This window comes from Labrus bergylta, chromosome 13, assembly GCF_963930695.1.
Source record: "Labrus bergylta chromosome 13, fLabBer1.1, whole genome shotgun sequence".
Taxonomy (NCBI): Eukaryota; Metazoa; Chordata; class Actinopteri; order Labriformes; family Labridae; genus Labrus; species Labrus bergylta.
In genome coordinates, this window is record NC_089207.1 from 27,047,358 (window position 1) to 27,157,377 (window position 110,020).

At 39.2% G+C, this 110,020-nt stretch overlaps 3 protein-coding genes and 1 long non-coding RNA gene across 9 annotated transcripts; 1 reads left to right on the forward strand and 3 right to left on the reverse strand.

Moving 5' to 3' along the window:
- Nucleotides 1-45,979: 45,979 nt before the first annotated feature.
- Nucleotides 45,980-76,827, reverse strand: grb14 (growth factor receptor-bound protein 14). Of its 2 annotated transcripts, XM_020644146.3 has the most exons (15): nucleotides 76,687-76,827; nucleotides 72,431-72,646; nucleotides 71,258-71,375; nucleotides 56,531-56,687; nucleotides 54,285-54,406; nucleotides 54,081-54,155; nucleotides 53,820-53,957; nucleotides 51,168-51,278; nucleotides 50,964-51,059; nucleotides 50,548-50,610; nucleotides 48,577-48,693; nucleotides 48,108-48,177; nucleotides 47,929-48,016; nucleotides 47,339-47,432; nucleotides 45,980-47,162 (listed from the first exon to the last, which is right to left on the reverse strand). In XM_020644146.3, the coding sequence occupies exons 2-15, from the start codon at nucleotides 72,616-72,618 to the stop codon at nucleotides 47,016-47,018; spliced, it is 1,584 nt and encodes a 527-aa protein (XP_020499802.1). In that variant the 5' UTR covers nucleotides 72,619-72,646; nucleotides 76,687-76,827; the 3' UTR covers nucleotides 45,980-47,015. The 2 variants fall into 2 exon arrangements, with proteins under 2 accessions (XP_020499802.1, XP_020499803.1); XM_020644147.3 differs by lacking the exons at nucleotides 71,258-71,375; nucleotides 72,431-72,646; nucleotides 76,687-76,827 and adding an exon at nucleotides 57,000-57,451.
- A 109-nt stretch (nucleotides 76,828-76,936) lies between these two features.
- On the reverse strand, nucleotides 76,937-102,838 carry cobll1b (cordon-bleu WH2 repeat protein-like 1b). 5 transcript variants are annotated; one of them, XM_020644141.3, is made up of 13 exons: nucleotides 102,538-102,838; nucleotides 102,220-102,300; nucleotides 88,430-88,618; nucleotides 85,776-85,980; nucleotides 85,464-85,689; nucleotides 85,308-85,349; nucleotides 85,124-85,230; nucleotides 84,719-84,955; nucleotides 84,480-84,609; nucleotides 82,014-82,236; nucleotides 81,824-81,912; nucleotides 79,985-81,312; nucleotides 76,937-77,711 (listed from the first exon to the last, which is right to left on the reverse strand). In XM_020644141.3, exons 1-13 carry the CDS (start codon nucleotides 102,576-102,578, stop codon nucleotides 77,598-77,600), a joined length of 3,012 nt encoding a protein of 1,003 aa, XP_020499797.1. In that variant the 5' UTR covers nucleotides 102,579-102,838; the 3' UTR covers nucleotides 76,937-77,597. The 5 variants fall into 5 exon arrangements, with proteins under 5 accessions (XP_020499797.1, XP_020499798.2, XP_029135237.1 ...); XM_020644142.3 differs by lacking the exon at nucleotides 102,538-102,838 and having other exon boundaries at nucleotides 85,124-85,218; nucleotides 102,220-102,347; XM_029279404.2 differs by lacking the exons at nucleotides 102,220-102,300; nucleotides 102,538-102,838 and adding an exon at nucleotides 98,568-98,781.
- On the forward strand, nucleotides 102,480-103,214 carry LOC114920863 (uncharacterized). Its single transcript, XR_003809141.2, has 3 exons — nucleotides 102,480-102,623; nucleotides 102,868-102,982; nucleotides 103,075-103,214. It is a non-coding gene; the product is annotated as an uncharacterized lncRNA (long non-coding RNA).
- A 73-nt stretch (nucleotides 103,215-103,287) lies between these two features.
- On the reverse strand, nucleotides 103,288-108,427 carry slc38a11 (solute carrier family 38 member 11). The gene is made up of 12 exons (XM_020644171.2): nucleotides 108,303-108,427; nucleotides 108,087-108,207; nucleotides 107,362-107,436; nucleotides 107,139-107,273; nucleotides 106,882-106,947; nucleotides 106,654-106,760; nucleotides 106,492-106,571; nucleotides 106,333-106,403; nucleotides 104,179-104,340; nucleotides 103,974-104,086; nucleotides 103,625-103,756; nucleotides 103,288-103,545 (listed from the first exon to the last, which is right to left on the reverse strand). Exons 1-12 carry the CDS (start codon nucleotides 108,315-108,317, stop codon nucleotides 103,306-103,308), a joined length of 1,317 nt encoding a protein of 438 aa, XP_020499827.1. The 5' UTR covers nucleotides 108,318-108,427; the 3' UTR covers nucleotides 103,288-103,305.
- Nucleotides 108,428-110,020: the final 1,593 nt, after the last annotated feature.

Here is a 110,020-nt window from a genome sequence, read left to right on the forward strand (position 1 = left end):
AGAGTTTAAAGAGAGGATCTTTATACCTCCCTAAGTATAAAGTCACAGCCCACGAGTTAGCATAAATTAACCTGCACCTTACATAGACAATAGATTCAGAGAATCCGCTGCACCTGGCAAAGAAATAGTCCCTCATGAAACACCCTGAAAGCCCCAAAAATGTTTTGTTTTTGTTTTTAACATTATTCTCTTTAGCTCAGATGATGCTTGTAGATGGATTGTTCTTACCTTCACATGAAGCAAAGCTAATCGTGAGCAGGCCATCTTAGTGTCTGCCTGACAAGTCTGGAGTGGGTTACCTGTTTTTTTTTTTTATAATACTCTGGGTTAGAAAGCAAAAAAATTAAGTCCCAAAATGTGAAGAAACTTGAGATTTAGTCTAGAAAATGTTATTTATGTATATATAAAAAAAGTCAAGAAAACAACTGACAGATTGTTGCAGACTTTTTAATGTTCTCTCTGCTATCCGGTGCACGGCCTTGAGAAAGGGGGGTGATCTGGTCTCCTTAAGGGAAGCTGTGTATTAGAACCCCGATGTTAGACACATGATATGGGGATCGACACACACAAAAAAGGCCCCATTATGCCCTTTCATATCCATACCCAAGGCCCTGGGAGTGATGCATTGATTCAGCCTTCAGTACTCCCTTGACTGCACCATGCTAATTCCAAGTGCACGAGCTCTTTGGAGAAATCCTACCCATAAGGCAGGACACGGGTGGCCACTGAGCTGCTCTGGACAATGACACTTGAAGCGCATACACTGCTGTCCTTATTTTTATCTCTTTATTTTTCTCCATACATTCTCATGTACATTGCTGATTTGAAACATAAACTGTTTAGAATTATAAAATGAAAAAAAACTTCAGTTGTCAGAATTTATGAAGAAAAGGAAACTGCAGATTATATCAAATATGTCCAAGATTTAAAACATGAAAAAATGATAATTTATTCAAAATAATTGTAATCATAGTACATGTTTGATATAATTAACTTGGGTGCTAAATACATGGAGATGCTGGTGCACTACAAAGCTGATTTAATCAGATGTGATTGTCTAGCATGCTTGTACGACCAGCCTGTGAAAATCTCTGTGTGCTGCAGAGGTCACGGTGAAAAACAACAGCGGTGCATTTCCAGGTGTAGCCACGTCCATTGTCTCCTTCCTCATATGGGCATGTTCAGTCTGTGCCTTTGTCCTTGTGTCAGCAGGCAGGACATTCTGAATTATTTTGCTCAGCTGCCTCCCTGAACTCTTGCTACAGCACGTCAATACACACATCATGCAGACAGCCGCACATAGAGCTGCAGGGAGCACAGTTCATGTCCATCACGCTTTTCAATCCTCCTTGACACAGATCAAACCTACAGGAATAATAATAATAAAAAAAAAAAAAAAGTTAGCCATTGCTATGATTTGATGGCGGGGAATTTACAACCAAAGTGTGAGATTATGGATTTTGTTGTGTCCTTACAAAGATAAAAGGGTGTAGGATTAAATGTAGCTGCTGCTGAATTTCAGAAAATAAAACCTTCACCTCCAGAACAAAGCAAGTCAGAGTATTTTAGGAATTAGTATTATATGTTGTAATTTTAGGTTTATCACACCAGAAATCATTGAATGTAAAACACTTGCTTATATCTTCCTTCCTGCACACACATTCACACACACAGTGGAAATGTTCATTTCCCCAGGAATGAGGTTAGGGCTTTAGATGGCACGTGACCGGCTGTTTTCTAACCTTCTGCCTACAGACTCTTATGTCATGTGTGATCACTTCAGCAATGTTGCTGCGTGTTTCTGCAGAGAAACACTGACTTTGGAGAAACCAACTGCATTGTTCTACAGGAGCATGCATCTTGATTTAACTAATGAGCTTTTTCATTTCCGCAATCAGTGCTTTGTCAAATTTTACAGCGAATAACGGCAGGTTGAAGAAGCAAATGTTAAACAAACTGAACTAATGTACACTGAGTAATCCATCTGGCACACAGATGCCTTCCTTTCTTCAACATGTATTTATATTTTCTATCACAACACAACTTAACCAAATGTGATTTTCATGGTGTAACGCTGTAAACAACATCATTTGCAGAGATGCTGCATTGTCTCTAGGCTATCACAGGCTCATCACACAGATCTGTGAGTAGAAATCATACACACACTGAGGCTTTAGACACTGTAATGTAGTCACAGCAATGAAATAGTTTTACTACAAAAGAGCTGCAGTCATTATACGTATAAAAAAGATGAGCACAAAGTAGAGAATTACAGGCTTGATTTGTCACGTTTTTTTCAAGATGTGTATCCCAGCCTCTTTACAGACTGAAGCTAAAATCCTAATAGGGACAAGCTTGAAGTGAATAGAGCCCACAGAGGATAAGCTACTAAATCTTGCAATAAAAGCAATGTGATTTACAGTAAATTCCACAAGGCTGACAGTGCCACAGCTGAGGGCATAAACACTCCTTTCAGTGCTGCGCCTCAGTTCTGTCTGCTGTGAACTACAATCACACAGGCGTGCCGCTCAGCAGCACTGACTTTGATAAATCACCAGGAAGTCCCACTGTTGGCTTCAAACTAGAAACTTGTTCAGTTGCAATTCTGCATTTGTCCCTCTTTAATGTGTATGGAAGTGGCTTTAGCAGTAATCTGTCAGTGATTGATTAGGTGTGGCCAAATCCGCTCTTGGTTCTCCTCTACTGAGTCGCTGTGCAGACACAGATGTGTATTTACAGGAAGATGACTGTGTTAGAGTAGAGGCAGCTTTATTTACCTGCAACAGAAGCATGGTGACTTCCACTAGAGCGGCTTAACACACAGGAAGGACTCTGGGAAAACAAGAAGTATTGACATGCTCTTGTTGGTGTTGCATTGATGCTCCATTGGGAAAAACAAACACACCAAAGGTTTATATTTAGAAGAGAAAATAGCATCTCAATCTGTCAGCCATGTTTATAACAACCATAAATTCAAGTAGTGGGAAGTTAAGACATTTCAAAAAAAGATGCACAAAAACTTTGTGTGCAGCATGATCCAGTTTCTTTTTTCCTGCACAAATGTATCAGAAATGTATGTAACTATTACAACGTATTTATTTTGTATGTGACACAAGAGGTTGAAAAAGCAATCTAGACAGGGTGCCGGATATTGATCACACTTACCAGCAGATCCATTTTAATTAAATATTAAGAGAGTGTGCTGCATTGATAGCAACTGAGCAGTGACTGTTTCCTGCTTTTCTTTTGCCATCATTTCACGAAAAAAGAAGACATGCTCTAATAACACTCACACATAATTAGACCTGAAGTATTAAAGCAGGGCTTTTGCATTTTGTATTCAAAGAATATTTTCGTTATTTAAAAAAGAAAAGAAAAAAAGAAGGGTCTGAGTATGGACGTCCGTGCATGAATTTTAATGGAGATACTTAAATGGTAATTATTCCACTCAGGCTCAAACGCAGGTAACAAATGGAATTCAATCAGTGTCCGTGCATAATGATGGTCATTAGGAGAAAGAAAATAATAATGACATCCTATCTGCATTAAACCTGCAGACACTTTGCACAATGATCCCGCCGCCATTATTGATCTCCATGGAGATAAGCAATTGTCACTTTTCAGCATTGTGGCTGAATGTTAAATACAGCTCGTTTTTGTTTTTCTGCAAACTATTTCAAACCAACTGTAAATTGTCATCTCATTCACTTCACGACTTCAAATCCACCGTCTCATTTTGTGTGATTGTAATTTTGGCTCTTTGTTACAGCTGCCTCTGTTCAACATTTTCTTTTTCTTTTTTACCTTCAAATTAAGCTTTCACAAGGTTTGCACTAAATGAACAGCTTGGATAATTTAGTGTACACCCAACATGCATGCATTGCTATCTGTAAGAAATCATTGCAAAGATGTTTAAAGACTGTTTTTATTCATCCATCTCTCTGCAATATGTTTCAATAAGTACAACTGCAAGTGAACCGTCAGTGGGAGTATATTGCCCAGTCTTTCATTTTTAGTTAATCAAATAATTCCTGTGTACTTTATCAGCATTAATCAGATATTTCCTGTACATTCAAGAGACAGTTTAAGATAGAAGGTAAGAAATGTAAAATAAGAAAGGTAAGATAAGATAATAAAGTTTGGATAAGATAATATAGGGTAACAAATAAAAATTAAACAATATTTAGACTATACATGTTTCACTTTTAGATGCACAAGTCCTTTAGAAAAGGCACATTTAGTCTATTAATGAACACAATGTCTCAGCTTTTCTCTTCTGAGTAAGTCATTATTAGTTGAATAGTGTAACAGTTGCTCACACATATTGTACAGTAGGCAGCCCACATTGAGTCCCCCTCCAAGACGGCCACTTGGTTGAATAATTAAATAAAAATCTCCAATCAAATGATCCACGATTTGCAAGCCGTCTGTTGCCAACCGGCTCCATCTGTTTGCTTTTTCAGAGCTCTGACACAGTGGCTCATGTGAGTGAAACAGCAATAATGTAATTGTGGATGTGACAGATCCACCAGATGATGCAGGGACTGTTAGGGAAGTCTGCTCCAAGGCATACTGTACAGCACGGTGTCATATGGTCTGCAAAGAAAGCATGACAGAAACAGTTTCCGAAAAGGCTCCCCCCGTTGTCTGATCATCTCTCTCTAAGCTGTGTTTAAAGCGTCTTGTCGCAGCACAAAGTTACTGTATCTTAATTGAATAGCATGGCTTCAGAGCAGGGAGGGTGAAGGACAATAGTAGCAGGGCCGCGTCTGGCACGGCGCCAGTGGACGATGCAGAGTGGGGGCCTCAGCGCTCAGCAGCAGGCACAGCGCACGCTGGAGTCCACATCAGGAGAGACAGCCGCCGCTGCTTTGATGGATCTGTCATAGCAGAGAGTGTCTGCCCTCAGCCGGAGGTTCAGGTATTCAGTGACAATAACATGTTACTATCTCAGGTCGGACCGATTTTTCTCTTAATGGTGCATTTAAGGCAATACATTACCTCAGATCACCTGATTTTTAAGATGAGGTATTTTTAAGGACAGATATTTTTTTGTCTGTTTCAAACTTCACAAAGTTCCCCTTTAACCTTTAAGGCATGCCTGTAGTCTAGTCTCTAGAAACTGAATTAAGATGTTATTTTGGCCACCAATAAACAACACACAAGACATAGAGACCATTTTAAATTCAAGTTATCTGACTAAGACACAATTTTCTGCAGTTGTATGCTATTTATATTGAAGAGCGTCTGCTTATTAAAACCAGTGGTGCCAAGGTCATTCAATTAATGTGTCTCTTTTATCAACTTCAGACGCTCCACGGTGACTCAGTGCCACTTTGCGCATCACACTCAAGAGCACTGGTGGCTAAAACAGAAGCTCACTATAATCACATGAATACCAAAATGTTTCTCATTTCACCAATTAGTTTGATATAAATAGAGAAAATAAGTAAATTTCTTCAATCCAAATTGTGATTTGATTCCTGTTTTGACTAGACAGACGATGGTTTGATGAGATACTTCTGCAGTAAGTTTATTCTTACTGTTTTTTCTATTGTTAAAAAAATATAGAAAACAGAGCAAACTGCATGTTCACTCAGGTTTTCAATGAGTGAATATCTCCAGCAAATTCACTTGCGTTTGCAAATCTATTCAAGTGGTTCAAATCAAATAGTTTAAATGCAAACCATAGCTGGAGACCGGGCATTATTTTAAACCCTGTCTCATTTATATGTCATATTCAGATTAGTTCTCAAGACCCATCTTCAGGTATCTGGAATGAGAAACTGTTAAAGGTAAAGATATCAGAGAGACACGATGATGAGCATGACATTTTTGTTGAAGATGAAGGACAGTAGAATGTAAGCTCAGATGTCTATCAGCATGTCAAAGAGCAGAACGCTGCACGCAATAATGGTGATTAATGATCACTGTGCTGAGCAGTTTGTATTTGGGAAGTGCCAGTTGTTGATCGGGCTTTAATAAATACAAAACAATGTCTGATTAAAACTTGAATTACATTATTACAGATAACGGCAGGGTTTATGCATTTACAGTATAATCTAAAAAAAAAAAAAAAGGACCCTTAATCCAAATAAAAGATTGTCGGAGACCTGAGTGTATGTGCAGAGCTTTATTCACAGCAGCCTCGTACAGCACAGACAAATGGGAGAGCAGCAGAGGCTTGAGAAACACAGCGGCTGCAGTTGGATTCATTTTGCAAGGCAATGCTTTTCCAAACAGCTCCAAGACTTCCTGATCGGCTGTAATCCCCAGCTTTCACACATAAGTCACCGAGAGCGATGGAGTCCCCTCTGTTTACTCACTCCAAACCAAATGATCTTTCACAAGTAGACCACTTCAGATGTGAAATGGAATTTGCCGGGCTGTTCTATTCCGAGTCTATTTCTCTGTACGCTTTACCAATTCCCAAACAGGGTTCAGTCGCTCACAGGTAATGTCTGCCAGGAATGAGCCCGGCTCCTCTGCTGTTTTAACGGCCCATGGGGAAAGGGATTTGATGCCGGTAAAGAAGTGCTCTTAAGCACATAGACTGTGTGGGATTTCATTCTGTTGCTGTTGCTGTAATGCATTTGTTCCTTGGAAAATAGACAATAATTATAATAGTGTGTGAATGATTAGTTGTCGCAATAAAATGACCAGTTTCACACATAAATGCCACAATTAATCCTATATAAAAGCTGGAAATAAAAGGATTAATATTCATATTACGACAAATTATTTCAAAATAAAGTACAACATAAAATAAAATAAAACAAATGATAAACATTTAGTGTATTAAAACACTTACATGTTAGAGTTTAAAGAGCGTGTCTGATGGCTTTATCTCTTCACTGGTTGACAGTGTTACTGCTTTGGTATGTAGTTATGATAAATGGTTGTTTTAAGAGGGCTGCATTTACTTTGTAGAGTCATTATGAGAATATTATGTGTGAGAAAACAGTCATTAATATTCATTATAATTGCAAACCACTGAGCTGAATGCTGATAGAGTGTGTGTGCATATGCCTCCACGGGCATGCTTCTTCTAATGTATCTCTCGTTGCATCTGCACGGCAATAAATGTCAGCGTTTAGGAAGGTGTCTGCAGCAGAATCTGACTTTTTGCTCATTTTTTCATTCAGTCAAAGAGCTCCTGATGTTTAACATTAAACAGTCTTTTACTCTCAAACTTATTATGTAAGGTAAATGTGTTGACTGGGTAAGTAGCATTCAGTGTTACATTTATTGCAAAAGGCCAAAACAAATATACATTTACATTCTTCCTAACATTCATTCCACAAGAATCCAGCTCATAACAAGAGATTAGATAAACCTTTATTGTTTCACAACACACACATTTACAGTGCCAAACGTTAGCAATGAAACCATTGAATAGATTTAGAGCAGTTACAGAATTTCAATTGTTGCACACAATGGATTAGGCATGCACATCTTACAACATATCATCTCTCATCAGAATAAACACACATTCCTTATTGGAAGGCGCACTCCCTACAGGCCTGGAGCATTCCTTTGTAATGTCTGCAAATGCAGCGTTGTCTTTTGCATCTTTCTTTTTAGGCATATTTGTTTTTGACTTTACTTCATTCATGTATTTTTTTTAAAGCAGGTCTTGATCATTTACAACATGTTTCCATTGTGGTATTTGCAGAGAATCAAGGCCATGTATCCAAAACACAGTATGTGTACCTCTTCAACAATTTAAATGAAAAACATAAACTGTTGGTGTTAAAAAAAAAAAAAAACCTGATAGCTTACAATTTGTAAGTTTTGATAACTGTTACGCTTGCTCCTGGCACTTAACTGTTGTGGATTGTCATTGTCACATATATTTTGGGATTTGATAAATGGTGGTTTTTGAACAGTGCATCGACCGGCTTACTCGCTGATACAGATGCCGAGTGTTTTAGATTTGTTGAGTTGCAAATATATTATCAACAATGAAGTTGCATATTGCAGACAGATAGAGTCAGATCAAACAGAGTTAACAACACATATATCAATACAATATATGTTTAAAATACTGATATGAGTATTGTAAGAACCTTAGTTTGGGACATTTGTAGTTTTTTTTTATTTGCATTAATCGCAGCCTATTTTCTCCTAATAAACACAGCTTTGACCCTTGCCAACCACCATACTTTTGCCATGCATTGTAAAATGGGTTAAATAACTCAGGATTAAAGAACTCTATCAGGCGGCATTCACTGACTCACTTTTGTAGAATTCAGCAAATACGCTGCCTTATAGTCTCCAAAGAATACACTGTTCTTATTCCAGTTGATGATGGCTCCAATTTTTGTTTGTGTCTGGTAATTGGAGCAATGTTGAAGTGAGGAGCGTTGATACATTCTCCAGTCTGTGTGTGAATGAGGCCGGCTATAGAAGAGAAAAGGTCAGGGCCCGGACTTGCCTTCCTCCCTCAGGACCCTCAGCAGCAGTAGGGGCCGCAGAACACCACAAACAATTAAACATGTTGCTTCTCGGGGTAGAGCAGTCACACTTCTTGGTTGGAGAAGTTAGATGTTTTTTACCTCAGTGGCTTGCTGTTGGTCACTCTTCAGAGCAATAATCTGCAGGTCTGAGCAATCAATACAGACACGACAGCTTCAGCCTCCATTAGCACTGACATCTCTGGAGTGCCTGTGCATGAGCAGAGGAGCATAGAGTGAAGGCATCAACGGACACATCCTCATGCACACACATACACACACTAACAGAGATATTCAAGCTCATGCACTGACTCACCCATTTTACACATACATGCATTGACACATTCAACACAAAGACACACAAACAAACATAAACACTGAAAACACACACAACTCTAAAAATATTTATCTTTATGGAGTTACAGTTTAATATTGATGTCTTCTTGACTTTAGATATTCTATCTATATCTATTGAAAGTGATAGTAAGGCTACCTATTTACAATAAAAAAAACATTTGACTGAAATGCTTATTATCAGTATTATTACAAAACCTTCCAATACATGTATACATACCAGGTTGTCTAATGTTCCTTCTAGACATATCTGCAAAACACATTATCCACTCCAACATGAATACATTTGTATGCAATATTCTCTCTTACAATATTCAACCTGAAGATCGGGGGTTCGATCCCCGGCTCCTGCAGCCACATGTCCATGGTAACCTTCGGCAAGACACTTGACCTCAAGTTGCTCGTGCTGCATTGACAGCAGTGTATTAATGTATACATGTATGAATGGGATTAGCTAATACTGATGGTCACTTTACACAGCAGCCTCTACCATCAGGGTGTGAATGGGTAGGTGTGACCTGTGGTGTAAAAGCGCTTTGAGTAGTCAGAGGACTAGAAAAGAACTATACAAGCTCAAGAGAAACTTACCATTTACAATACAATACTTCTTAGCAGCTATACAGCATGATTTTAGTTTCAAAGTACCTTGTTTAGGTTAGAGAAAGATTTTATTCTTGAATTAAGTCTTATGAAAGATTTACACCAAAACCACCATGATGTCCTATCTTGCACTGTTCTTTTTAAATCCTCATCACTTTCACATAGTAGTACCAAAGTTTACACTTTTTCATTGGAAGCATTACCATTCAACATAATGAGGGCAGACATTGTGCTACAAATCAAAATCGGCAAAACAAGGACTTTAAAATTGAATTCCTACATTTTTTTTATACGAGTATGATGATATAATGGCATGTTTGTTTGTTTTCAAATGATTTTTCACATGGATTTTGGAAGTCAAAACATCTGCCCAATAAGAGTGAATAGGAAACCTAAATTACACTATAAGAAGTTAACAATTCACTTAAGTCTCCTGAACTTAGATGAATCCACAAAAACATAGGCCATACAGTTCTGTTTTACATAATGAATTCAATCGGTTTTGTGAAGAAGGTCATCAGCTGAGCACTTAAACACTTCCACAGTTGTAATTGTAAACATACTTGAACCTTCCTGAGATCTATATACAGCAGTTGTCTGTGTTTCCTGAACAGCAGATAATAACAATGCAGCCCTCTGGGCCCTCTGAGACAGCGCTGTGTGTGCTCAGGCTTGTCCATCTGTGTGCACTTGCTCGTATTTGAGCTCGACTGTAATGGACTCAACAAGTGAAACACCGCTGGCATATCTCCAACAAGATGCTGCCTAAAGGAAGGAGATGCTACAGTAGATTTACAATTATGCAAACAAAGAGAAACCTTGCTGAATGCTTCCTAGTGGAAAATCACAACATAGAGCAGGAGATCCTTTTTAAAAAAATCATTTATCCCTTCGTGTGGAAAAATTAATTGACTCCCTTGCTTATTCTTGTCATCACTAATGTAGGAATGCAATGTCTTACTACTTGAAGTTCTCTGACGGGAAAGGAAAGCGCCCTTTGATTTGTGAAATGTTCCAAGCTGTAAAGGCCTACGATTATTATATTTTTTTACATTTTTCCTCCTGCTTTAACCTACGTCTTTTTTTTTCTTCTATTGATCAAATCAATATTTTTATATTCTTCTGTTACGGGCAATTTCTTCCAGTTTCCAAAGTCGGAGCTGTGATCGTAGGAGAGAAATCCTAATCCTAATGTGAAAATGACTCAAGGTTGAGCTCTGTTGTCTGTGGCATTCTTATCATGAATATCTGTATGACTGTCCTGACAATACGCTGCTGAGTAGCCCTGTGGGAAGGTAATTCTCGATATGGATGCACACCACAAAGGGCTCTGAGTTGTTTAATCCAAACCAGAAACATTTTACACATCTATTGTGCAGAGGAGAGGTGTGACCACGGCTTACAGAGGAAGCAGCTGTCTTTTTAATGATAATGTTATGCACTTTTTATGTCTGTTCTTAAGTCAGGAATCAGGTTAAAATGTAACTACTGTATGGAACATCATCACAGAAAATATGGCATTAACTAAACAAATTAGAACAAATCAGATGGAGGTTTTAATTGACCAGTCTTTACTTCCCTTATTTCCAGTTTGCGACACATATAACATTCTTTTAATGTTGCTATAGCGTGCAATTTAATGTTTCTCTTATGCAGTCATCTTCTCCTGCAGGTTCAATTTCTCTTAATTGTGCCATGACCTTTCTATATACCCTTAGCAATTAGCTGATGAGTTAGTCTGTACTGTGGGTCACTACCACTGGGTTGTAATCAACACAAACACATGGAGGTTTTCAGAAGAGGTCTGGCTCGCCATTCAAGGACCCTTGTGCCTCAAAACATTTTATTAATTACAAAGCAATACTCAAAAGGTGTTTGATGATGGGTCAGGCAGATAAGAAATGTTGACCTAGATGCAGTACATAAGAGGTAAAGCAGAATTATACAAATGAACCCTACATAGAGGATTTTTACACCTGTTATTATGTGCTGTTAAGGATGTTATAGTAGGATATCTGAAATACGTTAATATTTACTCAAACACATACTCCACTGGAGAAAATGGACAAAGGGGCCTTTTAAGATCAGTTTTGTAGTACAACTTGTGAGAAGCAGTTCATTTTCTAGGATAACATTTCCTGAATGTCTACATTCTCGATTCATGGTTTCTACAGTGGCTCTAATGGAAAGCATTAGATTGATACTCTAATTAGCTAAACAGAAAACACAACATTTTATAAAACGCTAAGATGGCAAAAAAGACAAGAAGGTAATTCCTGTAAGTTAAGTTACACACTGCAGAAATGTGCACTTTAGTTTCAACAGAAACATTTGATGTACTTACAAACGCAAAGTAATGGGGGGAGCGGCTATTTAATCCTAACCAAACATCCCTATTGACGGTGACAGTCCTGTTTTCAAGCGCTGTGTCCCGAGTCCCCACAAATATCTATAAAACACTAAGCCCCGTTTCCACCAAGCGATCCGTTTTGGTTCAGTACAATTTGGTACAGTTCAGTACGGTAATCCCTGATCTTGCTGGCATTTCCACAGCCAACCGTACCCTTATTTGGTAAGCGGAGATAACCACGTCAGCTATGTAATAGTGTGACATCATAGCAGCCCAACACAGTGTAGCCCGCTATTAATTAAGTTCAACAAAGAAGAATAAAGCGACAAAGTAAACAAAGGGAAACCTTTAGGGTTGGATCAGTACCCTTGGCACCCCAACAGAAGGGTACCAAAAAAGAAGAATGGTATGGATCCCTTATTTTGGTACAATTCCCAACTTCTGACGATGGAAACGCCAATAAATGGGTACCGAACTGAACCGGACCACTTGGTGGAATCACGGCTTAAATTTCACAGTCCCGGTCCTGTTTTAGCCATCCCAAACAATACACCATGCTTGCAACACTGCCTGACTGCATATATGTCAATCATTTTAGTTGCCAAGGCTGTTGCTGTTTTAACCAATAAAAAAACATCACTACTGCTAGACGAGTCAAAGTTCATCACTGATTTGTCTGTATGCATCGATCAATCTCAGGGTTGTAGCTGTAGCTTAGCTAGCCTAGCTTATCATACTAACAGGACCTGCTGTGTAACGACAGGTCGGCTAGCTGTGATGTTGAAAAAGAAGTCAGCGTTTTCCAAAGAGCTTCAGGACAGTTCAATTCAATTCAATTCAATTCAATTTATTTTGTATAGCGTCAACTCATAACAAGTGTTATCTCAAGACACTTTACAAAAAGCAGGTAAAATACCTTACTCATTGTCTGTTAACATTACAAAAGAGCAGGTAAAAAGACCTTACTCATTGTTATGTTACAGAAAGCAGGTAAGCAGGGGTTGTTCTGGCAGGCCGTCAACCAACGATCTCGAGGAGCCCAAGAGAGCTCAAGAGCTCCCAGGAAAGCAGGTGGTCACACAGTTACGTCATATTAAAATGAGCAAACACAAACAGTGGATACTGACTGGAAGTAGCTCTATTGTGTTCTTCAGTGTGGCAAACCGGTGACATCCAACTTAAACGGGCGTCTGGGGAGGGCACCTCTGATTACCACCTTGTGTGATTGGTGCAGGTGACTGATCTTTGTATCAAAACATGTAGTATGGTAGAATTAAAGTGTCCTGATTTGGAGGTTTGAAAATATGGTCATCCTATGTTAAATACTTTTGCTAATGTTATGGAAAAGTCAGCGATTAAGGTTGTACGTAGGCAAAATATTTATTTGAAATGACTGCAGAGGTCAGCATGTTAACAAGCTCATAAATAACAAAGCTAATGCTAATGCTCACAAATAAAAATAACAAGTACATGTTTAGCACTGTATTTTGTACCATGGTTAGCATTGTAGCTTTGGTTGTTTGCTTTTGCTTATAACTGAACATACTTTACAGCTGAGTATGATGTAGATGTGCAGGTTTTTAATTGTCATGAATTTCAATTTTGGAATTTGTTTCCTGGGAAACACATTTTCAGTTTTAGTCAGAAAATCACCAAGGGCATTCAATCATAATTTCATGGAATTCTTTCTTTTTAGTTTGTCTACACTAAAGTGTTATACAGCTTGACCAATCCTTCTGTCCTTTCCGTCTCTAGAACCATTTCGCTTATATGGCTTCAAGTTAACACGTTCCCTCTAATTCCATCTAACGCTTCCAATCTTCATCACCTTCATCTTCATCATGGTCTGGTTTTGATTCAATACAAAACAGACCATGTTTCCCAACCATCCTTTGCTTAAAGTTCCCGAATCCCTTTACCACTAGATAATAATATCAGTCATTCTTTACTTGCTAAGAGTAGCAGTACATTGGGAGAGTTTTCCAAAAGTAGATACATTCATTAAAAATGTTATCTCTAAGAGACAGGTAATTATGTTTTCTAAATTCTTGTTGTATTTTATAACTTATTATCCAGTTTGTTAACTTCTTCTGTGAAATCTAATTTATATGTTTTTGTGTGGTGTTTGTGTGCTTTGTATCGCTGTGATTCTCACCCCTATGGCCACCGTACTGGCCTCTGGGCAGAAACAGAGAGAGGGAAAGAGAGAGTGTCCAGAGACTCAACAGCGTAACAGACAACAGGCTGCACTCATTATTGTCGAAACCAGCAATTAGGTGTTTTTACAGCGATAAAGTTGACCGGCTTTTTATCCAAATCAAAGCTTTGGCAGGAGAATGTTAGTGATAATAGATTCCAGAATTTCCACTTTGTGGGTTCTGGACACTAACACGTATTTAAACCATCGGCTTTGTCCCACTTTGAGGGCGGCAGCACCAAAGCAAACTGTTGTGGTCTTGGTCAGAGAGTGAAGCTGTCATTACTGTGTTACCATGGAAAAGATGCGTCACAAACACAGTTTTAACGAGGGTGTGCTGCTTGGTAAACTGGTGGTGGAGCTTCTGTAACTGGGCCGGAGAGCAGCAATGTTCCACATCACTTGTTTTAATGATTTCCTTGAAAACAAGTAGAACTGCTTTTTCAAAAATAACAAAGGTAACAATTGTTAACTTATAGAGATGCTCATGGTAATTTGATGCAAAATGTTTATTAAGCACAGCCCACATTCCCCCACCACCCCGAGTTGTGATATTCCTTTAAAGCTGCAATTATTAGAAGATTAACAAGTTCACGCTGCTATACGACAGGATGCTGTGAGAATGAGTTTTGGTTCCAAGAGCCCCTTTGGCTGTTTGCCATCACTGGAGGTGACAGAAAAATCTTGCCGATCTTGCATGACAGCAAAGGGGGATGGACTTACGGATTGGAGCCAGCTGGGTGGAGCTTCTGAATGTGAAAGTCATTGCAGTTTGGGCTTCCACTTCACCCTGCCCTCACTGCCCCAGTCCCCCAGATCAGCTTTACTCAGCAGATTCCTCCCCCGGTGGGAAACAGAGGAGCAGGCCGCTGAAAAGCAGCACAGCCAAAGCACGTGGCTGCGGCTCCCGCTGTCCTGATGCTAATTATTGATCACATGATTAAAGCAGATGAAGATAATGTTTCTTAAAAGTAAGAGCGTGGATTGTGCATCTCCTGACTTGTCGAGAGAACGAGAGCTGGCTGAAAGATCAATACTTTCAATCACAGCAGAGAGCTCTTCTGTCAGTCACACTGAGTGAGGTGATTACAATTGAGTCTTAAGACAATGGAGAAGTTCGTGGGGCTTCCTGGGGCTCACTCCACCTCCTCGCAGGGAGTCTAATGAACTCAGACCGGCTAAATGGGGCCCCTTAAACACTTCAGATCAGATACTGAGAGACTGGCTCTACGTAAACTCAACATGTCTTACCTTTGAGCACCAGGAGCACATAAAAACAAAAGGAACCTCTCACAATAAAAGACAAACACAAAAAAAAAGTAGCCATTGAAACCTTGTATGCAGGGATGTTTCCAGGGGTTGGCCTGGAGTGGCATGGTCCTGTGTGGGCCCAAATGAAAATTAGTTGGCCACGCCAGGTACCTCACCACAATCTTTTGATATATTATTTTGAGTCCTTTAAGAATTTAACATTTTACATAGGCAGAAATTAACACCCTCCAATCACTAAATGTAGGCAGATTTTTATGTTCCCTATATTTGGGCTATAACACAAACATACACTGATGCACACACACACACACACACACACACACACACACACACACACACACACACACACACACACACACACACGCAATGGAATACCAGCCACCACACACCACTGTTTACTACTGAGCATCAGCTAGCATGCTGCAACCGGTCTGTGGCTAGCTAACGTTTGGGTTAGGCTAACTGAATGAGGCAATATTTACAAGGAATCAGCCAACCTCCCAAACAATTTATTTATTTAGCTTGTGAGACTTATGCTTGGTTGGTTGAATTTTTCATCTACCTTCCACCTTGGCTGGGGGGATTTGTGACCTTATATATAAGGTATAATGGTATTGGTTATAATAATAATAACAATATTAATAATAATAATAAATATTGGTTATATTATATATTGGTATTGTTAGTATTATATTGAAACCTTAACACAGGAATTAAACATCTGTATGATACCTTAATCTTAGCAGTTAAAGTGGAAATGATTAGTGGAGAAAGAAATAGTAAATAATTACTGTTATGATTTGTGTGTGCCCACTTCAAGAACCATGCTGATGTAATGATGACTTTGCTTTTACTATATTCACGGTCCAGTCAAAGCAACCGCTCCTTTTCCTTGTCTTTGAAAAACGGATAAGTAGACGTGAATTGTGTGTTTTTGAACTCACAGTAGCTGTGTTTTAATTTCTTGTGGCAGTAGATTGAGTTTTTCAGAGTGCTGATAAAGTAATGTTGAATATGATGCCTGGAATGTTAATGATTACAACTGTTACACTTGTCAAGTCAAGTTTATTCATATAGCACATTTCATATGACAGGCGTAGACTCAATGTGGTGATTCTGCGTGCCCCTGGGTACAATAATTACTTGTTTTACCATGTACTGTATGGGTAATGTAGGTTTAATATGTATAAAATAAAATAAAAAGTTTATATGAAAATACATTTTATTTATTTATTTATACTTCTTAACCACTGGCCCACTCTCACTTTAAATTACAACTGTTTATGATTATTAAAAAATGTCCAGAAGTACTCCAACTCAGTCTCAATTGATGAGGGAAGTTTGTTTGATTAAAAGTTGGGTGGACCCTATAGGAAATTTCTAGATTTTAAAATTGTGCTGCAGCTTATTTAAGTTTGGGAATGTCTGATTTAACTTCTTTCATTTCATTATTTGTCTTTCACAAACCTCTTAACAGAAGAGAGGAAAATGTGGCTTACTTATATCTTTTAAATCATAGCAAATTTTTTTTTTTACAAAAGCAGGATATGCACCTACATTTTCCTTGCACCATCATGATAAGCACTACAAACTTCAGAGCACAGATTTAGTACTTTTAGTGTCGGGTATTTTTTTCTTCTATTGTTTTTACCAGGCAGCATCCGTCCCTCTGTGGCAGCCATGACAGCAGCCTTTCAGGGAGCAGGTGACTTGTTAGTACTCTAAGCAACAACGGGAACAGATGTGTCCCTGACAGTGGATGGATGGTCAGGGTCCATCTGGTCAGTGCAGCCCTGGACAGGAATGATGAATACAGCTTCATCAGTGAATAGCTGTCATCAATCGCGTGGCGTGGAGATGGCGGCTGACAGGCACACACGCCGGCCTCCGGGGCCCCAGGTGTGGCGAGCGGAGAGAGCGAAGGCTGGCTCCAGAATGCGGGTCAATCAGCCAAGTCCGAGGCAGCGTTATACATCGCAATGCAAAGTGCATGCATTACAAAGAAGATGAAGTGCATTGCTTAGGAATCTGCTGCTTCTTTGATACTGGGTCAAAGATTTATTTCAACAAGGGGCCGTCGCTAAGCCGCTGTGCTAAGGACGAGCACCAGGCGTCTAGACATGTCATGGCTCTACATTGTCTTCCACCCGGTGGCGGTCCCAAATGAAATGTGCTGCATCCTTGTCTGCCTCGGTGCATAGACTTGGAGAGGTACTAAAACACTGACCTTGCTCTGGACTATTCTGAATATGTTATGGCTGCTGCTTCCCTTGAACTGTCACAACTTCAAATCGACCACTTCTAATGAATTCATACAATGTGTGGTGATCATTATGCAGGACGCTCCACCTGCTCTTAGAAACAATGATGCCTGGAAACATACTGTTAATCCCTCTGGTAGTTTTATTTTATTTGTAAAGGTAAAGGAATAATTGCAGCAAAGCCTGTGTGTCCTAATGGTCTGGCATGTTATGGTGGGTGTGTTCTGGGACCTTGGTGTCGGTGGAAACAGGTCACTATAGTCTGTAAAGGTGCTGTCACTAATGCACTCGTTTTTAACTTGCAACTGCAGCAAGAATTGTATTCTGAGCAGAAAGTAAACAGTGCATATCTTTGAAATAGAAAAATGTAAGCATAATATTTCTTTAATGCACAAATTGCCGTACAAGGTGATTTAAAAATAATGGATATAAGAACATAGTGATGATACACTATATATTTAGAAGAAACATCTTAAACATCTATCTTCTAAACATTCTAGCCTGACTCCTTCCATACAGCAGCCTTTGTGAGTGTTGTTGATTATACATTCAGAGTTATCTTGACACAGCTGTCGATTGTGTATCCCGACCTCAGAGTCAGGATATAAATGGAAAAAAGGAAAAAAGAAAATGACCAGTAGGGAGAAGCAAAATCTAGTAAGTGTTTTTAAAGGAATAACAGCTCCACTTTGAGTATGAGTCTGAAATGTCTGCAGGTTACAGAAAATCCCCATCTGTCCCCCATCAAAAAACTGTCTTTTATAATTATAAGTGTTATATTATTATAATTTCAAGCTTACTAATTTGTCATATTCCAAAATATAACCAGTTGATGTGTTTTTGAATACTAACAGCGCCTAACTACATGTCATTCATCTTTACAAATGTAAAGCAGGAGCCCCGCACACAGAGGCTAGCGTCCTTGACGCATCGGTCGTATAGGTTCGAGTCCCGGTCACGACCCTTTGATGAATGTCTGCCGCTCTCTCTCTCTTTCCCACATTTCCTGTCTGTCTGTAGCTGTCCTATCAATAGAGGCATAAATGCAAAAAAGGCAAACGTCAGCTTTTGCAATGTTAAAATGATTTGCTTTCATTAATATTGTCAAATATTTGATGATTGAATTATAGGTAATTAAAAAACAATCTAAATGGGAGTGAATAATAGATTCACATAGAGAGAATACAGATGTTAGAGTCTTAGGGTCAACTTTTTGACGACTGAAACCCATCTCATCTAATTTTTTCTGATGCCATTTGACCTGAAACAACAAATAGATAATGTAGATAATATCGACTCTAGTACAGGAGCACCTTTATATCTTATTTACATTATAAAGGTTTTGTGGTATATGTGTTGAACATGATTTGTGTAAATTCCTAAAATGTGTAATTACATTTTTTAATGTCTGATACATATAATTCATAATGCACGATTTTGCCCTTTTTAATTTATCCAAATGCACATTTAAATGGTTTGATTTCTGTCAGACAGCCATCACAGCTAGGTTCAGTTAATGCATTGTCATGTTTTGTGCTTGTAGATCTTGGTTTATTTGCATGACAGTGAGGAGGATTGCTGTCTGTTTTTATTTTTTTATTTTTTTATCTCTGGCTCAGTTCAGGGTTTTTTTTCTCTCCGAGCACAGAAAGGTGCTGTAAGCCAGCAGAGAGCTGGTTTTGTACATTTTTGCTGCCCTGTCGTTTTCTCAGCAGGGCATCTCTTGGGAAAATCAAGGGGAGGGGAAGGCCAGGGGGGGAGGGATCTGGCAGAAAACACACACACACAAACACGCACGCACACACACCAGCATCACATCTCAAAAACACACAGAGACGTCGGCTCTGTGATGCTGCTTACATGTGATTAAGCCTTTTCCTCTAAACAGGCGGCTGCATCTGATGACCCTGCTGGTGTCTGTATCTCTCTTTTTTTCCCTCCCCCCTCTGTTTTTCCCCTCCCCTACGACAGATGACCGTCTAAACAAGAATCACTCTCATGTTTGAAGCCACACGTTGCTTTGTGCGGCTCCCTGAAACTGACATTAATCCACTTTTTCTCTTCTATGGAATGACAAGAGCAAGGAATGGAGGTGTCACACTTTCAGAGGGGGGGGGGGGGGGGCAGCTCAGCTTTGACGGCCCTGCTAAAGCACTGCTGCTGCTGCCTGTAACAGTCCGAGCACTGCAAATTGGAAATCCAGAGGAGATCATCTGTAAAGAACACGTCTAGCGGTGGTGTAGGATGCAACCGGAGTCAGAGAGGGGAGACGAGGAAAAAGCCAGAAAGCAAACAGGCCCGCTATGAAAAAGGAATAAAAAGGCATTAAAATCATTCTAGACAGGACATTTCAAGAGCAAAAAAAAAATCCTTACAGCATGCAATCCTGCAAGCGTTTCCCCATGAGACATTACAAAAGGAATGTAACACAGCACAGGTAATATTTTGTGTCATGTGCAGCCTTTCAGCTGTTTGTCAGGGGTGTGTGGTTCACGTCGAGCTGATCTTCAAACAAAAAACTCTGCATCTCTCGCTGACATCTGCTGCGATGTTGAGCTTCACCAGGTTCCCCAAGTATTTATTAGAACATGTGGGGCAAATTGTGTTACCTGAAGGAATTTGACCAGGTCACATACAAAGATTAACTACATGTATTAAAGTCAGACTTTTTTCTCTTTTTTTTTTGTGGGAAGAAATCGGCTTCTTAGCAGAAGACTTTGTTATGAGTTCATTCCATCAGTGACTAGTGTTGTGGGATTTCCCAGGAATTACTTCACTCCATTATGTGCTATACGGATCGTTGGGTGTATTGATAACATGATTAACAGCCTTGATTGTTCTTGGTTCTCTAATGTATCTAATAACATCCCAACAATGAGCTGAAGGTCATATTTGTGATTGTTTTAAGGCTCAGACGAGAACAAAAAATAGCCATTCCCCGAACTTTATTATCATGAGGCCAAATCTGAAATCTAAAAAGAATCTTGTGGGTCAATTTAATCTGCTCAACACTTGAGAGTACTTCTCAGTACATACTTATTATATTAACAATACAATATATAAGTGAAATAGAGTGTACAGAAAAATGCAAATCCACACGTTTCAGTTTGTTAAGCAACATAAATTGAAGCTTTTAATCATTTTATTTTTAAGGCTCCTGTGAGTAACTTTGATTTTGTAATTTTCAAATTATTTACAGAAACCAGATCTGACGGCAGGTTCTGGCCAAGTCTCGCAAAGATCCTGTAATGTCTCGTTCAGAGCAGCAGGAAACCCGTGTCCAGCATTAGTGCATCTTGTGTTTAAAAAAATACTTTTCTCAGGTTTATGGACAATGACATCCAACACAGTAACATTATATGTATGTATTTAAATATGGTTCAATAGATCTCCCTTTAACCTGACAACCAAACCATACCACAATAAAAAATGAACCAATAAAAAAATGTCATTTAGACATTGCAGTGATCAAATTAGTTAATCCTTCTTAAAAAATACAGCTCAGCTGGAGCCTTTTTTCAAACAGCACCAGTGTTGTGTTCAATAGTTATTATCAATAATAGTTCCCCATGTATTTATATTGAGGGACTATAGAGACTATTGAGAGACTATCATCATTATCATATTATGAGTGTCAGTAGGATAAGTAAGACTGGGCGGTGACCTCCAGAAATGAATACTCATGTCTTTAGTCTTAGACACATTTATCAACAAACCATGCTCACACTCATCCTTATTTAAAAGAATCACAATGACTGCATCATCGACACATTTCACAAGATACTCCTACAGTCATTAGTCATTATATTTTTATTTTTATCAAAATAAAAAAGTAATGGTGAGGGCACACAGCCCCACTGTGGGGAACCTGTGGAAGAGAGTAGTTTAGAGAATAAGACACCATTAACCCTGACACACTGTGACCTGTTGGACAACAAATATCCACTGAAATTCTAGTTAAAATGAGGAAGGAGTTTCTCGACAGCTAGGTTAGGCTGAATAGTTTTTAAAGCATTCGTCAACATGATTTTTACTCCAAGACACTTTACAAAAGCGTTTGATAAAAGATATAGAAAATAATCCAAGTATTATTATGATAAGAACTTATAAAACGGCATAGTTGTATTCCTCTTGTCTTGTTGAACAGCAGCTCCATGTGATCCAGGCTGAGATCTGTGCTGTTGGCTGGAATCCGTTGAGTCATTTGGATGCCTTGCTTATCTAATGCTCTAGTGATGGCAGAAGCCTTCAGCCTGCATTAAAGCATACATCAGAGAGATAGAGAGAGAGAGAGAGAGAGAGAGAGAGAGAGAGAGAGAGAGAGAGACAGAGAGAGAGAGAGAGAGAGACAGAGGGAGAGAGAGAGACAGAGACAGAGAGAGAGAGAGAGGGAGACAGAGGGAGACAGAGAGACAGAGAGAGACAGAGAGAGAGAGAGAGAGGCAGGAGGAGGAGGAGGAGGAGAGAGAACTACAGTACAAACTAACAATGGCAGCTCCAGTTTTTTTTTATATTTATAGCGCCCAGCAGGTGTCAGCCACAGCAGTCTGTGTGCCCCCTCTGACACCCTGTGGCTGCTGCTCCGCTCCACCATATGAAAGAAAAGCAGGAGGGGGAGGAGGGGGGAAAGGGGGGGCAGCTGCCGCCTGGGATTAGGTACCTGAATCCAATCTTGAGGAGCAGTGGGCTCCAGTGGCGTTAAAGTGTTTTCTGGAGAATTTCTCATGTTCCCCCACTAGCTGATTATTTCCAGATTTTAGTTCTGCCTCAGCGGAGATGAGCTCCACACACTTTTTTTTTTTTTGCCTGTCGTTGTTAAGATGGAGCTTTACACTCGCTGGCCACACTCAGACCAGTTGTATAATCCCATTAAGAGAAGCACATCCCACAGGCAAAAATCATAATTGCAGAGATAGTGAAATGGATGTTTGTCAACATGCATTAAATGTTAACTTTACTCTGCAGTATGTAAAGTAGTTGTCTTTGTTTCAAGCATCAAAAACAAAGGAATTCCTGTCTCACCTCTCGTTGCCTTCTTCTTTCACTGATGTCAGCACTGCTCAGTCTACTCTCCCTCATTAACCTTGCTTGTTCTTCCACTTCATAGCCCTGCTAATATGACCCCAGCCCCCCCACCCCCCCCAAACTCTTAGAAGCCTCTAAAGCCCTCTGAATAACCAAAGGGAAAGAGGTAGTTATTGCTGTGTTACTGTGCACTGATTGGTCTCCAGCAGAAATCACTTTAAAAGTGTTAGCTTTAACCTGAAACCTCAGCTGAAACCCTGACCAAGGACATGTGCATAGAGTTTGATGATTATTAATGTTACATAAACATTTCATAAATGTTTTACCTGTCATTAAAAGAACATTGGCATTGGAAAGAAGATTCCATAACCCGTTAAGTATCACCACTTCTGTTCTTTTCTATTGATATAATATTACACACCTGTGCATCAACCTTTCCCAGCAGACGTGTTGTGCACAGCCTTACTTAATCAGAGCAGTTCAGGATGACAACTAAGCTATCTCTTACTTACAAGTTAAACAGTGTGCAGCTCTTCATCATTGGACAGTGAGGACCTAACACAGTAAAGTTTGAATTAAATATTTTTTTTGTTTAATTTCACAAAAAGAGTACAAGTCATACACCATCATTGTTAAATGATTAAAGCTCCCGTAAGGAACTAAAGGATTTCATAGATTTCTACGCCTCCTATAGGCTGTGGACAAAGTAGTACCTTTAATCTTTTTGATGATTTACATGTGTGGTTTCTGATTTTTTTTTTTTTTTTTTAAATATCCCAGCTGTATTTAACCTGGGAAAGTGAATTGTCACAGTGATTCGTTGCTGTGAAAATGAGAAGAAAAAAGTCAATTTCTGCAAGGTGCAGTAACTGTCTTTGTCTGATGCAAACCCTGCAGCAGTTGTTACAGGCCTTCAAAATAAATGAAACTTAAAACTACTCACAGGAGCTTTAAATGTATGACTTAATAAGGGAAACATATCGCAACCCTAAATTACAATAAACACAGTCACCATGCATTAATCATTTGTTTGATTGTGAGCAATAAAAATCCATGAGTTATGCATGAATTATTTGTACCCTTATTGCTGTTTGTCACTTAAACAGAAATTAGCTCTTTTTCTTTTGACAGATGTAAATAAATCATCAATTTTCTCAGAAAACATGATGTGGCACATTCAATTGTTATCCTATGTGATGTCAATCAGTCTGTATTTGTATAGCCCCAATTCAGAACAAAAGTTATCTCAAGACACTTTACAAAAAAGAACAAGTCTAGACCATACTTTATCCGCTTCCGAAAGTTGTAAATCTCTGTTTTAAGATTGGGCAATTCTGCTCGAGGGAAAGAGTTGTTACAGATCAAGTGTTCCAGTAACACACTCAAATGTGACCATGACACCAGCACTTTCTAACTGGTGCAACTAAATGGAATTCAGCCCACATTAATGTTTGTTTAGGTACAGCTGTTATTTCAACACTGTGACATGTCTTAATGTACAGTCCTTATGTAAGTGGTGGTTTGATGTTTACATTTGCTTCACATAGTTTACCTTCAGAGAATGGATTTAGCTTAGGAACATAATGTTCAATCAAATATTTGTACAGTGTAAGGCACAATACAAAGAAAGGCCATGTGTGTCTCACAGCTCCACCTCTGCCTCTCATGGCTTCTTGTGTGGAATTTTTCGACAATGTAACAAACCTGATGGATCCCCTCATGTTACTTGACCTCGTACTGATAGAGGAATCAAAAAGGAATCAAAAGTTTTGTACCTGTGATCTTTCAGACTTAGCTTCAGTTGAGGAGAAGTTGACTTCAGGGGGGAAACGGCTCCTCATTTTTAGATGTTCTGCAAACCATACTTTTCTGTTATTTTTGAAACAAAAGAAGACAATAAGATATTAAAAAATGAAACATGAGTGTGCTTGAAGTTAGATGAAAAGGAAAACCTTTACCAGAGCAATACAACAGTGCACTTCCAGAGCACAAATTATCTTACAAACAAAACAAAATAAATATTTGTAAACATGTTTCTGAATTAGCCAAACCAAAAGATTGCAAAACAGTCCCTGAAAAATGTGCAATAACACCTCTACATGTTAGTAACCATGGCGATGCACAAGCTTCGAAGCTGTGCATCTCGTTGTTTTTACTTTAACAGGTTTTTGCAGTGTTATAAGATATATAAACCTTTCATCCAATGCAACATGCCTTACACTGAAGACACCTTCATAGAACAAAGAAGTCGCTTTACATTTTTTGGAGACACTAAAACACAAGTAATACATTCTGTCATTTTGCAAGAGATTTTCTTTCTACTTGTCACTAACTTGGGATTTCATAACTACTGAAAAACTTTGGAATACATTTTAAAATACAATAATTTAAGTGAAAATAAAGTAATAGGAAAGGTTCTTGCTTTTGTTATTTATGTAAAGGAAGGGAGAATCTTTTGAGCTCAAGTGGAACTTCAAATCAGAAGCAATGTGGTGAAATAAATATCTTTGAACATATGACACCCGGAAATATGAACTTACGGAACATAGTCATTATTGTCAAAGTTATAAAGCAGAAGAGCTTCTGTATAGTCATGCACAGGCAACTTTAACGACACAGGCGTGTTGCCGTGCTCTAAATAAACTCAAACTGACAGGTACACTGCATCTGTGAGATTATCAAAAGGCACCTCAGAAAGAGGCTTTAAATGCAGTGTTATTGTCTTATAACACAAGTTGTATTATCTGAGATAAGTGGTGTAATGACTTGAATGGGTGAAGACACAAAAGAATGTAATTAGTGTGTGCTGATTTGAGAAAGAGAATCATTAAGACACGGATGGCTAAGTCAGAAACTGGAATCCAGTCTACCCAGACTTTTGCAGTTCATTCTTGTCTCGCTTTAGCACCAAGCGTAAGAAAGCCAAGAATTAACACTCTTTGATGTCACTATTCATTGCACAATGATGGCACATTCAGTACAGTAAAAACCTCCATGTTCTTGCTAATGATCACAGCCGAGGCCAAAATGGCAGCAAGTTCCAGGGGAATTCAACCAAACGCTCATTAAAAGGTCTAATAATTAAAATATTGATTAATTAGTCTTACATTGATTTACAGTCACACTTTATCAAAGCGCCAGGCTCTAATTACCGTTGCCATTATGCCACAGGCTGACCTACTCCTTTTATTGTCACATGTAATGAAAAAGAACATTTCTTTAACTGCTTTTTAAATTTTTGACCTGTAAAATTTTAATGGGGGAGTACAGTGGGTGTCGAATGTGGATTGGCAGTAAAGTCATGGGTGGCTAATGCCTGCGAGTGTGGTTAAGTGGCTGTACACACGGCGAGCTGGAACACCTCTCCAGAGGGGATTGGTCAGGGTTACTCTGCTCAGACAAAAAAATTGCATTCACCAGTCCCACAATGAATAATTACACTAAACTTGACTTTTCTAGTGTTTCAATGCACTTCTTTCGACACAGCATTAGAACATCTGTGAAATACTCACCCACAAATGTTTTTAAGAAGCATGGAAATACAGTCATCAAAGTTCTTTGATACAAGCACTTTCTGTGGCTGGCTTTTGGTGGTTAGTTAATGAAGAGCTGTTGAACAGGAATTGAATCCTATTTTCCACTCCATAGAGTCAGAAAATGGTACTTCAGACACTCAGGAATCCCAATTTTCCTCCTGAAATTGGAAATGTGTAGACATGAGAGAGAGGTGGAAATCATCAACAAAGTTTGGGCTGACCATTGGCAGGGGGCAGTGCTGAATTCAACTGTCCAAGTCTATCTCCTCGGCTTCCACTGTGTTCATCTCCATAAACAGTTTCTGCATATGCATGCAGAGTATGGAGGAGTGGGTGAATTTTTGTGTCTGAAGCATTTGGGGTTTTGACATGTAGTTCTGATAAAACTATCCATTAGCATTGTAGCTGTATGCTAGAAAACAGTCAGGTAAGACCAGGCGGCAACCTCTGGTGTTGAAAAATTAAGCTGGCGAGGAAGTGCAAAGCCTGTAGTTGTCGAGTGTCCACTTGAGGCTGGCTGCAGAAGCAACCTAAGTTACATACACACCAATTAAAAAAAAGAAGCTATTTTTACAGTAGAAATTAGCCTGGCTCCAAAAATGAACTGAGTCTGATTAGCTCATGATGGACACACACTGTAGGCCTACAGGGGACAGTCCGTTTTGATTCAGTGGAGGATAAGCATTATTCACAATAAGTACCTGACCTAACTGACAGACGGACACGATGTAAAGTTTTCTCAAGAGGCTTAAGACCTGCCTCATTTTCAGCTCTTAGCCTGTCGTTAGGTTGACTGAAAGTTAGGCTGAGCATTTCCAGCATGGCGACCACCATTCATGGGCTTCCAAAGCCCCCTGCAGTAACAGATGGGTGACGTCACTCAGGCTTCATCTCATTCGTCTATGGGCTGAATGCATCGTTCGTAATGCATTTTTTTTCATCTATTTCTTAAGCTGCAGCAGTCACCTGCATTTAGGTTAAATGAACAGTCCGTACATCGTAGTCTTTTAACTCCAAATCAATTCTTGTGTCACGAGATGTGAGTCACTCTGTTAACAATGACAGTACATTAAAAAGGAAGTCTTGGCCCAGAAGTTCAACTTCTCTTTACTTCTTTGCTTGACCAAGAACGTAATGATGGCTCTCTCAAGTTCTGGTAGGAGCTGATGTAGCTTAAGCAGCTAGTCTCAAGCAAAAGAACAGGCTAACGAGGTATGGTGTGTTTTAAGCAGGACACAGTTCACAGAATAAACAGAGAGCGGGTTGTTCTCCATGTGCAGATATTATCAGGTAACATCCAGACAGACAAAACACTGTGTGGGCAAGGTGAGGGGTTGATGTGTGGTGGATGGATAATTCTACTTTAGAAGAACAGCAGGATGGAGACAGATGACTTTCTCAGCAGCACATTGCACATTTCACATGTCAGATGTCACTCAGTTAGCCAATCAGAGTCTAGGATGATTAAAAATAAATTCAATATATTTTGATCACAGTTACTAGGTGCTACTGAAAACATTTAAGCGTGTAAATATACCAATATTAACTTTATAAACTCAAATATGTAAATAGTTCACTGTATAAATGTTACTTAATTCATGTAAACTTATTTCTAACTTAAACTTAAATACATGAATGAACTCAAATATATGAATTTACTTCACTGTTAAAGCTTGCATATATATATTTACTAAAATTAATACAGTGAACATGTGTGAAGGCACAAACAGCCCTTAAAGCTGACTGATGGCTCTGATAAACTCGCTCCTTTTAACTCAACAACTTCACATGTTTTGAATTCTCCATAAAACTCACAAGAACCTTTGACTTATTGGTTGGAAATGGGTTGTTCCATTACAATCTAATGTTACTTTCTTTTTTGTTTAAGTTGTATCAATGCAAAATAAAGCCAATAAAAATCAATAAAAATAAAACTACCTACATTGTAACATCAGAACACAGCAAACCAAACATGCATCAATCCTGTGACAGAGAATTCCCACTCAGGTGAGATATTTATGGTTTTTAAAGACATAACCCCTGTAAAGCCCCCGCTGTCAAGTTTACTGTAATGGAGCAGAAAGCCTCTTAAAGAGAGTATCTACTTACAGTAATGCCACATTTGCACACATACGAAAAGAAACAGAAATTATACACGTAATAACAGGTTAATATAATGCACATGGCATAATGGGGCACTTTTCATAAATTGCCTTCATACAATCACTTAAAACCTCCCACAAAAACTCCCACCAGATTTTAAAATGCTTCTCAGTGGCACATTATAAGATCTACTATTTAAAATACAAGGCAGAGGATACCTACGATGGATAGATAGATAGATAGACAGATAGATAGACGCTTCTTGTATTTGAGTGATGGAAACTAAACTTAAAAAATGTCAGATCTCATCATCAAATCTCCCAAATCACAGCGAGTCCATTAATAAAAGGTTGAGGGAACATAGACGCTGTCTTTCATATTCTAATGAGATATGAACGGTATTACACCTCCATGATTTTGCTGCATCAGAACCTATATCCAACCCCACCTTTGTTTGCACCCGGTTATTTGCATTTCAAAGGGAGCCCCACGGGAAGCCACTTTGCATATTTACATCTGATTAACAACTTTAAATGAACACGTCAAAATCTGAAAACTGCTCTTCACTGACATGGAGAGAGCGGCGCTGATTCTGTGCCATGAGATGTAAGGTGACAAAACGCTGAACATAATCTGAGATTAGAATGACATTATGTTACTGTCCTTGTTTTATATGAATTAAAACCATCTCGCACATTTTGTTTTTTTAGGTGGAAATTTGTGTTTAGAAACTGTTGAATAATGTAAGTTAAAGGGTTGTGTTCACTGACATTTAACATGAATATGGTACCAACTGCAGATCTACTCCTACTCATATTGAAACTGGTAACTAAACTATAATATGTTTGGAAAAAGGTTAAGTTGGTCAAAAACTGACTCTAACACGTTACCTCACTGATAGAAGAATATGTCTTATTTCATGGTGTATCCCTCCATGACGGGCTCATTCAATTTTCATGACCATCCCTTAGTGGTCCCATTATTATGTATTTTTTACACATCTGCCCATGATAGTGAATTAATAGGAGGGTGAAAAAATGGTCAAGCTACCATATCATTAAAACAATCCCAAAAATTCTAGGTTTTGGAGGAAAAGAAAACACAAAGTTCAGAGTGATGAGGTAAAGCTTTGGTCGTTGAAGGGGGGAAAAAAATAACAGGCTACAAATATCTGATGGAAGCGTTGGTCTGTTGAGCTCTCCATAAGACATGAAATATGAACTAACTATGTGATTATTAATTGGGCCCATTGTAATTTGAGGATTCTGGGCTGCATATTGTTGGCAGCTCTCCACGGGGTCTGTCTGTGCAGGAACGTGTCGAGGGGCTACCAGCCAGGATGCCTCAGCCATTTAGAGAGCAGCTCGCCACTTGCGCATCGGCATACCAATGAGTGGGGTTAAAAAGGCACGGCTCCTCTCAGAGACGGCCCTCCTTCTCCAGCTCGGCTCCAAAGGGTCTCCACGGACTAATTTCCAAAACCACCTCTTAATGTAGGCTTGTGTCAATCACCTGAACAGACAGCTTCATCCCCTGATATGGAGGTAGTCGCACTGTAGAGCCAGGCAGACCCAATGAAATACAATCATGTGTTCCTGTAGCAGGACAAATAACTGAGGAAGCTCTTTAATGCAACATGGATTATTATATAGCGCTTTGAAAAAAACATTTTGTTCATACTTATATTGTAGAGGTAGGGCTGAGATCTAAAATATGAACACAGAAGTAATTTACTGTAAATTATGATAAATTCATGTTTAACATGCACTATTGTGAATTTGAAATGGATACATCTGTATGGAAGGAATGCATTCAAAATCTCAGATTTGTGTGGGCTTTGTTGAATAACACGTGTCTCTGCATGTGTGTAAATGCATGCATTACAGAGATATGGAAACACCGACAAATTGTGGATGACTCATTAATTTCCCTAAAAAACATGTGATATATACCGATAATATAATGATAATAATAATGCATATTTCAGGAAGTGTTTTTAGTGCATGAATAATTGACTGTAAAAAAAAAAGAAGATTTTATCTGATCGAGAATTGCTTCTGAATAATAACAAGGTCACATCATAACTTGAATATTGGAGGCTGCATCACTACATATTGTCATTTGTAGCCTAACCGCTGAATAACAATAAGGCTAAATGAGTTCTGTATGTTTTATTTACATGGAAAACGACAAGAGAATAGACATACAGCTGTCATTTCTGATCCGCAAACAAAATTCACACTCCACTTAACTCCTAAACACAACTTACCTCGCACTCCTCCTGAAAGCCTTTCACGCTCCGGCTTCTCTGATCATTGAATAGCTGAGAAACCATCCCTCACACTGAGTTCTTTGCTTTTTGTGCTACAGTCCTAGATGACATACGACACGAGAAATGATGAGAAAACTGTGGGGAGACTTCCAGTAGATTGATTCTCCCATCGCTTCATTCTTTTCTAGTTAGTCTTTTATTGGCTACAAAGGTAGAGTCGTGGAGAAGCTGAGTGAGGGAGGAGTGAACCGGCCTGCCCTGTTTAATCCACGGGGCATTGAAGGAGGGTGATCACTTCTTAAGAGCACAAAGCCCTACAAGGAAATCAGTGCAGTCTATGAGATCCCAGAGCTGATTTAAAGGAGAGATGTCCCAGCTCGGGCTCCAGGCCTTGAGCAGGTATAAGGCCATCCTGTACAATAACAATGTGAGGCTCCAGAGGAAAGCAGGATTCATGGTCAAATAAGATGATATCAGGTTCAGATGGGAACTTTTGGTCCCTTTAAGAAATAAAGACATATGCTTCTTACAGACAGAATAGTAAATCGTTTCACCAATGCATAACTTTTTCTACAGTGGCCTTTGAGCTATAATGCACTGCAATAACCCCAAAGATTTTCACTTTTCAGTTTCAGGAGAAACAGGCTGCAATTTTAGAGAAGATGCAAAAACACATAGGGCAGCTCCAGGGCAGCAGAGGGCGCTACTTTGAACTGGATTATTGGTGAAAAACATTTTATGAAGAAATGTTAACGCACTTGTTTTTGCTTTTTGCACTTTTGCTTTGTTTTTTTTTTTTTTTTAATTTTCACTTAGTGTCTGTTATTGAAATCCTTTTGGACTTTATTTTAGTTGTAGTTACGAATCTTTTAGCCCACTTCTCAAAATGGAAAACCATTTTTGCTGTGTAAGCATCTTTGCCCTTGTCTGCATCCATATACTTCCAGATTCTTGAAAATAATGTGCAAAAAGTACAGTTACTTTATGCAGAATAAGTAGACAAACCATTCATTTCCAACAACATTTTTTCCTACTGTGCACTCTCAAATGAAAGAAGAAAATCCAGCCTCCTTCTCTTCTGGGCAGATCAATTTCATCTTTGTCTTAAACTATAATCAGAGCAGAAGAGAATCCCCAGAAAACCATTTCATCTTCCATTTATCCACAAAGACGGAAGAGGCGATAAGGATATTATTTATGTGTGTGTGTTTGTCCTGAAAAACTAAGACATCAGATGTTAAAAAAAAAAAGAAGATTATCAGCACAGCAGTTTCCTTCACAGCCAGAGGCGATGGTAGGAGATAATCAGTGTTTCTGGCTGTTATGTCCTCTTTATTTCAAAGACATTGATTGCACTTACGAGCTCTTATCCTCCTGATGATGCATTCATTCACACAATGTTAACATTATCCCACACTGGTAGTTAAAGTTTATTCAATTTATTGAGAATAACCTGTGTGGTCAGTGTTGCTTTGTTGAAGATACCGGCCAAACTGTTGCATTGTAGAGTGAGTGCAAAATTAACGAAGGGGAACTCTGACTTTTAGTCAATGTAAAAATGTCATTAATGTTATTATTCAGTCACCTCTGTGGTCCTGAATTTATATCATAGAGACCTCATGTGTTGAATTCTAATTGCATGTATTTCCATTTCTTCTACATCAGGGGAGCCTGAGAGCGAGGAGGGGGACACCAGGGAGGATCTGTGTGAGGAGGGCATGAGAGACTTTGAGTACTGATTATCTGTTCTTTGTGTGGCGCGCGACATTTACTTTTACCTTTACTCCTTTATCGCATATTTTATTTTCATTTGTTGGATTATTTTCTTTTAAATGAGTAAGAACTCTGAAACATATTTCATGGCATGCCTTCAAAGAATAATAACAGAGTATTTTGAAGAATCAGGGATAGCAAATGGTTAGTTCAGGGCCTGAGCGATATAGATAGAAAATGTTTGGCAGGTGATTACATTGTTCAATGTTGCCATAACATAACATACACAGTGCAAAAACAATATATATATGAAAGACATGTCCTGAATCTGAAAAAGTTTCTCTTTTCATCACTTAGTTTGCACTTTTCAATCTGACCTGATTACATCAAAATGATGTCACATGGATGTTAAACAGGCCTTCATCCAATAACTAAAATGTACCCATCCTGACTGAGGAAGCATTGCTTTCATATGTAAATATTATCTTCTTATTCATAGCGTTAACTTTGGACTTTTGCAATGTGTTTATTGCAAATGCTCATGTTGCAATAAAGGTGAAATTGCAATTTAATGTTCAGCCCAAGAGAGTAAATGTTTAGGGCCAATTAGTACGGAGACGTACAGTATATATGGTCATATTACATCTGAAAAGAAACATTTATTTGCTATTTCATTCAAATACATGAGCAGGATGAGTGTATCATTAACACAGATAATCTTAATGAGTAATGACTTCTAATGGGGTGATTTTATGGTCATGGTATACAGACATACTTCATAATGTAGGAACACATAAAAGGAAAAGGCCGAAAGTTAAAAATCTCTCCAGTCCAGGAGGATTCCATATAGTCAGTGCACAAATATGTCCAGGTAGCTTTTTAATTAACAGTCTTTTACTTACCTGTTAATATAAGACGTCAACACTTAAGTTTCACACTCATAGAAAGGCAATGAAGAGTCATTCTGTGCCTCACATCTTCACTTATTTTGGGTAACATCAAACAACCTTAACACCCTTTGCAGTCACCTTTCACTCAATAATATGTAGAAAAATTGACATCATAATTTGTAAACTGCAGGCCTGTGCCTTTATGCTTATCTCAAAAGCACAACACTGCACAGCCTCGTTTGGATCCCTACACAGAGAGTAAATGTATACTTCAGGTCCCTGTTGCTCTAACACCTCACTGCCATTACAGACATTTTAAATTCAAAATCAGTCTAAAGACTCTGACGACATTAAATCCCGACAATGCTTCAAGTATAAACTGTTGGTAATGTGTGCTCGGCGCTGTAAGTGAAATGCACGCTCTTGCTTTGAGAAAATAGTCCTCTGCCAATTGTGCTGAAATTGCTCTATCCTTATCTCAAGTACTGCTTCACAGATATGAGGAGCAGCCTGCTTTGTACGAAAATATGATGTCAAATCTCTGCAATTCCAATTTCCTGTGACAACGCTCTCCAATCCGTGGAAGAATGGGGCGGGGGGGGGGGACTGTTTTTGAAGTGAGCACACAGTACTCAGAATGAAGAGGAAAATACAAGTTTTAACAACTATGTTTGTAACGTCCTCAAAACAGAGACGATGACAAATGAGTAAATGAGACCCCACATTTCATAATGTGTATGTAACAGGCTACATCACCACGTGTGTTTAAATTCTACATGCAATAGTTTGTCTCATTGGTCATGTACATGCACTGTGTAGGTCAGTGTATTGCAACATAAAAAAAACACAAAAGGACACCTCTGTTGTTCTTTTGTTCCTGATAGTCGCGGAGGGTCCTCTTCCTTTCAGAGCTGTGTGTTATAAGTCTCACTGGCATTATACTGAAGACAACTCGACAGAAAATGTTTTTTTACAATAAAGTATAATTACTTACATGTCAGAAAACTCAAGGCCACATTTAGACAAGCAGGTTGTGTATCAATGACTTTATTAAATAACAGAAGTGTTTGCATTGTTAGCTGAAATACTTTGTTTACTATACAACCACTACAGGCTGTTTGACTCATATCACTGCCTCTAGTTGAGGTTTATAAAGATTCAAAAGTCCTCCCATAAGCCCTTTATGGTTCAGTGTTTCTTTTCATTGTTTTACTTCACAAGTTGTGTAATTTTTAGACTATAGCTGTTAGACCTCTTTCTAATCACTGAGCCAAGCTGAACTAAACACATGCTTGCTGTTGCTTCACTTTGAACAGACAGAGTGGAAACATATTCCTTATCTTACTTTTAACAATAAAGAAATTCAAAATATGTTTTAACTACTCCTTAAATGTTGCAACATAGTGATAACCCCCCAAAAATATCTCCCACAATTTAGATTTTTTCTGCCTTTTCCTTTTCTCTCTTTGGTCAGCTCTGTCATGATGGCCTCCTAATGGGCAACGGCACTACATTGTTTCAAAATATACACAAAATTAGCAACTGATCTTCCTCAATGTAGTCTACACAGCTCTCATAGTGGCTAAGGTGGTTCCAGGTGGTGATGTGTGGGAGTTATTCTAATTGTTGGCAACATTTTAAAGAACTAGTGTGGAGTTTTAAACTGGTAATGAAACAGACTGAAAATTAAAACGAGTTATGAGCAGTGAAACTAAACTAAAAGACCATCAGCGACAACAGTGACTATTTCAAAACTCAATTTGTAATACCTGTAACTGCTGTCAGACATTTTACACAACATATTTCCACATTGAATATGACTATTCAAAGAATGCATTTTTCAGAAAGCACGACCCATATACAAAATAATATGACCAAGGAGATAATACATACTGAGTTGTGCAGCATATACGCTCTTAACTGAACTATTTCAGTCAAATCTGAGAGAAGAAGTCAGTCCACTGAGGGAGACTTTAGAGTAAAAAAGCATGCACATGGCATTTCCATGTTGCTGCTCAGGCAGTGTGAGAAGCAGGAAATGTCACATCGACATATTATTATGTGTTAAAGTTGATGTGACTTAAATGTTAGCAAACGTCTTCTGACCCTTGTTTCTCTCTCTCAGGTAAACAGTCAAAGCAAATATGATGTGTTTGTGTTTGTAACCCAATGCGCCTGTAACGCTTTGAGCAGCCAGCATCTTTTTACACAGAGGGACATGAAAACATGTACACAGTCTATAGCTAGTAAATTCTTATTGCCATGTTTCAGGTGTTGAAAGAAATATGACAGCAATTACTGCACCGCCAATGTGAGTTGACCACCTCTGCAAACCATTACACATAAATATGTTGTGATCTCTGTGTTCAACAGTCTGTTATGGACAAAGATGCATTCCTCTCCTTTTAGTGTGCAGTCATGTCTGAGGTCAGGGCCATTTCGTCCATATTCCATTTCTTGGTGTATCTTTAGCAAGCACAGAAAACGACGCGCGGGAGCTCAGACTGAAGTCTTCCTCTGTTGTTGGTATATATGTGGGTCAAAGAGGAATCTTTTGAAAACAGGAAGATAGGAATACGGCCCGGCGCTAAATGAAAGGGGGGTTTACAAAGCTAGAAAATATTCTCTTAAATGTCTGACCAGAGCAAACGGATATTCAGTGGAAATACACTAAGTGCAGATATTGCTGCACCTGCTCCATCACTTTTGTACCTTTATACTCACAGAATCCTCTGGAAGCAAGTTCTGCACTGAGATTCAATTAACTTGTGTTATAATAAGGGGCAAAGACACGGACTTAGCGGTACACAAGTAAGGTCCGGCGCTTTGATTGACGTTAGCCTTCATTCAACCTCAGCGTGAAAGGAAGCGCTAAGTAAACAAATAGAATGCTTTCAAAACCGCCTTTGTATATTAGATTGTCCAAAAAGCGTCCTATTTTTCAGTATCATGAAATGCTGTTTGCACATGGCTGCTGCCTGCAGGATCAGTGCTTGAATGTGTATGCATTGTGGCGTGTGGATGAATTGAATAAGTGTGTGAGCCGTGCTGTAAATCTGCGAGTTGAAGGACGAGCTGTATCTCACGCTGGCCTCTATCTGAGGGAAAGAGAAAGCCTCTGGGCGATGATAGAGTGGGGAGAGGGGACAGTGAGGGACGGCTGGTAATTTAAACAGTATCTTATTTTGAATGTTTTGCTTTACAAGGATAATATATTCTGGTTGTCTTTTCTTTTTGTGTGTTTTTTTACACTTTATGGCCGAAATGCAGATTGACCATCAGTTTAGTTTAGTCATTGTTCTGTATTTGAGTTTTTAAAAAGTACAATACTGTGAATATGAGCAACAAAGGCTTTTTATATTTGCTCAATGAATGACAGTGTCAGAACCTTTCATGTTTCACTACACTACACATTTCCCCGCTGCTCTCTTTTCTTACAGCAGACACAGAATATACAAGTCTTTTCATGTTTGAGAGATGTACATGCATGAATAATGGCAAATAACCTTTGAAATAATAACTTATAATAAGACTGAATCCAAACAGTTCAATAACAGCAGCACAAAAAAGAGAGGATAAAAATAAAAGAAAAATAAATCATCAAGTCACAAGTTCTTCATTAGGGGGAAAACTTCAATCATCGTTTTAACCTTCATAAAGTGTGTAAGTATGTATCCCAGGGCAACACAGAATAGAATTTGTACGACACAATAACAGTCATTTTCTGTACTTGCACAGCGACATATAGCATCACTTTTGCGTTGATTCTCCTCACAGTATACTCCCAGGATTAAATGAAAATTTAACATTTTTTATTTTTCTGTTGTCCATTCAGATTGAAGGACCTTTAGAGAAAGGATTTTGGTAAATCAGTGTTGACAGAACTGAGGGAAAAAAACGTCCAAAGTTAAATAACACTCTGCTTCCCATCTGATCCTCCTGCACGCTATTTCAAGCCAAGCCCCTGTGATAGGCGGAGACAATACTCATCTAGCTAGATTACAAGCAGCTCCTGTCCTGAAGAAAAGGAGCTGACTTCTGTCCAGCTAACCAGTGTTAGCCACACAGATGCTACATCCTCATACAGATCATAAAGCTTCTTTTGTCTCGCATGAAGTACAAGCTCAATGAGCAAGAGCTAGCCCAGTTCGGCAAAGTTATGGTTACTGAACAAATCCTTATTTGATTCTTTGTTTAAACTAAATCTCTCCACCAGGGGGGTTTTGGTTTAACAGCATGATCTACTCTCTTGCGCAGGAAAGGTTAGCACATATTTATATCTAGAAGCTGTGATTAAGATTGCTTTCACAGGCAACAAACACATGAATTTATTGCTGGTGGATGTTGCAAAGGAAATAAAGAAAACGCTTCCAGTTTGGAGGACGATCGGCCATTTACATGGGGCGCGTGGCATAAAAACTAGCCTGGATTTCTAATCTAACCCTAACCCTAACCCTAACCCGGGATTTCAATGACAACCTCATTTGAGCAAAGATTACCAGCAGCTAAGTGGTTGCTAAGGCGAGACATTGTCATGATATGATGCAGTAGGAAATAATTATCTAAATTATAATGTGGTACCACTGCTGGCCATTGGGTGTCAGAGCTCTCATGGGACAATCACATGAGCCTCCATCAGGTCTTATCACAATGTACAAGACCTCTGTTCTGTTTTCTCTGCAAAGGGTGCAACACTTTGTAACTCTCTAATTTAATCCTAGAGACAAATAGTAATGCTTTTACCAGAGCGCTCAAACAATGGCTAAAACTAAAACAACAGTCTTCACATTTTACGACTAGTTTATTGTAAGATTACGTTGCCTTGGTTTTATAGAATTTATTTCTTCTCTCCTTCTCCTTGTATTATTAGTCTATACACTTTCTCTTTGTCCAATCTAACTGTGATGTCCATGTTAAATAAAATCCTATCTGTCCATCATAATAGAACTCTTTGGACAAGCTGTTGAGCACCAGATTATCTCCCAGGCTCTGACTGGTCGTACATACTCACTGAAACAACTAATATTAGTTCATCAGAGCCGTTATTTTGAATTGTTCTATTGATCTCAGCAAAGAACCTTTAACGGACTCTCTCACCATTGTTAGCAGGACTGTTTGTTTTTTTCATTTCCTTCTCTCTTCTAGTGCATCACAAAAACAGTTTTAGAGTATTGATTTGTAATGTGTAAAGGACATTTTTTAACCATGTTTAACTAAAAATACTTTTTTTCTACTTTCTTTAAAAAATATTTTTATACATCACGTACTTTTTCGCTCATGAAAAAAGTATTTTAAACGAGAATATTTCTTTAAATAACATAATTTTTTTTTTCAAGAATTTTGATTCTGAGAGTCAGAATTCTTGAACTGAGAATTCAGAGAAAATAAAAGCTCAGTATTCTAATTAAAGCAACAATCCTGACCTTTTTATTCAGAATCTGGCCTTAAACTCAGAAATTTGAGGGAAAACATTTAGAAGTCTGACTTTTAAGTTAAAATTCGAGTAAAAAATTCAGAATATAGCTTTTTTTTTCTTTTCCCTGTGACCCTTACCCTCTTTTTGCCCTGGGTCATTTATTTATTTTGTGAATTTCAACAACTTGCCCTGATGGTAGTTCCTGCTTCAGGAGCTAGCACAAAAAGAGAGAGTGAGAGCTGATTCACAATACTTTGTAACCTCGAGAGAAATTAATGAATCTTTAACTAAAAGAAAAATAAACATTTTATAAAAAATTCCAGAAAAGATATGAACATAAATCTGAAGATCTCTGTTTTAATTGAAAAGAAACGCAAGATACTTGAGTCCATTTGAAGAACCTATGAGAGGCAGTAACTGAGGCCAAATTGCATTTCCTTTTTTTTCACAGCCGGCTAAAACCTTCAAGGTAAATCAGTCGATTGAATTTGGAAAATGTATGTCACAACATCACCGGCTAATAAGTACATTCTTGTTTGGAAGAGCAGATCCAGCTGTGTTTGGTAATCATCAGAGAGATTTTTTTTCAGGCCGTCGCTTAAATGTGTCTCTGTTAAACTCTCAGTGAAACTAACACAGCCGGCATTGCAGGATGGATTCAAGAGTTTAGCCGATTAGGACTGATATTCCATTCTTTTATGGTGATCGCAGTTTGAGCTGTCGTCTTTAAAAGAAATAACTTCTGCAAACTATGATGACACCTAAACTTGACAAAAAGCTTTAACATAGAAGTGGGATGAAGGGGAATCAGCCCCCGTTGGCATCAAACTTCTGCTTTGTACTGTAGATTTCACTGTTTGGGGGGGAGTGTGCTTATTTTTTGCTTTTCCACTCTTAAAACACTTGACATTGCGAGCATATCCAAAAAAGTGTCCTTTTTTAAAAAAAACACCAATGTGAAAACCAGCAACTGACCATGAAGTGTAGAATAATGTTAAACATGTCATGCTTTAATCCAGAATCATATGAATGTATTCAAATTGTCTCAAATAAAACCAGAACGTTTCCTGCTGCCAACATGTTGGGCTCAGCCCGGCTGGCCCCAAATAACCCAAAGCCTCTATATGTAATGTACTGTTTCTTTGTGTTGCTGTATCTCCATGCTGCTGTACACTCTGTGAGACATCCTCCACGCAGCCAAACATCGATTCAGCTAAGACGGCTGATTAGTCAGCAAAGTCTCTGCTCTGCAGTCAGGAGGACTCAGCCCTGTGTTACAGTGTAAGGATGCTATTCAGGATAGTTCTAATATGAATATGATCAGTATCATTTCATTCAATAAGTTTTTTTTTATTATGTTCCTGTTGTAACTTGTGTATATAGATAAATTATCTACTCACTTCCCCATCCCTCTCCCTCCCTCGTTGGAGCTTCATGAGGTTTCCATGTTCTCTACAGTCGTGTGTCTCTGAATGCTCTTAGATGATGGATTTGTTATAATAGAAAATATAAAGTATGTATACGTATAAACTTGACCATCGATATGTATGAAGTGTGCAGACATTGGCTGATGCCTGACTGTGCATCAACTTCTTTTTCTCTCTCTCTCTTTCCAGGTTATAATTACATACTTGACCATCTTTTATCCCTTCTTTCTTTTCTCCTCATTCTGTTTTCTTTGTAACTGACCATATACTATGTTACTTTATTTGATTGCAAATCTCCCCTGAGCATAAAATTAAAAGAAAACAATATGTGTATGTAAGTTAAATGAATGGCAATCAGAGAAGGTCTGAGAGTTTGCTGTACTCTGCAACACAATCTCTGTGCAGAGGAAAAATGATTCAAATTAGCTTTTTTTTTTTTTTTTAAGATTTCTTGACATAATAAGTGTTTAAATCTTTACTACCGGTACATGAATTAGTAAAAGAGTAGTCATCTCACCTTGAACCTAAATGTCATGATGTCTTGTGAATGACATTTGAGACGCTGAATTGGGCTCATTATTAAAACCAATTGAATTTTCTTTCTTTAAATAATTTGTTAATCGTTTGTAATACTTGAGATCTAATGCAAATATTATCTGACAACATCATCTATCATCACCATGGTAACAATCAAAACTATCACAGCAAATACTGAGTGTCTGCTCCAGCTGTCTGTCTGTTGTGATAAGAATCAGGAACACATTATCCCAAAGATCTAAATATGACCACGTAATGAGCATAGAATGAAACGTAGATTTCATTTGATCATTTGTTTGGATTCTTTCTGCCCTCTTGTGGTGGTCCGTCATAGAGTGACACACATCAGCTCATCAGGAAGAAGATCCAACTGTTAACTCAATGATTTATAATGATGTTGGTGAGAATTTGATTGATTTAATACTCGTGAAGAAAAAGTGGCATGTACATAAATGAGGGGAAATAGCAACAATAAGGAAGTTGATGCACATAACTTGCTGCGGTAAAATCCAACTGAAAGAGATAAAAAAAAAAAATACTTCAATTTATTTATTTCAAAAATTATAAATGCCACTGCCCATGAAATATGCAAACCATTTTAATTGACTCTTACTCGTATATTAAGCTTATTTTTTCTCTCTAATTTTTTAGCACCCAACCTTGACTTGTAAATGAATACAAAACATTTTATAAAGACATCAAAGTAAATGTACGAGCAGAATAGATTACCATAATTTAGAATCTGCAGCATGATCCAGTAACACAGATCCTCCCTGTCTCTGAGCCAGATTAGACACACACACACACACACACACACACACACACACACATAGTGAGTGTGTTCACAAATGCCCAGCAAAAGGTCAGCATGCTATTGAATTTTTTTCAAATATCTTTCAAAATACCTCCTGGCATTGCAAATATTTTTGACCACCGCATAATACTTTGGGGAAGGATGAATCCCCATTCCTTCATGCCCCCTCTCTCTCTCTCTCTCTCTCTCTCTCTCTCTCTCTCTCTCTCTCTCTCTCTCTCTCTCTCTACACCACACACACATAAACACACATGCACACACACAGATAGCACTACACAATGCCTGCCAATCTGCACAGAGAAACACCGCTCTGGGTTATTCATCGATTGACCATTCAAATCCCAACATATGCTGCTCTGCTTCTATTCCACTGTGTTCACAGAAATGGACCATTTCCGAATTCTTCCACAAGGCTTCCTTACCCTGTTCAGGAGTCACTCGCACACCATGTAAATGAGAGAAAACAGGAGGCAAGGATGTAAATTGATCCAATGCTAGTGTAAAATGTGCTTGTGCACTTGCACACTTGTGTATCTGTGTGAGTGCACATGGTGAACATTTTGACCTGTTTTGCAAAATAATACATGGACATATATGTTTTTAAGTTCTCCTTTATGACCTGGAAGTCAATTTCCCCGATGATATATATCATGTTGTTTAGAAGTTTATGTGAACAGGCCTGTGTTATGAAGGATAGAAAAGTAGGAAAAGAAACTGAGAATGTGTGTCTACTTTGTCTTGTGTGTGATCACATTCATCCCAAGTGTCGCACTGTCAAACATCTCCGCTTTGCTTCACTCTTCATGTCTCTCCTCCTTTAAAGTCAGAAAATGTTTCCTTTCCAAGACCCCCTCCTGGTTTTACCCCTGTCGTTTTTCCTTCTCTTATCCATCCCTCTGATCACCTAAAACATCAGTCCATCACCAGCAGAAGTTGTGGTTTATGTCTCCCATGCTGTCCACTGTCTGCCTTCCAGGGAGAGCTCCTCCCCCGCTGAGCCGCTGCCCGTTTGCCAAACTGGAGTGTTTTTTTTTTGCAGGAGTGAGCAGGTTTTTACATGGAGGACTGCCTTAATGTTGTTCAGTTGGTGGGAAGCCACACAGGGCGCTGCACTTCAGATTCTCTGTTTGTTCATGTGTGTAGGGCCAGAACTCTCTACCTTACAGTCCTCCCTGCCTCCCCCTGCCTCCCCTTTCTCTCAGTCTCACATTATACACACAGACACTATCAAAAACACATCTCCAAATGAAACTTGATAATCTCACTTGACGTGTATCAGGATGTGGATGGGTTGTGTGCAAACACTTGGCTATAGCTGGGATGTGGCGATTTGGTCGGAGTAGAGGAGGTATGCCTTTCAACTGGGGATTAGGAGGGGACGTGGCCTCTATAGGGCTCCCTCCGAGCAGAGCCAGTCCTCCCATGTTAATTTCTCAAGGTCAGGAAGAACCTCTGCGATGTTTCAGCTTTGAAGGTGGACTGAAGATACAATAACAGGAACCCTGCTGAACTAAAAGAACACACCGATTCAACACCAGTACACCTACCTGTTTGCTAAGATCAAAGAGGCCAGTTAGGAAACTTCTCTGGCTGCTTTAATAAAAGCAGTAAGTCATATAAAAGAGAAAAGAAAAAAGAAAAGCTGATGTGTATTACTTTAACAGAGCGTCTTTCCTCTCAGCTCCTGCAGGAATAAGCATTAATACGACCATTCATCACTCACTGTCTTTTGGACTCATTTTACAAGCTGTTCTGTCTAGGTCTAATTGAGCTTCTTTACATTGTAATAAGGCAACAAAATGCATCGGATTGAAGCGCAACGCGTTCCCTTATGTATTTAAAACTAGGGCTTTGGGAAAAAAAAAAAAAAAAAGAGAGAAGCTGCATTGAGTGTGTCTCGCCTTTTGAGATTTAATGACTATCCTGTGACTCCACAGAGAATTACCGCCAGTAATTGATTATTAAAACTTGAAATTGCAAACCACATCCATTATTTGACGAGTGCATGTGTTATCCTTATAATTAACAAAGCTGGGCACTTACCGTTCGCCAGGTTCCAGGACCCCCAGAAAAAAAAATATATCAGAGGTTAGAAATTCAGTTTTATGCAGCGAGCGCTGTCTGGGCAATTATCTGAGGCAGAACACATAACCAAAGACGCTCAATACAGAACAACCACAGTCTAGAGACATCTCAATGTGTATGAAAACAAAAGACAGATAGCTCTAGAAAGGATTTACAATTGTTTGACTATTTTTGCAGTTGTTATAAATAATTGTATTTATTTTAAAGATAAATTTTTTGAATAAAGAAGAAGAATGAGAGGATATTTGTCAGACATAAGAACTTATCTTTATGATGTTGAAATGTGCAATTCTTTCTTTCTTTTCCTGAAATTCAACATGAGACAAATGCCAATAAGTGCAAGAGAGTTGTGCTGCATTGTCTTTAAAATTATAGTTAGTATCAGAGGTTAGAGGTTTTTTTCCAGATTTAAGTAGTTTAGACAAAAATCATCACAGCAGCTCCGTGTCTGTATTCATTTATTTAAAGCAAGGCAAACTTTACAAAAACAACAGGGCTGTACGGTACACTGATACTGGTACAAAAAAAAAATCCTCCCACTGAATTCTTGTTTTATATAAAGATAAGTGTGGGTATCGCATCCTATCCACCTACATGACCTCCTCTGCATGCAGCTTCTGATCTATAAATGTTTTGTTTGTTTAAATACAACGTTCTTGTTTTAGTTCGTTTGGCCAGTGTCCATAAAAATCTGATTGTGTATTACTGAAAAATAGATTTAAAAAAAAAATGCAAACTAGCAGGACTACAAGCTCCACAATGTAGCCAAGAGGATAGTTCCAAAAGTCAAGTCATGTCATCATGTGCAAAACGGATGAAAAACTGTAATAGTTTAATATGTTTTTCTATTGACCTAGTCTTGTCTTTGCTTCAGTCCACTGTACCTACAGTTGGGAGCAGTTGGATTTGCTTCCAGCTTTAGATTCTCCTGATGGGAGAGCTCTTTGCAAAGGAACAGTTCGAGCCTCTAACCTTGACTATAGCGCTTAAACCCCTAAACAAACCTTCCCTCATTACCTCATAGGCTCTGCCCAGACTCATACCCAGGCCCAGAAAATGCCCTTTTTGTGGATCGAGAGCAGAGCAAACAGCAAGGTCTTCACTTCATTGGAGATAATCAGTAATTGGCCAAAGACAGCGAAAGCCTGATAATTGAAAACAGACTGAGGGAATACAACAAGAAGGGCATTTAAGAACAGAGTTAAGTTGAAACTCTCGAGTGCAAAAACCTCAAGTCATAAGAGTGAGAGTGCAGGCGAGAGTGCTGAGGAGGCTTTGGAACAGTGCTGGTTGTCCATGAGGGCTGAAACAGAGCGGAGAGAGGTTTTATTTACTGGGAGAAATGTTGTATCCACAGGCCGTTTGGGCAGGATGGAGCTGGATGAATTCATTAAAGGAAGCGCAGTTTCTCCCAGCTGCCATCTCTCCCCCTGCAGCCAGACTCCGATCAATGGCAGGAATACATCCAAAACAACATTTAGCACAGGACCTCGGAAGCAGGGGTGCATTTAAGACTTCTCTGTGTGCACACATCTCCCCTGGATGTGAGCACTGTTTCAAAAACGTGCTATTGAAGTGGAGCAGCAGAGGTATAGGGGCAATGTGTTTGTATCACATCAGAGAGCATTGTTTAACATGGAGGCCTTCAAGACAAGACACTCTGCTGTTTACCTTTTTGTAGGAGAACCAAAAATCCCATCGATACTGTTTTTTTTTTTCATATTGTGTGCTGCCTTGAAAGTCAGCTACGAATGAGAATGTTGTTTACTTCAATTCTTTACGTCCACCTGGAGTAGTAATTTACTTATCAGAGCAAGAAGTGATGAACATGTATAGTTGTAAAAAAAACTCTTACCTCAATGTTTGTTTACTAAAACTGTGTTCTTCGACATTATTGTGTCAGATGCTTAATGAAGTCTGAACAAACTTTTAAATAACTTTCCAACATGCTTTGACACATTTCATATGTATTATGTAATTTTGAATTGCAGCAGACACATTATGATTTCAAATGTTAACTGTGACAAGTCAAAGTGAAATGCTTCTAGTGCCATCTAGTGGTTAGCAACGCTTTAAACATGATGGTGCTATAAAGAACCAAAGAGAAAAATATCAGTAAATCATACTTGACAATGACCGGTTAATGTGTTCCTTATACTACACAGTGTGACTAAATCTAACTATGTATGTTGAATCATTAGCAAGTCATAACTTGTGTTTATTATAGATGGATCTCTGATGAGATGGCTCAGGTGGACATTTTTATTTTATAGTCATTGCATGTGGTTCCTAAGCCTATTTGACCTATTTACCATACAACAACTGTATGCTGTATGCTCTTATGATATTTTTATAAGTGCTCAGATTATCAACCAGATGATCATGTAACTTCAGCATCTTTTGCACTATTCACCACTGCACTGTTTCATATTAGTCTTTTCTTATTATGTTTATTGTTGATATTTAATGCTGTACCTGTTCATAAGAGAGCACAGTTCACCAAAGTTAAATTCCTTGTGTGTGTAAGCATACCTGGACAATAAATCTGATTCTGATTTAACGGTCCAAGATCTCACCCTGCCTTTTGATTTTACTGTAACATTATATACTGACAGTTTCTAGACATGACAGAAAACCATGTAGTTCTCAAGAATTCATTCATAGTCACACATAACAAACAGACTGTTTTATATAAAACTTTGTAATTTTTGACATTCATTGTTCAACACACTGAAACCCAGCTTATACAAAAATGAAAGTGATAATTCCAATCTTGTCTCTGATTTCAAACACCTTGTATTAAAAAGCTGATGCATCGTTGGCTTTCAGAAAAAGACAGTGTCTGACACTGTAAATCCAAAGAATACGTTCAAAATAATAACAAGCTCAGGTTTTGCAAACTGTATACATGTATGTGAATCTTTGGAAAATATAAAAAACGTGGATTACAATGAATTCATATGTGATCACAATCAGTCTCACACACTCTGATTTCCATCTTCATAGCTTATATCTAAAGTTGCTGAAATCTTTTTTAAATGGCTGTGGCTCAAAAGCAATCCCACAACTAATTTCATGTACAACAATGAAATCAGAAACACAAGAACTAATTGTACAGTGCAGGTTAGCTAAATAGTGTGCTGTTGCTCTCTACCTGTACATTACCCCTCTCTGTTTCCACTTTACAGGGCACACACACAGTGACACTTCCTGAGAGGTCTTTTTTTTTTTTTTTTGTAGAAAATAATGGTGATTTCTTAAAAAAAATACCTGAAAACATAGAGAAACGACAATGGAACAGATAGCTTAGTTTTACTCTTTACTTAACTGGACAGAGGTGTTGTCTGCTATGATTCCCAGCATGATACTGTTAAAAAAAACTGTATACTAGAATATTTTCTATGAAAATTTATTCCAGCTAGTGTATTACACCCACCAAGTCTTTCATTGGTGCACATCATCCTCAACACATCTGCTCACTCATTATATGGTCTATTCTTTAATTCATCTTTTTCCTTATAAAGAAAAAGGAGCTCATATGACAGTGTGTGTAAATGTGGATGATAACAGTGGTTTCTGTTGGCTGCTCAGAAAGTCTGTGTATATTTTTTCTTCAAGGCACGAGAACACTGGGAGTGTTTTGTTTCCAGAAAGGCCCTGGAGTTAAGGTGCTTGAGGGCCCGCGGGAGTCTCTTGGGTCCCTTGATTCACAGGGTGATCCGGGCACAGTGGTGTTTTAGCTTGCAGGGCAACACTCCTCGGTTTAGCTGGTAGAACTCCACCAGCTGGATCAAGTCGGTGAAGCGCGTGTGTCCGTCGTCTAAACTGTAGAATAACTCCCCTTCATCATCCACCTACAATGAAACACACATACACACACATGGAGGTGGATAATGGGAGTTATCCATGGGCACACATGCCAACCCACACATACAGGAGTCACTTATGAGATACAATGTGTAGGTAGTTCCTGAGAGATGAATTCAAATCACTGTAGAATGTGTCAAACACAGCTGCAGTCTGTACTCACAGGTAAGATCTGAAAGTGTTTGATTTTCTGCATGTGGCACAGCGACAGTACAAATGTCTTGGGGTTGCTTTGGCTGTCCCTCAGAAGGAATACCCTGAAAACAAAAAAGAAAAAATCCGATTTTGTTTTCACAATCACTATATTTTGAGATGTGTTAGTAGTCTGAAACATTCAGACAACAAACAGCAGATTTAGGACATTGGGCAGAATTTGATGGTTTATATTTTACACCTTGAGAGAATGTTGTTTTGACTCCCATGATTTTTTTTTTTTTAGATTTGCTTTAACGGTGTATAAATGTCAAAATATAATATAAGATGTTGTGATTATAATGATAGAAAATGATACAATTTTAATGTTTAAGTTTAAGACTTACATCCACTGCACTATTTCACTTCTTTACAGTAAAATGGAAACATAAAATACGTTTGGGTTTTTTTGGGCAATATATTCAAATGTGCCTCACACAAAATGTATCAGTCAGAAGGATTATAATAAGTTATTGGTGCCTAAATGTATTTAAGTCAGTTAATTGTGCATTTAAAGGGCCTCATATTGCAGATCAAGCACTAAATGCTGAGTCTTCTTACCCATCAATAAGACCCTGTTGAGTGATCAGACGCTGAGCCTCGTCCCGAGACAGTTTGCTGTGGAACCAGCTCTGAGCCAGATGCAGCGCTGGAGAACAAACATAGACAGATTACAATAGATTACAAAATATGAATTCCACTTATGTATGAACAGTAAATTAAAAATGTGTCAAACACACCAATGTTTGACAGAGAGTTCTGTGACGTCGATGGACTCCCATGGCCGCTCAGTCGATGACAGCTTTTCCTCTAGAAGACATGAGAAACAGTCACAGTGATAATTAAATTCATGTTAATGTAAAGACAATGTACGCCGTTCCTCTTGCCTTATTAAAAGGCAATAACCTACGAGGTGAAGACTTTAGTAGCTTTATTTTGTCTTGATAAGCATAATTATCTTTGTGGTCAAATAAGCTCAAAAATGATTCCCTTCTTTTTACATTTCATGAAAAAATGGTCTGTTTAAGAAAGTCTTTTTCTTTTACATGTTTCATACTTTGATTAAGCTCATTACAAAGTCAAAAGAACAAGAGAGAGAGAGTCCTTGCTAACCCCCAGTTAATTATATCTTCAAGCATACAGCATTGGGAAAAGTCTCTGTGCTTCCACAGGTATAGGTGAAGTTTAGTAAGTGATCCCCTGACTCACCCTCCATGACAGTCCCTCCTCTACAGCCACAGACATCACCTCAGACGGGTTCTCAATCACTCTGCTCTTTTGGCCCGAGAAGTCCATGGCCACAAGGGAATTCTCTGAGATGCTTCTCTGAAATTGCACACAAACATTCACATTATATGTTTGTCTTGATTGTGTGATTTTAAATTTACTTAAATCATGCCTCAAAAATGTTGTATTTTTTCCCGTTTGATTTTCTGTGTATGCTGCAGAAAGAGAAGTAGTGTGACTTTTTGCTTTCTTGCAGTATTGTATTGCCATCTAGTGTCTGAGTAACATGACTCCATCTTCATCACTTCTAGATGATTCCAGACAGAAAACTCCATTGAAAAGGGATTAGAGGGGCTTTGAAAAGAATGACACATGGGCACATTTTAGTCCTTTAAGCTGCCATAAAGTGAGTGGCTCACTGCACACACTCAAGAAAATTCCTCTTATCGGGATTACCGAGATGCATTAGCATGTATGTTCCTCCAATACATACTTAGCTCGCAATTCAACAAATAATAAAGACAAAGTAAACAGAGTTTATTTGGTGATAAAGGCTTTCCCAGTCATCTCACCCACTGTGACCCCACTTCCATTGTGTAAATACACCTATCAATGCTTCTAAACATGTTACTTTACATAGTGTTCAAACTCGGCAGTGATCCTACGCAGACTTTTTCTCAAAGTCGCATATTTAGCTAAATCTGTCAGATTGCAGATTCATGTTGCCCCCTATCTCTGTAGCTAATCCTCTTGGCGAGGCTGTGTGTCACATATGACCCTCCGACAGCAGAGAGGAGGTGATGAATTGTTGAATCTGAGAGCAGCTGATCACGGTGTATTTTTAGAAAGCAGAGGGCTCATGAACATGTCCAAAAGCCACAAATAGATCCTGTTCATTGCGGTGAAAATACTCCCAGCAGAGTCAGAGACTATTCTTGGACACCAAACCCACATAAACACACCTAAGGTGCCTCATTTGTCCTATATGTTATTCTATCACCACACTTCTATGTGTGAGCCTGGGTTAGCTTTAACATATTTTTAACAAATGAAAAAGTAGTTTAAAGCTGCACTGATTGATTTTCTTTTGGTCACAATAGGGGCACTGGATTGCTCTAGAAATACAACATTGACATAATACTGCCTTATTGAGGTGTGATGGGACGCTAGTTAGCAAACTTTACCACACATCCAACAAGCACTTGGGCAGTAATACAGAGTTGTATTTCAAGCCATCTGATGAATCTAATAATATTCACTTGCCTTTTAGATTCCTCCACAGTAACTGCTTAATACTCGACCATGTTCCTAATCTAGGTTGCTAACATTATCAGTAATTTGTATATGTTTATAGAAAGTTGCTTTATCACAGTAGGTTTTTTTTGGCAACCTACTAATGCTGGAAACTAGCTGAATGAGGGCAGATATTGTATGTGACACTTACAGAAGCTTCAAGTGTTGAGCCATTGTGTTTGAGATCACAGTTAGTTTGTGCCTTGTTTCAATAGAACTCTGATGTGTTTTAGAAGGTTTTATTTATTAAATGACGATTTTTGGGTTATGTCACCTTTAGTGACCCCCTGTGGACCAGAAGGGAATTGAAGATAATTTATCTTTTGGCTGTCCTGTAAATATGCAAGTATTGCTACCCGACCAAAGGAACAATCTTATTTCAAATGCCCAATGTGCAAATCACAATAAAATCTTTGGTGTAGAGATATTGTAAAAAGAAATCAGCTTGGCAGTGCAAATGTACTTGTCTGACCTCTCTTAAAAAAATAACTCTATATAAATAATAAATCTTTTCTCTGATGGACTCGTTTGTTCTTTAATGTCATACAGAGGACTAAGTATTGATTTCAGTCTGTTTCATTTTTGGCTAAAAACTCTTCAAAGGAGCTTTAAAAACTCTAATAAATATGTATTAAGATAAAAGTCAAACCCTCGGCTTACCATTGGTGAAGCTTTTTGTTTCTGATGTGGCTGAATGAAGTTTTGGTACAGTTGCATCCCATACTGAAACAAAAGAAAAAATATCAATTTTTTAAATTCTTTGTGTTCATTTCTCATGATCCTCAGTTGTCTGTGTGTCGTATGGATGAAGAAGGGCAAGTACAAATAGACCACAAGCTGTTGTGCTTTACTGTAAATTATTAATAGCCCTGTAGGAGAGTGACTAATGCTCTAAACTGTATCCAGCAGATATCCAGACAATGAACACATGCTGCTTCTATAAAGAGTGGGAGTGCTAATCCAGCAACACTCAATAGTTTCCCTTGACCTCCCACCAAAGCTAAATCTGATTCAAGCACTGACTCAGCATTCCTCCTCTTAGACATCACCCCGCAGTTAGTGATCAGCGAGCCAACCTTTAACAAGCGCATGGCGGTGATCCAGCAGGTCCTGGTCTGTTCATCATCCGCACAAAGCAACTTCAAGTCTCGGGCTGAGCTACACTTTGTGGGCTGTGAAAAGAAGTCACAGGGAGACAAAAGCGGATCAACACGCTGGGAATCAATACTCCTCTGCCGCTGCTTTTGTTCAATTTTGGCATTGATAGAAAGTGAGGGTACCTTGACACAGAAGCCATAATCTGTAGGTGCTCCATGAAGCTTTTTGGCTGACAGCATTGTGAAGACATCACTGTCACTGAAGTCAGCGATGAACTGGAGATGCCTGGGTTCCTGTACAACACAGAGAGGTCATGAGAAAACAAAAGAAAAGTACAGATATGAACTTTCATGAAACATCAAATCAAAGTTTTGGCTCCCCACAACACTGTAAATCTGTTGTGTATATGAAATGTCTTTGTGAGCATGCCAGTATTTAAAGATAGAGTCAGTAGCTTTTTCCTATGTGTGGTGGTGACTGTGTCTGCAGAGACCCTGTCCTCTGTCTGTAGTTTCATGTTCAGGTTTGTTTTAGTTGTCTCGGGATGATTCTGAGGTGTTACCCCCAGCCATTGACAGTGTGCCGGTGAGTTTTGGAGCGGATACAAGGCGATTTGACGCGATTAAATGTGACGGATGCGGACATAGCGGCAAAGGAGACAAATATAATCATAGTGAGGCAAATCGCCAAACAGATAAAGCTCATTCAAAAACCAGAGTGAACCTCAGGCTGGCTTTCACCCGCGGACACGCCTGCTTTTTGTTGGAAAGGCAGGTGCCAAACACCGGTGGCTAGCTTGTGCTAACATGCGGTATCTTGTAGTGTGGGTACAAGCATACACGCTGCAGCGTCCTGCAGTGAGTGTGCACTTCTGGGGGCAATGAGCCCAGGTGGAGGGGTCCAGTTTGAATGTTGTGTTTACAAGCTACATCTAACAATACTCACTCCTTATGCAAACTTTATTTGCTGTACTTTAGGCCGAAATACACACACATGCACAAACAGGATCCTGTGGACATGCACTAATGGAGAGGTCCTAATGGAAAGTGCCTTGCTCAAGAGCTAGCTCTCTAGGTGCCTTGCTCAAGGGCACCTCAGCAGTGCTCAGGCACCTCTCCAGCTACCAGACCAATTTCCAGACTTGGACAGACATGAACCGGCGACCCTCCGATTCCCAGCCCAAGTCCCTACAGACTGAACTACTGCCGCCCCAATTTGAATTCTGACAAAGTCTTTTGATTGGCTGTTTAGTGTGATCCCTAATTTAATGAAACAAATGAAAACTACTTTGCCATTAACTGTACACTCTGAATGTTTACATGTTACAGTAGATGAACAAAGGTATGTGCAGGAAGAGCAGAGAGCAGCATCTTAAGTCATGTTTGTTCAAACAGCTGTGCCAGTGATTGAACCAAACCAGCCACTTAATGGTCATGACAAACTTACAAAGTACACCAATGAAATGAGGAGTTTAATCAACCCATGTCGATTCTATCCATGTCTCAACTGTCTCAAATATTCATCTTGATAGGGTGCCGGTTAGCCAAGCAGTTAGGTCGTGTGCCCAATGTACAGTGGCTGTAGTCCCTGGGTGTTATATACTCCGACCATCAGGTCCTTTACCCCACTCTCTCTCTCTCTCTCTGATTTACTTCTCTGTTCACCGTCCTGTCTCTCAAAAAAAAGCATAAAAAGCCCCCAAAGAAATTGTAAAAAAAAAAGTTAACGTGATGAGCATTTGCCAGTGTAGAGAACGCGTGTCCCTTTGACTGCTGCTTAAAGGGATCACAGTTATGTATGTGGAGCTCCATTGAACATTCTGTTCTGCACACTTGCATCCTCTTTACATAACTACTTTTCCACAAGCATTATAATACATTTAGCACCATAGTACTGCTTCTGCATTTTGTTTTAGGATTTAAGTAAACAAGAAATACGTTTGTTTCTAGAAAAGACTAGTCAGTCTTTTATTTAGAAACAAACCAGCAGCTAAAACTTAACCGTGGAAAGTGAAATCAAACTTAGCATAAAGACTAATCATTGGGCAGAGGGCTCAGACTCATTAAGGACTCAGGTATCTATACAGTGGATATTCAGCAATACATTCTCCAGTTTTAGTTAAGCTTGAAATCCGAAAAGCTAAGGTATGATCATAGTGTCGGATCATTCTACCCCCACACTTTGTGTTCAGATGATGGAGATATAAGTAGATATTTTGATAGGTAATGTGTTAAGACAGTATTATCAGCCAAAGACCCTGCCAAAAGATAAATTTCCAAGAAAAAACATGGCACAAAGACTTCCATTGTTCTGCTGTTAAGAAATTGAACGTTCCCGCTTCCTTGTTTAAAGTAATGCCACAGCCATTAGTGTCGGTGCTGTGTGTCTGACTGAGACCACAGATGAATGGTGAACCTGCAAGAGTAAAAAGTGGGCACCATACCAAAGCTTTCCTGCAGTCTACAACAAAAGCTCTACTGTTGTAGTGAACTGAAGGCGGTTGAGAGGTGGTTGTGTTGGCATGGCTGGTGCTCGAGGTATAAGCTTCACTTGTCAGCAGCGTTGAGAGTTGTGTTTCTGCCTGGCTGATATGCCAGCTGACCTAAGGAAAAAAATCAAGCTCAACCTGCTCCACTGCCCGCTCACTGCAGGAGGGAGATATACATACAGAGGATGAACTAATGACCCCACAGTGTACAAACAGAGGGAGAGGAAAAGTAGATGAACCACTGTGAGGCACAATAAGGATGCATGCACAAACTAATAGCCCATGTTACAATGTGTTTCCAATTGGTTTTTTTTATTGTGTAGAAAAGTCATTTTGTTTTACTGACCTTGGAAGTTCCCTTGTTAGAGAAATAAAGCCCTGACCGCCGCAGGACAAAATAAAACTTCTTCCATGACTTCCTGCTTTGCTCTTTGGCATGGAGGTGTCCATGTATCTCTGGACATGTGCTGGAGTTGAGAAAGGTCTGTGTTGGAAAGAGAAATATTTGTCCAACGTTGGGTGTGCGCACTGGATTGTTAATTTTTTGATTATAGTTGAGAGCCTGCAAAGTGAGAGCACTGATTATGTACAGTAGAGAACTTGATACCTGTATGAGCTGAGAGTGATCCACCATGCCGTTGGCTTCACTGGATATGGAGACCATGTGATCTGGGAAGAAGTCCTGCCAATATGAAGCAACATTAGTTACAGTTTTTTAAACTCAGAAACCAACACTTTATTTGAACTACAAGTTTCTTGGTGCAACATGACTCATCACCAGATGTGGGGAATGATTTAAACACAAGCTCACCAGAGGTTTCCTGAAGAATTCATATTTAGCAAAGTTCTTCCTGAAGTACAGCCGGCAATCGGTGTCCACTCCCCAGCCTGAAAGCACCTCCATAACAGACTCATGGTCTTCAATGGTTCTTTCTGGTAAAACAATAAGGAGAACGTTTTTCACATCCCATTGTGTGATACATTTTGACCAGGTTAAGTCATTTAACACCATACCTTTGAATGTCCTTAAAATCACTATACAGTCATTTAGGCAAATCATTTCCTGCCAAGAGTATAACATGCTTCTTTACTGCGAGGCACGGAGTTTGATTATTAACTTCATATCAATGTGTAACCTAGTTAAGCAGTAAAACATCAACATTAATATTTCCCTAAGCCTTACATTGATTTTGGTAGTAATGGATACATTTTCTGTTCTGACAGCTATGCCAAGTATTGAACACTGAAGTAACAAGCTGTGATTTATACAGCTGATAAATCATTCTGATATAATTCTTTATTATTGATTTCACTAAATAATAACTGATCAAATATGGTCTTATGTCTAAATCCTGAAGGTGGTGCAAAAAAAAGCAACATAGCTTCAGTGCTATAAACACCATTTATCTCCATGTGCTATTTTAATTCTGAATGAAAAAAAAGAGAGCCTGGAGCAAGGAAACAAAACATTCTCAAATGATTCATTGTTATAATAATAATAATATATCTACTTATATTTAGTGAGGGGAATTTTGTTTATCCAAAAAGGGACTTTATTTCATGAGTTGTAAAAGTATAAAACAAGTAACCAACAGTGTTGCAGTACTCTAAATTGGTCTTGGTCTCAAAATGGGCCTTGAGACCACTTTTTGAAGATCTTGGTCTCTTCTCGGAATTGAAAGCATTTTTACTCGGTCTTGTCTTGGTCTCAGACTGGGCGCACTCTGGATTTTAAATCAAGACCACAGGGTGGCAGTAGATCAGTCTGTAGGGACTCTGGGAATCAAAGGGGTCGCCGGTTTTAAGTCCCAGCACAGACCAAGTCCAGAAATTGGTCTGGTAGGTGGAGAGGTGCCAGTCCACTTCCTGAGCACTGCTGATGTGCCCTTGAGCAAAGCATCTAACCCCAAAAACTGCTCTGGAGTGCTTGCTGTGGGCAGCCCCCTCATTCTGAGACCTCTCCATTAGTGCATGTCCATAAGATCCTTTTTGTGCATGTGTGTGTATTTTGGCCTATGTTTGTGTAGCATGTTCATTAAACAGAGTGTAAAACTGAATTTCCCCTCGCAGGATTAATAAAGGATAAATTATAAATTAACTGACCTGCTATTTTTCCTCATCATTACTGTGATTAAAAGGAACACGCCCCTTTCTAAAAGAACCAATAACTTCAATTCATTCAGAATATGATTTTAAATCCCCGGTTATGGCCCAACCTTCTCTGTGTTACTGTCTAAGTGAGGGACATGCCTGCTGCACACAAACTGATGAATTTCATTGAGCTCTATGGTCTTGGTCTTGACTCGGTCTCGATCCCTAAATGTCTTGGTCTTGTCTCGGTCTCGGAGCACTCTGGTCTCGGGTATGTCCTGGTCTCTGTTAGTGTGGTCTTCACTACAACAACTAGTAACTACAGTAATACCTACATTCATGAATATTGGATATCAATACAATGTATGTCTCGTTTAAATAAACATGAGCAACTGTATAAGAACAGATGGATGAATAGTAATGAATGTATTTAGTGAATTATGTGATGTGTGTAAGTCTGTGAAAATGCAATCCAGAAAACTTTCATGCACTCCTTCTCTCCCCTCACGAGTCTTAATCTATCATTGAGTACAATGTGAACATATCAATACTGACATCATCATCACACCACCTATATGCCACGCCTCCTTTCAAACCAAGCAAACCTCACCCACAGGACTAACAGCCCAACCATCACATGACTGACACAGTACATACTATAAAGATGTCAAATATGATTTGCTTTCAAATTTACACTCAACACATACTGCCTCCACATTTTATTTTTCTCTCGTTATGATTCTCACATTTCCTTATGGGGGCGAGAAAGACTTTTAGTTTCTGTGACATCATGTCATTTAGTGGATATTATTTCATATAGCCAAACATTAAGTTTTAACATTATGTTGTTGTTGAAAGAGTTCTTTTTTTTTGTCTATTAAGGTGGTAAATAAATAAAAATTGGATATTGATCCAGACATATTTAACATTTTACTTTCTCATAAAATATAAACATAGGGTTCTTACCTATTCCCAGGTGGGAGAGGTGTTCAAAGAGAGTCCAGCTGTGGTCGTCGATGCAGTGGTTCTTTAAAACAAACAGCTGGCATACGTCCCGTGCGGTGATGTCACTGGGAACCTCCACCGCTCTGCTGGTGTTATCTTCATTATAAACTTTGATTACCTGCAAGAAGAAAACGCTCAATCAATGACCAGTTTAAACTCACTGCAGGGTGTAAAACTGTTCACCTTCAAGGAGCACAAGCAGAGTGGTGCTTTTGACTTGAGGCAAAGTATCTGACAAAATAATTCAGTTTGAACCACATACACCAGTCAGACAGCCTGCATCTTCTGCAGGGAAGTAAAATAAGAAAACTTGAGTTTCTGAAAGCTTAAAAAGGAGAGATCAAGAGATAAGATTGTGATGAACTGAAATCTTGCAATACCACATTTAGCAATACAACACTTAATGAATGAATCTGGAAGTAAAACTCACCCCCCTGTTCAGATCCAAACTGAGCTCTGAGTTTGAGCAAGCTCTGTAGCCTATGCATGGCTGAGCGCACAGCATTGCAAGAGAGAGCTTTTGTAAGAAACGTAAAAAGAAGCATCAGACAGCACAGAGAGAGTCAGAGCCTGGCAGCAGTGAGTCTCTCTCTCTCTCTCTCTCTCTCTCTCTCTCTCTCTCTCTCTCTCTCTCTCGCTCTCTCTCTCTCTCCGTACACTGCAGCCGAGCTGAACAGAGGCACTGCCTCTTGGCACAGTGCTGTCGTGGCTCCACAAATCTGTATCGTTAGGTCTGATACCAAATCTCCTGCTGCTTTCTTCTGCACTAAGTGGCGAGAAGTCAGAGATCAACCCGTAGCAGATATGCACCCTTTTACAGCAATGTGACTGCAATTTAACATGTCCGAAGAAACATGTAAACATCTGTTAGACCAAGGCAAAAACTGTAACATTTCTGTTCACTTTTGAACACTGCAAGAGTCTGAAAGAGAGAGAGAGAGAGAGAGAGAGAGAGAGAGAGAGAGAGAGAGAGAGAGAGAGAGAGAGAGTTAAGAGAGAGAGAGAGAGAGAGAGAGAGAGAGAGAGAGAGAGTTAAGAGAGAGAGAGCGTTACAAGGCTCCAACCCTCTCTTCTTGCCTCACACTCACACACCCATGAGTATAATGCCCTGCAGGAGCCCACAGAGCAATTACAAAGGTGCTGCTTAAATGTAATGCTAGTTGAGTAACCTCAGTCCAAAGTTTATACAGGCAGGTGTCTCTTTCCTCTCCATGACTTCTATTTGTATTCTAAAGCCAGGCAGCCTGACTCCTTTTGTGGTCAGCGCTCAGCAGGGCCGAGGACTGAGCCCTCAAGGAGCCCACAGCAAATAGGAGTCTCCAGCTATGACATCACCCCTCAGTGTAAACCGTTTAGTGTTTAATCTGCCCGCCTGGAGCCTTACAAGACAAATATCTTTGTTTGTGGATGTCTAACAAAGATGAGGGCCTACTTTAAACACATGACTCCAGCTGCCAGTGTTTTATTATGGCTATAATTGCATCATTGCACGGCAACTTAATTATATTTAATCTTTCTGAGACAAAAAGTCGACACAGCAGTGCAAAATCATAATTACCATCGACCAACCTTTGATTAATAAAAGGTACTGTATCTTCTGCACTAGTGTTGATAACTGCAACTAGCAAGACCTTGAATGGGAAATTGCTGTGTCTTCTCGAGGGCTGGCCAAATCAAATCATATAGGCATCATATTTCAGCAGGAACAGGGGAGGGTTTGATAGAGAATGAGGAAACCTTTTTGCTGCATTAGCATGAATGATGTACTTGCAAGTGTTTGCAAGCTGGTGTCTCACCAATATCTGATTGTAGTCTAGGAACACATACACCAACAATGGAACCAAAGACGAATAAATTAAATTAAATTTTATCTGAATTTTTTTAATTTCATGACTGCTGAAGGTACATTGTGACATCAACTATATAAGGCTTTTACAAAAGGAAGACACTGGGTCCTTCTTATTGTTATAAAGAAGGGTTTCAAGATCATACAAATGTCTTAAGACACATTTAAGTTTATTAAAAAACAAAAATATGTCAACCCAGAAGAACCTAAAGTAAAGGTTCAATTACATTAATGCCCATACCAGCTGTTTTAAACGTGCTTTATGAATGACAGCTTCATGGTTCACTGATCCTTGTGACTATAGCTTTGAACTGAAGAGTTTTTAGAGGGAATAACTTTTTCACCACGTTTCTGCTATGAAAAAGCTGGACCTTAGCAGAGCAGTTTTCTGAGACTTTAACGACGGTCTCTATGGTTACTTTACTAGTATAACTATTTGTTACATATGCACAATTATCACCGAGTGTATGGTGTCAAAAAAGTACAAACTAATCCTGTTATAGATTGTATTATGAACCTAGCTGAGGTCTGAGTCATGCAGAAATGTGTCAAATGATGTTCCAAATAAAACTAATCCATGCTGTTGAATCATTCAGATGTGTACATACTTCTACTTTAATTTCAGAATAATTAATTCAATCAAGTAGGTCAGTCATGAAATGGAATGTTGTTTGAATATTCACCATAATAAGTATAAAGCAAAGAGTACAAACATATACAAACAACAGACCAAACAAATGGATGTCATTTTTATTCATTATCTTTCAGACCTGATGATTGAAAACTTTGAGTTGCAGAAACTGTTAATCACTGGTTAAGAGTTTCTAATGAATGTCTGAGGTAGCATACTGCGTAAACAGCTGATGTCCCGATCAATGAACAGAGAGCTGCATTCATCAGACAGTAACCCTGATTCACAGGAACACACGCTTTCACCTGAGAGCCTTCATGTCTCCCCACATCATGCCCATCAAGTTTAACTCCCGTTTCATTATAAAAAATAAATTTAGATTTTTTTACCTGGAGAGTTACTTCTCTGTTAAGCAACTGTTACTCACTTAAAGGGCAAAAGAGCTTAAAAGAGACTTAAAACCTTTGAAGTTTTAGCAAAGGTTTTTTTTTTGCTATCGTGCCAAATAACAAAAAAAATGTATACTTCCAACTGCACATCAACAATCAAAAGCACAACCTCCTAAAATGAAATAATGGACAGTATAATGATCATAGAATCCTAATTATTATAATAATCGTCTGACATATATACTTGCATATCCTGATACTGCTATGATAAGTTGATATCAACAATCCAACTGTCAGGCTCTCTTGCTAGAGTTTGTTAAAGTGATCCAGATTCAACATCCTCTATTGTCAATAGACTGTGGATTTGTAGAGTTACTTCTCAGTGGTGAGGGGGATAGAAAGGAGAAGATATAATTGACTGTGTTACAAAGACCTTTCAAAAAGACTCAGGGGGAAGAGGAGAAAGTCCAGACATCAAGCATTAATCACCACATACAGTGCTGTAGGACATAAACCTCTCTATTAGACCTTCTTATCTCAAGGACAGGACAGTGTGAGCCATTTTGCCAATCAGACCACTCTGGTTTAACCTTGAACTGCACTCCTACAGCTGCAGCTATCACTATCTCTGCGACCAGAGAAAACCTCCTCTCAACTCCTCACTGTAACAACACTAAAAAGAAAAAGTCAGACTTTCTCCTGATGCAATCTATGCCTTAACAGTTGACATCTACGCAGAATCTACTGCGTTATGTGTTGGCAACAGTTCTAACTCCACTGGTCCTCTGAGAGCTGAAACACAACTGGAGAAATGGAAATACAAAGAAATAGGCCGACTACCACATTCTTTACAGATCATTCAGCGTGCACCGAAGAGATTATGACATCCAACATTTCAATAAATGAGCTACCCCGTTAGTTAGGGGTGGGAATCACCAGAGTCCCCACAATACAATATCATCGCGAGACACAATACGATTCTAATGCGATTTTTAACGTTTTGCGATATGCTGAGAATTGCAATACAATATATTGCGATTAAGCTTTTAACTGCATATTATGTCCACTACACTAAACTAAATCAAGAACTGTTTTGTCAAATAAGATACAATTCTCAGTCTGTTTATCTCACTTCAGTCTTTTTATTTGTATTTCAGTCTAATCGAACTCTAACAAGAATTCTTAACAATGCAACTTGTTCAAAATGAATTGTGCAACCCCTTCAGCAATTAAACATTTAAAAAGCTTATCTAGAGTATCATATTAAAAATATCAATACTTGGCCGCCATGAGAAGATATAATATCGCCACATAAAATATGGTTATATTATACTGTATCGATTTTTTACCCCACCTCTACTGTTAGTGACAATGGAAAGCTATTTGCAGGTAAAGTAAAAGTAAAACTAAGATTATATAATGTATATTAGGTGTGACAGAAAATAAACTTGAACTTCTGTCTGATTTACAGGTCAGCTATCCTATGTCAAAGTTACCTGACAATGCCAGCCGTCATATGATCAAAGGCAACATATAATCGAGCCGTTTAAAAGGGGGAAGGGCCCGGCGTTTAAGAAATAAAGTTACAGTATATTATTGCTACTAAGTAGTGTTGTAGTACTCTAAATCCATACTGGTCTCAAGACCAGTCTCGGTCTCGGAATGGTAAGGAGTTTTTACTGGGCTTGTCTCGATCTCAGACTGGGAAGACTCTGGATTTTAAATCGAGACTTGTAAAGACCACCACTGAAAGGATATTTTTGTACGTCATTACTGTGATTAGTGGGAAAAAAGTTGCTTTATCAAAGAACAAATAAGTTCAATTCATTCATCATTTGATTAATTTTCTCTAAGTCTAGAGTCTATGATTTGTAATCAATTTTTTCTCAGACTTTTCTCAGTCTAACCCTGCCTTGGTCTTGGTCTTGACTTGGTCTCAGAGCACTCCGGTCTCGGGTATGTCTTGGTCTCTATTAGTGTGGTCTTGAGTACAACACTTCTATCAAGATAAAGCTCGGATTCTTTGAGTTCCTTATTTAAAGAAACAGAGTGTTTGTCGTGAAGTCAGAGTGTGCTTTAAATCTAACATCGTTACATGAGATTCCCTCACAACACCACATTACATCTGTACCAAACATTCATTCAAAGAGCGTGCTAAACAAAAACGCTTCATAATACCAATTCAAACAACTAACTATAGCTTTAGTATAGGTATAATAGTGTAAACCACAAAAAACCAACATAGGCCTAGTTTGAGACAGAGTGACCCCAAAGTGGCTCTAAAAAAATATCTGAACCATCAGCAACAGACCAGATAGAAAATATTCACTTATATAAAGTTAACAACAATTAAAGCATAAAACATTCAGATGATTAGAGATAATACAGAGGAGATCCATGAAAGTTTCCTACCCGCTTCTGCAGACAGAGTGGAGTGATAGCAGGCAAGGTGACTCTTCTGGCATGGAAATTCATGCTTTAGCTTTATGTGCACGATAAACTACATGAAGAATATCCAAACATAGAAACTACAATGAAAGATGAAGAACGCGTTTACATATAATCATGATGAATAATACACAGATGAGTATTTAATAATGAAACTTTCAGGAGCTATAGAAAGTGTGTTACAGTGACATCCTTCACAGTGATAGTGGGAGAATCTTGTCATGTCCCCCCCCCCCCCCACACACACACACACACAGACTCCTCCTTCGTCCTTGGGAATGAAGATGTGTTTTTTTGTTTTTTTTTACTTTTCTCTTTCTTTAGAACAGAAGTCCCAAACAAAACTGTCAGGAAAAAAAAAGATTTTCTCACGGTGGACTGAATACAATATACAAGGCCAGAGAAATCTAAAATACGTGGACTCAGAGTATCAACTGTGTTCAGAGAAGCTGTAAAACCCCACAGCACCAAGATAACCACTTACCAGAAGGTCCAAGATTCTGTTGCTTTCTTTGTAGCTAGACACTACATGGCTATTTTTAGTTGGAGACACATAATGAGCTAATCTAATATGACTGTTGTATACCTGATATTTGATGTGTGATAACGGTTTGGAAAGCTTACTATTGCAAATTTATTTTTTGACATTTCAGTCATATTTGCTGTTTCCTTTTGAAACCCACTCTACTCCCTTTGTTTTCTTTTTTAATTCAAAAGAATAGATAGAAACACTTTTTTCATATAGATGAGGTGAACAGTCATTGGCTAGATAATGACAAAGCGAGGGCCAATCATTAACACACACCTTAGATTTAGGCTTGCCTTCTTTGTGCTAATTAGTATATTCTACTTTAATAATATGTCTCTGTGTTACATGTTTCTCTTCAGGAGGTCCACTCGACAAGCCCTTTCTGGGTTTATTTGGCTCCTCCAGCACATTTCTTTCAAAATGTATATTTTGTTACTTAACTAATCATTATGTACTGTCTGTTTTTCCATTGATCTATTATGGGCTTTTTTGTGCAATAAAATAAATGTAAAGAAAATAATATATAATGTATGTGATTTTTTTTCTCTAGGGTTTGTATACTCATTAGGGTATACAGACATTGTATACCATCATTTAAACCCCATGTATGATGGGTCAAATGCTCCACCAGACAAAAATAAAGTATGATTAACAATCTATGCATTTCAGTCTAACCCATGTTCTGAATCTGATGTGAGTTTGTGTCAATATTCAGATAATCATCGTATCATAATTTAGTCATGTGATGTACGCCCTTTAAGAGAGACGGAGAGAAAATTGGAAGTCCAAAATAGTTCTTACACCCACAGCCACGATTCACAACCCACATCTGTTTTACTGAATAGACAAAGGGGCCTTGTGCATGTAGGTGTGTCATCTCTGTATAGGACACACCCATTTTCAAGCCTGAGTCTTCACCAGTCAAGTGTTTGAAAATTCACCTAATGACAAATAAAGCAACGTTGAAGAGGTATATTTTTGCTCAAATATACTTTAAAGAGTTTTCCTTCACTTTTACATATTCCAATGCATGTAACTATTAGTTTGAACTGTATGAAACTACAGTGGAGTACTTTCCAGATATTACAGTAAAAAACATGTATGAACAAAGTCTTGGGCAGAAGGTATCGGGTGCTTTGGCGGGCAGATGCCATTTCAATAAAGCTATGAACGCATTTACAGAAATAGTAGAAGCAGGAACCAAGCGATGAAGACCACACACATGCAAACTCTTCCAGCATTGCTATGGTACTACTGTACTGCATATACAGTTAGTTATACCGACTTTCAAAAGGTACAGTGGTCTATTAGACATGTGTCTCTGATATTCTTAGAATTATAAATAAAATCTGGTTATGATCAATTTCTCTGCTCTGAATCAAGATATTTGGTGTCAATCTTTGTCCTCTCTTTCAACTCATGAGAAAAGACAAGAAAAGGAAGAACCTCCCTCAACAGGCTCCACGTTTATCTGGAAACACAGCCCACTGACTTGTGAGAACACAGACAATCAGACGCTGCTAGTTATCACACAGCTAAAATGAATTGGAATTAATGGAGCAAGAGTGATAACAGAGTCTCCACAACTCTCATAACAAAGTCAGCTCCAGACACTTTGTCCTTGACCAGCGTTGATTCAATCAAGACCTCTTGCAGGCTCTGTCATGGGTGCAGCAGTGCATGCAGTGTATGCAGGTGTGTGTATCCACCTCTAGGCAAAGGGGTGTGCAGAAAGTCAATCTCAGAAAAGCACAGGCTATTCACAGGCTTTTGTTCCCTGTATATACTGCAACATTTAGGAAGGGCCTCCTCTCAGAGAATGAGTAAACAACTCAACAATAGCAGGGGGATAACTCTTTAGGATATACTCAGAGGTACGCACAGTTTATCAACTTTTTAACTTTGTTTATTCATTAACAAATATATAAACTTTGATAGAAGTTAATCAGTTAATTCCATCATAATTAACTGAAGTTATTGAAATGTTAACAAGTATTAGAAAAGATTTTAAAAAAACAACAGCTTTTTGCAATGTCAATAGATCCAAGCTTTGAAGCAAAGATGGCTCTACACATGTTCTCTGAATATCTACAAATAATAGAAACTTTTTGAATACATAATGACCTCACTCTAGCGGCGCTCTGGAAGTGCCTTCATGTAGGTTAAGCAGCATTTCATTATAAAATTGCCCATGCCAGAGATGGAAGTTTGGACAGATGTTCAATAAGCTCTCTAAAGCCCTGTTTCCACCAAGCACTTCAGTTTGGTTCAGTTCAATTTGGTAAAGTTGGGGGAGTCGCAAGGACCACAGATCAGGCCTGATCTATTTCACTACTAGAAATTCCTCTCTTGAAATCCACAGCACATTTAAACATTGCCCGTTTTGTGTTTGTTCTTTATTACCGGAAGTGACGATTCTTTCGACCAATCAAATGACATCAGTGTGTCTGGCTTGGCCCTTTAGGGTTGGGTCTGGATCAGTACGTCTTGTAACCAAACATAAGGCTACTAAAATAATAGAATGGTAACGATAGGTAAACATGGATAGTACCATTCCCAACCTCTGACAGTGGAAACGTCAACACGCTTACTGTATCAAACCGAACTGAAACGCACCGCTTAGTGGAAAATGGGCTTTAAGTACAGGGGGCGGCACGCTCTGGCTCAGATTGTCTGCTATCCATCTTACCATGTACGGAAACGGAAACTAAATTTACCAGAAATTAAAGTTGTTTTTTTATTTAAATGAATGTCCATATAAAAAATAAATACAAATGCCCAGCTCTTGATATTCTGATTGAACAAAGTCCCTTCTTCTTTGTCAGTTCAGAATGTAAGCTGGCAGCATTAATATTTAACCCACTGTTGTCTTAACAGATGCTGAGAATCAGTTGTCAATATTAGCAGTTTAAAGTGACGATTAATGGAAATACTAATACTAATGTAAGTCAAACTGATATTTTATAAGATGAGGTGAGGGATGCATTCTACCTGACTGCCCAAATCTGAATAGGTCTTTAATTTTTTAAGTGTGTTCACACAGTACTTAACACAGTCTGCGTCTGATAAGGTCTGAAAGGGGATGTAAACACCTATTTAGCTGTGTGTGTGTGTGTGTGTGTGTGTGTGTGTGTGTGTGTGCGTGCGTGTGTGTGTGTGTGTGTGTGTGTATGTCCTACATTAGTTTGATATGAATACACATTCAGACTGCTCTCACAGCTTCATGTCTGAAGGTTTACACATGACCTGATCTGCAGCTGAACATCACAGTTTCACCTCTGAGGAGGATCTTATGAATCTTCTTTATCTCAAAGTCGAAAATAGTCATGGCAATGTTAGCCCTGACATTAATCATTGAACAGAACAGGGGGGTCAATTGTGACACATTTACCATCTCCATCTGATCTCACTAGTAAACAATAAAATTGTTTAAAAAATTGGTCAACTAAATGTCTCTTAATATTGACCATAGAAGTTAGCTGAATATACATTTGTAAAAAAAAATCTAGATGGTCATCTGATGGATGGGGGGTCAGCCCTATGTTTCACATTTCTAAGATTTTTCAAAATTAGGTCTTGTGTTCCTACATTTCCCTTCAATTTAAGCCCTATCCTCCCACAAGATTTTTTAATTTTGGTTTATTTATTTAAAAGGACAATGTGCACTTACATTAAATGTTTGGGCGCACCAGATTTAACTAAAAGCTACATTCCATCTGTAGTCCATTGCTACTGGATAATATGTTGGGTGTAATTGGCTACCAAATTGGGAGAAAGGGGGATAAAATCTGATACAAATTTATGAAAAAGGAAATGTGGGAACATCGGGCCTAATTTTGAAAAAACTCGTAGAAATGTGGGAACAGGCACGCTCCCATCTGATGGTACATAGTTATCTTGGTTCACTCAAAAGTTTGACCAAGCAGTATGCTTCATAGCCCTGACCGGAGCAGGGTATCGAAGCCAGACGTTTTGGGTTTTAGAGCTCAGACTAACAAAAACACCATTTTCTCCCACATGACTGTCTGTGTGAGAGTGGTAAAAGAAAAGACATGGAGAGAAATAAAGGGGCTGCACGTGCAGCTCACATCAGATGACTTCCTATATATAACAGACTGTCTGCTGGGCACAAGGAATGGACGTTATGTGCAAAGACTACAGAGCATGACTTATTTTTTTCTTTACTCCTTTGATTAGCATATTATAATATTGCATTACAATTATGAATAGTATTTTTAAACCACACATGTCAGAGAAAATACAATGACATTTACTGTTTCCAAAGCTAAAAATGTTTTTATCTAAATTTCCTCTGCTGCTATGACTGGCAGTGTTTAGGTATTGTACCACATGTTTGTGAAATTCCAGATAAAAGTAATTAATCAAATTACACATGAATATTAGTAAATAAGCAGCTTTATGACAAACGTTTTAGAGGTTGGATGGAGGGAATACATTTATGTTCTATATCTTATTTGTGACCCTGAGGACTCTTTTACATCGGCGTGGAAAAGGACTCAAACTTAGAGGGAAGAACATGTTGCATCTGAAATAACATCTCTGCAGGAGCAGGCATTTCCTCTGAGTCATATGGCCGAACTGAACACTCGACACCGTCTGGACGCAGACTGTCTCTGTGCCTGTGGATTTGGTACGAGTCCAAGCATGACTGCCCACTATATTCCTGGAGAGTGGAGGCCATGCCAGCTACTTGGACTTCCTTAAAAAAACTGTTTATTTTGCCATTGTGTCATGAAGATTTGCCAGTTCTTCCATGATGATACGTCTGAAGCCAGATTACACTGCTCTCATCAGATATATCAACAAAGAATTATCTTTACAATGACTGTACAAATATATAGAGAGTTACCATTTCATGCTAATTGTTGTGTGCTTGTGTCTGCAGTGACAGTGGTTTTGAGGCTGAGCAAACTTTTGGGTTTTGCCAGTGAGTGTTTACCTAAACTCAAAGCTGCAGCAGGATGTTAAAGTTATCTCTAATGTAATGGTTATATGTCTGAAACAGTTGAGGAAGTATGTGAGACATTTGGATTTGTTCAACATACAAAATAATCTGTTCTTACTTTTATAGTTAAACTACTGATCGTTCAGCAGCTCTCCTAAATTTATATAACAGATGTTCTGTTCCGGGTTGTGGTATCATGTATTGGCCAGTATGGCAATTAATACAGAGATATAGATTCATGATTTGTGAGTCACCCAAAGGAAATCAACCTATTTCTTCTTGCTGTTTTAGAGTGACAAAGAGAAGTGCTGCCTTAGCATAGAGTCTAAAGTAAGTCAAAGCTTGTAAAATCTGCAGCAATCAGTTGGAATCAAACGGAAATAAACATGATTTCAGGTTAGATTTCTTTCATTGTACTGACCCAAGTCATGACCCAAGTCCTCACCAGGTCATCACAACAAATGTTGCAAAGGCTTCAGCACTTAAAGCAACATTATATAGGTTTTCAGTTCAGTGTGCTTTGGCGCCCACCGAAGGTCCCTGAGTGTAACTGCACTGTTATGTCTACCCCTCACAGACAATGTGCATTAGTTGACGAGCAGAGGATGGCGTTGTGAGAAACCACAAAAACATGGCAACTGACAAAGTACAGTAATATCACCTGATTTTTCACAAATATGACTGACAGCTTTTACAACCTGCTGTAGAGACATACTATAGCCTAAGATGGATTTTATTTATTTATTTATTTGTATACAAACTGAAGACATAACTTGGGTAAGATTTCTACACCCGGGAAGATGCTTAACATGAAACAACAATGAACTATACAGTATAAATCCCTACAGACATTAGTTTGTATTGTATACAATACAGCCTAATGTCTGTAGGGATTTATACAAGTTTATTGTTGCTCGACCACTCTCTCTTATCTTCTTTGTTTCATCCGTCACTGTCCTCTTTCATCTCATAGCCTCAGTCATTGTATCAAACAGATCCCCAACGGGCTAACTGGCTTGTACCATAAAGCTGTATGCACTTCTCGCGAGAGATCTGCGTCACACTGCCAAACTTACAAAGTGCCTGGTGGTGAACAGGGAGCTCTGTTGACAGGGGAGGGATGCTATTCCACTTTTGTTGAAAGTTATTGTACCATTAGACCGACTTTGAATTACTATTTTAAGGTGAAATATTTACATAATGTTGCTTTAAAGGAAGTTTTTTTGTTCAAATTAGTGACAGAAGGTTTCTCTGTTTCCATCCAATACTCAAGTCTTGGTATCAGGAACCAGGTAAGGCAGGACAAAAGACGATAGGAGCATCTCTACTTCACGTGGAAATGTATCTTTTGGAGGCTGATGAGCTTGCAGAAAAAAACAGGTTTCCCCTCGACATAATGTGTCAGTCATGACTTGGTCTTTCTGTTCTGGAAATGTACCATGACACTGCAAACACAGGGCTAACAGGATGCTTAGATCAAACTGTTTCTCACGAGTAAAATAGCTTTAAAACCTCACCACAACGCAGCAAAGCCATTCAAATCTAACTGTAGTTAAGCACTTTTTTTTATCAAGACACCAAGATCTTGGAGAGGCCACAACAACAGATACTACCTCCATGTTCCCAGCCAGCTTATGTTAGTATTTAAGCTCGGCCTTATTCAAAATAAATGTTATTTTCAGATAATTATAACTGATGCTAATACTACAAACCAGAAGACAGAATAGTAAGCTCAGAGGATCATTTTCCTCTATTGAAATGACAGAGGGGTGGGTGAGGGGGATGCATGCTGCAGAGTTACAACAATGATGTCATTGGTTTCTTGAGTGCTACTGAAAGGAGGTCATAACCCTGTGACATGAAGAGGGTGAGACAAAAACAGCTGGTCAGTCTGACATTGTCCCTTTGTCTTCCATGTGCTGCTGCTGAACAGACGGAGTGAGGAGAAGGCACAGGCCTCATCAAAAGAGATACAGATCACTTTAAGATCCGCTAACTGCTAAACATTGTTGCATTGTTGCAGAGTGAGGTCAGCTGGGTGTCATTTTGCCTCTTAACTGCATCACCCGGGGATTATTCCAACAATTATTCAATAAAAATGTAAATCCTGCCATGTCTTCACAATAGACTGATGAGAGCTAAGGAGGGATTGGCAATCACACTCATTTTCTGATATATAACATTTAACTGAGTAAGCAGAGAAGACTTTGTTTATCAGGGGGAGACACTCGTGTTTCAGATAATCAAGCAGCCTGAACACAATGCATGCAGAGGAAGATTTGGCATTTATTTACCATTCTTTAACAAATGTTTAGTACATCAGAAGCTCTAGAGAAAAAAAAAGGAAACACAACTTTCTGTGTATTTTTCATTCCCAGCATGAAATCCACATGAGAGCACAGAGAAGTCTAATAGAGCTGATAACTGCTGAGCTCTGTAATTTCAAGGTTTCCTATGAGTCATTGCTTCGAGCTGCCCCCTGCTACTGTACCTGTGTATACACAAATACACTTTTATACACACACACACACACACACACACACACACACACCACAAAGACTGCAAAACCTGACATCAATTTCAGTACACAAAATAGGGATCAATACCAGGAAATTAAATCTTCAGACCAATCTAGTCTTACTTGAAAATGTATAGACAACATCCTTCTTGAAACCAATGATCTGTTGAAGCCGGCCCTTAACTATTAGCACAACATAATGAGTGTGCTCCTTTTTAAGGACTTGGAAGTGAGTTCTGTATGTACAAATCAGTTACAGATAACTGGTTCAAATCATAATTATTCATAATTTTAAGTGTGTTTTGAAGAAAAAATGTCTTGTGACTGTTACTCATAAAAGAGTCCGAGATGCCATAGCCTAATCTAACGCCAAAATAATGTGATTATTAGATTGCATGGGCCAGCAACACAAGCAGTACAACACTCTGGTGGTATGGCATTAACAGAAACATCTTATCTATGGTTATTAAGGGAGAACAAATATTTAAGACTTAAGATTTAGATTTTTTGAATTCCAAGGTAATTTACCATTCAGTAACCCACGCCTCCCTTAACAGTCAATAATGCAACTGACTCTGCATGGAATAACTCTGACTAGAATTAAGAAGCCTTTTGACTACTTCTGTGTTTCAAACAGTATCACACAGTTAGGAGTGGTTAACTGATCACTGTGATCAACTTCAACAGCAACAGTAATTACAAGGAGCTGGGCTCATTGAAGCATCGATCGGTGGCATGAGAAAGATATCTTCAGGTAAATAAAACTGACTTACAGAGTCACTTGCTTTTCATTGAACCAGCAGGTATTATCCCCCACATTCAGTGCAGGAAAAATCCCACACCCTGTGCAAAAAGCAAACATACTATAGATGAGTGGCTGTGAGCGCTAAGCTAAGTGTTTGCAGGGTAAACCGAGCAAAAAAAAAAAAAAAATGCAATATCTACAGGTTGCACCAGACATCACGTGTCTGGTTTTATGTTATTAACCAGTCACTGGATGAAGGTACAAACCTGGGATTGTTCAACTTATGAAATTTGGTGTGTGGATTGTCTGAATGTGCTGACAGCATTTTTTTTCCCTCCTCGCTGTGGCTGATTTACATACTCATATAACAGGTTCTACTATCCATATGCCCTTAAGTTTCAGACGGATCACAAGCCAAACATTATTTAAATATAAATTTATTTCAGCTCCAATATGACCTGCGGTTGTTTTCCTGGCACTCGTGCCAATTAGATTTAGCATGACTATGCTGCCTGAGGAAGCATATGGAAATGGTTAGAACAGAGGGCCTTATTTCACAAATAATGTGCCTCTTTGTGTCACAAACACCCCCAAGTACTGCAAATGGAACACTCACCTGAGTTGCACTACTTTTGGTCCGTGGTAATAAACATTCAGAGACAAGGGGGGTGATGGTTGAGGGGATAAACTCAGGAAAAGGGGAAGGATATGACTCCTCTCCCTCCTTAATGCTCCTGAAGGTCAACAAAAACCAGAGAGAGAAAATAAGACATTGCATTAAATGTGGCTAGCCTTGTTGGGATCTTATTTTAAATCCTATATGAGATACAAATGTTTGAAAATGTACTTAGTTGGTCAGTCTGAATGAATGTCAAATACTCAAAGTTTCATGCTAGTTACCAGAAGCCTCAGTGACACTTAATAAAGTAAATACAGAATTTACAGGTTTTGTAAAAATGTATGAAATTTTTTTTAGCAGACCAATACAAACAATAGATGACTTGTTTCCTCACAGCCTGTAGTTTAGAGAGCTGTCGTATCATATTGCTGGTTCCTCTATGTGGAATGGAGGGTATAAACGGATCATATAATAAACAAACTGACAAATATATCAGACACAAGGCGGCTTTTTTGCATGGACCCCTCCTGCTCTCTTCCACCAGATGACACACCCCGCTCGACTTTCAATAAGATGGCAGATAATGTGCATGTGAGCTTTCTCCTAATTTAACTGCTTTAATTGGTAGCATGATTTAATTGGTTTATTTGCCAAACAAACTTATATATCAATCTTTCAGGGGAAAAAAAAAAATCTTGGAAGAGGTCACCTGAAGTACCACACTGGATAATCATCGGGATAAAGCAGCACATTTTGCAGAAGAGAGGGCCTCTGTTTCCGAAAAAGTAAAGTGCTCCTGACTGACGCTTTCTTTACTGCTCTGTCAACACAGCAGTTACTGAGTTACTAATTATCTCCCACAAACTAACAGGTGCTTGATTTGATTCCAGCTCTTTAACCGCACTGTTGAAATAATACGTTACACTTCATTGACAGCTGCGCTTGAGCCGGGTGCAATTGTGTTTACAGGTACAAAGTCTGCACTTGAGCTTTAAAAAAAAAAAGACCTCTGTCTTACTTCTGCAAAACACAAAGAGTGCACTATTCTTCTGCAGGGCAGCTCAGGTTGTAAAGTGTAGAGTAGGAAATACTACAGTCACTTTTGTTGCATTCAAATGTATCCATATTGAATCTTATAAGCAGACTAGGTTTAAATAAAATGAGTCATACCTGTTCCCCTTGCAGAGCGGAGTCCCGATCTTCTGGGCATTTGGTTGTAGTAAAGGAGCTCGCAGAGGGATGAGGGCTGGGCCGGGAAAGCCACTTGCATTACCCCTGCCACTCTGAAAAATCTCTGCTTTCTCTCCGAGGCATCCAGGAGTGTGTATTTCATCCAGCGTGTTATTCATATCACTCATGTGGGTTAAACTAAATCCAAGGCATCATCTGTGGCACAGAGAAGAAACAAGCTGTTGGGACTGGAATGAGTGCAGAACACAGTTAGAGCAGGCAAGTCTGGCTGGGCTCCTCTGCTCACAGCTCAGCAGAGCACACACACACGCTCACACATACGCACACACTCACCCACACACACACACACACACACACACACACACACAAGTCTCTCTGGCTCATCTGCTGCCCACGAGGCTGGCCCAGTGGGGCAAAACGATCCCTCCTACCCAAACATGATCCACCACAATAAAGATATTTTTAAAACAATGACTCCCTAACAGACAGCCTCGCTCTGACACAGCAGGGTTCACATAATCAACGTGTTAATTCAGCCTCTTCTGGTCTTTTGTGAAAAGTTGTTACTTTAATTTGACTTCTTTAATTTTTTTTGTTTTTTTGTTTTTTTGGAGGGGGGGGGGGGATTTTGATATAGTCCCCTTTGCAACCTGGAAGGCAGGAAATGTGCACACAAAGCGCACTCACACAAAAGGGGGTGTCTTTAGCTCAGTAATGAGTCCGGGAGGGGCGCCAGTACTATAAAACAAACTGTTCTTTTGTCATGGACTTCGCACAGGGATCCGAAATTGCACTTTAAACTTAGTTCTCTTCAGAAGGCATGTGGTTGTACACAGTGGCCCCGCTGAGCAGATTGGTTGTGTTGTGGGGCTGTGTCAGTCAGTGACAGGCTCCATGTGGGGGGATGGTTGGGATGATAACATCTTTCTGAAAGGTAATGTGTAACAGAGGCTGACCATGGAAGGAAAAGGCTACTGGAGATACAGACTGAACAGGCAGCGAAGGGTTAAAGCAATTCCCCACTACGCTAACAGAAGGCAAGGCTCACTTGATTACTATGTTACTATGAGAAGCTGGTGCAGTTGTTTTTAGTGTACAATGTTTTATCTCAGTGTGACGAAGGACTGTGATTTTCTTCCTGGTGAGGCTTGATTCTGAGAGGACATTGTTTGTATCTTAAGACATCTCACACTGACCTGTATGACCCCAGTCTTTTCTTCTCCATTAACCAAGGCTCTCTTTGACATACATATTCTGTGACAAAGCACCTGTCACATTAACACACCTCTTTGCCTTGGGTTTAAACACTTTTTTACTTAAATCCCATAACATGAACATGAAGAGTTTTTTTGACCTCCTCCCGAGTGTGAATGCTGCTCCACATTTAGATGTAAACTCATCAGTGCCAGTGTTAGCTTCTTGTGAGAGGAGTGGTAAGACATAGGGCAGACAAATAGTTCAACTGAGGTCCTAATGTTGACTGATACAAGGACAAGAAACCAAGGGAAGAACGACAGAGCCAGAAATAACTCATAGCCTGGAACGCATCCTTCTGGTGTCAGCCAATGCAAATGCTAACTACATTAGTGCAGGATGAACTATGAATGTATTTTGGGGACAGTGTTGTACAGGGTTACATAAGTTGCGGTTTTCTAAAGTATAAGAATGTATAAAGATGTAACTGACAGTATTTTTTTCCCCCTAATCGTCAAACGGGTAAAACTTTCATACATTAATAGTTTTGACTTGATTCATTCCCTGATATAGGAATGGCTGATGATTGCCATTGTCCACTTATTTCTCCTTTCATGTGATTGTGTGTCATCTTATTTCATATTACACTGTATTCATGACAGAAGCACTTTTGCTAAGTGCCATAAATGACATTATGGATACAGATTAATTGGTCTATAATGAGGCACTGGTTGTTGACCCATACTCGGGTTAGGGTTAGGGTCCCTCTACCCTGGTTTGAAGGGAGTACAGAAAGATTAAGTTCTTCACTATTCTTATATACAGTTCAGATGGAAACAGGGGAGCAAAGTACCCCCTCCCCCCCCTTCCAAATTACTCCGGTCCTAACTTTAATTAAGTCACTTTTGCATGCTACCCCTCAACACAACAGTTGTAGAGCATCAACCTCTCAACTACAAGTCAAATCCCCCCCTTGTCCATCCCCTTCCCAATCCTGAGTCGAAAGCAAGCCACGACGAGGCTAAGAGGATCCCATGACCACTTTATCTCCTTCTGAGGATGATTTCAAACCCCTGAGGAGGACTTACTCATGGCAGGAGAGGGGTTGACCTCTCCTGTAGGTCTGATGAGCCTCACAGTGGAGGAAGGTGGAACTGCTGCTGCTTAAAGGCATGATGCAGCTTTTCTTGCATGATTATTGTCATTCTGGTCAGGATCATAATAAATGTAACTTGACTTAACTCTGGACCATTGTGCAGTGCTATGAAGTACTAATAGGGGCATGTGAGAGACGAGGGTGGAAATCTCTGTCTTGTCTTTGTCATAAACTGATCTGACTGAGTTTAAGTCGATCTAACAGCTGTCTGGCTTCTTGGCATCATGTACTCTATCCATCCAATCAAACATGAAGGTGGCAGCATTTGTGCATTCTGCCGGTTGCCTTATGTGGAATGCAATGTAGTGAGGCTCAGCAGCTGCTGGTGGGGTGGTGGCTGGTTAACACTTGTGCTACAGCAGCGTCTTTACTGATGAAATCTACAAAGGCACATTTATAATGTGACTCAACTGTGATAAACGTCATTTCTAACAACTTACAGAAATATGTGTTTGTGTATTCTAACTGGTAAAGAACAATTGCTGCTACTAAAGCTTCCATTTCTGACTAAGCCTCAAGTGAATGAGTCAGTTCTGGGCTTATATATTTTTTTAAATGCAGAGTTTCAATTTAGAAATGTAGGCTTCTTTGTTTCAAGTGAACTTTCATCCTTTTTTAAAACTGACAGAAGGCTTATTGAACACTTTTCAGACCTGGATGAGGTAATGAATATTGTGAAATAAATTCAGTATCTATTTTTGTGTTCCCTTCTAAAATATCTTATTGGGCTATAAAACATGTATTGTAGTTCATATTTGTCTCGCATATTAATTCTAAATGTAACAAACACTGAAGGAGCCATTCAACCCATTCTGACGACACAGTCAGTCTGAAGTTGTTATAGTTAGATTTTAACATTACATTTAATTGCGGGTATCGCCTACTTGAGAAGAGAATAGTAAGATATGATTAATTTAATGCAGGGGTGTCCAAAGTGCGGCCCGAGGGCCATTTGCGGCCCTTGAGGGGATTTTTTTTGCGGCCCGTGACTTCAAATGAAGAATCTGAAGATTTTGGCCGGAGGCCTTGATTAAGATTGGCACATTATCTTATTTTTCTTTTTCATGTTAACAAGTGCTGAACAATATTCCTAAAATAGAAAATTTTCAGTAACATGTTGTTGTTTTTTTAAATCTACAGCTTTTACTATTTTCCACATTTTTTTGCAAACAAGCGGACTGTTGTTTAACCATTTAATGACCTGAGCTAAATGCAGAAAGCTCTTCCAAAAAAAACATGAACCACGTTACAGGCTTGATTCTGAGAAAAAAACAAATGAAGTAGAACGAAGAAATCAAAGTATTTGATTTCCTTTTATTAAAGGGTTTCTTTAGCGAGCCTTCTGATTCTGATCTACAAAGCCTTACTATTTTTTTTAACTATATTTTAAAAAACAAAACCTGTGGCCGCAAGAAAAAAAGTTTGGACACCACTGATTTAATGCTTTGATAAAAGTCTACATTTCTACGGGATTTCATATTCGTAACTTTTTTTTAATAAGAAAATGAAAAGCCGCCCTCAAAGCTGTAATGGTTTCAAGTGTTATCAATGATCATTTTCAGAGCCTTGTAGGTTACCAATGTGGGTGCACGCCAAAATTGGGAAAAGCTTGGTTACTGCCCCGTCGTCCCACCGATTTGAAAACAACGGGACATAAACTAAGTTTTCCATTTTCCAAGAACCGTTCGACTTGTTTTCATAACATTTCAATATGATTTGTAGCCTAGTTTAAGAAAAAGGAAGGCTAAGGTAAGGTAGGTAAGTTAAAACATCACAGTGAAGGTCACAGTACAAACTGAGTCCCTTGCAGTGCTTCCTGCTCCCTCAGTCTGGAGCGCATTTTAAATGACAGACTAACATACTGCTTTTTTTCAATTCTTCCTACCTGTTGCCTCTTTAGTTGCATTCTCCCATTCAAACTTTGAAACAAATTCTTCGTGCCGCTGCTCCAGTGGGAAATGCGTGTCGTGCAGCACAGGTGCTCCACTGTAACGTGTTTTGCGTCACAGACTGTCATCACGTCCTACCTGTTGTGTAATCTATAACAACAGGCTGTGAAGGCATCCAGCAGTACAGGCATGACAAATAAAGTTGCATCATATATGATCAAACAAAAAAGAAGACATTAACAAAGATTAGTGAAATGATACAAGTTTTATTTGTAACGACACTGTTAGACAAAAACAGGTGTGATGTGCACCATCAGTGTATTTCTGCATATATCCACATTCAAAACTCTTACTTAAATATATTCAATGTATAATCTAAAGAGCATTTAAGTACCATAGGTCAGACCTGGTCTGTCCTATACATCCAGTATTTTTTTTTAGATTATACATCTTCTGAATAAACCACCAACAGTATTATCACTGTGGAAATAAGTCTAATAATTTACAGTATTGTTCTTATTTAACATCCTTGTTCACTTATAACAGTAATGCATTAAATGCAAGATAGTCGTCACACAAAATAAAAGGAAAGGCGTAGAATTATGCAGGTCAGCCATATTATTTAAGCACATGTGAGAAAAGAAACCAACATACAGTAGCAATCAAAAGATTTTATGTACACTGTTGGAGGCTACCAAAAGAGGTCAAAATTAAGACAGTTTTTTGCATCTGTGCAATCAGATAAAAAGTTCTGGTGAACTCAAAGTAGACAGGAGGACACCCCTCCGAGAAGAAAAAAAAACATTGATTCCATGCATGTGCCGGGGTTACATGTGTATGACATATCGCAAAGAGTTGGATTTTTTCTTACAGTAGATCCTAAATTGTCAGAAGAATTAAGGCACTGCTACGGACTGCTCTCTCCTTCCATTTGAACAATTCCACCCAAAGGTTGTGGCTGTTCCTCTATTCCCTGCAGCGTGGAGTCTTTGTCTCCGTCCGGCTCTTTAATTTCACCGTCCTGTGATGTTAAAATACATTGAAACAATAAATGGCACTGAGGACATACTGTGGGTTTCTTTTTTACCTTCAGGCTAAATGTGTTGTGAAAGAAAAAAGCATAGTTACTACACATGGTACAAAGAAGCCCCAAAGTCAATTATGTACACAATATTAGGGGAATTTCCTTTTCATCACTGGAAGAATAAAATTGGCCTTTGCATTGTAACATGACTCAACAGGTCATTTCATTTGTCTGGATCTTGTGGTTCTGAATTTCCTGTTCTGCACACTTTAAAAAATATTGGAAAAACAAAACGATATGCAACTTGTCATTTCAGAATGCTTTGTTTAATATGTCACCACACACAAGAACACTGGCTGTGTAAGATGTGTTAGCTTTTAATTGAATAAAAAAGTGCACAGTAATCACAACCATGTATAAAATCTGAAGTCTTTCCCTTCTTTTCTGTATTTACTTTATTTTGTAAAATCTTTACACTGGCTGCCTGTTAGTTTTTGTTTTGATTTTAAAATTATTTTATTAGTTTATAAAGCATTACATTACCTTGCACCAGACTACCTATCAGATATGATTTTATTTTATGAACCAGTACGGCCCCTCAGATCCTCCAGTTCCTCTCTCTTAGTTGTTCCACAGAGCAGGACAAGGACCTTTGGTGATGCTGCTTTCCGCTGTTATGCTCCGAGACTGTGGAACAACCTTCCTGAGGGTCTGAGAGGAGCCCAGAATATCGAGATTTTTAAACGCAGTCTTAAAACTCATTTATTCAGTCTGGCTTTTATATAGTGTTTTATATCAATTCAACTCTTAACATTACTGTATTGTCTTTTTTATCCTACTACAATTTTAAATATTTTCCTCTTATGTATTTATTTTAATATCTTGTTGCTTTTATGTGTCACATTTTATTTTATTTTTATACATATTTTTTAATTCTTATTGGTGTGCATTGGTCTCTCAATGATTTTATCAATGATTTTATAAACTACTTTTCGTCAATAACTTTTCTGCACTCTTGTAAAGCACTTTGAACTGCAATTTAATTTGTCTGAAAGGTGCTATATAAATAAAGTTTGATTGATTGATTGATTGATTTAGATTTGTACAAAATGTGTCAAATAGTCATTTATAGAGGGGTTTTTTTCTGTGGCTTTTGAATCCAACTGTTGTAGAAGGTTCAGTATATCATTCTTTTTAGATGTGGGTCAAATAAAATGTATATGTTAATGTAGGAAGCCCACATTGCTGAACACTGCACGCCAGTCGTTACACTAGAAAATGTTTTTTTTTTTTTTACGATGCATGTTTTTTGTGTTCTAATGTAGTAAACAGTCAAAACAGCAACCCTGTCTGCACACCTCTGAAGCTTTGAGAGACGGGTAATGAACACGCTGGAGTTATTCTATTTTGTTACTCTGCACAAAGTGAACATTTATGAAAAAGGGTTGACATTTGGATAGGTTCGTTTGTAGTGGAGTGTGCACCACTTTTCCACTTTGTCTCAACACCACCTGTAACCCTCCCTTTATTATATTTCAAAACCTTTTTTAATCCCATGCTTTATAATGCTATAGCCTTTCAACGGGTCTGATACAAGCCAATAGATCCCAGAAGCTGTTTCAAAGTATTCTGCTACTTTAAGGATTTAATAGAAATGTTTTATTTTAACGGCTGTCAGAACAAAAAGAAACAGCACAGAGGTTGAAGAGGTGGTTTTAGTTTCACAGAAACCACAGCCTAAGTAGAATATGTGTAACACTTTTGACCACTTTTAAAAACTCTGAGGTAAAACCTTAACACTGCTTTGATCAGCAGTGCAAAGTGCTCTGCTACTCCAGCATGATTAAATACATAAAGTGTGCTTGGGATTTAACAGTCCTTAGGTTGCTTTGATTTTTATTTAGACATTAAAATGTTTTGTAATGTAATTGTAGTAAAGATCACTACTTGTTTCCTTTCACTTCCTCTCTTTTCCTACTGCACCTCCTTTAGTACACTTCCTGGTTTCTCACTCTCCTCTCCCCTTTGATTGGTTGTTGTTTGCACTCTGTCACTAATTAATTAGATTGAATTCACCTGCCTACTCCTTATTTAAGACTGCACTCATGTTTTCACCCTTATGATTTACCTCATTTGATGAAATAAACCTGTTACCTAAACTCAAGTCTTGTTGGATTCCTGCATCCTGACCCGATGCCCCCCATGGTGATAGTACCTCAACTTTGAACCCTTCTTAACAGTAATGTAATGGTATGCTTTGTGAAACTTACCTTGGGCTCAGAGAATTCTTTTGACTCTATTACTGCAGTGGGACTTGTAATCAGGGAGCATGGCGGTGAAGGCACGGGCGACTGTGGTGAGTTTGAGCCTTGGAATAAAGAGTGGCTTCTTTTCACAGCAGAGGACACGGCCTGGGCGAAGCGGGACGGCGTGGCGGGGGAGTAGGGCCGAGGGGCTGCGAAACTCCTCAGTTTTTCCAAGCTTAACCCCGAGCTTGGCAAGCTACTTTGCCTGGTGATTCTGTTGAATGCCGCAGTCTTTAATTCTTCTCTGGGACTCAGCTGGACGTCAGCGGCCCCTGCTGTCTCCTCTCGGCTCTGCACAGGAGGCGGAGAAGGAGGGGGAGGTAACTTTGCTCTCTCTGGACTGGCACTGAGGCTCTTCCCTGCTGCTGAAGTTACATAATACCCAGGTGTTTTTTTGTGCTGTGCCAAGCGGAAAGAACCAGGCTTGGGTTTAGTTGCCGGTGGAATTTTAATCTCCTTGACCTCTGTGGGTGAACTTACTTTAGATACCAAATCACACTGGGATGGGATCATACCGTCTGCTCTCTGTAAACTGGTTGGTGACGAGGAATGAATGGATTCAGGTATACTTCCATTAACAGTGTCTTGTGTAGTAGTAGTAGTAGTGCTAGACTTTACATCCGCCCTGGGAATAGCAGAGTGAACCTCACTTGTTTCCTCCTTCTGTCCCTTCACTACTGCGTTCTCCTCCAGTTGAAGAGAACCGATATCAGGTCCCTCGTCTGGAGCAGCAGCAGCGGGCGCCTCCAGTGTCAGTGCAACCTCAAAATATCGAAGTTTCTCCGCAGATTTCTGAGGCACGATAGTGTACGTCGTCATCCCCACCTTCGGGATGTAGTCCCTCGTCAGCTCGTTGGAAGGCTTGGGCTTTGGCTCGGAATTTGTGGCATAAATAGACGGGGATTTGACTGTTTCAGGGGCACTTGGTGGGGACTCTTGGCATGACGAGGTCTCCACAGGCTCGAGGTCCAGTTCATCCGTCAAAGTGGCAATATCTTTCTTTCCTGATGCCTCAGTGGAAACGGGGGGATGGGCTTGGTCCGGTAAGGGTGGGAGATCTGTTTGTACTTGCGCGTCCTCTCCTGCGGGGCGTGATGTGCCGGCGGTCAACAGACTCTCCAACGTGTCGGTCTGCTCGCTTGGGGTTTCAGTGTTTAGCTGAGCAGAGGCCTGTGATCCTGCATCATGTGTCACAGGTGCAGGAGGGCTACTGGGAACAGGACTGCATTCAACTAGGACACTTTCAGGTGTCGGCTGTTCACAGACATTCTCAACTTGACATGAAGAACTACCTGTGGAGAAAAGATGATTTTCCTATTAGACAGACACGTTGAGCAGCATGATATTAACAAGTTCATTTTTAGCAGCTCAGATGTAGGGCTGGGAAATATATCGAGTTTTTAAGATACATCGATATATTTTCAAACAAGATCTAGGGTAAGACAATATCGTTAATATCGATATAGTTTATGTTGCATTAAAATAACATTACAGAGGTGCAAGGTCACCTTTTTCTCATCTCACTGATGATGACTGACTGTCTGTCCCTCTTCACCCTGCTCCTCCTCTCTCTCTCTTTTATTGTATTTAAGGAACATTTTATTTTATAATATTACTTTTTAAATTCACAAACAGGTAGTTTATTTTTCCATGTGTTTTCACTGTTAATAAAATACATATCGATATATATATCGAGTATCGCCATTCAGCTTATCAATATCAAGATATGAGTTTTGGTCCATATCGCCCAGCCCTACTCAGATGTGATGTACACAAGAAGTATAAAATTAAGTGCAAACCCACTTGTGTGTGTCAGCTCAGGTGATTCTGTGCCATTATTGGTCCTTTCATCACTCAGGGTTACAGACTCATCTACTGTGCTCTGCAGTTGACTGTAAAATACAAAAAAAAGAAAACAGAGTTAAAGTAATGCAAAGCAAAAACTACAGGGTATACATTTCTGAGATTTGAGGAGTTACACTAGAGTTCGTACTTGCCATCTGAGGACAGATCATGAGTCTGATCTTCCCCACGGCCCTCAGTGGGCGTCTTGCTCGGGATCTCAGAGTCTGGGGACGGGGAATGTAAAGAAACATCGACAGACATGTCGAGGCTGCCGTCCTCTCCCTGGGTTTCACTAGCAGTGGCAGACTTCACAGAGGCAGTGGACTCTTCCTGCTCCATGATCTCCTCCAGTGTGTTAGCAGCTGCACCCCCTGCAAAACAACGGCCATGAGTCATCTTGTAAAGTCACTGATACTTTCACGCTAAAGTAAATTAATCTGGCTTTAAAATCAAGTTCTTATTTTTGATGGATTAAGTGTACATGTAAACAAGGAATCAAGCATCAGAAGCAGTTTTCTCAGTAGTCATATTATAGATACACTTTCTCCCCTTCCAGTAAAAAATATTTTATTAAAGAATGAATTCTTCTTAATCTTTTACATCTCAGTGTCCCTTAGTCTCAATCTTAATTTAGCACTTGAAGGAAGTGCATCACAGAGGAGCAGAGAGCAGGAGGAGTTTCAAGGCTACTACAACAAAACTGCAGCCTCCGCCCCTGTTCTCCGCCTCTAACCTCTGTTTCTGCAGAGCAGCACTAACTAGGCTGCTGAGGAAACGATCCCTCTCTGTGAACTTGGAGCAGTGTAGGAAGATGGAAACACAGAGAGTTGTATACAGGCAGACAGCAGCGGTAAAAAAGTCTGTGAGGATAATTTCTGTTAATTGTGTCTCGGTGATGGTGCAAATAAAAGAAGTCAAACAGTAAGTTGTGAGGATGTCTGATGTAACCACTGAACAGAATTAGAAATATGAAAAGGAGAGAAAAGAAGAAAGACACATACATCTTTATTGTACTGTACTTATAAAACATCAAATACATACCTTAATATGAATGTATAATGTTTACCTTCGCAAAGGTTCATTACATGTTTCTGTGATACAGAATTAGTTTTAATGTCTACTCAGAACACAGTTGTGTGAAAGAGGACACATTTTTTTAAGTGGTGCTAGAAGCAGTTACAGAATTCAACATGAACATCTGAGTTCAGATCTATGTCCTCATTACTTTCTGTACATAACGCTCTGTATTTGTACTTTACATTTGTAAACACTTTAAAGGTGCACTATGAAGTTTGTTGAAGTTGGAGAAGTGTACTGATTGTGTGGTATATGTTCAGAGCTCTATACACAAACTGTCCTCAGGAAAATGTGTCCCTGGAACTGTTTGAAGATAAAATGCTACATGAGAAGTTGTGGTGGGGGGTCCGCAACAGTGAAAGCATAACTCTCCTGGTAGCTTTTAAGCTCTAAACAGAGTTCAGGGATCCATTTTTTTCCAGTTTGTGTATTTCGTTCAGAAAATAAAGCATAGAATTGTTTCACTTCTCCAACTTTCAAATGTCACCACCAAAACTCCATAGTGCACCTTTAAAGTGGATTTCAAGAGTAAAGATTGATGTCAAATCCCAGCAAAAATGTAGCTGCTCCTAAATTGAAGACAAGATGACATCATTTGAAAATGAAAATTTCAAACTGCTTTTTGTTGAGCTTGCTGGAGCATTTAGTACTCGTACGTTCTCCATGTTATCACCTTGGTGATATAAGATGTAATTATATAATATGTTTGTCGGAACTAATTTGAGTTTTCTCTGTCTGGCCGAACAAACTTAAAATATTCTCTGTTTTTGGTTTATAATGCTTTTGTATACAGGACGGGTGGAGCTTCCCTCACCGGACAAAACAGTGAGCGTGACGCTGTGTGTCTACATAATCACAGGAAAGTAAAACAAAGCAAGTATATTTTACACGATTAAAGGGAAACAGCAGGGGATTTAAAATCTTCCAACATATTGAAATGCAGGGACAAAGGAGTGTCTCGTAAGATGTGTTTTCTCATATATTTGTTTGTTGTTTCTGATTTTACAGCAACATTCATCTTTTGCATGTGATCACATTTCAATGCACTGAAAATTCTGAAGGAAAAAATACTTACTCTACTAGGTAGAAAATAAGTAAAGCTTTGAGGCGTAAAAAAAAAAACAAGCTGCAGATGAAGTGCCACAACACTTAAAGAATGAAAAAGGCATTACAGAGAACCATCAAGCTGAAACAGGGCGCTGCAAAGTCAAAACAATAACAATAGTAACATAAGAATTATAAGAAGCACATATCTTTGCCACACAGGAAACCCATTTAATCAACTATTTCATTGCTTCATCTTAAAGTTCCCAGGATCCTCTCTCATCACAGGGCTGGAGTCTCAAAAATCAACAACTACACAAAAATGGCCACTAGGGGGCGCAGGAGTCAAATACATAAGAACTGGACGCTTCACTTGGCAGAGGCCAAAGGGCACATGAGAAAATGTTTCTATTTTTTTTTAATGCACAAGTGAGATAAATAATAATAACTACTGAGTGATGATGTGGATTGAGAAATGTAAACAAAGACAAACCTGCTAAGTTCTCCTCTAGAGGAACCTTTTCTTGGGAAGCAGCACTTGGGGAAGTTGGGGGTGGAGGAGCTTTTCGTTTGGTTCTCTTCAGTGAAGACTCTGCAGAGGACCCTCGACTTAAACCAGACATCTATCCACCATGACATTTAATTAGGTTTTATAATCAGAGCAACTTAAACATTATCATTTATTAACTGTCATTTCAACTGTCAAGAATAAAGCTGATAAAGTCTCCTCACCTGGTCGTGGTCCAGGTGAGCGTTGGGTTCAGAGTAGAGTCTTCGTCTGGCACTGATGTTGGAGGAGCAGCTCTGAGACACCAGGATCGGAGGGAGGGGTGCGCGTCTCTTCTTTGGAAAATCACTGTGTATCGAAGGCGAACCCACCATGGATGAATTGGAGCTCGGCAGGGCCATGCTGAGAGGTCGAGGCTTGCTCACGAGCACAGGGGAAGACGGGGCACTGACTGTCGTTGCCTTTAAAAGAGCAAACATCCAATCAGAACAAGATAAGAAAAAGCCTGCTCACAAAATCAACACAGTGCACGTCAACCAATGGCAAACCAAAGTCTACAAACCTCCCTCTTTAAAAAAACTACCCTCCCCTTCAGCTGCATGATCAGTACAGAGAAAATACTGAATTACCTGGTAGGATTTTTTCTTGCTTCTTCTAAACATGCTGAAGAGGCCTTTATTTTCTTCCTCTTTCTGATTTTTATCTTTTCCCGGCGTGACAGTTCCTAAAAGAAAAACTTAATTAAATTATTAAAAAAACATAATTATGACAGTTTGGTTGATAACAGTCCTGAAGTTTGTAAACTGTAAGCACCTGTACGGGTTGGAGAGGCTGGACTCACAGGAGAGGCAGGTCCTGCAGAGATTTAGTTCACAACATCAACAACAACATAACACACTTCATGGTTTATGCTTCTAAATGTCTTGGCATGCATCATAGTTTGATGTTTTCTGATACATTAGTAATTACCTTTAGTGTCTCTTGCATAGACCTCCCTTATTGCATAATCATTTAGAGAGTGGGACATGTCCAGAGGGGCCAGTGAGTGGACATCCCTCAGCAGGACCGTAGTCTCCACGTCAAATTCACATTTCTCACAGATGGCAGGTAAGTGTTCAGTCAGGGGGACCCGGGGACTCACTCGCAGAATCGTTTTCTGGGTCTTTCTGTAGTTTATCACCATCCGAACAGTCGCCTGGATGAACATACAGAATGTGCCACTTTGAAAAAAATGGGTTTACTTTACACGAACAGGAAATAAGTGTGGAGTGTCTAATGTACCTCAGGCACATGAGGAACTGTCTTCTTGTTCTTATCTTCCCCTTTAGGTTTCAGTAGGATCTTCTCCACATCCAGAGTTCCTATCAGAGCGTTGGGCTTGAGTTTGGTTTTCTTCCTGTTGGATGTGACGAGTTCTAAAGTGTGGCCTGAGGGGTTCAGGTGATACTTTGCACAAAGTGTCACTAACAGATCCATGAGGGGTTTGCTGAAAGACAAAGAGGACACAATGAGAAAAATTTGATGTGCAAAAGCAAAAAAAAAGCTAGTTAAAGGCTTTATATGCAATTTTTTGATCCAGCAGATGTCGCCCTTGAGCACCAGCATGAAACCAAAACAACTTGCGCTGCATTGTTGTGTTAGCATGCTAATGCTAGCAATCTTTATTATGCTCGTTTCTTCACACTGCATGTAAATTTACCTGAAATGAGCGTGATCTAGAAACACAGTTAAGCAGTGAGTACAGTATGTTATTCTTCTTTTCTCTAGTCCCTCAATTAAACAACTTTTATACATGAGGGGAGGAGTCAGCCGGCCGTCCGGGCGATGTAAACAAAGTGAAGATAGGACTCTGAAAACTCTGAAAACATCACAGACAGTGGGACTCGGGTGTTACACCCATTGTAGACAGTCATGACTCACAGAGTTATTTTCAGAGGATATACTTGATTTCTATTATATTTAAGTGTGAAAAATCACATATAAAGCCTTTAAGAGTATCAAATCAAATCATTTCAATGCATGTAGACTTTGTTCTGACATCTTTTTGTCTCATAAAAAACGACTTGAAATGACGTGCATATCGTTTCATTACAGTCCCATATTGAAAAACATAAAGCACAGACACGTAGAACAATCTCATGTTAAAGATGCTGTATTTCAGTTTCGCCTTCAAACAGACTTGGAATGAGTAACAAAAGTGTTTTCTGATGTTTTTTCTGACCATTCACCTACTTACTTTATAGGTTAGTTTATTCATGGATTATAAAATGAAGTCTCCATGAAAAAACATTTCCTAGTTTTAATCAAGCATTCCTGTTTTAATTTTAATTTATCCACCAAATATTTTCAAAATACATTTCAATAAAGCATTATGTCAGTATGTTTACATCCAAATCACTGTATTTTCTCTTCCTGTAAAATGTTGCAAATATCTGATGACTCATCCTGCACTAAGTGAATTTACACATTTTTTGACTAATTAAAAAGCTTTGTGGGGCGCAGTAGTATAGTGGTAGGTGCGTGCCCCCTATGCGGAGGCTACGGTCCTCCAGGCGGACGTCCCAGGTTTGAGTCCGACCTTTGGCTCCTTTCCCTCCCTTGTCATTTCCATAGGTCATTCCCCACTCTCTCTCTCCCTGATTTCCGACTCTATCCATATATGTCGGAGTTAACGATCCAATCAAATTCATCCCAAGGATAAGTCCCGCCTTCTATCTTGCGATTGGTTCTAGCACATTCTAATTGGAAATTTGTCATGACACAGCAGTTAGATATTCTCAAAGTTTTGGTTTCATGGAAACTTTCCATTTTAAACAGCAGAAGTGTATTTACAGAAAGTTACAGTAGCAACAGAAGCAGCATGGTGTTTATGCTGACACTGTTCAATCATAATGCCTTAAACATAATCCTCAGAATTAAGTGGTCACTCTCTCTTTTTCCGGCACTTAGAACCGGTTTAGAGGGAGAAAAGAAGGTGAAGAATTCAGGGCTTAATTCTTTCATAATGGATTGGTCTGAATATTTTACCAAGAGGCCAAGGTGCAGAAGATACTGAGTAACTGATGTTTGTAAACTGTGAGCATTGTGACACAGATATCTGGTATCTTAAGTAAACCCTGTTAATGGAAAGGCTGGTATGTGTGAGTGAGTAGACACACAGAAAGTCTCTGACGTGGGGCTGTGTTGACACATGTTGATCTGATTAGTCGCTGCACTGACTGAACAGTAAGATTTGAGATATTCTACACATTACAAACAGTTCAATAATGCTTACTCAGAATTATATAAGAGAACTTAATGATGTCATGCAATCAGTTTTTCTCCCGTTTGACAAACATTTAACTACTCCACCTATCTGACTCAATCCAAATGGAACTGGATTTTATCTCATTGCTTGATCTGACCTCAGTGCTGTTTGAATGTTGCCAGTTATGACCTTATCGACTACTACTTTAAATTATGTATCAAGTCTAGTGACTTTAAATAGCTGTGGTGACGCTAGCATACATCTAGAGCGTGTCACTTGACGTGCCAACACCCTAAATTATGCACAAATTAAAGCATTCATATAACTCTTCAGGGTCTTTTAAGAATTTACCCTCAAACTGTTATTTTGAATGGATATTGTATCTTAACAGATCAACAACATTTTTTACCGGGCTGTTAGAGATATCTTTTTTTCTGTTAACTTTAACTAAGAACATGTGGGTCTATGGGGATTAACTCGCTTTTGAAGTTAGCTTGAAGTGGACATGGGAGGTACTGCAGTTCTGAGTTTGTCACTTTATCCAGATGTAATTTTTAAATGCTCAATATACACAAAACTGTGATGCTTTAGCTTTAAAAACTCCAAACTGAATCACCTTTTATATGCACATAAATCATTTTAAACTCCACATATTATTGAGACATTGATTTGAGTGGTCGGTCCATACCTTCCATGGACTGTTGTCATATTTTCTATTCCTCCAGGCAGAACCACAACGAGGGAGAGTTCTTTATCAATCAGGTTCTCCTTATGCTCCATGCTTAGATGAGGGTTTCCTGGGTACCACTGGGAGAAACCTGGGGATTCCAAATTCTTAAGTCCTGGCGGGGATGGTGCTTTGCTTTTGGTCGACACCCTGTGGTTGGACAACAACATCAACATAAATTATGGAGCTTTTAGAAAACACTGAAACAAGACAGGTAAATGAACACTTTAGACTTGACTCACAAGCATGAGTATGCATTTTTCTGAAAACTTTATTATTAAAACTGTGCTAGCTTAGATCATCATCTGGTTGAAAATCTATGTGCACCAGACAGGATGAAAGGAATCCTTTCTTCCTCTGGTTTTAGACAGCAGTGAGGCTTTTACATGAAAGAGCTCGAGGCCACTTTGCAAACTAGTCACAAGACAACCAAGTGAACAGATTTACTCATTGAGCCTGAAAAACATGGCTGGACAGACATGTGAGAAAGAGACATAATAAGACACGATGCAGAGACCACAGCTTTGTTTTATAGCATACTTTGTGGTGTAACAGTTACAGGGTGTAGACAGTATGCTCTGTATACTGACGAGACAACACCCTATGCATTAGTCTAACCAAGACAAACACACTTTACGTTTATTTAAGCATTCTGAGTGTTTATTTAAGCTTGACATTCCTTCAGAATGTGTTAATACAGCGTGTTAGATTGTCAGCAGCTGTCTTCAGAGTTACAAACTGACCAGATACACCACACCACTAAAATAAGAGAGGACAGCTGACGTGGAGGTGAACAATACAAAAGCAGTTAGTTGCCTGGAAACAAAAAGTGATGTCATTTGATCAGAGCGCTCATTAAACGGTTCACTGTGACATGTTCTGTTTAGTAGTCTGTTCTCTTGAGATGAAAAAAAGCTGCAGATGTGATGACAACAAAGTAAACACTGGATCACATCAAGTCAGCAAAGGTCTCGCTACCGTGCACCAACAGCACGTTCAGCTAGCCAATGAATCAATAGCTCCATATAGACGTTCAAAGTGCCACATCATTCAGTCAGCGTGCAGATAAAAAACAGGCATCCGCACACACTTGAGTCTTGAAGTATAGCCTGTAAAGTCTCATGTGGGGGCACTGCTTCTTCACACAGAGGAATCCCAGCTATGCGAGGTCACTGGCTCCACTGAGGCACGTCTAGCAAAGGGTTATTAGTCTTGCTATGGGGGCGGCTGTCCTTAAACACTGTGACATAGATGAAACACCCTCACACACACATATATTTAAGAGCATGCACACATTCACAGAGACACAGCTTTTGGGGGGGGGGGGGGGGTCATTATTATTCAAAGGCAACATAGACATTAGATATGCTAATCATGTAGTCAATATTCAGCTTTTTCTATATTCTATATTTAACTAACTTGTAAAAAAAATCACATCAGCACAACTCCACAAGACTTGACTCAGCCATGTTTCTTGAAATTGCATATTTAAATTAAAGGTATAATGTGCGAAAATGTCAAACATTAATATAGCAGGTATCGAATATATATTAGTGAGAAATGTCTTTCTAAAAGAGGGAAGTCAGACTCCCTCTGGGTTTGTTGTTTTCAGCTCTGTGTTAATACTGGACTGGACGATGCGTCCTTCAGTTTGTTTATGTTTAACTCAGAGGCTCAAACATGTTTCATTCATGTTAACCTTTCTACAGCACCATTCAGACTGCCGTTTCAAGCTACAAATGAACATCCCTGTGACGTTTTACCTTCAATATGAATGTTGCAGAGGTATGATGGGGGGAGGGGACAAATTGATCCCCCCAGAGGCAAGACGGGATCAGCTGAGCCAGGCAGGGAGCACAGCGCTGTGTGTTTGTGTAAATGTCTGTGTGTGTATGCGGAGCTCTCGCAGTGCTGTAAAGTTTGAATTTTGATTAAATCAGCTGAACTCGTAGACTCAGGAAGCTAATAACAGTAGCTAACTAATAGGGCTTTCACAATTGCAGACATCTCCTGAAAAGCTCAGGATATTTCCAAGAGGAGCTGTGAGAATGCAGCAGGATATCCCCCCCCCCTGATTTCTGATTTCCAATCCACTGTGTTTATTTTCTATTAAGTTTTTTACTTTTCATCATTTTTCTTCAATTAGACAAACTACATGTTCTACTAAAGAACTTCATTATACCACTGTAAACTGGGAAGTGATCAAATAACAAACACAATAACTAAATCTACACATTTTCTATCACGCTTCTCATGCATTATTGTCTGCTATTCCATACTCAACTATGACAAGCATTAGCATCCATAAATTAGTCTAACCAATGTGTATAATGTGATTAAAAAGACTGCATGCATCGGGCCTACAGGGGAAGATACAAAACCCATCAAATTGAATCTGAGGTAGCAGCAGAAAAATAAATGTGCTGAACAGTAAATCTGTGAACTGTTTATTTTTTCATTCCTGGTGTGGTGTGTTGACAGTAACAAGACTGAACAAACAAATGCCAAGTGAACCAAGCCAGAGAGTCTCATGCAGACCTCCCTCCTGGGGACCCCCCTGGATTGTCAAACAATACATTATTCACTAGTTTGTGTGCGAAGCCTTTTTTTAATTCTAACTACTATCTAGCCTCAAACTAGTCATCAATAAATGATAGATGGTGTGTCTGTAAAATAAAGGATACAAAAACTTTAATTATATGTTATTATTTGTTGACACATATATTTCACCTTCAATCCAAAGCACATGACTATGGAATTCAGAAGACATTGTAGCGCCATGAGCTGTAACTGCCAACATTAAAACAAAAGTTATAGGTGACAAACTATACTCCAAACTTTCAGATAATATCCACACATCCAACAAAAACACTTGCACGTGGGCCAGCGTCTATGCTAACTGATACTGTGTTGTGTTACAGCCTAGCGACAACCTCCGGTGTTATAAAAATGAAACCAAAACCGAAGCGCAAAAATACTACAGTTTCTCGAGTGCCCGGGCTCCAAAAGACACACCACATTTAAAAATGCCTGTTTTTACAACAGAATTTAACATGTTTACAGCCTGGTTCAAAAATCATTTTGTTCTGGTGAGTTATTGTCTTCATTGGCACACACTGTAAGGGGAGGGGGTGAATATTAAGATTTTAAGTGAGAATCAAGTTATGCATCATTAGGCGTGTGTGGCTAACCTGATTGACGGACAGGCACAATGTAATGCTACTAAAACTGCCTCAGCTTCAGCTTGTCTTTAGGTTGAATGAAAGTTAGGGTTGAGACAGCATGGCGACCGCCTCTGTGATACCAACTCAAGCCAATCTGAATAATTGTGTGTTTTTCATGCTATTTTTTTCTTTTCTTTTCTTTTACCTTTATTTTACCAGGTAGTCTCATTGAGATTTGGTAATCTCTTTTTCAAGAGACACCTGGGTACATCAGTGGCAAATAAAATAATAAAAACATTGAAGTAACAGAAATCAAAAACACAAAGTAGATGCATGGCTAATACGCACAAAAACATCATACAAACACATTAAAAGTCAAGTCAGGTGTCCAATGCAGGACTATTAACATAGACAACTCCCTAATGATTTAAATTTGTGCTCTTTCAGCATCCCTTTAAATTCCACGAGAGTGACCAAATCTCACAGACGCAAGTCGGCCTGTAGTGTGTTCAAAGAAGAGGGGGCGGAGTACCTAAAGGCCATCTTACCTAATTCTGTGCAGACCTTAGGTACAGATAGCAATAACAGGTCAGACGAGTGTAGGCTATAGCTACCGATGTTGCATGAAATTAGAACGCATAGATAGGAGGGGAGTAGACCAAGAATGGACTTATAAATAAATTTGAGCCAATGGGTGTGCCTCCTGTATGCTATACTTTGCCACCTGTATTATTTCTTATATGTGTAATCTGATTGAAAACTTAGCAAAAGACGGTCACTGTCCAAATAAGGTTAAAAAGAAATATTGGTATTTCCACCTCACACAGGGAATTGCATTAAGTAAATACTGAAAGTAAAAGCAGGCCCCCTTGGAAGTCAATACAACTAAACTATAATGTAGTTTTACAATGAATCCAACACAATCAAACATATTTATGGGATGTAACTTTACCTCTGCTGTAATAATAATACCTCCTCAAAGTTCCAGTAGCAGTGAGTAACTCTATTCAACCACTTGAATAGTCTAAAAGTGTGTGGCGAAGTAAGGAAGGGTTTATTATTTAAAGGGATAATAATGTTGAGATGACAGAGGTTGTTGTGACACCATCAGTGACCATGAATACCCTGAACACAAGAGGCACACTCTCCACTGGGTACAAAGTCCTGCTTTCTTTTAGCTCTAGCTGTTTATTCAACAGTGGGATTAAAGTTGAATCATTTAGCACAGTGTTTAGTGTCTGAACTTTTAGAAATGCTCTCAGCAGATTTATTTTCATTGATACAACTCCTATGTGGTTTTTTAATGGGGGAAAAACATCCTGAGACATCAACCTGGGATCCCCCTTATAGAGAAAATACACAAAAGCCTTTATGTCATGTTCAGGGTCAGCTCAGTGTATACAGCTGTGTCATCTGTGATGTTATCAAGACACCTCAGACAGGTGACAGACACGGACACACAGGCCGGTTTGTTTTTGGTGCCATCCGGAAACCTGCGTCGTCTCACCAGCTGAGGGATGGTGTGCTGAATGAGAGGGGGGGAACGTGTTGAAGCTTGACTGTGCTGATGCCTCACTCGCAGAGTTTCCCTGGGAGGTCTGACACTCACAAACAAAGCCGCTTCAATAGCGGGAGGACGAGCCTTACAGACATGATCACATGGCTACCAGGAAACAACAGGCCGTCTGTCACTGTACCACTTGTTACGTTTCATCGTGCATTCATCTGGTGGACTTAAGCAGAGCAAACAAGTGTGACACTTAAACAAATATGCACTGTGACCAATCAAAAGTGCACGCTCTAAAAATGTTGCCAAACAGAGCACTTAATGTTTAACTGCTTTGTGAGGTGAACGTGTGAAAAAATTTAAAATAAGGATGTCTGCTGTTCTGAATGTCACCTGAGGGAATAAAGGGCAGGATAACTTACGACTGTGTGGAACAATGCCACTATATATTTCAGTGCTTTTTTTGCTTAACTTTAACTGTCAAAACGCCAAAACACTACAGAAAAGGAAAGACAATTTGAGCATCCAGATGCTGCTTCTCATGAACAAATACTGAGAATATTTGTGTGCCCATGTGAGAAGAAGACAGAGATACTGACAGAGAGAGAGAGAGTGATGGAAAGGGTGAGCAAAATGCTCGAAATCCAAAGCTGTCAAAAAATGAAACAAACGTAAGCGGAACAAAACAACGTCCATATTCCCTACATTCCACTACATTTTGATCCAGCTGGTATTGCTTTTAGCAGAAACTGTTCAATCACGTCTATGTTCTCCCACCCCCCAAACCGATCAATTAAAACCCCCTCATGCATCCGATGTAACCGTGAACAGGTGGGAGCAAACCCAGGGAAGAAAAATCCGACCCAGGAATGGATAGAAATTGTACTTTGCTTTGAGGTTTCTGAGAAGGATTAGTGAAAAATGCCTCCTGTGGTATTTTAGCAGCTGCTGGGTATGGCAGGATGGCCCTTTGGGGAATGGTGGGTTCAACTACAAAGGAACAAACAACAACGTGTTTTTACGAAAAAAAAAAAAAAAAAGCCAATCAAAGGCTCAGTCACTCATTCAGAAAATTATTTTTTTAAAAAGAAGAGTGTTATTCCATTGCTCTAATGGCCAAAAAACACACCCAGAGCTCCACTAGCGCTGGTTTATTAGCTACAGTAGCTGTGATGAAACACAGGTTGAAACTTGCCACGCTGCAGCGAGTTCAGCACACCCTCAAATTCAAGTCAAAACACATTCAAGCTTAAAGTCAATTCTGCCAACAAAGGTTATTTCCAACACTTTTCCAGAGGAAGAACACATAACAAAACTGCCCTGCTTTAAATAAAATACGCTAACCGTTCAAAGTAAAAAGGTTTCAGAAATGTGGAAAGCAGGTGTGACAGACCTGCTTTTCCCCTCCTTCTGCCAACACTTCATTCCACTCTCTTACCTCTTGCCTGCAGTCGCCTCCACTCAAATTATTCCCATTCTGCTCGTGTATCTCCCCTGAGTAATCACCACACAGAATAAAACCTTTACCGGTACAGCTTTTCAAAAAAAAAAAAAAGCCCACCTTAAAGCCACGCCCAGGCTGTGACATCAGAAATGTGTATCCCCTCTCCTTAAATCCTGTCTGCACCCTCTGAAAGCTCCAGTGAACTCCCCCCCCCCCTCTCTGTCAGCAGCAGGAAGGTAAGCAGCTTTGCCTCCCTGTGCAGACTTGAACCTGTGGGTGGGGCCAGTGGAGCAACAGAGCAGCATGCGCTAACACTCAGGAACTTAGACAAAACCTTGACTCAACATGTCAATGTACAGCATTTATTTTTTATCAATGAGCCTTCATCAGATCATGCTGGTTGTGATGTATTATAACAAAGTAGTGGAACAAGCGAAGGGTTAAAAAATCACTTGGAACTGTCCCCACTCCCTAATTTAATCAGGTTCTGTGTTTGCTTTTCATTATGAAAACACTTCTCAAAAAAACCACACCTTATTTTCATCGAACTGACTCACTCCCAAATCATGTTTGAAGACTTGACCGTCCACTGTAACTACAATGTGACTAACACATTTTTATATTCTCTAACAGTAAGACTTTAATCCGTCTTAACTGTGTCTTGTATTTGGATTGTGTTTATTGAATTATTTCTCCTCCAGTTTCATCGGTCAAGAATGCAGACAGAAAGACTGCCATGTTTAAACTCTTCAATTATTAACTTATGAACATGTAAAGCAAACATGTCGATTAAAACACTAAAAGATAAGGTCAAAAGAGAGCAGTTAGGGGACATTTTCATAGCAATCATTGTCAAAATGGGCTTTCAATCATCAGCTCCTTTGCACAGCTGCACAATATGAGACAAATATGAGATTTGAAATAACTTTGTTGAATACTGAGATAATGATTTGACACGCAACAAATACACAAAAAGTGCACATGAGCGACAATTCAGATGTGATGTCTGTCTCCTGTTTGTAAAATTTCTCTCCTGAATCCAAAATAAAATCCAAAAAAAGCTGTTTTTATTTTCTCATCATTTTGGCACCGATTAATCGGAGGGTAGCTGAGCAGAGCCGAGACAAATGTACGCATGCTGAGTGAGAAAGCATTGCACTTGTAAGCATAAAATCAGTGTTCTTATTTTTTCTGATAAATTCTCTCTTTTGTGAAGTGTTTATTGCAACTTCTCATATCGCAGTACTAAAAAGAAAAAATGCGAAAAATTGTGCAGCCGCCGTCCTTTGTTAGTTTTTCCACTGGTGTGAACTCAATCAACACTCAACAATAGTTTAAAATATGAGGATTACGTTCTAAAAAAAACTAATTGTGTCATTTCCAAAGAAGCCTTTTATGCTTTATATTTATCTGTTTATTATTTTAGGCACAGCTTTATCTAAATGGACTGCTTTAGCTCCTGTTTTTTTCTCTGATCTAAATTTAAAAAAAGCTGTATTAGATGTAATCAGTGGAGTTTAACTTATATTAATAAAACTTTGAATCACACAGTATGAATGTCTGCAGATGTGTTGTAAGAAGTGCTTGATACAAGGGGGAACGTTTCACAGGCTGGTACAGACTAAATAAATTGAACTTTCTGTTGTGAAATGAGTGCTCACTGTCAGCTTCTTTTTATCAGCAAGCCTTCACTTTCTCTCAACAATGTGCAGCCCCTTTTCTACAAACACAACCGATAAGGAGGTGAAGAAGTGAATGGAGATGTGAGTGTTGTGGAAGTCAGGGCTGCAGGGGCGGAGTTAAGCAGTTGCAGATAGCTACAGATAGGGGGAGGTGGTGTGTGTGTGTGTGTGTGTGTGTGTGTGTGTGTGTGTGTGTGTGTGTGTGTGTGTGTGTGTGTGTGTGTGTGTGTGTGTGTGTGTGGGGGGTGTCCCTGAGGAAAGACAAAACACAGGGCCAGAGCCACAGCTGGTAATTTGGTGAGAGGTCACTCACAGTAAACACAAGCTTTTTAAAGAGGGTCTGGAAAGGCCATTACTCCACGAGCAGCACGGCATGGAAAGAGATTAGGGAGAAGGAGAGAGAGAGCATGGGGGGCGGGGGGGGGGGGGGGGGGGGGACCCTGTGAGAACTTCCCACTTCCTATGTGTACAGTTTATAATCGCAGGCTAAACAAAAAAACTTTTTTTCCCACAGCGTTCGCCATCACAAGCCTCGACTGAGTCTGACATCATCACGCTCGACTCTGATCAATTTGAGGGAACAACTTCTTCACATTATTGGCTTCTCAATGCAGTTTGTAACCTATAATAAGGATGATCTGCCTCATTGTTTTTGCTCCCTGTAGTCTCCACACCTCTACTGCATGTAGCACAGTACGTGAATCTGGCAGAGCTATGTGTGAGCTAGAAGGTCTGCCAGCCAGTTAGGTAATGAGATTTGCGATTATACAGGGTCGGCTATGGTACATTACTCCTCGCCCCCATTTCAAAGTAACTCAAATATTTGACTCTAAAATTGCTCCAAAACAAAGTCCCTGTTGTGCAAAGTGTAAAAAAAAAAAAAGACTAGACTCAAGCACAAATAAAACAGAATGAATTGAACAAGGAGAGTGAGTCATTTGTGCTTGTAGGTATTTATGTCTAGTATAGGTCTGCACAGCCTGAATAACATGCAGAGAAGATAAGGTCATTATTGCTTTAACCCCCGTCCTTGACCAAATGTGTGCTTTTTTTTTCTCTATGAAACAACTACGAGAGAGAGAAAGCTCCCCCCTTGGGTCGTAATTATAACCATCACACTGTGTCCTCTCATCTGAAAACAATACTGCATTGTCTGCAGTTGGGGCATCTTTCAAACGCAAAGCAGCATGCTTTTTCCTCTTTTTCACCAATCACATGAACTGAGGGGTTGTTGTTTTTTTTCTTCTCTAAAGTGAGTATGGACACAGTAATTCTGCACTAAAACAGACACATTCAGTGTCTCATTTCACAAGATTGTAAACAGAAATATTCAGTGTTGCACAACCCTCGAGGGCCTTAAGAAGAAAAAAATGAACAACTTCATTTCATCTAAATGTCACTGGGGTTACACCCTTTCTTACACACTAGTCCCAGGGCGAGAAAACCCAACAGTCCTGATCTTTGAACGAGGAGGAGGAGTGTTGCACCTATCAAAGACTTTCCCTGAGTCTACCTACCGTACAAGTCGTTTGAAACAGTTTAAAGACACTTCAGTTCCTACATGATTTTATCTCTGTTTTTCTTACCTACTAATGCTCAGATCTTGCGTTTGTTTTTTTGTGCCATCAGTCTGACTTTGTGTCAAATTCAACACAGAAACTAGAGCAACCATATGCACAAACACCTGGCTGGATTAAACAATATGAGCAAATGCACGGTGACAGTGCCATCTAGAGAACAACCTCACCATTTGCGATTTGAGTATTTCTAATTTTACAGCTGGCCTTTATTGTCCTGAATGAAGGATTTATGATTGGTCAATAGTTTCCTAACTTTGTATTTCAGACCTGTAGTAAACTCAGCCCCTGCCAGACACGACCTGGGAGGCTTTTTTTGTCACTCGATATCTCGACTGAACAAGACAAACACTGATAATAAAGGTCAGGGCAAATTAAAGCAATTTGTTCCTTTGTCGCATAAAAAAAAAAAGTTGAAATGTTATTGGAGATAAGTAAAAGTTGCTGTTGGGGGCCACACAAAGGCCTTATTCATGGCAGGTCATTCTGAATGTAACACAGACGGAGAGTGGGAGGCATCAGACTGTTATGCCCTGGAAGAGTGAATAACACACACAAAGAGGGCACAAGTCTGAATCTAAGATGAGATCTGTGCAGATAATCTATTTTAAACAAGCTGTTGTGTACATCATCAATATCACACAAACACAAAAATCACAATCTTTACTGTAGAGATCACAAGAAAAGGTAGATATTATATCTAAAGAACCGTGCTCCATAATTACCATAACTGTCCAGTGAGAAGAATCGACTGGTATTTACGGTCATTGCGTTGGCTACAGTGTGACAACAAAGACGACCCATTCTTCCCTGTTCTCTTGGATGTTAGCCATTTTGTCTGTTTTAGTCCTGTGAGGCAGAAAGCGTCCATGAGATTAAACGGCCCAGTGTTAAAGACACTGTCAGGACGAGCTTGCGGGGCCTCAGTGCTGATTTTTCCTCTTGGTTTTATTACATCTAGTGGGTGGAGATCTTTGAATGACACCCTTTATGTTGCCTTTTTTTTCTGCAGCAAAGACCTGAGTGGGCTTTCTGAGGGCTGCGCGCTGCAGACCAAATTATATATTTACACCAACAGAGAAAGCCTTGTTGTCTCTGGGGATGATTATGAGGAGGAAAAAAAACTGTGCTGTGCTTTAGTGTACTAAGAGTCCACGTTGTCTCTAATGGCAAATCGAAGCCTTAAAGGTATAATATGTCGAATGTTTACATTAAAACATCTAAATTAATTAAAAATGTACTTCACTTTTGATAGGTTTTTTTATAAGTATTTACATTACCTCAGACAATTTTAACAGTTATCATAACCAGAGAAATCCTTCATTTTAAATTTTGTAACGGGACGTGTCTTGTCGTGGCGGCCGCCGTGACAGAGCCGCCATGACAGGGGTAGCAGAGAGAACTCCCATGTTCCCCCGCCAGCCTCTTCATCTTTTTGTTACTGTTTTCATAGAGAGCCCCCTGGTGGTGGGATGTACACACTGTGCGTTTAAAGCCTTGATATCAGAGTTGAGGATTAATAAGCATTGCACAAACATGTATGAGAAAATAACAGTTTATGACTGTTAAAAAACCTGGTTTCAAAAGATCAATTTTTTTTTGGGGGGGGGGGTATTGGTGGACAACCTGCCTGGCTAAGCACATAAGAGTCAGCGTAGTGTAGCCCTTGACATTATGTTTACAATATGATAATATATTAATTTGAATATGTCACTCACTGATGCTAACCTTGAAATCCATTTCATAGAAAGCAGTTGTTAATGTCCCAGTTTGTTTTCACAGCTTTGTTTACAGTTCTACATGATCCGTAATGTTAGCTTGTGTAGTTTTATTGGGGAACTAAACTACATCCCCTGCAATCATCAAACCTCTGCCAACAAAGTGAAAAAGAGTCGGCATTAAACTCAGCAGCAGCTGAAAAAGGACAACCCATGGCCAAACACTCATCAACACCCACGGGCAATAGGGTCATAAGAATCAGTCAGCGATGAGGCTGACGACGGGTTTAAAGAGCCAAAGAGACATTTCTTCTTCTTTCACATTTATTAACCAAGCCTAACCATAACCAAGTAGAACCCAATATCAAAATGTTTCTAATGCTGAACTGAAACTAATTTTAGATACTGTAAAACGACTATTAATACTTAAATAAACAGAAGACCATGTTTACAGAGCTGGAGGACTATCATGGATGTTGTTTTCGAGTATCTCTAAAAGCACTGTCTGACCTCAAACACAAACCAGACCACCAGAAAAAGAATATAGATTATTCTATAGAAATGTTTCCGATGCCTGTAATCACTTCCACTGGGTAGTGGGTAGGTGTCAGAGAGGACAGGATCAGAGATAAGATATGATGTACCACTTTGTCCACAGGCTACGCCACATTTAACACAAAATCAAAAGTTCCTCACAGTTGCTTCAAAGTTGCCCACACTTGTAATGACAGTCCCTATGACTCAACTCCACATGCCCTCTCGCTTCATGTGTATACGGTTCTGTGGACTCGTGAGCAGCTGTGCCCTTGGACTGCCTTGCATGTCGGGAAAACAACTGTGGGGATTCACGATACCTTAACCAATCCCACATTCTGCCCTGAGGTGAGGCGGCCATGTGAGATCATGGTTTAAGGTGTGTCCAATTAGTAAGTGGCCAGATCCAAGCGGTGCACATGTTTACTTAAGATGAAATGTTTTCTCTCAAAAACTTGGAATAGAAAAAAAAAGAACATTTCATATGATAATTACACTGGAATTCTTTTTTTTATAAAAGTAATCATTTTTTACCATTCTGTGCTCGGAGAAAAGGCAGTCCAGTGTTTGGATAACACATCATGTAGCGTGGCTTTTGGGTGTCAAAAGAAATCTGTAATACGACTGCATTTGAAAAAATAAGGAGCAAAATTTCATTGGCTCCAACTATAAGAAACCACGAATAATAGAGACGACAGTGCCTTCTCCCCACACCCAAGCAGCTTGTGGGAGAGTGCGGTTCACTTTTCCAAATAACAGTCAAACCACAGAGAGGTGGTCTGAGACTCTCAGCTGCCAGGGAGTGTGGCTGTGCTCCCACATTACACAATACTTACCAAATATGAATCAAAGTCACACCAAGAGGCTTTATATACTGTATATGAATGTTATTTTTACAGAAATAGAACTCACAGTATGCTGGCTGTACTGGAAACTGTGCATAGCTATAATGGCATACTGTACTGGAAACTGTCATTTGATCAAATGCTCCATCTCACCTCTAATTTAAATCTCAAAAAACTCAGCGCAGATACCCCCTGAATGCCAAAGGAGTGAGTAGTTACTCTGGAAACTCACTCCCCTTTCGTTTTAATGATTCCAACCGCTGGAATACAAGCAGCTGACATCATCTCCGAGCCCCTGAACCAAGAAACTGATGAGAAATTCCATCCTGTCATATCCTTGCTGCACTTTATTTCACTGGGATTCTCTTCGACTATTACACATGACCAATCAGTATTGTATAGAATATCAGTTTCAAGCCCATTGAATGCATGGGTTTCCACATGGAAAAAAAACGACCAGCGGGCTCATTGCAGAGTGCACAGGAGGGGCCGAGTGTTTTTGCCCGCAAAATACTTCCCATGACCTCGGCCTATGGACAAGGCCGTTTCTCAGCAAAACTCGGGAGGACAGGAAATGAGGAGGGTTCAAAGGTCGAAGCGTCTGCAACGACTGCACAAGATGCACCGAGGGAAAACAATTTTCTTTTTTGCAAAGTTGTTTTTTGCAGATTTACAAAGGCTGTATTATACAAAACTTACAAAACAAAGCAGTTTGCTCAGAAAGCAGAGCTGGTTAAAGATGATAATTAATGTTGACAGCAGCAAACAGTCAGCATGTCAGACTTCATTTCTGTTGCATCATCATTAAAAACTATAACATAAAATGATATTTCCATGCCTTTTTCCTTTTTTCATATTAAATTGGCTGTTTCTATACTAAAAACACACATGTTGAAAACGTATTTTGTCACTTTTGTGCTTGGAAAACAAGAGTAGCTACAACAGAAAGGTTATGAAAAGCAGTCAAAATAAGGAATGGAAATGTTTTTGTTTTTTTCACATAAAATTTGATACAAAGATTGGCTCAGTTAATAAATAGTGGATTACTATTAAAGAAGACTCCTGGACACTCATTCTTCTCTTGGATTGTCTCCGTTACAAATAAATCAATCCCCCCCCCCCCCCACACACACACACACACTCACACACACACACACACACACACACACACACACACACACACACACACACACACACACACACACACACACACACACACACACACACACACACACACACACACACACACAGCTGGTAATCCACATGACAGTTGTACATACCTCAGATCTGAGCTCCGTGGATGGGGCTGGGATCCGTGATCATCCATGACTAAACTCATCGGTTTAACAAAATCCCGCCGACTGGTCCAACACAAACACAAAGCACAGCTCATTTTGAGTGAGTTTACATCATAAAGGTTGTTTAGAGGTTCAATAAAAGACCGAGCTGCTGCTGCTTTCAAGTGGTGCAAACTGGCAAATACTGAAATATGGGCGAATCCCAACATGAGGTCATCAGTTCTTCAGTCATCCACGGTGTTTTTGTCGTCTTTTTTTTATTTGAAAAAAGTCAAACGTAAGCAAAAAGTCAAGCCTTACCATGAATGCAGACGGTTTTCGACGCAGTTACCAACTTCCATCAGTCTTCAAAGAGATACCGTTTCACGTAGAGTGCCTCAGAAAAGGTTTGTTTGGATATATTTGTCATTATTCCGCCTGCAGGTTCCGTGTTTGGTTTTACGCAAACCATTCCAGTGTATTCGAATTATTCACACCTTTTTGTTTTGTTACATTTCTCGGTCAAACGTAGCCTGAGCTAAATCATTTCGCCCTGACAGCACACACACAACACTCTGCCAACTTCTCTGTACATCCAAGTGTCTGCATCGTAACATTGAGTTCAAAGAGGGGCGTCTCTCTCTACTCCAGCAGGATACCTTCCCTCCGGGATCCTCGCCAGGCGTTTGGCATAAAGGTGTCGAGTCCAGTTTTTTATCCTAAGCAAGAAAACTCAATGTAACACCGACGCACACCCATGTCTTTAGTAAGTCCACTTAATCAGTCTTTAAATAAGTGTAATAAAAACATCTGTTCTTGTTTGGTACTTCCTTTAATACACGCTTTACTTGTCTACAGTGACATCTGGCGGCGGAGGATGGAACAACCATTCCCCTTCTGTTAAAAACACATTGTCCAGGATAATAAATATCAAGGCACACCGTTATTTACAAGAAATGTGATGGAAACCTTAACATTACAACATTTTAAAGCACATTGCATGTTGTAGTAACCATGTATCCCATACAATGAGTGTTGTTTCAGAAAAATATAATAAAAACAATCTGATATTTGGTGGGATGGTCTTTTTCAGACTGGTGGTGCGGTGCTAGAAAAATTGCTTTGTACACAGTAGAACATCTCCACACCGTGTGAACAGTCTTGAGGGTAGAGGCCGATCATGATCAAACCGGTGATCATGACGAAGAAGCCCATCGCTATCAAGAAGATGGGTATGACGTTTTGGCACTGTAACTTCCTGCCAGGGGAAAGCTTGAGGAAACACGCAGGTGGGATGATGAAGATCAGAGGAGTGGCACTCAGAACACCCTGGATGGCAGAAGAAAACACTGTTAAACACTCGCTTTATTAAAAAAACCTAAATGTACAATGTTATAAGTTGGCTTACATTGAGCTCCAAAACAACTCCCAGACAATCGTAAGGCAAAGACAACGACGTGCAAGCCAGAACGATAAGGGACGTTATAAGCACATGTTCCATTTTTGAAAGCTCCCTTCTGCAAATGACATTGGTTACCACCTGAAAGGAGACAAAGACAATTCAAATGCACTGCCCCCTGTAGAAGATGCTTTTTCTTTAACAGTTCTGGGAAACCACTGCAAATTGGGTGAAAGAAACCAGGCCTTCATTTTTCTTACATTTCATAAACTGTAACCCCGAGATGACCACTTTCCTTTCACATGTGTAAACATTTAACAGTTAATTCCTAGGTTGCTGTTGAGAAAGTATCCCTTACCTCTCGTGTAACAAAACACTCCAGTGGAAATGTGGCTATTATGCTGAAGCCAAAACAGAAGCGACCGAATGTCACCAGATCATCATCTCTGCAGTAGTTCTCAAAAATGTCTCCTGAAAAGTGGAAATGTGAGATAGTAAAAAACCCCATTTGAGATATTATTAAAAAGTGGAGACATAGTATAACATAGCTCTAGCGTGGATACCTTGTGTGTAACCAGTGAAGGTGATGTAGCCGGCGACTGCAAAGGCAGCGCTGAATAAAACCGCAGAGCCCACGGATGTGTGGGTGACCCGGGACCAGTTGGCTACAGTGGGCTTCTCCAGAGAACCGTAGATAAGAAAGCTGTTGTGGTGGCATATAAATGCTGCAGAGATACACAAAGGAAGAGCCATTAAAACACAAAGTCATAGCTCCATAAATTTCATAATCACAACTTGAATTTATGTCTCAGCTGTGGTTCAGTTGGTAGAGTTGTCACCTCTCAACCTGAAGGTTGAGGGTTTGATCCCCTGCTGAGCGATATGACACTTAAACCTGCATTGTTCCCTCTACTTCAGTGGTGGTGTATGAATGGATTAGTGTTGTACTTACTCTTGATGTACGTCACTTTGGATAAAAGCTTCTGCTAAGGGAATTGTAGAATTGTTGTAAAAAAATGTCTCTGTATAGTTTTTGTTTTTTTTACCTTGTATGAACCAAAATGGGTATCTCATTTTATCATAAACAGATCTTATCTTTTCGCTTTAAGACTCATTAAAACTGTTTAGGCCAGACAACACTGACTGCATTCAAGACCATGTCACATCCACATCTAAATACCTCCTAGAAGCTTTTATCTTGAAGGCGGTTGATTCATATGATTTTGCGGTCTAACTTTTTGTAAAGACCTTGGAAGACCAGAGGAGTCCTGTACTTACAGGGTGCACTGACAGACAGAGTCTCACTCAGTTCATGATTACAACAGAAGTTCTTTGACATCTTGTGCAATGATTTAGAGAAGGCTTAACAATATTGAGACAGTGTGCCAACTAGATTAATAGTCTCAGTCTCTCTGCAGTAAAGCTGGATTGCATTTCTTACGCTGGAACAGGCAATGACTGTGAATTAAATCTGGCTCTTTGATAGAATCAATCTAATGACTTTAAATCAAAGCTGCTTTTCAACGATTTTCTGCCCACACAGAGGCAGACAATATCCAAATCAAACTGACACGCATTCAGCTCTGACATTTTCTCATAATATCAACTGGAAACCAAAATCCCCGATAGTCTTCTAATTGTGTAATTTAGGTTCTTATCGGTACCTAATATTAAGTATCTAACAGTATTAAAATCAATACAAATTCAAAATATTCTAGTTTCTGAATGCCTTTCTGAAATCCTGTTTAAATCCGGTGTCATTAAGCAGATATGTTTAGGAAAATTATACACAATTGTCTTGAACCGATCATAGTAGAATTCTCATGTCAGCTAACTGGCAGTTTACACTGAGCATTAGTGAGGTCTATGCGTGTGTTATTAAAGATATTTATTTAAGGGGGTGAGTGTCAGTTATTTTCTGGTTGAGTTCAGTGTCGCTCATTCTTTCAGCAGTGAATGTTGAGCATCAAGGAGGAAGAGAGAGTTCGGTAATAACAAGAAAGTAGCTAGCATCATTCAATCGTTTAGCAATGGAAAACAGAACAAATTTGATATTTTGTTACCTAATAACCACTCAGATGACCCAAACCTACAACTTCAGCGCTGCACGTTGAGACCCTTGAAAATGGTCAAAGCTGACAATAGCTGTTTTATAACTTTCTTCTCTGACACTTTTTTTCTTTACTCAGAAATAAGCTTTAATGAAACTTTCATTATATGAGCATTTCTTTTAAATTCCAAGCCACATTTTCAGAGGCCTCAAGTGAAGTTTTGTCGGGAACATGTTTTCAACATTATTTAACGATCTGGAGTTTTTTGCCTCCAAGCAAATAGAGATCCAAAAGTCATGGGACTTGTTTTGGTCTCCACCCACTCCTCTTTAGTTTGATAGATGTTTGGCATTCATCACAAGGTCATAGGTCAGCTCTTAAAGCTGGGTCTGTGATTAAGATTAAGAATAAGTTTGGTCAGAGCTTGTTTCTTAGACAGCTTAATGCCTCATGTCTAAGTAGGCCTATCTCATTTTATATTTCTTTAGAAGCTTTTAACTCTCTTAGGAGACACATTGATTCTCTTTTCAGATATATGAGGATATTCACACATTTCTTCTATCATTTTCAATGTTTTTGCTATTCATCACTCATATGTTTTTCTTTTATCAACAAACTGCTGGAGATATTTGAGGCATCTCAATCATATAAATCAAATAAACTCACCAAAGGAAATGAGACCGACAGCCTGAATTGCGTTCCAATTTGCAAAGGACCAGGCGTTCTGTGTGGGCACGCTATAGAGAAATGTTTTTATATTCAGTCATCAAGGAGTACAGAAACATTTGATTACTGATTAGAAAACTGCAGATTGTCCATTCTTACATTTGTGGCCCAAAGGTAGCTGCTCTGATGATCGCGATGATGAGGATGGTAAGTGTCAGCAGCATTGACACGAGGGACACCTGGTGACACATAAGGGTGTTTTACACGCAGCTTCAAAATACATCAATGCAAAACGACAATCGTGTGGTAACTCAGATTTACCTTCCCAAGCTTCTCTACATTTCGATACAGTGAGAGAGGAAGCGTGAACACAATGGTTGAGAGTAGGATCACAAAGTGACGCTCTGCAAGTATGTGACCAGGACCGACTGCAAACACAAGTCAAACTCTTCATCATATGTATCATCTGATGCATTTGAATATAACAGATGCCTTTCTATTTGCTCATGTGTTTGGCAGTTATTTGAGGTAGAAACTTTAGCAGCATACCTCCAGGTATTCTCTGAAACACTTTGGTCAGCGTATCGCCGGTTGTGATATTGTAGCTTATCATGGCTGAGGAGTAAAATAGTTGTAAATACAGCGTCTGTCCTATTATGACATCGCAAGTCAGAACCTAAAATCTCAACCTAAGCCTCCAAATGAATAATGAGAATACAATTATTTGTGAGACCACACTGGTAGTAATACATGTTATTCTGTGATGTAACATTCAAATATTCAACTTTGCAGTTTGAAAAACTTACCAATGAAAGGATAAAGGAACTGCAGGGCAGATAAAATCAGAAACCCAGGAAACCCAAACGTGCTTTGCACCAGCGCTTGATAACTATTTGTCCCTGTGATGTTCCCTCCTTTAATAAGTAAGATGATTGTATAGTCTGCCATGAAATACAAACACACTATTAGACATACGTTTTCTAAATTCACATCTGCATTTTCAAAATAACAATTTCAAAATACATTCACCTGTAATGAACCCAACGAGTATCAAAAGCAGGAGACCAAGGGGGAGACCCGCCTGGTTCAGTGCATAAGGTAAACCTGGTCAGAAACATACAGTTTAAGAAAATACATTTTCTTGATTTTCAAAAATTCCCTTTTTTGAAGAACTCATGAGAATAAAGATGTAATGCAAAGTAATAACACATTTATGTTTCTTTCTGCAATAGCCCCGAGATTAAGACGCTGCAAGAAACTTTGAAATAAAATTAAAAGCTACTTATTTCTGTGAAGAACAATCAGTGCATTATAAATTTGTGTTGCAAAATAATCTGAAATTCAGCTGTGTGCTACTAAACACCGGGCAGACTTTTTCATTTGATCAAATAATAATTTAACAATCTCTTTAAAAAACAGAAATGGAAAAACACTATAATTCGTTTTTTTTATCATGTTTAAAAAAGAGCAAAAAGTGTGAGAGCTACAATCCGAGGCGTGTCATCCTGATTAGGACCCAGGACATTTATGAGGTTGAAGTTAGAAGGGTGAACAGGGACAACAGGCGCTGATCATATGATATGGAGAGTTCACGACTGAAAGCGCCTGAAACGCATGAAAGCATGTCCTTGTTTCACACTACTTTGTAGAAAACACATCCGATAACTTCACTGATTTGTCTCGGGGTGAAGAGTTTTTTAAAGAACACGTTTTTTAATAGCATGTTGGAAAAAAAAGAGGAAGTGAGTTCTTACCAATAATCCCAGACCCTATAATGGAATTAATAAAATTAAAAGACGCAGACATCATTGTGTGTCTTTGCTTTCCGGAATCTTTTCTCACAGGAATTAAAGGTGTCTCTTCCTCATCATTAAGCTGGGAAAAAAAGGAAACGAAGAAGTAGCCTTATAAAGATGTAAAACAACAAACATGTGTGTTTTCCATCACAAGAGTCGTCTTATTAGACTTACCTCATCGTGAGCCATCTTGAACACCTGCTGGTCGTTGACTTGCTTCCTTCTTGTCCACCTCTACACACTGTTTATTTCTCACATATCTGTGGAGGGACTGAATTGAATGAAGTTTTGAAAGTCTGTGGACTTTTTCTCAAAAAGAAAAAGAAATCATTTACCCAAACAGCGCCCCCGACCGGTCAAAGTCCTAAACGCAGCCTGTCAGTTCCTACCTCCTCAGCATCACAGGATCGACAACTCCTACAATTTTGATATGTACCCTAATACGCTTCCTACTCTGCTTCACGTACACGAAACAGTCAGTGCTCTTTTTTTGTGCTAATTGTTGTAGAATACAGAAATTAAATCTATATACCATACTGTCAAAGCGACAGTTCATATGAAACATATTTAAGTTTATTTTTGCTTATGTTGACAGAGAGACCTTAGGCAAGAGTTATTAACCCGAGAGTAAAAAAAAAGACATATCAGGCAAATACTCGAATAAACCATTTTTGTTTTGCGTCTGAATTTTCGTCTACATGGACACACTCCCTCTCTCCCTCTCTCTCTCTCTCTCTCGCTCACTTTCTCCCTCTCTCTCCCTCTCTCTCTCTCTCTCTCTCTCGCTCACTTTCTCCCTCTCTCTCCCTCTCTCTCTCTCTCTCTCTCTCGCTCACTTTCTCCCTCTCTCCCTCTCTCTCTCTCTCTCTCTCTCTCGCTCACTTTCTCCCTCTCTCTTTTCCCACGGCAGGAGAGTTCAGTAAGTTTACTTGTTACCACAATTATATTCATTCCCCTGAGGTGTTTGCATATAGCCTCGACTGACACTTAGTCTAAACTAACCCTCTGTGCCCCCGAAGAAACCTCGGCATGAGACTGTGACGCAGAACGCCATTTGACGTATTGACTAATAGTCTACATATGAATAAGAAAAGAATAGCCTAGTTCAAGGAACTTTGAACTAACGATACCGCATACAAAGTCAACGAGTGAAGGAAATGAAGTGTTATATGCTCAACATTTCTGATGGGAAGGAGGATTCTGCAGAATGAAATTAATTTCATTTTGCAAATTGCAAATTAAAAATTATTTAGTGCAGAAAACATGATGTTTGTTTGTGTTTGGTTTTGTTTTTTCCAAAGAGAAAGGACTATCAACCGAAAGCGATAATAATATAAGGAACAAATTTAGATAGGTAACTTTGGGGGCAAAAAAAGCAAAGTATTCACAATGTAATCACAGAATAATGAGGGATTACAACACTACTTGGCAATGAATGATGTACTCAATGAATTGCTTAATAAAAATGGAATTCTTGAAACCTAAGGCCCATACTTTACTTTACATCAGACAGGTGTGTATTTAACTTAGCTCCGAAATCAGGTTGCATTATTTCACTTGGTGCCAAAATATGCCATAACGCATGCATGGAAATGAGGAATTAAAGGATTGAAGGATTGCCCTTTGAATCTGAATTTGAAAAGACCTCTTTGTTTAGGGGCGGATTTATGAACATGGAAAGAAGTCAAGATATTCTGTACAGTGAGAAAAAAGAGAGAACTGTTTCTCAAACTCAGATTGGGAAAAAATAATGTGGTGAAATTTAATAAAATTAGGTTAGAGGTTCTTGCAGATTTTCTTGCAATACTATCACACCTTGAGAAATCTGAGGCCACCACACCAGAATCACCAGAATTTTATCACTTCCTCACTTTAAAAGATATAGTTTAGTT

Excerpts from the sequence above, each read along its gene's own strand:
- cobll1b (XM_029279404.2), bottom strand. The coding sequence starts at position 98,713 with ATGGACGCTTTCTGCCTCACAGGACTAAAACAGACAAAATGGCTAACA. Across the intron at positions 85,690-85,775 it reads CAGTTCCTCATGTGCCTGAG|GCGACTGTTCGGATGGTGAT; the intron begins GTACATTAGACA and ends ATGTTCATCCAG. Across the intron at positions 81,313-81,823 it reads ACCTGAGCTGACACACACAA|GTAGTTCTTCATGTCAAGTT; the intron begins GTGGGTTTGCAC and ends TTTTCTCCACAG.
- slc38a11 (XM_020644171.2), bottom strand. Across the intron at positions 107,274-107,361 it reads ACTCGTTGGGTTCATTACAG|ACTATACAATCATCTTACTT; the intron begins GTGAATGTATTT and ends ATTTCATGGCAG. Across the intron at positions 106,761-106,881 it reads GTTTCAGAGAATACCTGGAG|TCGGTCCTGGTCACATACTT; the intron begins GTATGCTGCTAA and ends TTGTGTTTGCAG.
- grb14 (XM_020644146.3), bottom strand. The coding sequence starts at position 72,618 with ATGAGTGATATGAATAACACGCTGGATGAAATACACACTCCTGGATGC. Across the intron at positions 50,611-50,963 it reads CCGCCATGCGCTTGTTAAAG|TATGGGATGCAACTGTACCA; the intron begins GTTGGCTCGCTG and ends CTTTTGTTTCAG. Across the intron at positions 48,178-48,576 it reads AGGAGGGACTGTCATGGAGG|AGGAAAAGCTGTCATCGACT; the intron begins GTGAGTCAGGGG and ends CATGTCTTCTAG.